The sequence below is a fragment of the Stenella coeruleoalba genome (genome assembly GCF_951394435.1).
Source record: "Stenella coeruleoalba genome assembly, chromosome: 9".
NCBI lineage: Eukaryota > Metazoa > Chordata > Mammalia > Artiodactyla > Delphinidae > Stenella > Stenella coeruleoalba.
In genome coordinates, this window is record NC_137155.1 from 99241307 (window position 1) to 99368410 (window position 127104).

The 127104-nt window shown below is 53.4% G+C and overlaps 6 protein-coding genes across 10 annotated transcripts; 1 reads left to right on the forward strand and 5 right to left on the reverse strand.

The window, feature by feature from the left end:
- Positions 1-1667: 1667 nt before the first annotated feature.
- Positions 1668-9109, reverse strand: ASB10 (ankyrin repeat and SOCS box containing 10; the record flags this gene model as incomplete). 2 transcript variants are annotated; one of them, XM_079931908.1, is made up of 5 exons in its annotated part: positions 1668-2033; positions 2293-2406; positions 4494-5013; positions 7705-7972; positions 8775-9109. In XM_079931908.1, 5 exons carry the CDS (start codon positions 9043-9045, stop codon positions 1848-1850), a joined length of 1359 nt encoding a protein of 452 aa, XP_079788034.1. In that variant the 3' UTR covers positions 1668-1847. The 2 variants fall into 2 exon arrangements, with proteins under 2 accessions (XP_079788034.1, XP_079788033.1); XM_079931907.1 differs by lacking the exon at positions 8775-9109 and adding an exon at positions 8129-8438.
- Positions 9110-10924: 1815 nt separating this feature from the next.
- On the reverse strand, positions 10925-26107 carry DRC11L (dynein regulatory complex subunit 11 like; the record flags this gene model as incomplete). Its single annotated transcript, XM_079931970.1, is given in 27 exon segments — positions 10925-11032; positions 11601-11690; positions 11694-11839; positions 12204-12378; positions 12650-12711; positions 13150-13374; positions 14031-14138; positions 14294-14359; positions 14362-14375; positions 14985-15043; positions 15137-15220; positions 15869-15939; positions 15942-15971; positions 16364-16439; positions 17170-17262; positions 17264-17299; positions 17766-17870; positions 18485-18664; positions 20059-20130; positions 22223-22285; positions 22289-22315; positions 22319-22408; positions 22701-22820; positions 23765-23862; positions 23865-24070; positions 25613-25726; positions 26091-26107. Coding segments are annotated over 27 exon segments (2535 nt in total).
- A 799-nt stretch (positions 26108-26906) lies between these two features.
- Positions 26907-29772, reverse strand: H2BK1 (H2B.K variant histone 1). Its single transcript, XM_079932296.1, has 3 exons — positions 29523-29772; positions 29132-29298; positions 26907-27171 (listed from the first exon to the last, which is right to left on the reverse strand). The coding sequence occupies exons 2-3, from the start codon at positions 29261-29263 to the stop codon at positions 26935-26937; spliced, it is 369 nt and encodes a 122-aa protein (XP_079788422.1). The 5' UTR covers positions 29264-29298; positions 29523-29772; the 3' UTR covers positions 26907-26934.
- A 2418-nt stretch (positions 29773-32190) lies between these two features.
- LOC307191246 (ATP-binding cassette sub-family F member 2) lies at positions 32191-54293 on the reverse strand. 3 transcript variants are annotated; one of them, XM_079931150.1, is made up of 16 exons: positions 53690-54293; positions 47923-48684; positions 47063-47264; positions 41334-41546; positions 40681-40863; positions 40425-40596; positions 39267-39362; positions 38212-38314; positions 36561-36656; positions 36274-36393; positions 36096-36185; positions 35612-35722; positions 34907-34969; positions 34572-34700; positions 33881-34084; positions 32192-33196 (listed from the first exon to the last, which is right to left on the reverse strand). In XM_079931150.1, the coding sequence occupies exons 3-16, from the start codon at positions 47220-47222 to the stop codon at positions 33059-33061; spliced, it is 1878 nt and encodes a 625-aa protein (XP_079787276.1). In that variant the 5' UTR covers positions 47223-47264; positions 47923-48684; positions 53690-54293; the 3' UTR covers positions 32192-33058. The 3 variants fall into 3 exon arrangements, with proteins under 3 accessions (XP_079787277.1, XP_079787276.1, XP_079787275.1); XM_079931149.1 differs by having other exon boundaries at positions 47923-48904; XM_079931151.1 differs by lacking the exons at positions 47923-48684; positions 53690-54293 and adding an exon at positions 47791-47856 and having other exon boundaries at positions 32191-33196.
- Positions 54294-54346: 53 nt separating this feature from the next.
- On the forward strand, positions 54347-60240 carry CHPF2 (chondroitin polymerizing factor 2). The gene is made up of 5 exons (XM_079931152.1): positions 54347-54465; positions 55774-56145; positions 56592-57156; positions 57780-57962; positions 58922-60240. Exons 2-5 carry the CDS (start codon positions 55865-55867, stop codon positions 60227-60229), a joined length of 2337 nt encoding a protein of 778 aa, XP_079787278.1. The 5' UTR covers positions 54347-54465; positions 55774-55864; the 3' UTR covers positions 60230-60240.
- A 240-nt stretch (positions 60241-60480) lies between these two features.
- On the reverse strand, positions 60481-93294 carry SMARCD3 (SWI/SNF related BAF chromatin remodeling complex subunit D3). Of its 2 annotated transcripts, XM_079931154.1 has the most exons (14): positions 93229-93294; positions 91596-91736; positions 66723-66934; positions 64956-64998; positions 64022-64144; positions 63793-63915; positions 63429-63524; positions 63166-63267; positions 62755-62916; positions 61767-61864; positions 61457-61592; positions 61031-61153; positions 60811-60912; positions 60481-60695 (listed from the first exon to the last, which is right to left on the reverse strand). In XM_079931154.1, exons 2-14 carry the CDS (start codon positions 91632-91634, stop codon positions 60642-60644), a joined length of 1413 nt encoding a protein of 470 aa, XP_079787280.1. In that variant the 5' UTR covers positions 91635-91736; positions 93229-93294; the 3' UTR covers positions 60481-60641. The 2 variants fall into 2 exon arrangements, with proteins under 2 accessions (XP_079787280.1, XP_079787279.1); XM_079931153.1 differs by lacking the exons at positions 91596-91736; positions 93229-93294 and adding an exon at positions 69744-70010 and having other exon boundaries at positions 60559-60695.
- Between the last annotated feature and the right edge of the window lie 33810 nt (positions 93295-127104).

A 127104-nucleotide genomic window follows, 5' to 3' on the forward strand; every position in this document is an offset into this window, starting at 1 on the left:
CATTCTCCCCAGGACCCCGAGCTGGGATAAGACGGGGCTCCCCGGGGAAGGCCCCAAGCAGTGAGCGGAACCACGCGTGACTACAAGCCCGGCCAGAAGCCGCTCCCCCACCCCTGTCTCTTCGCCTGCGCCCACTTCCCCTGTGAGGTGGGCCTGTGGGGACTGGCCCAGCCTGGAGCGTCTACAAATGAGGGGCCAGGCCTCGGTCGGCCCCCACTGCTTGTGGGCCTGGGCTCCAGGCGCAGCCCCTCCCGTCGGGCGGTCCCATCCTCGTCGCGCGCCCCGCGCCCCCCACGTGGAAGCCCAAACGGGGCGGTCAGCCCAAGGCCTGTGAGGCCAGGTGGGAATCAAGGTCCACTCACCTCCGCGGCCCTCTCGATGCCCTCGCGAGCTCCGCGCGGTCGGTCTCGCCCAGGCCCCGCCCCCGCCGCCTCGCACCCTCTGGGGCCCGCCATTTGCCGCCTCGCTCCCAGCGGCTGGTGTGAAAGTTGTGAACTCCGGCGCGTGCGCACTCTGGGGCCCGGGGAAATCCGTCCGGCGACCCCTGACGTCACGGATCACAGTGCACTGGATTGGCTGCTCCGTGGCTCCGAGCAGCTCCCCCTCCCTCCAGTGGTTGCAGGCTGCCTCCTGGGTGCCGGGGCGCCTACAAGTTCTTAAAATCCTGGTACTGCAAAGACCCTAAGGGACTCTCTCCTTGTCTCTTGTTTTACACATGCAGAAACTTGGGCCCAGAGAAGGGACGAGACTTCTGTTCCACAAGTTAAGGGCAGAGCTGGGACTAGAACCCAGGGGTGTTACCTCTCAGCTCAGTGCCTAATTGAAGGAGCAGTTACGGGAGAGACAGGAACCAGGTGTGCTTCTGGCGCTCCCTGACCTACAGGGCAGGCAGTAGGTAGAGTTGTGGTTTTTCTAAACCTGGGTCTTTCACTCTCACCTGAACTGTGGTTACCCTGCGGTGCTCGCTGGCCTGTGCACCCACCTTCCCGTTGTCTTCCTGACCCTCACCTCACTGCCCAACCCCAAGGCTGCCCTTACCATCCTGCCCCACTGTCTGCGCTGCCTCATTCCGCAGCGGCTCTGCCCTACACAAGCCTCTTTGCTCCCCCCGTCCTCTGGCCCCTGTCCTTTGGCTGGCTCTCCTTCAGCCCTTTTCTGATACTATCTCACCTGGTGGCTATTCCCCCACAGCATGGGCCAGAGGGGCAGGTCTGCCTGGGGTCCCTCAATAGCTAGTGGATGCCATGCAGCTGGCACCATGGGGTAGATCCAGGGAGACCCCATAAATCTGCCCATCTCGAGTGCCCTGTGGGCCAGCCAGCTCAGAGGAAGGGCTGTGGGAGACAGCACCGAGTAACAGAGGCCTGGAGATTTTTAATGTGCATACAGGGTTTGGACAAGCTGGAGGGGGCCTCAGGGGACCCCAAGAGGAGTATCTATCATTTGCCATGAGTCCCGGCTCTCTGTCCATCAGATGTCACCTGGCCACATGGCCCATCTGCCTCTCCTGGTGGGAATGATGACATCCACATCTGCCTGTGGAGCTGGACCTCCTGCTGAGAGGGCCACCTCCACCTGAATCCGTTCAACTCAGTCCTGAGTTCCAGGCGCTGTGAGCCGTGGGCTGACATCCCCTAGGGCATGGGGCATCTGCTTTCAGACTCTCTCAAAAGGCAGTGGACATCTGGAAGGAGAGATGTGGATTCAGAGACGTCTGGTGGTCTGGGAATTTGGGTGGTTCTGTCTAGGGCCCTGCCCCCAACTCTTCTCTTGCCTCCGACCCATTCCCCCCACTCCCCCACCCCAGCCCCCAATGGCTGGGACTGTCCACAGAGCCCAGGGCTCACCTAGTAGAGCACATCCTCAAAATCCAGCTGCAGGTAGCGGAGCAGGCGGGCTGGCAGGGGCAGGCGGGGCAGGGCATGGGGCAGGCAGGCCGCCAGGTGAGCACGGAGGGCACAGCGGCTCAGATGCTGCAGCGATCTGGGCTGCCTCACCAAGGCCAAGAGGGAGGAGTAGAAACGGTGGTACTTCTGGGGGCAGAACGAGGGTCTCAGAAGGAGTCTTGGACACGTGGTAACTACTTCTCCTAGCGAGGGGAGGCTGGTGGCCAGTGGGTCTCCAGGAGCCTCTTAGAAGTAGGGAGTGCTTCGCGTGTTCACAATGTGAGTTTTCTTTTTCTGAGTAACTTCTGTGGGGCGGGGAGGGGGGACCCACAGGGCTTCCCTTTAGGCGGTGGAAGTCTCTTGGGGCAGGCTGAATGAGTGTGTGTTCAGGGTCCTAGAATCTGACCTGCAGAGTTTCAGGAGGCACCAGGCCCACGGCCTCCTCGGGAAGCTGCATGATACTGTAGGTGTTCATCAAGACCTCAATGGTCCGCGGGGACGTGCACCAGCGCTCCAGCACCTGCAGGGGGCAGAGCTGCGTCAGTGCTCTAGGGGTTACCACACACAGCTGGTACCCTGTCCGTCCACGCAGGATGGCCAGCCAGCCAAGGAACAGCTGTTGTGGGTTGAACTGAGTCCCCCAAATGGTATGTTGATGTCCTAATCCCAGTACCTATAAATGTGACCTACTTAGAAATAGGGTCTTTTCAGATGTCATCAAGTTAAAAATGAGGTCATTGGGGTGAGTCCTAATCCAATATGACTTCTGTCTTTATGAGAGAACACAGACACACAGGAAGAATGTCATGTGATGACACAGGCAGAGATTGGAGCGATGCATCTACAAGCAAGCCAAGGATTGTGGGAAACCACCCGACATTAGGTGATAGGCCTGGGACAGGTTCTCCTTCAGAGCCTCTGGAAGGAGCCAACGCTACCTAAACTTGGATTTCAAATTTCCAGCCTCCAGAGCCGAAAGGGAATACACTTCTACTGTTTTAAGCCACGCAGTTTGTGGTACTTTGTTACGGCCACGACAGGAAACGAGCACAACAGCTAGCATTTCTATCGTGCATAATTTATGCCAGATATTTTCTTAGCACTTCACGTGCGTTGACTCTTAATCCTCGTCCCTACAAGGTTATCCCCATTTTACAGACATGGGAAGCTGAGGCACAGAGAACTTAAGTAACTTGCCCAAGTTGTAGTTCCAGCAATGCAAGCCTGGAGGTGTGGCCATAGAGGCCTCCTTGCAGGGAGGGGTTCCTCACTGGAGGACAGGCACCCCAGCCAAGCCTGGAGCAGCTGCAGATTGTGGGAGATGAATGCCGACTTTCTGATCGCTTGGGATGTCGTGGAGGCCAGATGAAGGGACGAATGGGGCACTCTGCCGTGCCAGCCTGTCCCCAAGGCCGTGTGGACAGAACACGGCTTGAGGGACAGGCAGTGGGGTCCCAGGAAATCCGTTTGCTGCTCTGCCTCCTTCTCCCACCCCTTCCCCGAAGGGGAAATCATTAGCTGTCAGAACCACTGTCAGATTACAGGGAATTGCTCGTCTCCTAATTATCTGGTGTTAATAGGAGATTAATTAGTGTTAATTGTTGATTTTCTTGTATTTTCCCAAAGGGGAGACCAATCTGCTGAACTCTCGGGCTGTTTAACTATTTGGTCTTGCTTAGGAAACTAGACAGATGCTTCTAGGTTTATGAGTGAAGAAGAGAGGCAGGGACAGCAGGGAGAGTCCAGGACCCCACGGGACTGGATGGTTCAAGCCCGGGGGCGGGGCGGGGAACCTGCGCCTGCTGCCCTATACCCATCCTGACCCAGCTCCTTGGAGAACGAGGGTCCCCACCCCAGGTCCAGCATCCTCCGTGATATTATAGAGCCCCTCCAGACACGGCACAGCATGGATAGTGTCCCCTGCCAGTGCCTCGGTAGCACAGGTCTGCAAGCTGAACCCACCTCGGGGGATATTAACGTAAAATAAGACAGAGATTGGAAATTGACAGCGAAAGGTGTTTTTCTTTGGTGCCAGGATAGCAGCTGCTGGTCTCGGTGGTGTATGTTCTGCTAAGCTCTTGGAAACAAGGACCATGTCCATCTGCAGATGGTCAGGAGGCCTTGAACCTCATGACCCAGGCTTATCACTCTGCCCTGGGCAAGCGTCTCCTGTGCCTGGAGTGTCTCATGTTCAGGGTCCCACTGCCAAGGGGAGCCTCCTAAATGCTTCTTTCATCAGCTCTCTCCGCTGATGAAGAAACGACTCCCTGCCACCCTCATCAGTCCTGGCTCCTTCTGTCTTTTCAGCTCCTTTATAATCTGGCCCCAGTGCCCTCAGTCTCCCTTCATCACACATACATGCAAACACATACGCACGCACAAACACGTTATATGCACACACACACGTGTGTGCACGCACACACGCATACACCCCTCCCGCCGGTGTGCTGTTTGCCCCCCGTTGGGCTTTGCTTACATGATGAATGAAAGACAAAGTACTGACCTATGTGCCCAAGTTAGGAGCTGCACCCAGAGCGAGATGGAGCACAGGTCTGGGTCTCCCCGTGCCCTCGCTCTCATGGCCCTCCCTCGGCCCTAGCCCCGTACCTTGGGGAGAGCCCCAGGCCACACGCGGACGGCACCGTGGTTGAGCAGCGCCCGCACCGTGTGCTCGGGGCCCTGGGCCAGGGCTGCAGCCGGGCCCTGCAGCGCGTAGTGCAGGGCCGTGTGTCCCCCATAGTCCATGGCGTTGGCACTGACGCCGCAGGACAGGAGCAGCTCCACGACGTCCGCATGGCCTCGGCGACAGGCCAGGTGCAGGGGCCGCCGCCTGTCCTGATCAGCAGCGTCGGCGTCGGCCCCGGCCGAGAGCAGCAAGCGGCACAGCTGGAGGCAGTGGGCGGTGGTGGCCTCGGCGTCAGCGGGGGACGTGCAGCGGGCGTCGCAGGCGGCCAGCAGCGGGGTCCAGCCTTCAGCATCGCGGGCATTGGAACATGCTCCCCGTCTTAGAAGTAGGTCTGCCAGCTCCACGTGGCCCAGCCGGGCGGCCACATGCAAAGGGGTCTCCTCCTCTTCTTCGGACCGACCATCCACTTTTGCTCCAAACCTCAGGAGCAGCTCTGCACACCTAGTAAGGGCGAGACGGCCGAGGGGAGGAAAACGGGGTGCAGACCTTCACCCCTGTGTTCCTGCCGGTCTGAGCAAAGCAAACCTGGGGGGACCCTTGGGTGGCTCCTGGTGCTGTCTGCTCCTTCCATCCTGGCTGGCACTGGGCATCCAGCAACATCCTGCAGCATCTTTAGTGCCCTCTCTCAAGCCAGGGCTCTGCGTGCTGGGACGGGAGGAGGAGGGGGGAAGGGGACGCAGAAGTGAGCACAAATGGAAACTGGGGCAGTGGGAGAAAGACCAAAACCAAAATCGGCCGCCAGATCTGCTCCAGGATGGTCCTCTCAGAAGACTGTGTACGCCTGCCAAGATGTGTGCCCTTAAATTCAAGGCTAAGGGAACTTAGCGTCTTCGAGTGACACTTTCCTCATCTATAGAATGGGGATAATTGCTGATACCTAGACGGAAGAGGTTGCTGTGAGTGGCATATAAGACAATGCCTGAAAAGCTGTCAGCATGAGAGTTCATAATGGCCTCGTTGGGTGGGGACAGTGGGTGGCATAGATGGTGGTGGATCGTGGGGGCTCATTATATTATCCTGTCCACCTTTCTATATGTTTGAAATTCTCCAAAATAATTTTAAAAATGCACTTGCTTATTCAAAAAAGGAAGCAATGATTGTCACAAAGTGTGATCTCAGGGAGCCTGGGCTGAAACACGGCCAAAGAACGTGGGATTGCACAGAACAGCATCGTCCAATCAGTGGCCACCGGCTACGTGCGGCCACCGAGCCCTTGCAGGACGGCTAGTCCTGATGGAGACGTGCTGTGAGTGCAAAATACACACCAATTTTGAAGACTTGGTACAAAAAGAGAATGTAAAGTGTCTCATCTTTTTATATTGGTTCCATGTTGAAATGATGACATTTTTTTTTGTTTTTGCGGTACGCGGGCCTCTCACTGTTGTGGCCTCTCCCGTTGCGGAGCACAGGCTCCAGACGCGCAGGCCCAGCGGCCATGGCTCACGGGCCCAGACGCTCCGTGGCATGTGGGATCTTCCCGGACCGGGGCACGAACCCGCGTCCCCTGCATCGGCAGGCGGACTCCCAACCACTGCGCCACCAGGGAAGCCCAATGATGACATTTTGGATACATTGTGCTAAATAAAATATATTATTAAAATTAATTTCACTTGATTCACAGATATTTATACACCCATGTTCATAGCAGCATTATTCATGATAGCCAAAACATGGGAGCACTCTAATTGTCCATCAATAGAGGAATGGATAAATAAAATGTGATCTATACCATGGAATATTAGTCAGCCTTTAAAAGGGAAGGAAATTCTGTTACGTGCTACAGCCTGGATGAACCTGAGGACGTTATGCTAAACGGAATAAGGCAGTCACAATAGGACAAATACTGTGTGATTCCCCTTATCAGAGGTGCTGAAAGCAGTCCGATTCATAGGGTCAGAAAGTAGACGGTAGTTGCCAGGGGCTGGGGGGGAGGGGGAGGGAGAGTTGTTGTTCAAAGGATACAGAATTTCAGTTCGGCGAGATTAAAAAGGTTCAGGCGTTGGATGGTGGTGATGGTCGCACAACAATGTGAATGTACTTAGTGCCGCTGAACTGTGCACTGAGTAATGGTTAAGATGGTAAATTTTATGTGACGTGTAATTCGCCACGATTTAAACATGAATTTCACCTGTTTCTTTTTCATGGCTTGGTAGGGCTACTAGAAAATTTTAAATTACATCCGTGGCTCGTGGTGTATTTGTATTGGACCACGCTGATGGAGAACACATCTCCAACCATAACACGAGGAAGTCGGTAGAATCCTCTGAGGGCCGATGAGGCTAACAGGAGGAAGAAGGTCCATGAAAGGGGGACCCAAGGATCAAAACTGTGGCACCATTCAGGGGCAAGATGTGAAATTTGGCAGGTGTGTCGTCAGTAGAGAGAAGGCCTCTGTCGTACATACAGTTAGTTCATAGATTTGCCAAGGCTCCCTTTGCCGGGCTTCCAGATTCATCAAAAAATTATGAGGACTCATTCTCCAAGGTCCCCTCCACATAGGGCACAATTATTTGGGTCACTGTAAAGGAATGTCCTCTACCGTAAATAACACATTATTACATTTGGGTATAGCCATTGGTTTCTTGTGAGTCTGGTTAGCTGGGCTCAGTCCCCGAGCCCATTTATCTGAGGGTGCCTGCCAATATGGAAACGCCAGACCTGCCAAGCTGAGAACCAGACCCTGCCCTCAAGGACCACCACAGGCCCTAACTGGGGGCCTGCTATCCTCGACAGCCTATCTGGATCACTGGACAGTCAGTTCCCTGAGGGCAGAATCGTGCCTTATTTACTGCTGTACTATGCACGGTGCCTGGGACATAAGCTCAGAAAAATGAAAACTTTACACCACTTCCCCATAAAGGAGCCACAACTTCCCCCATGCCAGCCGCGCAGCCGGGCCCTACTACAGCCCTCCTCCGGCCCTGGGGAGGCAGAAGCTGGTGCAAGGACAGGCCATTCCAAAGCCCACCAGGCCAGTGGTAGGATGGCTTGGGGGGAAATCGCATCCTGACTCCCACCTGAGCCCCAGCTCACCAGGCCTGCCAGCCCTCGACGCGCTCCCTCATCTACCCTGCGCTCGTCTCTTTGCCTCCCCTACGAGTGGAATGGGGGTTGAGGCGAGGGGTCACTCACTCGAGGCTGCCGGCCGCCCCGCAGAGGTGCAAGGGGCGCTTCCCATCCTGGTCAGGGATGTTGGGGTCGGCTCCGGCCACCAGCAGCACGTGCGCACAGGCAGCGTGGCCTGCGGCACAGGCCTCGTGCAGGGCGGTGCGGCCCCCAGGGGCACTGTCTGGCCTCGCCCTCCGCCTCAGCAGCAGCTGCAGGATCTCCGTGTGGCCCCGGCTGGCCGCCACGTGCAGTGGGGTGGTCAGCTCCTCTTTGTACGTCAGCGACCAGAGTCCTAGGGAGAGACGGGACCTGGGCCTCAGACCCTGGAGGGAGGCAAGGAGCTGCCAGGCAGCGGGGGAGGTGGGCGGAGGCCAGGAAGAGGGAGCCCAGAGCTCCTTCCCCAGGCTTCCCTCTCCCGCTCAGACCCCCCAGTGTCCCTGGCCCGTACTCAGAGCACGGATGTTGAAGCGGAAATCCCTCCATCGCTCTGGGTCGCTGGTATCAAAGACGGAGTCCGCAGCCAGGCCAGTGCTGGAGTCGGCGAGGATGCAGGAGACAGAGCCCACATCCCCGGCCAGCACCGCCTGCCAGAAGGCCAGGGCGGGTCCCGAGGCCGCGCGCGTGACGATGGGTCTCGGGCCTGCCTCCCGGCGCTCGGCGGACCCTCCGCTGGGCTTCTCCACCAGCCTGGCACAGAGGGCATGTCGGTCACCAGGGGGCTCGCCGTGCTCCCTGCACTCTTCTGGGGACCAGCTCATGAGGGCAGCGTGGGAGCGTGGGGGAAGGGGGCTGGGGGCTCGGGGAGGAGAGGTAGGGGCCAAAGGCAGAGAGGAGGAGAGGAGGAGGGGACAGGAACAGACGCAAGGAGAGTGTCTCCGTGTGCGGAGCCTCGCCTGACCTGGCCCCTGGGCTCAGCCGGAGCTATTCTAGGCTCCGCATGACTTCTCTCCCGGGCCAAGGTTTAGGCAAGCCTCAGGGTGGGAGAGAAACAGCCCGGGAGCACACTTCGTCCTCAAGCACCTGGTACCTCTGCGCCTGGTGCGGTCCGCCCAGGCCCCCCGCCCTCAGCCCCGTGTCCCCCGGCCGCCCCTCACCCCTCTGGTGGCTGATCCAGCGAGGCTCGGCCGCCCGGCTCTCCAGCAGCAAGTCGGCTGTGCTGTGCGGGGGGAACAGCTCCTGCAGCCGCGCCAGGTCTCCCGTGTACAGGGCGTTCTGCAGCGCCATGTCCCGGCACAGCAGCGGCGAGCGCTGAGGGGCCTCCCGGGCTGGGCAGGACCGGGGACCCCAGACCCGGCAGGCTGAGGCCGAACGGAGGCACCCCAGATGGTGTCCCCAGTGGGGAGGGGAGCTCCTTCTCCCTGGCATGGCCAGTTTCAGGGAGAGAGAGCCCAAGCGGCAGGACACAGGACGATGCCGCTGGCGGACTGGGTGGGCAGGTGCTGGGCCCAAGCCAGGCGCAGGTCCGGTGTGGGAGGGGCAGGGAGCACACAGAGGCCACGCCACAAATAGCCCTTGAATAGCCCGGACATCCTAGCTGTCAGCGGCAGGGAAGGAGGCGTCAGTCTGGGGCTGGGAATTAGGGTGGGGCCCTCCGACCCTGAGCTGCATGCAGCAGGGTTGAACGGACCACCCAGACCTGGTGTCCAATCCACAGTTTCAGAGGTAAAGGAAAATGGAGCCCAGAGGCGGGGAGGGCTTCGGCCAAGGTGTGACACCTTGTTGCAGGGGTGGGGGTGGGGATGGGGGATGGGGCTTTCAAGCTGCCCTTTTCTCCCTCGTTCTCATCTATCCTGTACTTCACCACACTGGCCTCCAGCGGCCGGGGCTCTGATCCCAGAGGGAGGGCGCGTGGGTACCAGATAATTTCTCCTGCCTTCCCAAATGCCACCAATTAGCCCCACACCTCCCCACTTCCAAATGCAAGGGAGGGGGACAGCAGGGACCAACAGCAGAGAACACCCTACTCTGTGAGGAATCCCCTCCAGGGGTTCTCTGGAAGACGGGCTTCTGTGCAGGGGAAAGAGGGCTTGGCCTCCAGGCAGCCCACCTCGGTGCTGACCCCCCTCTCCCTGGGTGGCCCCAGGGGCTCCCATGGCATCGCTACCTGGAGAGTGAGGAGGAAGTGGCTCTGCCCATTCGGGCACCTGAGGATGCATGATGAGACTACTCCCACCTGGGGAGGTGAAAAGGGGAAAGGGGAGAAAGGACATTCAAAACCCAGCCCCTGGGGACCACTGCCCAGCACAGGGCCTCCTTGCACCAACCCAGCGGTCTCCCCTCACCTGGCTCTCATGACACGTAGAACACGCTTTGACCTCTATTCACACATTCCTTACCTGGCTTCTTCGGAGAGAACTCTGGGGCTCCCAGCCCTCGGTGGCATGGTTGTCCCCTGCTCCCCGAGTTCCCCGACTCCAGCTCCCACAACAAGGGGAGCTCGCGGGTGGACTTCCACCAGGGGCAGGAGGCTGTGACCCCTGCAAGCCCCCCGCGGGTCAGAGCAAGCAGTGCAGAGCTTGGGCAGGTGGGGGGGGGGAGGGGTGGTGTCCAGAGGAAAGCGGTGGAGCATTCGCATAGAAGGCACTGGATCTACCCGCAGCCCTTGCTGTGGCCACAAACACCTGCCTTTCCCTACAGCCTTTTTCCCTAGAACCTTCTCTCCCCACCTCACCCCACCCAACCGCTGCCCCAGAGCCCTCACCTCCCCGACTTCCCAGAGGCTCTTGTAGAAATAACCACAACTACAAGGGACCTTGTAGATTAGTGGATCCAACCTCTCCTCACTCCGCAGTTAGGGAAACTGAGGCCCAGAGACAGGAAAGTACCGTGCAAGACCACAGGAGGTTCGTGCCAAGTGGGGCTAGAACCAGGGTCCACTGGCGCCCAGACTCTGGCTTTTTTCTTTTTCCATACTTACTACAGACCTTCTCTCTCCCCTCTCTCCTCTTTCCCTTTGTCTTTCTTTTCTTGTTTTTCTCCCTGAAATACCTCGAGGAGGAAGAGAGCTGGGGAGACAGGACAGTAGAATGACAGGAGGTGAAGACCCAGGTGGGGTCTGGATGGGAGGTCAGGAGAGGCTGGGCGCGGGCAGGGGCACAGAGCCAGGGACGGGAAGCACGGAGATGGGCAAAGAGAGCAGGTGCCCGCGCCGTCTGGCCGTTTATCCCTCTGCCCCTGGCCCCTTCGCCTGTGGGGTCCCCCCCCCACCGTCCCATCGCTAATCTCAGGCACTCCGGCCTCAGCATCACTTCCTTTTCTTCTCCTCCTTTGCCAGCTTGGCTTCCTTGGCGGCGTCTTGGTCCTTGATGAGTTTCATCCTCTTCTCGCCCAGCGGGGTCTTGAAGTACCAGTCCTGGTTTGGAGGCAGAGGAGGAACGGTAGGTGCACTGGCTCTGACCCTCGGCTCTGCTCCCTGGCCCTGCCCTTCCCTTTAGACGGGTCTGTGTCCTCAGCTCTCCTCTGGGGTCCTTGTGTCCTGCTAGACTCGTGGTTCCCCTTGCTCTTCACCAAATACTCTAGGCCAGCGTGCCAGCCACTGTCAGGGGCGAGCCCCCCTCCCCTGCCCTGCAGCCCTCTCTCCGTGCTTCCACGGCCATCCCTGGGGGTGGAAAGGGATTCAGAGGTGGGGACGTGAGTAGCTGCTGGTGCAGGAACCAACCAAGGGCTCCCAATATGCAGGTGCCGCTCTCGGACTCCCCCCTCCCCCCAAGTCGAGGAAACCAGGTGAGACAGCCCTGCCCACCTGTCCTTCTCCTGATTCTTCTTCCCTTCCCAGCTGAGCTCCACGGGGAGCAGAGGGGGGGCTCCAAAGTGGGCTGTGAGCCTGGGGCTTCAGAGGACCGACTCCCTAACTGGTGCTGGCCCTCAGCCCTCCTCCCTGCCTACCCCTCCCCCCACCCCATCCCCACCCAAAGCCCCACCTCCAGGGACTCCTCCTCCTCCCTGTACACCGGGTCCAGCTTCGCCAGGTGCCGCAGGATCTCTGAGGCCACCAGGGGCCGCTTGGACAATTACAGGAGCCGCCGTTCCGTCAGCACTGCTTGGATGGCTTGGAGAACGCAGCCAGGTGTGTAGCCATCGGCCACCTTGGCCAGGGCACTGATGTCCAGGCTCTGGGTCACCTGGACCCCCTGGGCCTCTAACATATGCTTCCAGAGCACTGTGGGCGTGGGGGGAGGACACGGGGCAGGGAGAGGCAGTGGGCGCTTCTGTCTGTATCTGGAAAGAGCTTGTGCTTCTGGAGGGCGGCCCTACGTGCAACCGCGCCTCTCCTCCCAGGAAGGTAAGGGTCAGCCTCCCCTCTTAACCTGGGAAAGTGAGACTCCAAAGACTAAAGTGGCCTGCCCGTGTCTACAGAACCAGGCCAGGACCCAGACCGCTGGGCCGCTTATCTAGTGACACTTCCAGAGCACCTGGCTGTGGAGGTGAGGCCTCAGAGCAGTGGGGATGGGAAGAAGCGGGGAGCTTCGGCAGGGGTGGCCCCTCGACCTCTTCTCTTCTGTCCCCAAGTCCCAGGGCCTCACCACAGCGAGAAGCGTAATTGGGCCGCGGCAGGAGGATCCGCTCGTAGGTGCGGCACAGCCCCTTCATCTCAGGCGCCTGCGGCCGGTCAGTGGTCCCGATCAGCTTCGCGCGGTCTCCAGGATTCAGCAGTCGCAGGGCCTTGGTGAGGTCCTTCTTTATTCGCTTGGGGTCCATCTGCTCTGGGGAAGGAGGGGAGGTGGGTGGGGATACAGTGACATTATAGGGGCTTCTAATTCACAGGGCACGTGCCCACGCTCTGCCTCACAAGGACCCTGGGGGGGCAGACGGGAGGGGCTGTCAGTCCTGCTTTAAGGATAAGGAAACAAGGCAGGAGGAGGACAGGGGACTTGTCCAAGGCCTCACAGCGGGCAAGGTTTGGAGTGACGTGAACAAGCCCACGCTCGCCTTTCCCGCCCACGGGCTCTGCCCAGGCTCCCTCACTCACCTCCTTGTCTTTTTTTGGGACTCGCTTATAGAAATTCTTCTCCGCATTCCCAATCCAGAGGGCTGAAGGTACCGAGCCAACCGGACAGGTCAGAGAATAGAAAACGACATTAGCTGTCCCTGGGGAAGGGTCACCTCCCCATCTGGTCCAACCCAGGGTCAGGGCCAGCCTCGGGCAATGGCAGACCTCAGAGATCCAGCCTCGCTTCCCACATCCTGCGAACCCCACCTCTCAGCCCCTTGTATACCCATCATATCATCACAGCAGAGTCCCTGCCCTCGCCGGGCTTGGGGGGCTACGTGCGCAGCCTCATCTCTGCCATGAGAAGAAACTACTCTTCTCCCCACTTCCCCTCACCTCCCCCATCCCTGGGGCTTCAGGAATCCACGAGCCTCCAGCAGGGATTGGTAGGGAGACCTCACCAGCTCCTGAAACTACACCAACCGGGCAGCTGGGTGACCTCCTGAGCCCACCCTGCTCTGTTGTCACAGTCTGAGAACTGGAAATGCCATCGGGGACCCAGACCTTAACGACGATATGCACCCATGTCTGCACCCCGGTCTTGCCGGGACATTTGCCCTGCAGGTTGCCAGGTGACAGGTCGAAAAGGTTGGCACTGGTTTCCGTGCACACGGCCTTGACCAGCGACTTCTTCCCCATGCCCGAGGGGCCCACCAGGAGGACGGAGCAGATGAGGGGGGCCATAGAGTGTATGTCTGGGGAGTTTGAGAGAGGAAACAGGGGCCGGCAGGGGGCCAGCAGGGGGTCGGGATGGAGATGTTGTGTCAGGTGAGGCCAAAGGCCCCAGGCTGGGCAGGACGAGGTTCGGGTCCTGGCAGCACTGTTTTCGCCTAGGGTCTGGGCAACGCCCCAGGCATGCCCTCTGTGGGAGGTGCCCTGGAGGAAGTCCAACGGTGTAGCAACCATGATTCCAAAGAGCTCCACGCGGTGTCAGGAGAAAGCCCTCCACCTCCTCCCAATGGCCCTTATGCTTCTTATACCATCTGTTTTCACTCCTGGATTTTGAAGGGATGGAATTAAAGGGCACGTGACAAACCACTTCAGAAAGATCCGGCCTCTGGTGTTTATAGGGGGTGGGGGGCTGGTCTTCGGGGAATGGGACAGACTATGGGACGTCACTTGGGATTGAGCGAGGGGCTGGAAATGGGGCCCCTCAGCAGGTCGAGGGCCCACATGACTTCCAGGACAGCCCAGGCGGGGTGTGACCTCCAGCGGGGCCCGGGGAAGGCGGGGTGAGTCCGACATGAGTTCACGGCACTGGGATTAGGAAGCCCAGGCTGGACACGCCTGCCTCGGCCACCCTGCCCCGCACCCAGCCTCCCCGAGAGCCACCTGCCCGGCACTGGCTCTTGCCTTTCACCAAGCTGCAGAACCCCATACAAGGCCACGTTCTGTCGTATGTCAAACAGGGAAGGCATAGGCAGCCTGTTTGCCAAATTCAGAGTCGATCCAAGACAGAGGCAGTCACCTGGGGGACAGGTGGCCCGCTGGTGAGTGGCACCCACTGGGGCAGGGCACACGAGGAGAAGGGTCCCTGGGGAGGTGGCAGTCGGCTGCGGGGAAGGCCATGGCCAGGGGCACCATTCCTTAACCTCGGGAGCAGGCTCTGCGGAGGGCTCTCACCAACATAGTCTTTCAAAGCCAGTGTCTCACACTTCTTTAGAAAGCCAAAAATGCTGAGTTCTTCATCATGAGGTCCACAGACCTGGCAGAGGATGGCACAGTGGGGGCCCCGAGGAACACGGAAAGGGACACAGAGATGGGTTGGGGCGGTGCTGTAGGCATGAGGAGAGGGGGTAGGGAGCCCTCCTGTCCAAAGTCCTGTCGTCAGCCATCTCCAAAGGCCCGACACCGGCCCACTGGCCCAGAAGGCAGTTTGCCCCAGGTGGGTGCTCTGGGGGTTGAGCGGAGTGGAGAAGGACCAGAGTCCTCTGAGACCCTCCCTCTAAAAACCCAGTGTGGGTGACACATGGCCCTCTTCCTAGAAACCACGTTGAAGATGTACATGCTCCTGGGAGGGATGGCCATGAAGGCAGCCGCACCAGTGGGCTTGCATCACCAGAGAAGGGAGTAGAAAGCGACCTCTGGTAGGTTCTGCGTCATCACTTTCAAAGCACTTTTTTGTGCTTCTGCTTTATCCTCACAGCTAGCCCGTGAGTTTGGTAGGGTAGGTACGTGGTTAATGAGGGCAGGGGATCAGAGGGGTTAAGTGACTTTCCCCAGGTCACACAGCAACAGAACCAGGACCGGAAGTCAGATCTGTCCTGGGCCAGGGCTCGCTCCACCACCCCTGGTGAAGTGCAGGGTCTGCTACCTGTCTGGGGTCAGATCTTTTTCTTTCTTCCTCTTCTCAGGTTTCATGCCCACCTTTTTCTGGTCGAAAGCAAACACACAGGCAGTTGTCTTCTGTTCCTTGCCTCCCTGGCGTGTGCCCTTCCTTGTGCCAGCCCTGGCCCCTCATCTTGCCTTCGGAGACTTCGAAGATCTCCCCTCCTCCCTGACCGCGGCCAGCCGCAGGCTCTTCAGCTCCTGACGCATCAGCTCATTTACCTGGGGGGACAGCAGGGGGTGTGATGGGGTGACCAGGGGCTGGAGAGGACAGGTAGGAGGGTGAGGACTGAGTCGGGGTGGAGGGGCACCTCAGGGAAGAGCCAGACAAGCCCAGTGAAGGCAGCGGGGCAGGGGGGTCGTTCTTTTGGAACCCTCAGCCCCTGCACCCCAACTCTGATTCACACCTCACGCCTGAGCCTTGCTCTCAGCTGGCATCAGTGTGGGGAGGAGCCCCCAAGATGGAGTCGGTCAGCTTTCAGTTCCAGCCCCAGATCCACTCTTTAAAGTCTGTGTGACCTTGAGCAATTTCATGACCTCTCAGCCTCAGCTTTCTCATGTATAATGTCAGGAAAATCACGGGGCCTGCCTCACGCTTTGTTGGAAAGATTGTGTGAGTGGATGCTTCCAGAGTGCGCGGCACAGGGCTGGCACGCCTCAGGGAGCCCTCTGAGTGTCGGTGAGGAGGGTGGAGGGTGTGACCCCGGGCTCAGAGCCACTCCCATTCCCTCACGTCAGGGTTGCATCCACACCCCAGGGAAAAAGGGTGACCAAGGAGAGGCAGAGGAGGATGGGGACCGAGATGGACCAGACGGAGCCTGGACTGCGCGGGGCAGGCAGTGCGTAGAGCGTGCTGCAGCGGGTGGCGGGCGGGAGGCTGGTCTCTTGCTCCACTTCCTTCCTCTTCTCTACCTGGAGGATCTCACAGTCAAAACTCTGCGATGTAGGCTATCAAACCGGTTCTTCCACAGATCTGACCGTGGAGAGGTTGGAGTGCAACGGAGTGTCAGGGTTCCAGGTGCACACACGCACTCACACCCACATGCACAAATAATCTCACACGTGCGTACACACGCGCTGGTCCACCTCTCCTCACCGAGCTGCCTGACGCTTCCACCCAGACCACGGACCAAGGCCTGATCCCAAGGCCTGTGGCCGCAGGATTCAGACCCAAACACATAATGCCCCCAACCCAGGGAATCACACCTCACACCCCTCTCCCCTTTGGCCTTCTCCCCTCGGCCTCCACACCCACTCTGACACTGCCACCTCATGATACATGGCACAGGTCCACTGTCCCCAGGACCAAGGTCACCCCAAGACCCCATAGGCCTGGTCACTCTTCCCCAGTCCCTCCTCTCTCACCTGTGTACTCCTCGTGTCCGGCATTAATCACAGGGATGGATTTGGAAGGCAGTACTCTCAGCATCGTATCTGCTTCCTAGAACAGAAACATCCTTCGGCTTTTTTTTTTTTTTAAGATTTCTTTTTTTTTAAATTTATTTATTTTTGTTTATGATTTTTGGCTGTGTTGGGTCTTCATTGCCGCGCGGGCTTTCTCTAGTTGCGGCGAGCGGGGGCTACTCTTCGTTTGTGGTGCGCGGGCTTCTCATTGCGGTGGCTTCTCTCGTTGTGGAGCACAGGCTCTAGAGCACGTGGGCTTCAGTAGATGCGGCTCATGGGCTCAGTAGCTGTGGCTCGCGAGCTCTAGAGCGTAGGCTCAGTAGTTGTGGCACACGGGCTTAGTTGCTCCGCCGCATGTGGGATCTTCCCAGACCAGGGCTCGAACCCGTGTCCCCTGCATCGGCAGGCAGATTCTGAACCACTGCGCCACCAGGGAAGCCCTAAAGATTTCTTTCGATGTGGACCACCTGTAAAGTCTTTATTGGGTTTGTACAATATTGCTTCTGTTTTATGTTTTGGGTTTTTTGGCCCCGAGGCATGTGGGATCTTAGCTCCCTGACCAGGGATCAACCCCACACCCCCTGAATTGGAAGGTGAAGTCTTAACCACTGGACTGCCAGGGAAGTCCCCCATCCTTCGGCTTTGACCCTCTCACCTCTACGCATCACAAACTCTGGCCCTCATTCTCCCAGGACCTGCCTTCCCCTGGGAATTCTCTGAGCTTCTGTCCCTGCCCACTTGGTCCGTGAATCCAGGCAGTGCCTTACCCGCTTCCTGGTAATTTCTCCCTTCCTTTTCTTCTTCTTTTTCTCTTTTTTCTCCTTTTCTTTTCCCTTACTTTTCTTTTTGTCCTTTTTTTTTGCTCTCCTGGACCTGCACCTCCAGTTCCATTTTCAACTGTGACAAACAAGGGAAGATGTTTCAGAGAAGACCACAGGGATTTGATAGGAGCAAGAGAACCAAGGGCCTGAGCTAGGGGTGGACCCAGGACTCCAAAGGCCCAGCGTCACTGGTGGGATCCAGACACTGAGAGTCCAGACACTTGACTGGGGTCCAGGAAGAAAGGGGTGCAACTGAGGGAGTGCTCTGCTCAGAGCTGCTGCTCTCCCAGCCCACAGGGGCCTGGAGCCACGGTGCTCTCACCAGACATGTTTCCTCTCGCTGGCTAAGAAGCCTTCTCCAGCTTCTTCTGGGTATCCCCTCCTCCCCATGCAATCACACTGGCTACGTACATCTCCTCCACCACGTCTGCCTCTACTGAGGGTGGCCTCACCCCCTGCCACCCTCAGCTTACGCCCAGAACTCTCTGTAACCTCAGATTCCACCTACCATAGAAAGTCTTCTGTCCCCAGCTCCACGGTACCTGTTCTGGAGTCTTGTCTGCAAAGATCAGGTAGGATCCGCCTAAAGACTCATGTGGATAATCAGGGAATCGGCCAGTAAAGGCACGAAATGAACGTAACATGGTTGGAGAGACAGATGGATGGATGGGTGGACGGATGGATGGGTGGATGGGTGGGTGGATGGGTGGATGGATGGATGGATGGGTGGACGGATGGATGGATGGATGGACAGATGGATGGATGGGTGGACGGATGGGTGGATGGATGGATGGACAGATGGATGGATGGGTGGACGGATGGGTGGAGGAACAGAAGGATAAATGGATTGATGAATGGTTAGATAGACGGGTGGCAGAAAGGGTGGGTGGATGAATGGATAGATGGATAGAGGGAAGGATGGAGAAAGATGAAGGACCAGGGAGATAGAGGGAGAGAGGGAAGGAGTGGATAGTTACAGAATAGAGGGGAGACTAGTCAGGGGGCGTCCCTGGATGCTTTTCCCATCTTATTCTGGCATTTTCTCTGCCATCTGGGGAATGGGAAGTCACGTGTGGTGCTGTTCCTGTAGGCTGGGGGCCCCAGGTTTAAACCAAGTGTGTCAGCAGCGTGTCGGGGCGTGGGGGGGGCGATGGTGAAGAGAATCCAATCTGGACCAAAGGACAAAACAGAAGTGGGGTTCAACACTGGGATGAGGAGGGAAAGAAGGGCTCAGGGTTGGGTCAGCTGAGGCTGATGGCACTCGGATTTGCCCCTTCATTTTCTCTTTCATGTCGGGCCCCTCCGTCTCCCTGAGGGCATCGTGGGTCTTCACCACGGCCGACTGGAACTCCTTCTCCGTCTGGAGGAGTCTCCGGACATCCCCCCTGAGGCTGGCCTGGGACATGACGTCCGACTGCTCCGCCTGGCTGGACGAGGGGAGCTGGGGACGTGCACGGGGAGACAGAGGGGCTCAGGGGTGGGAGTGGGGAGGCCCGGCCCCCAGCACACAGCCCCGCACAGGCGAGGCCTCGCGTACACACCCACACGGAACAGCGGGCATGCCTGCAGCAGGAGAAATTGTGTTTGGAGCCTGAAACTCGTCTGCGTAAATTACTCTGATAATGAGTTTGCTAGATGCATCCGGGCCGGCCCCGCTGCCCGCTCCCCCCAGCACACCCTCCCCTGTGAACCTCCGGCCCCCCCCGCACCCCCTCCCCCCGCCCGGCAGCCGCTCTCGCAGCCACTTTCCCGCCTCATTGGCTCCCAAATGTATTTTAAATATCTCTCTGCGCAGAGACAATTACTGAAAATGCTGAGCTCACATGTTGATGGGCCCGGGCGGCCGGGCTCATTCCTCACCCACCGCCGTGCCATGGCCCCCTGCCCTTGCCCCGCCAAGGCCCGAGCCCGGCCTCCCTCTGCCTGCTCTGGCCTCCTGGGGGTCTAGCTCTCCGGCCCCCCAGTGAGCTCGGACCTCCACTCCCACGCAGCTGCCACCCGGGCCCCTCCCTCCTTCTAAGCCGCCGTCCGCCCTCCTTGGAGTAGCCATCCCAGCCCTTGTCTCCGATTCCTCTGCCCCCCCAGCCCATGGCCCTCCCCATCAGCCTTTATCCGCTGGGCTTCTGCAGGCTCTGCCCATGGCCAAGCCCCCGCTCAGGGATCAGGCCTCTCACCTCTACCATGGCCTTGCTCTCCTAAGTCAGCAGAGATTAGCTGGGGGCAGACCATCACAGAGCAGAGGACAGACGAGGTTCAGGGAGCGGGGTCTGTCCACCCTGCCTGGACACGCGCACCCCTGCCGCCCACACTCCCCGGCAAGTGCATTCACGCTCCCGGCACCTTGTTCAGACTTAGCCATCCTGCCTGCAGAGCAGAGGAGAAGCAAGTCTGGGGCCCCCAGAGCAAGTGGCCCACTCTGGTGTGAAAGGGGTGTGTCCTCATCCCAACTCGGCCTCCCGTGCTTCTCCCAGAGGCTGCAGGAGCCTTGGCGGGGCTCCCACTGGCTTTGCGGCCGCCTCCCTCTGCGGGACCCACTCACTGCAGCCTCTCCTGCCAGCTGGGGGCATGGAGCAGGGGTCCAGATGTTCGGGGCTACTATCCCTCACGCCGCCCCACGTGTGAGTTCCTTCCAAAGGGCTCCAGAGAGGGAGGGGCGGAGAGGGATGTGGCCTGGTAGTGGCTTCGTGGTTCTCCCTCAACCAAACCCTGAAGGATCCCTCAACCAGGGACACTGGCCCCAGCCTGGCCCCCCTCCGCTCATGCCCACCCCAGTCCTGAGTGGACGGGGGTGTGGGCAGGGAGGGGCTGTACAGGGCCGGGGAGGGGGGCACTCACCATGCCGATGAACTCCATCTCCGTCCGCCGGTCCTGCTGAGTGCGTTTCATCTGCTGGTAATCTTTCCACACCCAGGGATACATGGGCCCAGACACTCCCCATACTGCATTTCTGCAGAGATGTGAGGGGCAGAGCTCTGGGGAGGGCACCTCCAGAGGACAGCTCACTGGCAACTGCCCCCCTGAGCAGGGATAGCCCAGAGCGGGGTGGGGCCCATCTGCACCCAAGGTGTCCAGCTCCAAGGCTGTGTCCCCTCAGCACCCCATGCCCCGGAATCCCCTCCTTCTCATCTCCACCCTCTAACGTGCTGTATCTTTTGAAGCACAAATCAGAGTTCAAGTACCATCTTCGCCGAGAAGCCCTCCCTGATCTCACTTCTCAGAATCCCCCCAGCATTTGGAAGAAATGCTTGATTCCACCCAGGCACGTAGACGTGGGGCGCTGTAGGAACTGTGCAGCTCCCCTACATCTTGGACACAAGGAAACTGAGGCCAGAGCCGGGACATGGCCTCTCCCAAGTCCAAGGGCTGTTCGGTGCAGAGCTGAGACCAGGGCCAGGTTTCCTGACCCCTCACCCAATGCTTCTCTCCCAGGCTGCCGGCCACTCTCGGACCTGTGGACACCCCAGTGCCATGGGGTGAAGGGTGGGTGCTGGGCAGAGGGGGCCATGGCGTCGCCCTGGTAGTGTCACTGAGACAGGGCCTCGGTGAGCAGGCTCTGCGTCCAGGCCCCCGTCCCACTTCGTCCTCCTGTTCCTGTGACTAGCACGGGAAAGGCCCCCGATAACTAAGGGCCTCTGATGAGTGTAGTGGGGAACCCGGGGCCTGGAACGCAGTGTTTCCACACCCTTGATGTCTGACAAAAGGGACAAGAGACTTGCTTTGGCTCTCAGGGGGAAGGGAAGCTCTAGCTTTGGGGCTGACCTTCCTTCTCCAAAGGCTTGCTACCACGCTTCCTGAGGGCGAGGACCCCCTGCTCAGCCATGGGGCAGCCGGACCTGGGTACAGTCACTCAGATGCAGGGAACTCAGGCTGGGGTTCTCTGCCTACTGATTTATAACCTAAAAATCTACCTCATTTGGAGAGGATGTCTGTTCTCAGGGCTGTTGCTTGTTAGTTGATTGGTTTGCTTTTGCATTTGGGGGGGAAAGAGTTCTAAGTTTCCTGTATTGGACTAGGAAACAGACGCTTCTGAGGCACTGGGACTTGAGAGAGAAGATGGGAGAGGAGATTGATTTAAGAGAGAAAGATCCAGCAGCCCTAGGTCAGCAGTCCTGGGCCCTTTCTGCCCTGGAGTTTTCTAGGCAGCCTCCAATCTCGTCAAGCTGGTAACCACTACGGCCCGGAGTGAGCCGGCTTAACGGCGCCCTTGGGGGGATGCTAGAGGGGCCACGCCCCCGCGCCAGGGCAGACAGCAGGGCTGCCAGGTGACACAGGAGAGTCACGCCCGCCAGGACAGTAGGAAGGCACGGAGAAATCTAGAGACAGAGCTGGGTTTTCTGTAGTCAGGTGGGATGGGGTGTGATTAACGTAAAGGGTGACCCCAGGTGGCACAGGCCCCAAAGACACCGGGACCTCATCCGTTCTCGATTTCGTTCATCACGTTTCCTTTTGCCTCAGCAGGCTCAGGATACATTTTAGGGACTCATTTTTAACAGTCTTAAAAGCTTTTGGAATGATCGTCTACTCTGTTCTGCTGCTGGATTATGGATCTTTCTCCCCTAATTTTTTTATTTTTATTTTTGTATTATTATTATTTTTTAATTTTTTGGGCTGCGGTGCAGCTTGTGGAATTTTAGTTCCCTGACCAGGGATCGAGCCTGGGCCTTTGGCAGTGAGAGCATGGAGTCCTAACCCCCGGACTACCAGGGAATTCCCTTTCTCCCCTAATTTTAATGGTCTTTCTGTTTGGGGGGCTTTTATGATACTCCACTTTAAGTCCTTTTGGGGATAAGATGTAGAATAAATAATAAACAAATAATAGACATGTTTATTGACTGATGAAGGTCTCTAGCTTAATATCTAGTTATGGGGCAACAGAGTCCAAGCACCTACATTTCTGTCATCAATTGCTGAGCCAGGCAGGCTTCCTGGAGGAGGCGACTCTACCCTGACCTTCCTCCTGGGTGTGGGGAGGGTGGGGGTGAGGGCGGTGGGGGGTTATCTTCTGTATGATGATCGCTGCTTCGTCCTGACTGAACCTGGGCCACCCTTCCTCCCGAATCTTTCAATCTCCCTCCTCCTTTTTCCGAATCTCTCACATGAAGGTGGCTCGAAGCCTGCCTTGCCTGGCCCTCTTGGCCCTTTGCAGTAGGATTATGGCCTCCGTCTGGGGTAATATTGGAAAGCTCTGGCCAGAGCAGGGGCAAAGGAGGAGGAAATGAGGGAGGGCTTGCATCCAGGCGGGCAGCTGGGAGACCAGCCCCCAAAAGACATCCCGGGGGTAAGGTTTTCCCAGAGCATCTAGGTGCACAAGTCCTGTCCCTCTACCTTGGTGTTGGAAGGTTACAAGGAGCATAAGAGCAGCCATGAGGAGGCCAGGGATTACCCAGAGAGCACCCAGAGGTGGGCAAAGTGCAGGGCAGGGCCTCTGTGTCCTGAAGGGTGGCAGCTCTGTTCCTGAGGGCGTCTCCCTGACTTACCTCCTCGGCGAACACTGGCTCTCGTCTGGACAGGAGCTCTGCCAGCATATGCTCTCGCTCCCTCAGGATGCTGGACCGCTCCAGCTGGAAGTATTTGGGAATTGGAACCTCCAGGTCTGCCTTTGGGGCAACAGGGGAGAGGGAGATGAGAATAAAAATCCAGACCATCTGGCCAATCCCTTACCATTTTCAGCTGTACACACAGACACTGGGGCTCTTTTCTTCCATCCTAGAGCTCTGGGGTGGGAAATGTCCAGGCTATGGGCAGGTCCCCCCAAGAGCAATCCCTCTCTTCCCTCACCCCCACCATGTGGCCAGAGTTGAATTCTGTAGGATCATGGTAGGTAATGGGCAATGGTCCCAATCCTGGCTGTGCAGCTGAATCAACTGGGAATCTCTTAAAATGCAGGCTCCTAGGCCTTGACCACAGCAGAATGGCAGGGCCTGGAGAATGTTTGTTCTTTCAAGTCCACAGCTGAGTCTGATGCAGCTAGCTGGGGAAACTTGGAGACTGCCTTGGACGTGGACCAGTGAACCATGACCTTGGGGCGGACTGGAGGCCGGTGCAGAAGCTCTGTGCTCTGGAACTTGCTGGTGCACACACATCGCCTGAGGGTCTTGTGAAAACGCAGGTGCACAATACTGTAGTGGGTTCGGGGTGCAGCCAGAGGTTCTGCATTTCTAACAAGCTCCTAGGCAATGCTGGTTCTGCTGGCCCACCGACCACGCTTTGAGGAACAAGCCTCTGGGGGACTCTCTTCACCAATCCCCTGCAGTTGAGTTCATGGGTCCTCCCAGCCAGGCAGAGCCTCCAGCCTGACCCTCCGGCTACCCCCCAACTACCTACATGCACTTCCCAAACCCCATCCTCTGATCTGCCCTGCCCTCCTTCCCTTGCAGATGTCCCAATGCCAGGGGTATCTGCAGGAGGTCCAGGTCACCCCCACCCCCAGCTGGCTGGGGTGTGGCTCGCTTCCACAAGGAGTGGGAGGTCCAGGCTAGCCCTCCCCCCATGTCCCCGCCCCCAGCTGGCGCGGGCATGGTTCTCGCCGCAGCCGGCCCACCTGGGTGAGCTTTAAGTCCTGCAGCGCTTGGTCCAGGCAGTGGGTCTCGCACAGGTCCACGCGAACCAGATGGTCTTTGAGCTCCAGCACGCGGCCCACATGCCGTCCAGCAGCCGTCGCTGCACCATCTGGTCACAGAGGGTGTCGAACCAGCGCAGCAGCCCCAGGTAGTACAGGTAGAGCGAGGAGAGCCTGTACTGGAAGGACTGCCGCTCCCGGTGGGGCATGGGTTCCAGCAGGGGCTGCTTTTGGCCCAACAGCTCTTGCAAGATGAGGTGGGAGGAGTCCCAGAGGCGCTGGTAAGCTCTGGAGAGGAGGTAGCCAGCAAGGGATGCTCTGAGCCCCAGAGGAGGGGGGCCGGCTGGTAGGGGAGGTGGGCTCCACAGAGGCTTTTGAGGACTGTGAAGTCGAGGTTCCAGAAGGTGTGACGTTAAGGTTACTCACAGTCCCGAGGTGGAGTTCAGTGAAGTGAGGGGCCCTCAGGGGGAGTGAGAGGGTAGTTACAGTGAGCACCCCCTGAGGCTTAGAGAAAGTGAGGGACTGGGGTCCCTGGGGATAAGCCAGGAGGATGGAGAATGGGCACGGCCCTTAGGGCTCCTGCTAAGGAAGTGGCCCGTCGGAGTCTGCAGCTGGTGCCCTCCAGGTGAAGGTGCAGCCCAGGGATGCTGCAACGGTCTAGGGTGGTGGGCGGGAAGGGGGGGGTGAGGGATGAGTGTAGAGCAGGGTCCCTTCCCCAGAGCAGAGCCCTGGTTCTGGAATTAATAGTCCAAGGGAAGCCTGACCACAGGCAGGGGAGGGCAGGGTCGCTGTGTGAACGTCTGGGGCCCAGCCAGGACTGGCCCACACAGGGGTCCCTCTCCCCACCAGGCCTTCTCCCCACCCAGTAACCCCAGCCTGAGAGCCAGGGACGCACCTTGCTCTTTGTTCTCCCATCACTTCACTCACCCTTCAGTTGTGGTGCTCACTCTTCACACTGCCCTTTGTGAGCTGGTCCTGGAATCCAAAGAACTGTGGCTCCACCCGGACTCTACCCTGCAAAGCCAGAATAGCCCAGTTTTAAGAGTTCTGTCCCATTGTCCCAAAGTTCTAAGGTTGCGAGGGGAGGGGGCTGCAGGTACAAGACCAGGGGACACTTAGAGGATGTCATGGAGGCAGCATGCTTGGGGACACCGGCTCCCTGTTAGCAAGCCTTGACCAGGGCAGAGTGTGGGTCAGCTGTGGCTACCTCCCTCGTGAGCAGCAAATGAAAGAATGGGCTTCATTTGAGGTCACCCTGTAAACTGGGAGGCTCTAGGTGGATAGCAGTCCTAAAGGCGTTACTCCAACTGTACCTCTCAGCTGGAGACCCTGTGTTCCTTACTCTCTCTCGTATGTTACTGTACCAGGCACACGGCCGCCGTGAAAGTGCTGAGTCCTAACCACTGGACCGCCAGGGAATTCCCCACTCTTCCCACTTAAAGTGAGAGCACAGGCACGCTTGTTTCCCTGGGCTCTGACGGTAGTTCACTTGGTTCGAGTAAGCTATACCCTCGTAAAGAATGACATTGGGAGTAGTGGGTGGGACTCAGTGGTGTTTGGGGCTCATTTTGAGCCCTCTGTGGGTTTCCCCATCACTGCTCCAGGCTCATGAGAAGGCTCTTTGGAAAACACGAAACACAGCAGCAGCCTGGCCCTGGTCAGCTGGGGTGATCTCTTAGCTCAGTGTCCAGTAGGGACTTATGAATAAGTCATAAGTCATATGTCACTTATATATAAGGCATGGGGCAAAGGACAGTGGGAGGAGAGAGGCAGCAGCAAAGAGCAGCCCGAGAGGAATTCTCAGGCGTAATGCACCTGGAAATTAATTACCCGAGGATCTTGTCGAAATGCAGGGTCCGATTCTGCACTCCGAGCTGGGGCCAAGATCCTGCATTTCTAACAAGGTCCCCGGCGTCACAGATGCCGCTGGCCTCTGAATCACACCTTGAGTGGCAAGGTGTGGAACACAGCGGGAGTGGGGAAGAGCCGAGGTTCCTGGGCCACGTCCCCCGAGCCTGCCCTGTTCTGGCCGTGGGACCAAAGTGTGGATAATTTCTTCTCATCTCTCAGCATCTCCACGGTAGGCTTGACATAGGAAGAAACACGTGTGAAGTATGTAGGGCCACACTGCAGCCATCATTACAGTGAGCCTTTTCAGTACAAGAAGCTGAAATTACAAAGGGAACGTAAGGGATTTTGGACTGTTCACTAAACCCCACTCCTTCACGCCAGTGCCTCAGAGGCTGAATGAGAAGGAAAAGGCAAATGTGGCCACGTGTTAAGTGGTGAATCCAGGTGCAGGTCATACATGTGGTCATTGTACATTTTTGCAATTTTTTTCTATGGATTTGAGATTTTTCAAAATAAAAGTGGGAAAGAAAAGTTAGGAGTCTCAAAAACATTCTCACCAATTTGTTCTGAAGTTAAGGGGAAGAGAGCATTAGGGGGAAATAAAAACATCGTAGAGATCCCAATCGGCTATTTAGAAGCTGGTTTGGGCCTTTCATTTCTGTGTCTTGAAGAATAGACCTGTGTAGCCCCTGTGCCCGGCACAGGACAAAAATTATGGTGTGCCGGAAATGGCATCACAAAACCATGGCCTGCAAGAGTAACACGCATGGAATTTCAGGCCCAGAGAGGGCATGATGGAAACAGCTAGCAGTAGACCCAGGATTCTAATCCAGACCAAGTCGTACTTCACCTCACTAAGAATGAGAACGTTGTACATTTGCATGTACACTCACATGTCCCTCACGGCGCCCACCCAGAAAGCAGTTTTTTGTTGTTTTTTTTTTTGCGGTACGCGGGCCTCTCACTGTTGTGGCCTCTCCCATTGCAGAGCACAGGCTCCGGACGCACAGGCTCAGCGGCCATGGCTCACGGACCCAGCCGCTCCGCGGCATGTGGGATCCTCCCGGACCGGGGCACGAACCCATGTCCCCTGCATCGGCAGGCGGACTCTCAGCCACTGCGCCACCAGGGAAGCCCCCAGAAAGCAGTTTTTAAAGGTCTGAATAAGTGTTCTTCCACCTTGGGAGCCAAAAAAGTGACGAAACCCTTGCCCCCCAGCACACCTTGCCTTCACCTATCCCTTTTTCAAATCACCACAGCACGAGGGAGCAGTTCACCCTTTATTAAGGTTGGGTCCCAGGTCACTTGGAGCTGGTGTACTTGGTGACGGCCTTGGTGCCCTCAGACACAGCGTGCTTGGCCAGCTCCCCTGGAAGCAGCAGGCGCACGGCTGTCTGGATTTCCCGGGACGTCAGTGTGGTTCGGCCCGAGTATTGGGCCAGCCGGGCGGCCTCGCCGGCCAGCCGCTCAAACACGTCGTTCACGAACGAATTCATGATGCTCATGGCCTTGGAGGAAATGCCGATGTCGGGGTGCACCTGGAGAAGCGGCAGGACCAGTCGATTAACACAGGGACTCTGCCCCAAGCCCCAGCCCCAAGCTGGGGACTGCAAGGCCCCCTTACCAGCCTCTTTCCAGAGGCCGAGAGACATGGAAATAGGGATTTATTTTTTTACTACTATATTCAAGCTAAAAAAAAAAATTTCTCCCAACTGCAAGAGATAAGCAATGCTACGTCTCTTTTTTCATTTAATGCATTTGCAGAGTGTTCCATAGTATGGACAAATCATAGTTTATATTATACATTCCTCTCTTAATGGACATTTAGGGGTTTTGTTTTGCTATTACATTGTATTATAATAAATATGTCTTTGAACAGTTGTGTGAGCACAATGAAGGTTATTCCTAGAAGTTCCTAGAGGGCTCGTGCACGTAACTTGGTAAATCGGGACCAAATTATTTTCCAGAGAGGACACTCATAGGACACAATCTCAGCATCAGACTAGGGGTGAGGAGACCTGGCTTCTGTGGCTGTCCCATGAGTCACCGTATGACCTTAAATACGACACTTTCCTCCGGGCCTGTTTCCTCTTCTGTCACAGAAGTTTTTGAACTAGGTGACCTCCAGTAAAACAAATGGCAGGGATCTCGTAACAGTCCTAAAATGTGAGTAGGCGGATTTTTGCTTCTCTGTAAATGAGAGGTAGGTGACTGCCTGATGAGGCAGGTCAAGCCGGTGGTGGCCACAGAACTAAGCCCCGGCCCCCGCTCTGCCCACCGCCTCTGGTGCCCCGGACGTGACAGTCAGAAACCTGGGCCTGTACCACGTGGGTTCAGGCTGACCCCTGCGTGCTGTCTTCACATCCTGTCCCCCTCAGGGTCGCAGAGGAGGGACAGTGGCTCACCCCACCGCACGGGGGACACGCGCGGCAGCCCAGCCCCGCTCCAACCCTCCCGGCACGAGCTCTGAGCCGAAGAGTTAGGCTAAGCTGCCGGGCTCACTGATAACCACTCCCACCCCCGCTTTCTTCAGGACACGGGCGTCTTCTCTGCTGCTGCCCTTTGGCCGATCCACATGGGTGCCGGGCCCACCCCAGGAGAGCATTCCAGAGACCCGGGGATTCAGACCGGAGACAGGCTCCAGTCTGCGGTCTCACCTAACAAGGGGTGAGGCTCAGGGAGGTTGGGGAGGCTGAGGGCAGGCAGCCCAGACACCCCTCCCTCCTCCCGGCCCTGGCTCTGCTGAGCAGGGCAGTGTTTGAGGCCAGGTTGCCCGGGATCCTCTAGACACACTGCTTGGGTACATGAGTGCCCCCAAATGCCTGCCAGGGCGAGAGTCCCAGGAGTAGGTGCCTCTCACAGGTGCACTGGGAGAAGCAGAGCACACGTGTGGGTTAGGGTGGGACTAACCCCCCAGAGCCAGGGGGACCAGACGTCCGCTGCTGTCAGGTCATGGGACTCAGTCACCCCAATGAGCCTTTATGCACCTGGGGTTCCTTATCTATAAGGTAGACCAACCCCTTAGCCCCCCAAAGACTGAGTGCTGCCCGTCTGGAAGGCTTCCCCAAGGCTGTAGTTCACACGCACCGCTCTGCGCTCTAGCCACCAGTAACTAGTATCCTCACTCTAGCCACCACTAACTAGTACTTCTCGTTGTGCCAGCGTATGTTTGGCACCTGGTCACCTTCAGCCCGGCACTTTTTTGTGGTCTTCCTTTAACTATGTCCCACCTAATATTCCGCTTAATAATCTGGTCTGTCCAGAAGCCTTGTAAGCTTCTGGACTGTGGTGGGAGCATGTTTGAAGGGTCTCCTGCACATCACAGGTCAGGACAGACACTGAGCGGTTGCGGGGACCTCCGAGATTAAGTGCCACCCCCTCCAGAGGGGCTCAGGGGCCTCAGTGCCGCAAGTAAACTGCGCCCCGCGCTCTCCGTGCAGTGCCCTTTCCAGGCTTTTTTGCCAGCGCTCCTCACACGCCCCTAGCTCCCGCTCTCACCTGCTTCAGCACCTTGTAGATATACATCGAGTAGGTTTCTTTGCGCCGGCTGCGCTTTTTGGACTTCTTGTCTCCAGAGCTCCGGCCCCTCCGGCCCCCGGACTGCTGTGGCTGTCCATGCTCAGCGCTCATCGTCCCGGTCCTCCTGGTGGCCTCCTCCTCCGCTCCTTGGGTGAACTTTTAAGAAGTCAGCTGCCCGCCAGGTGGGGCTGGGGGCCAGCACCTGGGAGCGGGGGAGGGGCCTGGCCCAACCCTACCCTGAAGGCGCTCTGGGTTAATCCACAAAGAGCCTAATTGCCCCCTCCTCTCCCCCAGGGATTTCCTGTCTCTGAGTAAGAAGCCCCCCACCAGCCCCCTTCCCCACACTATCATCTCCCATTGTATTACTCACCGTCAGAGTTCACGCCCTGCACTGACGGCAGCACCCGTGAGCTCACTCTCGTAGCTGAGCGCTGGGGTCAGGAGGGGCACAAGGCACCGCGCCCCCCCCCCCACCCGCCGCGAGGGCCCTACAACACAGCTGGAGAGACAAGACTGGTTCACACGCAACAATCAGGGAAGAGTGAAAGGGCAAAAGTGTGTGGAACAGAGAGCTCAGAGAAAACTTAGGGCTACAGCGGCCAGAGAAGCCTTCAGGGAATAAATGAGGATGTGAAGCTGGTCTGGTAGGATGGGTACCATTTAACTGGGGAGAACGGAGATTTTAGTTGGGAGGAACGGAAGAAAGAAATCAATGCGTGTGGTTACAGGGAGGCTTAGACTGAAGGCAGAAGATGGAGCCCAGGCTAGGTGGAGGCGGCAGGAAGCACAGCTGGGAGGGCCTGACAGAGAGGGCGTCCGGGCGGGAGGACTGGAGGAAGCCGGGCGCTCCCCGTGGGAGCAGGTGTCATGGGGTCCCTGTGGAAGTCAGCCGCGAAGGGAAGGGAAGAAAAAGGCGCTGTTGCATGGAGAAAGTTGTCTCACTTGGCACCTATGCGTGGGCGAGTATTTCAGGTTCTTGAACGCTGTGATTAAAGAAACCAGGAGCAAGGTGACAAGTCCGGGCTGTGGGGAAGAGGGTTTTCCCAATCAAGAGGTGGGGAGGGAGTGAAGACGAGCATCACCTGTCTGGGGGAAGGTGGGCCTGAGCAGCCGCCGGCTCACCAAGCCCCCCTTTTCCCAGTTCCAACGCCCAGCTACAGCCCAGGGTTTGGAGGACCAGGAGGGCAGTTTTAAATCCAAAATAAGGCCCTAATTTTATGTGTTCATAGAAATATGTATTTTGTGGGATTTTTAAGCATTCTTTTTTTAAATATATGATTTTTTTTTTTTTTTTTTTTTTGCGGTACGCGGGCCTCTCACCGATGTGGCCTCTCCAGTTGCGGAGCACAGGCTCCGGATGCGCAGCCTCAGTGGCCATGGCTCATGGGCCCAGCCGCTCCGTAGCATGTGGGATCTTCCTGGACCGGGGCACGCACCCGCGTCCCCCACATCGGCAGGCGGACTCTCAACCACTGCGCCACCAGGGAAGCCCCTAAAAGTATAAATTTTTATATAATTAATTAGTTTATTTATTTTGGCTGCGTTGGGTCTTCGTTGCTGCATGCAGGCTTCCTCTAGTTGCGGCGAGCGGGAGCTACTCTTCGTTGTGGTGTGCGGGCTTCTCATTGCGGTGGCTTCTCTTGTCACAGAGCACGGGCTCTAGGCACGCGGGCTTCAGTAGTTGTGGCTCGCAGGCTCTAGAGCGCAGGCTCAGTAGTTGTGGCGCACGGGCTTAGTTGCTCTGCAGCATGTGGGATCTCCCAGGACCAGGGATCGAACCCGTGTCCCCTGCATTGGCAGGCGGATTCTGAACCACTGCGCCGCCAGGTAAGCCCTTAAGCATTCTTAAAAAGTCTTGAGACTGCCTTTTTTTCTGGACAAGCTGATAGCCTATTATGTCTGTTCCTCTGGTTCTGAAGCCCTCCCATCCCTGGAGACCCCAACAGACTTCAACGGGGTTTCTTAACATACCCAGACCCTCCCTTGGCCAAAGTAGCAGCTCTCATCTGTTCCCATTATCCTCCTAACCAAGTCTCTGGATACTCAGGACAGACTGACAAGCCATTTTTCTCTGGGCCCCACCTGAGGCACAAAGCAGCCAAGCCAGGCCCCTTGGGGTCAGAGGGCAGAGTGGGAGTCCTAGTCTCTTCCTCCAGCCTCGCGAATCTCAGACTCAGCTGCAACTCCTCACCTGCTACTCTGTTCCCTCTGCCCAGGGCAGCTCTTGGACTCCACGGCCATCTGAGATCCTACTCACCTTCCAAGTTAGAGCACGAATCCCACCTTTCTGGGCATCTACTCACGAGAAACTTCCCTCCCTTTTACAGCCTTCGGTGTATCCTACTCAGTCACAATTTAACATCTGCTTTACGCCCTTTCTGTCTTATTGGCTTTCCCATTAGATTGAGAGCTCCTTGGGGATTTAGACACCACCTGGGACTTTTTTTGGTCTGTTTTACATAGTCTTAGATGTTCCATGATGGGCACTGAAAAATCATGGCTGCGTATGTTTCCCCACAGGGATGGCTCCTGAGGTTTCAGAGATGGTGTGATGAATCCACATCGGTAAGGCTAGAAGCCGGGTGGCACAGAGGCTGGAAGTGCTATTAAAACTCAGACGGGCTATGCAAAGTCCTGCCTTGGAAATAAAACAGATATAGCGCTAATGAAAATTAAGGTTGTGGACAGATAAAACGATAAAACTTCCTATATCCCACCAGGAACGGTAGTTCACAAACATCAGTGTGAAAATGCAGACTCCTGACCATTTCTGCATCTCTCCCATCCCACCAACCGAAATCAACAGGCCTGAAGCCCAGGAATCTGCGTTTTTAACCAATGTCCCAAGTGTTGTACAGGCAGCAGCAGCAAAGCCTCAGACCACTCTGAAAAACATGCTCCGGGAGAGCAGTTCTCCAAGTGTGGCCTCCAGACCAGCAGCAACAGCATCACTTGGGAACTTCTTAGCATTGTTAATTCTTGGTCTCACCCCAGACCTACTGAACCAGAAACTCTGAGGCAAGGCCCAGCAATCTGTGATTGAACGAGACTTACAGGTGATTCTGATGCATGTTAATGTTTGTGAACCACTGGCCTAAGAAAAGGCACAATTTCACCTTTCTTTTTTTTTTGGCCGCACCGCACGGCATGCAGGATCTTAGTTCCCCAACCTAGGATCGAACCTGTGCCCCCTGCAGTGGACGTGCAGAGTCCTAACCACCGGACCGCCAGGGAAGTCCCTGAAAAGGCACAATTTCAGATCAGAAGGGAAGAGAGTTCTTCCAGTGCCTATGGGCTAGTCCTCAGGCTGCATCCAGCCCACCGACTCCTGCCCTAGCTCATGCTGAGGGAAAGTGAATGTTGGCACTGCAGCAAGGAGTGGGAGAAGGGCCTAGAGACCCATGAAGGAAGACAGGGACCATGGCTGCTTCTCTCTTTATTGGACGCTTTGTAGATGTCACACAGGTCTAAAAGTTACACCATTAAATAATTATTTAAAAACCGACCAGGATTAAGACCCTGGTCCAGAGCTCCAAACCAGAAGCAGAAAGGAACAGGGGTGGTGGGCTGGGAGGTATTCCTCCAACATCCCCAAACCCAGAAAACGAGGATCCTAAGCTCTTTCACAGGCCAACCCAGGGCATGGGGCCTTGGGTTAACACTCAGATGCCTCTGGCTGCATCACTATCAGGGTCAGAACCAGCAAGGAGCTGGCAGGAACAGCCAGCTGAGTCCAGACATGGACAAAAGTAACTGGAAGGACAGGAGACGGACAGGTACTGTCCAGCTGTAGATAAGATCACAGAGTGCAGCTAAGGCAGGTGGGGGAGGGGCTGGGGAGCAGTATTGCAGCAATGCAGGAGTGTGGCCCCAGGGGCTTGGCCCAGCCGGCCGGCCGGCAAGGGCTCACACGTTGTGGGTCCTCCTGGTGAGCTGGGGCTCCTCGCCCACGAGCTTGGACTTGAGGTGCTCCTTGTAGGCCAGGATGTCTCCAGGCCACTTGGTGATTGTCTGCTTCTCACAGACCCAGATTTCTTGTGCAACCTAGAAAGCAAATCCTAGACTTAATAATCCTGACCAGTACCCTTCCCATCCCTGCCCAGGAGACTGTCCCCAGGGGATTCTGGGAAGAAAACCCCATAACCCCCCGCGCAGTCCCACAGCCAGCTCAGTTTCGCTACTTAGGTCTGGCCTAACCCAAGGGCACCGTAACCAGCAGGTTTTGGAGCCTTCCAAGCCAGGACCTGCCGTGTCACCCCTATTTCCAGTTCCCTAGCAGGAACGCTTCACTCTCAGCTTCCTTTTCTCCACCCATCTTCCTGAAAGCTTCAGCGAAACGACCAGCAGCTTTGTCACTGATGACTAGCAGTAACCCTCTGTCTAATCCGGAGTCTCCCTAGTATGATACTACTTCTAGGCTGAAGAATCTTGGAACCACAGAAGCAGCACCCTGTTCTCTACCCAACTCCCTTGCCCATTTTGGCCAACAATGCCAAGTAGGCTAACAGCCCCAAATAGCTACTGAAGAATTCAAGTATTTCCACTAAGGCTTTCTAAGTTTCCCAAAGAACCGTAAGATCTGGCCCTGTCCACCCTGTCTATGTCCTGAGCCCACTTTCCAAATACAGTCAACGTGAATTATGTGCCCTCCACGTGCCACGACGGTGCTCTACCCAACTGCCTCTGAGATGCCCTCTGCTATGCCTCCCACCCAGCCAGGAGCCTCACCTGCTGAATGAGTCTGAAATCATGGCTGACCAGCATCATACCACCCTCAAAGTCATTGATGGCGTCTGCCAGGGCGTCGATGGTCTCGATATCCAGGTGGTTGGTGGGCTCGTCCAAGAAGAGCATGTGAGGGTTCTGCCACGCCAGCCAGGCCAGACACACTCGGCACTTCTGCCCATCAGACAGGTTCCGGATCGGGCTCACCTGCGTGCAACCGGCCAGTTATAAAAGCTGGTGTCGCCCTCACCACACATCGCAACTCACCTCTCCCCATGGCTCCTCTGTCGTCACCGTTTCACGGAAAGCGGGGCTCAGGAAGACCCAAGGTCACACAGCAAGACGGTGGCATAGCTGCCTGTCTCTCAAGACCCAAAAGGGATACATCTGGAAGCCTGAAGCCCTGTCTTGACACAGAATCTTAATAAAGTGGAGCAATCCAGGGGACCCACAGTTGGGATCTGAATCCAGGAACCTGTGTGCTAGGTTTCAGTTTCTTCCCTTGCCTTTAAGCACTATGGCTCAACCTGCTAGTCAGGGGGGCAAGGGCACGTCAGAGACTGGCATGCTATCCTCGCCCCTCCCCCGAGACCTAAGTGCTCCAATGCATAATAACCCAGAACAGAGGAAAGGCGGACCATCCGGCCATAGCCTCCCAGTTACCTGGGGTTCTTCCCACACCCCCTCCACTGACCTGCTGTTTCCCGGTGAGGCCATATCGCCCAATGATCTTCCTCATTTCTTCCTTCTCCTTGATCTCTGGGTAGCATTTCATCATGTACTCCAAAGGCGAGAGGTCTAAGTCCAGCTGCTCTTGTAAATGCTACAGGAAAAAAGGGACCCACCCAGATGTGGTTGGTGTCCCACTTCCAAAGGAAGCTTGCTGGGTTTCCTGCCGAGTACCTCTCTACCTCTACCTAGGGACCTGTTCAAGATTCCAGAGGCTACTAGGAGCTGACTTGGTCACATGCAGCCCCATTCCCACACCCTGGGTAACTCCCCACTCCCCACTCCCCACCAGGACTATACCTGATGGTAACGCCCTATCTTGACATGAGAGTGTTTTCGGATCATTCCGTCTGTGGGAAGTAGCTAAAAAAAAAACAAAAACAAAACAGAGTAGAAAGTGGAAAGATAAGCACACAGAAAAGGAACCCCGGTCAGAAGCAGACATAGGCAGAGAGGGGAACAAACACATGTTCGCACTGAACGACACTCATACAACTTCCTGAACTGAATCTACGCCACCACCTCACGAACTGCTATTCTGGCCACTCCAAAAATACCTAGGAAGGTACTGAAACAGGTGCTTTCAAGGGAGGCACAGACACACGCCACACCATCTACTGAGTAGCCGCTGGATTACTGTACGGCGCACCGACTGTGTAACAAGGGGCTCGGGTACAGGTCCGACATACATTTTCTACGGCAAGAGCGTACTTCTCAACGCACAGGCGTTTCTGTGTTCTAACTGCTCTGAATGAAACCACAGAAAGATGCTGAGAGCATGCATGTGTTCTCCCTCTCACCCACGCTCTCACACACACAGACTCCCCCCATCAGGTTTCTCTGAGAAAACTGCCCCAAACTTCAGCACTACCCAGTGAGACCACACGCCCCAGAGGACGGCTCGCTCAGGCCCTCTAAGAGCAGTGGCCCCTGCCTCCCCTCCCTCTCCCGCAGACGCACCAGCATCCAATCCTGGAAGTCCCACGCCCCAGCGTGGCACCATACCTCTCCAGTTAACAGCTTCAGAAGAGTTGACTTCCCTGCTCCATTGGGCCCCACCAAAGCCACTCGTGTGTCGAGATCGATACCAAATTCTAGATTGTTGTAGATGCAAGGCTGAGGTGGGTGTGAGAGAGAAAGGGATACAGGGCTAGGGTGCTGATCAGTCTGACTGGCAGACTCACCCCGCTGAGTCCCCAATCACCGCTGGAGGAGGTGGGAGTGAGGAGGGCGGCAGCTCTCACGGCAGACCTCAACCCACTGCCTCCACCCACCAACCCAGCTGAGCAGGATTCCCTCCAAGTACTTGCGGGGGGGGGCTTCTACTCTAAGTCCCTCAATTAGGCGCCCCAGGCTGCCACACCTGAAAGTTCCCCAGCACCGCATGGGTTAGCAGGCGTGCTCAGCAAAGAACAGGAGACTCTTCTCAGCAGCTGACACTTACCTTGGAAAATGCACCTCAGCTTCCCAACTACACCCAAGTACTCACCCCATCTTTTGTATACTTGAAGCTGACATTTTGCACCATAATAACGGGGGGAGGGATCTTGCCACATGGTGGGAAATAAAATGACAGTGTCTAGGAAAAAGAGAGGGCATTTATCAAGTCAGGTCCTTTCTCATCCACCTCACCTTAGGCCGCCTAATTCCACCCAGTCAGAACCTACCTTGTCACTCACGACCCTCTCTGTCAGTCCTGATGCCATCATTTTCTGTAGCGTCTTCTCCTTGCTCTGGGCCTGCCGGGCCAGCTTGGCACTGCCATGACCAAACCTAGCGATGTAGTTCTGAAAGAGACCAGAGAGGGGGCCAGGAGTATGCGCAGGCACCAAACAACTCATCTTAACTGCACGGTAAAAACTGCTGACAACGTCTTCTCCAGCAGCCCCCAATCCCCACACACCCTCACCCAACTGGCCCGGAGAATGCGAACTCGGCTCTACGATCGCCCTACCTTCATGTGTGCAATCTGATCCTGTTCCCAGTGAAACCTCTTCATCTGGTTCTCTTCCAGCTCCAGCCGTGTCTTCACATACTGATCATAATTACCCTGCAGGAAAGTGCACCAGGCGAGACGGGCAGCTTTAGCCTCGGTCCTGGGTTCTCACTCAGGGTTCAGGGGGATGTGAGATGGCATCTCATTTGGCCCTGGTTGTAAGACTGTGCAGTAAGGGGACTTCCCTGCTGGCGCAGTGGTTAAGAATCCGCCTGCTAATGCAGGGAACACGGGTTCGAGCCCTGTTCCGGGAAGATCCCACATGTCGCGGAGCAACTAAGCCTGTGCGCCACAACTACTGAGCCTGCACTCTAGAGCCCACGAGCCACAACTACTGAAGCCCACACACCACAACTACTGAAGCTCACGCGCCTAGAGCCCGTGCTCTGCAACAAAAGAAGCCTCCGCAATAAGAAGTCCGCGCACCGCAACGAAGAGCGGCCCCTGCTCACTCCAACTGGAGAAAGCCCGCGCGTAGCAACGAAGACCCAATGCAGCCAAAAATAAATAAATAACTTTAAAAAAAAAAAGGATTGTGCAGTAGGGAAAGAGGAAGTGCATTAAAGAAGCATATCCTAATCTAGAACCTGAGGTCTTCTGAATTGTGTGCCTCTCATTCTTAGCTTAGCCACAGCAGGGCTCTAGATCAAATCCTCAGGTTGGCCATAAAGACACCCACAGCATTGGCAATAGCCCTGAAAACCACTGTCGAACAGGTATCTAGAGGCTCACAGCCTTCCAAGAGCACCTCTTTCTACTCCCCATCCCTAGAGACTGAAGCCCCCATGCAGACTACAAGAACTTCCTCCAGGTGGGAAGACATCAGACCCATCAGATTTAGGACCTGGCAAACCCTGCACTATGGGCTGCCATGGTTTCTATCTGCAAAAAACTAGACTCAACCTAAACATACATCGAAAAGGGTCTGACAAATGACTTACACGATAGCCACACAATGAAATACTATGCAGTCACTGGAAAAAATGAGCATGATTTATATATACTCATACGGAGTCCAAGACAAATTAAAATTTAAACGCAACCTACAGAAGAGAATGATTAAGATTACAACTGTGATAAGTATACGTGAAATTTTCTACAAATGCTATTTGCAAGTACATGTGAAATTTCTGAAAGACTATGTAAGAAAACTATTAATACTCCCATGGTGAGTACAACCATGAATAAAGAGAACTTCTGGTTTTCATTTTTTGATATGTTTTCTGAAACAGAAAAAGTGTAAAGGCAAGGCAGAAAAGTGGGCTGTTGAGATCCTGGCTCCCCTTCTTCATGGAAGGAGAGAAGGAGGGGTACTGTGCTGGCTGCCACTGCAGAAGGCAGAGAGCAGCAAGGCCTGCCTGGGCACCACGAAAAGTCAACCTCTTTGCATAAGGCAAACATACACCATATGCACACGCTGCCAATCCGTGGCCTATGGCCTGAAAGCAATTACTTTGGGACCAAAATAAAACAGGGTGCAGAACTCCCTGTCCACATCTTTTTATAGCAACAGGTAGAAAAGGACTGCTAAGTCTATTTTGTTTTAAAGGAGAACTTCAGGGAATTGGTAAGCACAGAGGTTACTGTGGAGAAGCTGGGGCCCACTCACCGTATAATACTTCAGTTTCTTGTTGTGCATGTGAATGATGTTGGTACAGACACCATTCAGAAAGTCCTGGGAATGGGAGACGAGGACCAAGATGCGCTTAAAACTGCAAAGCCAGAGAACCAGTCAGGGGGGCGCTCAGAACGGTAGATGGTTCACAACAGGTGGGCTGAATGTCAGGCCCAGAAAATCTTCATCCTCTCCCATCCTTACGCCTAGGCATCCTTTAGATTTATTCTCCAATTCCCAGTTCTTAGCACCTAAGCCACCAGTGCACAATCGACCCGTAAGAACACTTTGATGCCTTTCAAAGTATGGTGAGACAGTCTGAGTTTCCTCAGACTTTTGTTCTAATTTTCCTTTTCTTTTTTCTTGATAGGTAAGAAGTGGATTTATTTAGAGAGAAACACACTCCACAGACAAGAGTGTGGGCCATCTCAGAGCAGCCTGTTCTAATTTTCAAAAGAATGGCAGTAACAGTGATGATAAAATCAAAAGTGTATGTACACAGGCACCCATAAACGCATCTAAAATCACGGGTGGGAAGAACTGGAATAGGCACAGTAAAAATCACCAGCTCGGCTTTTTAAAGAAGGTGCCAAGTCATTGCAGAGACCATGGAAAGCCTTATTCCAGAACTGGGGCAGTATGCCAGGTTATCTGGCTCTCCAGCCATAGGACCACTGCTATATGCGCTATTTTTCTCTTTGTCACTGCATCATGATCTTAGATGGGAATCCCCGTTTATATGATATATATATAAATACAGTTAAGAAAAAATATTGTCTTTAATAAAGACATTGTATTTTAAATAATGGGAAAAACCAAAAAAAGTAAAACAAACAAACCAATCCACATATTTCAGACTAAACAAAAACAAAAAGGCCTGCCCTAAAGATGCTTACCACCTTCTCAATCCGGCCTTCACTCTGGCCCCACTTCAGTCCACTTCTCACTGCTCTAATATCACTGTGGGTCCTGGGCATCCATCTCCCTGGGACTCTGCTCAACTCCCCCTCCAGGACCCGCCCACTTCCACCCCAGCCCCGCCCCCTTACGTCTTTAGCTCTTCTTCCAACCACACACAAGCGTCGAGGTCCAGGTGGTTGGTGGGCTCGTCCAGGAGTAGCATGAAGGGCCGGATGAAGAGGGCTCTGAAGAACAGGAAGGAGACAGAGCCACTTCAGTGTGATGGGTGCTACGCAGGAGGGGACAGCCTGCCTGCTACCTGCAGTTCTGGTCAGGCCTGCACGGAGTCCTGAAATCAACTCTAGGCTCTAGACCTAGGCTCTGGACCTCAGGGGAAAGGTGAGAACTAGGAGAAACCAGAGACGAAGAGTAGGGGTTAAAGGGCAGGAAACAGCTGAAAAGCAGAGGGAAGATGCTGAACTACAAAGTATTCAGGTTAAACCGAACTGGTGGGGTTGCCAGACTCCAGCAAGGAGGCTAAAGAATGTTCTTTTCTGAGGTGGCATCTCAAGACAGGAGAAACAAGGGAGAGCGCTGGGTCCGCACACGGTCACCACCTCCGCAGCGCTTGTTAGAAAGATTTCTGGACATCCATCTCCAGCATTCTGACTCCAGCACAGACAGAAGAGGCTAGGAAGTCTGTAGTTTTAAAAGCTCCCCAGGTGAATGTGAGGCAGCTAATCCTTGCTGGCACGTGAAACCACGGCTCTCACATTCTAAGGCACACAAGCAGCTTTGCTAAAGCAGTTATCAAGCCTCACCAATGCCCTTGGCAGACACTGGTTGGGTAAGCAACCACCTCTTTAACTAGGGACTTTCTGGGGGCTTGGTGGGGGAATGATGATCTACAGATACTCATTTTGGGTCCAGGTCACAAGAGGGTAAGAAGGACAGATATCCTAACAGCTGTCTAACATTTTATCTTTAAACAGCAAGAATTAGAAGGACTGAAGCACAAACAACGGTGGTAGAGGAGTCAAGAGGAAAGAAAGAAACAGACCTATTCTACCATTCACCTAGGGCTGGTCCCAGATTCCTAAACCCTGTGCAGGAAGTCCAGCAATGACCATTTCAGTCAGGAAGCACACTCCTTAGCTCAGGTATAGCACCCCCGCCCCTCCACACTGTCAATACTTGGCACTTACTGACCATCAACCCTGTTCTAAACAGTTCCACTGGTTTAGAACTCTGTTCTAAACGCTGAGAGAGATGGGGTGCTACAGAGGGTCGAGGAGGGAGAGACTCACCTGGCGAGGGCAACCCTCATCCTCCAGCCCCCACTGAAGTCTTTTAGCTTCTTGCGTTGCATGGCAGGTGTGAAACCCAGTCCGTGCAAGATCCGTGAGGCTCTCATCTCTGCCTTGTCAGCGTCCAGTTCCTCCAGTCGCTCATAGAGCTCTAAGAGCTTCTCACACTCCGCTGAGGACAGTGCAAGGCCCGTGAGGCTCCTGGGCCTTTCCCGGGAGGAAGCCCACCCCCAGGGCCCTGGGTCTGGAGCCCTACCATCCTCGTGAGCCAGCCGTTCAGCCTCCCTCTCCAGCATGGCCCGCTCTGTGTCGACTTCCATCACGCACTGCAGGGGCGTCTTGTCACTAGGGGGCATCTCCCGAGTCAGATGGTAGATGTCGATGTGCTCAGGGATGGGCACTTCGCGTTTCCCAATAGCAGACAGCAGCATGGACTTCCCTGGGAGGGGCAGGCAAAGCACAGGAAGAGAAGTGGACGCTCAGCACAGTTCTGCCTGTCATTCTCCTACATCAGCCCCTCCACTGCAGCCAAACCACGACCTCGTACTTTCCTTCCTTTCATTCATTCAAATCCTATGACTCCCCCATCCCTGCCCGCATCGTCGGGACACCTTTCCTCCAGTCCTTGTCCCAGCCCTCCTCTGTGAAGTCTGTTCATCTACAGCCGCCTCACACACCGCTACTCCCGCCCCTCCCATCCACTTCTCCGGCACCTACTGTCTACAACGACTCACGTGGTGCTTATCACATGACTGCTCTGTATTGCTAGTTCCTCCTCCCTGGGCATACCTGGTCTCCCACCCATACTATAAACTCCTTGCTTTGTAATAGCTGTGCTAAGTAAATACTTGCTGAGTGACATATGAGCCAAGGAGAGATACCTCCCGCCTCACTTTCCAAGGGCCTCACCAATTCCATTTAAGCCAATGAGGCCGTAACGACGGCCTGAGTTTAACTCCAGTTTGGTGTCACTGAGCAGCTCTTGGCCATGGAAGGTGAGGGAGAGGTTGATGACGTGGGCATCGGTGCTGTTGGGGTGGGAGGCGAGCACGCCCGTGACAGCTCGAGCAGCAGCTTTCCTCATCTCAAAGTCCTCCAGCTCCTTGGTCAGCAAGTCCACTTCTGGGGACAGAAACAAAGCAGTTTGGGAAGAGGGCTGTAAGACAGACTGAGCTCTTACACAGAAAGGCATGTCTTAGAGCATCTGGATGGCTCAGTCAGTAGAGCATCAGAAGGGTCCAGGGTTCAGGCCACTGTCTGGGCATTTGTGGCTTTTGCCCTTCCTTAAGTTACCAAATATTACCATACAAAGATCCAAAGGCTGAAAAAGGCATGCCCTGAAGGACCTGGGCTCAAGATCAGGTTGAGATGACTCAGATGTTTCACAAGCTTTAAACAGGGTGTACACTGCATACAGATCTGCCCTGGTATCCTGCTTCCACGGACATTTTTTACTTCGTAACTTGTCCTTTTAATTCTAACTTTCCTTGTTCTAAGATGATATAATGCATGGTAGGAATGGCTAGAACTCCAAACTGTTCTCCATGAGTATGTGTTAAAGAATTAGTCCCAATGCCCAAAATAAAGCAGATGCTATCTAGAGGTGCAATGCTCCTACTCCACGACCTAGAGCTTCCAGATGGTGCTTCCAAGACGCTATACTGCCCAAAAGGGACCAGTATGAGAAAGTGCACAGAGGATCAATGGCAGGCAGAGCCAAGGCTGGGAAAACCAGAAGTTCCAAGTCTGGAGGGTCTCAGAGACGCAAACTGACCATAAGACAAGAGACTAGCTGTTCTGCCTTTGTAGCTTTGCAGGCATGACTACATTTTCAGGCTGGGAAGAACTATTAATATATGGCTAACGTTAACTGGCTAATAGCTGTTGAGTTTACTCTGTGCCTGGGACTGTACTACATTATCATTCCCCATCTAATTTAATCCCCATAACCCTTATAGGATAACACTTAGGACCCTCCTTTTATAGATGAAGAGGTTAAATAATATAGCCAAGGTCAAAAAGGCTAGTGACCCAGAGTTTGAACCAGGCTTTGTCTGACCCCAAAGCCATGACCTTAACTATCTCACTATACTACCTCTCCATAAAAGACAAGCGCCCACAAAGTATTATTGCAAGTGGGACAGAAATGGGGGTACAGGGAGTCTTGGTAAGCTTCTTCCAAAAGAGAGTAAGGTGATCTATTAACCTTTTCAGGAAGGAGTCAAAAACTACACGAGGATCCGCTACCGTGACAATCTTCTAATTTTATAGTCTTTGTTACCCTTACCCGTTTTCCCATGGTAACCCTACAGTAGAACACCTGAAATGAGAAAGCCCACATGCTTGTCCTTAGCAAGAGTAAAGATGGAGTAGAAGGAGGAAGAGAGCTCGGTGCCGTCCTCAGACAGGCAGGCGTGGGGAGAGCAACTTCAAGAGTGTGATGGCTAGTCTTAGGTCACTCTCCGAATACCCCATCCTGTCGGGAGATTACCACTGCTGGTGCTATACCCACCCTGCTGCTGAACCTGCTCTGCCTGCAAGGAGTCAGAACCAAGGGCAGGGACTGTCCTGCCAGACAGCTGGCAGTCACTCTATGTCTACCTCAGCTTCCAGTACAGTGTGTTATACGTAACTGCTTGATGAATGCAGGCCTACCTCATTTTATTGCACTTTGCTTTACTGTGCTTCACAGATATTGCAATTTTTACAAACTGAAGGTCTGTGGAAACCCTACGTCAAGCAAGTCTATCAGCACCATTTTTCCAACAGCATCTGCTCACAGCCTGTCTGTGTCACGATTTCAAACTTTTTCATTATTATTATATCTGTTACAGTGATCTGTGATCTTTGATATTACTACTACGACTCACTGAAGGCTTAAATGATGGCCAACATTTTTTTAACAATAAGGTATTTTTAAATTAAGGTACGTACATTGTTTAGTTTTATTTATTTATTTATTTGGCCACACCACATGGCTTGCAGGATCTTAGTTCCCCAACCAGAGACTGAATCTGGGCTCTCAGCAGTGAACGTGCAGAGTCCTAACCACTGGACCACCAGGGAATTCCATAGTGGTTTTTTTTGTTTGGTTTTTTGTTTTTATTTTTTTGGCCATGCATGTGGGATCTTAGTTCCCCAACCAGGGATCAAACCCGTGCTCCTTGCAGTGGAAGCACGGAGTCTTAACCACTGGACCGCCAGGGAAGTCCCCATACATTGTTTTTTTTAGACATAATGCTATTGCATACTTACTAAACTACAGTATAGCGTAAACATAACTTTTATATGCACTGGAAAACCCCCAAATTCATGTGACTCACTTTACTGATACCACAATATTGATATTTACTTTATTATGGTGGTCTGGAACTGAACCCACAATATCTCCAAGGTATGCCTGTACTTTTCAAATGGAGGACAAATTTTTTGTTTTGACTGATGAGAAGAATTTAAAAAGTCTCTTTCCTACACAGTTGAGTTACCAGACTTCCCACAGCCCTGCTTTGGTGCCAATCCTTGTTCTATGTTCTAGATGTTGAGAAGAAGATGTACAGGGAGAAGTTGATGCTCTAGATCAGGAGTTCGTAAACTTTTTCTTAAAGGGCCAGATGGTAAATATTTTAGGGTTTACAGCCCAAGTGGCAAAAATCAAAACTATTATGTAGGTATACACATTACCATTTGAAACGTAACCACTTAAAAAATGTAAACCATTCTTAGCCTGGGGGGGGGGGTGGCTTAAAAAGAGGCTGGCCAGATTTGGCCAACTGCCTGTTTCTGTAAATAAAGTTTTATTGGGACATAGCTACACACATCATTTACATATTGTCTACTGGCTGCTTTCCACTACAATGGCGAAGTTGAACAGCTGTATCAGAGACCATATGGACCACAAAGTTACAAATATTTACTATCTGGATCTTTACAGAAACAGTTTGCCAGTCCTTGGTCTATATCTCTATCTGCTCGGGCAAGAAGATCGAAATTAAGGGAACGTTATACAGCCAACCCTCTACATCCACAGTTCTGCGTCCACAAATTCAACCAACTGAGGATTAAAAAAAAGAGTTCCAGAAAGTTCCAAAATTTGCCACACACTGGCCATTATTTCATAGCATTTACAATGTATTAGGTATTACAAGTAATCTAGAGATGTGCTAGGTTACATGCAGATACTACAGACACCATCCTCTGTGAGGGACTCGAGTTTCTGTGGATTTTGGTATTCACAGGGGTCCTGGGACCAATCACCAGCAGATACCAAGGCTCTACTGTACACCATTTTCTCTCGATCTCTTCCACTTTACAGCATCTATGACCTAAGTCATCTCCTGAGCTTTAAAAGTAAGACTTAGATGGGGCTTCCCTGGTGGCGCAGTGGTTGAGAGTCCGCCTGCCGATGCGGGGGACGCGGGTTTGTGCCCCGGTCCGGGAAGATCCCACATGCCGCGGAGCGGCTGGGCCCGTGAGCCATGGCCGCTGGGCCTGCGCGTCTGGAGCCTGTGCTCCGCAACGGGAGAGGCCACAGCAGTGAGAGGCCCGCATACCGCAGAAAAAAAAAAGTAAGACTTAGACCTCACTGTCCTAGCCTACAGCATCCCACAAAACAGACTCAAAAAGTAAGTGAATAGCACTGAATAAATGCAGAAGGGATTCTGGAATAAACTTCATCAGAGAGAATACTGCAGACTTCACAAGCAGCCCCTTTCTTTCATTCCCCAAACAAGGGGACCAGCTGAACTCCAGTACCTGTCTTGAAGAGTCTCACTTTCTAAAGAAGGTTGAACTGTCTGCCAGAAGTCACTTTCTTTGATATTTATCTTAATCTTTCCGTACCTCACTACCTAAAGAAGGCCATGTGGCAATGGTAACAGGTAAAGGCTGGAGAACAGTGACCTGCAGCATTAAGTAATTCCAAACTCAGAGAAGAGAGAGGACCCAGTCTTGGGAGAGGGAACAGATGACCCATTAATTATGAAAGCAGAAATGACGCTGGGTCCCTGGTAATAAGAAATGTTTTGAGAGAGCTGGAAAGAAAACCAGATTTCATATTTCGGAAGAGTAGCTCCCTGAGGAAGCAGGGTGAAAACCAAAGCTCCCTTATCACTGCGATAGGGATATTATAGCTGGGTTCCCCCTGAGAAATTCTGGTTTCCTAAGGAGAAAGGTGAAGAAGAAATTTGTAATGGGAACAGTGGACAATAGTCTCAGAGTGGGATTCAGTTTTCTATTTTTCCGATTCATCCAGAAAGTACCTACAGAGCTGATGATAGATACTTCTTGACCATTGTTCCTGAGGACCTAGGGGGAACCCTGTCTACTTTACAGATCACAATTCAGCCTGCTCGTTCACTCCTATCATTCTTAACTTCCCATCCCTCCACCACTCTGGCCAGGAAGAAAACTTCCCCATGGCCTGACTTTAGTGCACTAGCTTTCTCTCATAATTCTTATTTTGGAGACAATTCCTACCATTCAACTCTCTGTTCTCAATCATTTTTAACTCTCCCTTTTCTGAATTCCTATCTGTCTGTTGTAACTTGCATTAGTAATTCTCCTCTCCTCTTCAAACATTTACCTAGTATCTCTATCTGCAAGGCTGATCAGGCAAAAAAGATATATTACACAAGACATGGTCTCTGCACTCAAAGATCAAGCAATTTAGACGAAGAAACAGAAGGCACAACATAAAAAGGTAACACTGGGACTTCCCTGGCGGTCCAGTGGTTGGGACTCCACGCTTCCACCGCAGGGGGTGTGGGTTCCATGCCCTGGTTGGGGAACTAGGATCCTACATACCGTGCAGCTCGGCCAAAAAAAAAAAAAGGAACACTATAGATAGTACAGGGGTATAGTGAATGGCAATATTATTGAGGTCAGGTTTGATTGGGAAAGATGTTACCATCCTGAGCTGGGCCCTGAGAGAAATGTCAAATGTAGCTAGTACAAAAATTGTGGTATTAGAACCTCAGTGTGTAAATGGACAAATGTGGTGACTATTCAAGGGACAACAATAGTCGATGGAGACGACCTGTTTAGAGTGTCTTCGGGGGGCAAGGAGGAAGGCTGGGATAGACTGCCAAGGGCCTGGGATATTCTTTATCACACACTGCCCTGTTTCCCCATCTAGACTGCAAGATATCAGACAGCAGGGCGCTCTTATAGTGCCTGAGTTTCCAGCACAGTGTCTAACGCTTGAGAAGTGCTCGCAACAGAAAGGCATCTCTCTCCCAGAAAAAACCCATAAAACAACTCATGTGTTTCCGTCTTGTCGGTACAGCCACTACCGCTGGGAGGACAAGGGTATTATGTGGTGAGGAGCCTGGCACACTGACCTTCGTGTGTAGAAATGGAAATTAAGAAAGGGGCAGGGAACTGACCTTCTTCTCCAAGTCTAGAAGACAGAGCAGCAAGGCAGCACAACCACTCCCATATTTGCTTGCCACTGAGTATGTGAGAACTCTGTGTTCAGTTTCCTTGATCAAGCGCCAACTCTACTGGTTTGGTTCATCATGAAAAGTTTCATGGCCCCAGATATACTCTCCAGCGCCCCCAGCATCCGGACTGTGACTCCAGCCGGGGCGTCCTTTACGTCCGAGCAACCATCCCAGGGACCCACCTCTCCCTCAATTCACCTGTGGTCTCTTGGCCATTGGCCTCCTCATTTTTCTCCTCTGCCACCTGTGGCTCTGTGACAGCATCTCCGTTTTCTTCATGGCCTTTTCTGGGCCGCTGTCGTGCTTTGGCAGCTTCCTTCTTTTTGGCCGCCTTCTTCTTGGCCAGGTCGGAAGGCATGGTGATGAACCACAAGGGCACGTTACTGTTCTTTCAGGAAGCCTGAAGGAAGGCAAACACCCCCAGGTTCTAAACTTCCGCAGAATGCCTGGGCCTGGCTCCATCCCTCTCAGGAACTGCCTAGCGAGCCTGTGATCCCAGCTCCGTCCCAGACTAGTCGCTCCCAACTCTGTCAGGATCTCTCAAGCCAATTCTGATCCTCGGCCGCTCTTCTAATCTCAACAGCTCTTCCCTCGGGCTTTGTCCACCAATCCCCACGGACTGCCTCACTCTGGAAATGCTCCTCCTTTCGGGGCCTCCAGTTAGGGCCCGGGTTCGGCCCCTCGGCACAGGTCCTGGTCTCCAGTTTCCCCACAACTTGGCGCTCCACGCTCCAGCCGGCCGCCTCACTTTCCCGGGCTTCCTCCTCCTGTTTGCCTCCGGCCTCCTCCCCGTCGTCCCCCTCCACACCAGCTGGCCGCCGGGTCCAGCTTCTTCCCGGGGAGCCCTCGTGCCCCCCCGCCCCGTGAGTCCCCTCGGGGTCTCCTCACTCGCCAACCCGCGAACCTCCCCAGCCCCCGCCCGTCACCGTCTCTCCCTTGGCCCCTTCTTCTCCCGCGCAGCCGCCTCCATCCCAGCCCGGTCCTTCCTCCCTCTTCTCGTCCCCCCTCCCCCTCACCGGCCAGCACCCTCCCCCCCAGCGCCCCTTCCCCCAACTCACTGGGCCTCGCCGCTCGGCCTCTGTCGCAACAGAGCAGCTCCTTGAGCTCCTCCGCGTGCGGCCGGCTCACTACCCAATCACGGCCTCGCGCGGCTCTCGTCGCGCCGCCGCGTAGACTCCTGGGAAGTGTCGTCCTCCAGCCGTGGCTGCCGAGCCTGAGACCCTCCTCGAGAACTACCGCGGATTCCAGGGGCCTCGCGGGCCGGCGCGACGTCATCAGGATGCGCGAGGCTGGGGAGATTGGAGTCCAAGAGCCTTCTGCCAGCGGCTTGCTGCGGGAACTGGAAACTGCAAATCCCAGCTGGCTCCTCGGATAAGCGGCTGGACCTCCCAGGCTACCCTACCCCGGGAAAAGCTGAGGAATTATGCGGAGATACGGGGTTTATAGGGCCGCCCAACCAGCTCAGACAGCAGGGCGAGCGACTACACTTCCCGGCAGGCATCAGGCAGGAATGGGTCGAAACAATGGGGGAACGAAGAGGAGGGAGGAGGAGGAAGCGTGAGCCGGCTGGTGAGAGGGACGGGAAGACGCTCACGGGAAGACGGGAAGACGGGAAGACTACGAAGATGATGCGAAGAACAGAATTCCTTCATGAAAGAAAGGTGTCCTCGTTCCATGAAACTGAGGTTTTAGAGGCTGGTCCAGTGTTAACCAAACTTTAGAAGGTGCGGAACGTTGTTCCTGAACCGTGGCTGCTCAGCCTACCCACTCTAGAATTGTTAGGTTTCCATCCAAGCCATGTAAGTTTGATGGGAAGAGCCCTGAAGTAAAAAACAAGACTTCTTTTCTGAATTTAGCTTTATCGTCATTTACCAACGCGATCTTGCCCGTTACTTTTCCTTGCCCGTTAACTTTTCACTGTTTAAAATCCATCACAGACTTCTCATAGCCTACAGTGCAAAAACCAAACGTGTAGTCTCAAATACCTCTCCAGGCTTCTGACCAGGCTTCTGACCAGCAGTGCCTCCAGCAGTGACACGGCTGGCGGGAAGCAAAGGAAGCTGTTACTCCCTCTGAGCACATCCTCCAAAAGTAGCCCCCCCTGACCCTTTACAAAAGTGAGCCCAGGGACTTCCCTGGTGGTCCAGTGGGTAAGACTCTGCTCTCCAAATGCAGGGGGCCCAGGGTCGCCTTCTGGTCGGGGAACTAGATCCCATACGCATGCGCAACTAAGACCCTGCGCACCCTAAATAAATAAATTAAAAAAAAAATTTTTTTTTAAAGTGAGCTCGCTCCATGCCCCCCCCCCCCCACATAGACCTAGTTTTCCTCCTCAGAGTTGATGCTCCAGTAGGCTCTACTTACTTGCATTTCAGAAATAAGCCACGCCATTTTACACCACACGCCTTTGAGCATGCCTTTTCCTAGAATACCCTCCATGAATTAAGTGCCTACTCTGTCTGACTCAGAGCTAGATGCTAGAGTTTCAGTGGTGGTAAGTCATTCCCGGACCTCACGGAGCTTACAATTAAGAATGCCAAAAAATTGTCGCTCACCATCTGGTTCTAGAATAATGAAGTCACTAGCCACTGCAGTCACTGACCTTCCACACACCCTGAAAGGAGTTCAGGGCCGAGATCAGGAATGAGGCACTCTGTGCTCTGGGAAAAACTGGCAGAACAGGCCTTCAGATATTTTCTGGAGAAGATTTTATGAGCCCAATTTCTTGCAACTCCTCATATCTAGAAAAACACTAAAATCATTAACGGAGGCATTTGCTCCTTGTGACTAGCAGTAACCTGCCAAAATGTGTGCTTGATTACAAATAGCCCCCCTTCAGTAAAATCATATATATACTGACGTCCTCCACCTCTTCAGAGCAGTTTCTCAGAGCTATCTGAGAGGCTCCTAGGCTATAGTCCTCATTAGGCCGCAAATAAAACTTAACTCACAACTCTCATGTTGTGCATTTTTTTTCAGCCGACGAGATGGAAAATTTTAAAAGGACACAGATCATGACATTCAGGTGATAAGTGCCATAGGGGCAAAAGCATTGTTTTAGGTAAAGAGATATACAGACAATAGTCAACTGCCTGCAAAGCCCTTCGAAACAAGGAAGTTATATATGATTGTGGATCACATAAAATTGCTTATCCAAGCATCTAGCCTCCTGGGAGGTCTACAACATGCCTGCCTCTCCCAGCCTCGTTAAAATGCGTGGTCACAGGCAGGTTTCAGGTTACAGAGACCTAAAATTAATTATACTCTTTCATTTATGCCATCACATTTAATCCCCCCAACAGACGCTAAGGTGGGTATTAATAGCATTTTACAGATTGGAAATACAGGCACGGCGCTGTTAATAAAACAGCACTGCTGAGAGGAAACGTGGCCAGGCTTGAAGCTCAAATCTTCCAATTCTGGGACTCCAGCTCTGTAAAGTGACTTGGGACGGCAAGGGCTAACCAGTTCCTTCTCTGACTCCACCTATCACATCCATGATTTCCCATGAATTGACCGTTGCTGGGCAAAGTCTCCTTCAGCACATCAAGAGTGGCCTAGAAAAGTAAGAAGTTCTGCCATTCTCATCCAGGGTTTAGCTCTCTTGCAGGGAACAGACCTGGGCATGAAGGGAGAAGAAACGGGGAAATACGAGGGAGAGAGGAAGGAGAAAAGGACTGGCTAAATATGAACAATTACAGAAGATCAGTGCTGGAAGCAGGAAATGAAGAGTCCAGACTCTTCATTTAAAATATGAAGAAACTGAGACCCAAGGGAGGAAATGTCTCATCCAGAATTACCTAGAAACTTAGTAACTGAGAAAGGTCTAGAACTTTGCTGTTCAATGTGGTAGCCTCTAGCTAGATGCGGCTACAGAACACTTGAAATGTGGCTAGTCTGAACTGAGATACGCTGTGTGAAATAGGCATTGGATTTCAAAGATTGCATATGGAAAAGAAAAAGAATGAGAAATATCTCAATTTTTTATATTGATTACACGTTGAAGTGTTAACATTTGGGATATATTTAATACTATAAAATATATTATTAAAATTAATTTCACCTGTTTCATTTTGCTTTTTAAAAAAGTGTGGCCACATGAAAAGATGCTCAACATCGCTAATGATTAGAGAAATGCAAGTCAAAACTACGATGAGGTATCACTTCACACCGGTCAGAATGGCCACCATCAAAAAATCCACAAATAAGAAATGCTGGAGAGGTGTGGAGAAAAGGGAACCCTCCTACACTGCTGGTAGGAATGTAAATTGGTGCAGCCACTATGGAAAACAGTATGGAGGTTCCTTAAAAAACTAAAAATAGAACTACCATATGATCCAGCAATCCCAATCCTGGGTACATATCCAGAAAAGATGACAACTCTAATTTGAAAAGATACATGCACCCCAATGTTCATAGCAGCACTATTTACAATAGCCAAGACATGGAAGCAACCTAAGTGTCCATCAACAGATGAATGGATAAAAAAGGTGTGGTGTATATATATATATATATATATATATATATATATATATATATGAATATTACTCAGCCATAAAAAATGAAATATTGCCATTTGCAGGATAAATAGATGGGGTACATATATACAATGGAATACTACTCAGCCATAAAAGAGAATGAAATAATGCCATTTGTAGCAACATGGATGGACCTAGAGATTATCACACTAAGAGAAGTAAGTCAGAAAGACAAATACCATATGATATCACTTATATGTGGAACCTAAAATATGACACAAATGAACTTATCTATAAAACAGAAACAGATTCACAGACATAGAAAACAGACTTGTGGTTGCCAAGGGGGAGGGTGAGTGGGGGAGGCATGGATTGGGAGTTTAGGATTAGCAGATGCAAACCCGTATATATAGACTGAAAAAACAACAAGGACCTACTGTATAGCACAGGGAACTATACTCAATCTCCTGTGATAAACCCTAATGAAAAGGACTATGAAAAGAATGTATATACATATATATATATAAAACTGAATCACTTTTCTGTACAGCAGAAATTAACACAACACTGTAAATCAACTACAATAAAATAAATTTTTAAAAAATATTGCCATTTGCAGCAACATGGATACACCTAGAGATTATTATACTAAATGAAGTCAGACAGAGAAAGACAAATATCGTATGATGTCAGTTATATATGGAATAACAAAATGATACAAATGAATTTATTTACAAAACAGAAACAGGCTCACAAACATAGAAAACAAATTTATGGTTACCAAAGGGGAAAAGGGTGGGAGGGATAAATTAGGAATTTGGGATACACACCACTGTATGTAAAATAGATAAACAACAAGGACCTACTGTAGAGCACAGGGAACTATATTCATTATCTTGTAATGACCTATAATGGGAAAGAATCTGACAAAGAATATATCTATATCTAAATGAATCACTTTGCTGTACGCCTGAAACTAACACAACATTGTAAATCAACTTCATATACTTCAATTAAATAAATACTTTAAATTGTGGCCACCAGAATAGTTAAAATTTACATATGCGGCCCATGTTATATTTCTTTCTTTTTTTTAATATTTTTATTTATTTATTTGGCTGCATCAGGTCTTAGCTGTGGCACGCGGGATCTAGTTCCCTAATCGGGGATCAAACCCGGGCCCCCTGCATTGGGAGCTTGGAGTCTTAGCCACTGGACCACCAGGGAAGTCCCTCACATTGTATTTCCATTGGACAATGCTGGTCTGGAACCTGTATCTTTCAACCTCTAGGCGAGTGTTTCCACTATGCTTCCCAGAGTCTTCTAACAAGCCATTCATATACCACCTATTATGTGCCAGTTGCTGAGGGGAGATCAAATTGCTGTCTATCTGAGGATAAGACCAAAACACAGTAAAGGGTAAAGGGGCTGGTGCATTCCATCTCATGTGCCTCCTATATGGGTTCTTGACTCTACCAACCCCAATGTTCCCTTTTAATAACAAACTTTTCAAGGAACACCCCCCTTCCTGTTTTGAAATAAAGTTCGTATGTCGCATAACTACACACATAAATTTTAAAAAATTACAGTGCAATGACAACAGCAAGAAGAAAAGGAAATCCTTTATAATAAAAGAATAATGTTATTTCAGTATGCTAGAAAACATCGTTAGTCAGACGCTTGTACCTGATGTAGTACCAGCTTGAATGGGACAGTACAAACGCAGACACGACACTATGAATGACATTGCTGTGCATGCTACAGTTCTCCAAAATGTTAACAAGTACATTCCTGGACAAAATGAAAGTACAATGTTCCTTCCATTTTCATGACAGTTCCATTCCTTGAAAATTCAGCACATATTACAACCCTGCAAAATTACTTAATTTTTATATATAAAACACAGGCTCAAGGATTAGATGATTGGAAGCTTTTTTTTTTTCTTTCACTAACAGGATTGTTCAGTAGGACATATTTGAAAGCTACGTAGGACAGGGACTTCCCTGGAGGGTCCAGAGATTAAGACTCTGGGCTTCCACTGCAGGAGGCGCAGGTTGAATCCCTGGTTGGGGAACTAAGACCCTGCATGCCCCACGGCGCGGCTGGAAAAAAAAACAAAAACAAAAAAGAAAGCTATGTAGGACAGATAATTCTTTCTAGTGTGATACGACCTTGCAATGTATAAGACATCTAGCATGCTTGCTCCTCCCCCTCAACCATCTGACAACAAAATTGCACTTCCAGATTGCTCCCTAGGGATGTGCCGTCCTGGGTGGGAACGCACCATACTTGTTTGAAGGCCCCGCCTGCCTTCCAGCCTCCCTTGACCTGTTTTCCCCTCACTCACCAGGCTTTAGCGCTTTGGCCTTCCCAGTTCTCTGGGCCAATCTCTTCCTTGTTCAGGGCCTTCTGTGTTCTCTTTGCCTGGAAAACTCCTCTTCACTTTTTGTCTGGGTAATTTACTGAAACTTTGGATCTCAGGATCCCCAAATTCTCAGTCTAATTCTTCCTGTCCTGTTTCTCCACTGGAGTCTACTTTTCTGCAATGGTTGTTATGACAGTTTGTGACTTCCACCTAAATTTATACTTTTTTTGTCAATGTGTCTTTAATGCCTGTCTCCCGCAACTCTCAGCTACCTGAGGGCAGGGACCATGCCCACCTCGTCTACCACTCCTTTACGATGATCTGGAACTTAGTAGGCAAACAAACATTTCTGAAATAACTGAGTGGGTGATGGGGTTCGGGAAGCCCATTGGGAACAGTCGTCCAAGGAGGCAGAAGCGCGCTCACTGAGGGAGAGTCATTTTTTCTAGGGCAGAAGGGAGTTGAGGTTGAAGCTTGCGTCACCTTTGGGTCCGTGCTGGGTTCACTCGCATTAGCGTCTGCGGAGCGCACGCCTGTTGCTGGGGGGCGGGGGGCTGGCGGAACGACCACGTCACCCCACAGCGGGTACGCGGCGCAGAGAGGGGGCGGGACGACCACAGAGAGGGCGGCGGCGGAGCGAGCGGCCGGATGCGGTCACCATAGAGACGGGCACTGACAGCGAGCGGAAGAGGAAGGAACGGGCCAGGCTGTGAGGTGGCAGCGGCTGCAGCGGTGGAGCCGGCGCCTCGGGCCCTGGGGTCTGTTCCCCCTTCCCCGCCCTACCCCTGCAAGGGGCGTCGGGGGCACCGCTCCGGAGGACAGGAGCACGTCCCAGCCCCACGCCCCCACCCCGACTCCCCGGGACCCGGCTGGCCGCGGCCGCCATACCCCGGCCGCTCGTTATCAGCACGCCGCCGCCCCTGGCCCGGCTGCAGGGGACTCCCCCTGTGGGCCTCGCGGTGTCCCTCGTTGTCCTTCGCCCAGTGGCGCAGGCAGGGCTTTTGCCCCCGCTGACGGGCCTGAGAACGGAGTCTTTGCCCTCCTCTCCCCGCCGCGATCTCCATTCCCGTCGCCAGAACGAACCGAGTCTCCCTGCCCCTCCTCTGCAGCCCCGTGACGCAGCCGGTTTTATTTCTGTTGTGAGACTAGCGGCTAACGCTCGCTTTGGGCCTTCTTTCTAGGACTAGAGATTGCTGAGAGGTAGACAGGGGCGCCGGGCCTGACAACGGGCGCACCGGAAGCCAGCCGAGCCTCCGTGTGCCTTCTCAGGATCCCTGCGTTGTCGCTAGCGGCTTCTCTTCTCGGTTTGGTTTGGTTCGGTTTGGGTACCCGGGGCTCTGGGAAAACCAAACACCGAATCGCTCTTACGCGGCCGGGGTTACTGTCAGGCAGCACCAGCCTCTCAGCAGCGGGGATTCAGAGAAGGACGCGCTGCACGGTGGCTCCATCAGCCATCGTGCTCCTCTGAGAGGCTCTTCGTGCTGAGCCACCATATCCTCCGTCCACCTCATTAGGTGGGCAGAACTTCTGTGCGCGGTGCCAGTGGCTCCTGACCGCTCCTGACTGCCGGGAGGGGTGGGTACCCTAGCCGGATGTCTGCTTAACACTCGGGAATAGAGTGGAAAGGCCCCGACCCCATCCCGGCGCTGGCCTTCAGCAGCCAGTCGGCAGCCCCTGCAGTAAACTGAGTGAGACGTGCCCCCGCCGGGCGCTTCTTGGGAAAGGCCTGCGGAGTTAGGTTCCTCCAGCCGGGGGCTGTTGTGTTGATGGAGCATGTGCGTTTCCCCAAGCCCATCTTTATCGGTTGCTGCCATCTCTTGGCTTAGATCCAGTCTTCAGATGTATGTAGTCCTTTTGGGGTTAGGTTTGACAGGATTGAGTTTTATTTCCTCTCGCTTTTACTGGAAGCCTCACCATTAGTGGGTGAAATTGATTCGAATGTTTACTATTTGGATTGAGGGTTAGATCCAGCACCTTGACAACGGAAGGCCAGGCAGACATTTCCCGGGGATACTGGGCCTGGAAGCAAACACGCCTTGTTCTCTTGTTGACCTCATTGACCCCAGGTTCCCTTGTTAAAACGGCAGACCTGCTCCCGGCCAGGTGCCCATTTACCCACTGATCGATCCTCGAGGCTGTGCCCTCTGGGGCACGCACATGGCAGGGCCCACCGCCATGCGACTGAGCTCAGTGTTGGCTCTGCTGCAACCAGCACTGCCCCTCATCCTAGGGCTGTCTCTGGGGTGCAGCCTGAGCCTCTTGCGGGTTTCCTGGATCCAGGGTGAGGGAGAAGATCCCTGTGTAGTGGCTGTGGGGGAACCAGGAGGGCCACAGAATCTAGACTCAGGAGCTCAGCTTGACCAAAGTGATGAAGACTTCAAACCCCGGATTGTCCCCTACTACAGGGATCCCAACAAGCCCTACAAGAAGGTGCTCAGGTGAGAGTTACGTGTTTGCGTAGTTCCCAGACCCCGGTTTAGGGCTGCTCCAAGCCCTTGCCTCTGCCTTCACTGGTAATCATTGTAGGCTCCTTGAAGCAATTCTTTGCCTTGTTATCCATCAGGGTTTGGTCCAGTTTCTTCCTCCTTCTCAGGTCTGAGAAAGCCTCACCCACTGGTGTTAAATTAGTGGTTGATGTTCTTCAACAGGGCAGGAATTGCATCTCACCCATCCCATCCAACCTTGGTTGACCTCTCCCCAGATCAGTCCCAGTGTCGGCTACTCAGTGGGTGCTCACCCCAGTAGCTCATTAATATGGATGAGGAGGTCTGTCCCTCCTCTTCTCAACTCCAACTCACTAATTCCTAGGGGGATGTATATGCTGGACACACTGAGTGTTCCTAAAGCTAGGGAGTTGACCCTTGGCATGCTGGTCTCCCTACAGGACTCGGTACATCCAGACAGAGCTGGGCTCTCGCGAGCGGTTGCTGGTGGCTGTCCTGACCTCCCGGGCCACACTGTCCACTCTGGCTGTGGCTGTGAACCGCACGGTGGCTCACCACTTCCCTCGGTTACTCTACTTCACTGGGCAGCGAGGGGCCCGGACTCCGGCAGGGATGCAGGTGGTATCTCACGGGGACGAACGGCCAGCCTGGCTCATGTCCGAGACCCTGCGCCATCTTCACACACACTTTGGGGCCGACTACGACTGGTTCTTCGTCATGCAGGATGACACGTATGTGCAGGCCCCCCGCCTGGCAGCCCTGGCTGGCCACCTCAGTATCAACCAAGACCTGTACCTGGGCCGGACGGAGGAGTTCATTGGCGCAGGCGAGCAGGCCCGATACTGCCACGGGGGCTTCGGCTACCTGTTGTCACGGAGCCTCCTGCTTCGATTGTGGCCACATCTGGATGGCTGCCGAGGAGACATCCTCAGTGCCCGTCCTGATGAGTGGCTTGGCCGCTGCCTCATTGACTCTCTGGGCATCGGCTGTGTCTCACAGCACCAGGTGACAGCCCTTTCGAGTTAATCCCGGCCCCCGACAAGTTAGTAGCGACCGAGCGATTGGCCTCGAGGCTGGGTGCCGCTGGCGCTTTCCCAGCGGCACCTCGGGGCTGTCGTTGTGCCTTTTCCAACCCCGATCACCCCTCTAGCTCTCCCTTGCTCACCTCTGACAGTCTTAGATCCCTAGGGCCGTCAAAAGTGGCACCTTGTCAGGGACCCTCCGAGCAAGCCAGAAAGGTGCCCCTTACCATTCCTCCCACCTGGCCCCTTGCCTTCCGCCCCTTCCCCGACACTTGCACAGTCACCAATGATCTGGGAGTGTCCTAGAGATGGCCACTCTCCTGGAGGGGTAAGGTAGCCCAGGAGCCTCCCTTTTGGTTGGTGAAGAGGGGACAATGCCAGAGGCGGGGCGGGGGCTAGGGCATCCTTAGTTGCCTAGCTAGCACCCTCTTTTCCAAAATCCGTTGGTGAGAGTAAGGCTGAGGTTGAGGGGACACCAGAATGAGCTGTGCCTTCCGCGCTTCTGCGGCAGTGGCGGTAATAGGTGTGAATGCTGAGCGTGGTCGAGGGTGGTCAGGCCGGGCAGCCCTCCCTGTGTGGCATTGATTGGTCTCATTGGTCCTCTAGGGGCAGCAGTATCGCTCATTTGAACTGGCCAAAAATAGGGACCCCGAGAAGGAGGGGAGCTCGGCTTTCCTGAGTGCTTTTGCGGTGCACCCTGTCTCCGAGGGAACCCTCATGTACCGGCTCCACAAGCGCTTCAGTGCTCTGGAGCTGGAACGAGCGTACAGTGAAATAGAACAGCTGCAGGTGAGCCTGGGACCAGGGTTGGAGGTCACAGGGAGCTTCAGGCGTCCAGGCTCATGATGCGTGGGAGGGGAGGCTGGGCGAGGTAGAAGGAGGCCTACCATACCCCGATTTAAAACGACTCAGGGAGAAGGGGCCCTGGGGGGTCCAGGTCAGTCATATAATCAAAGCTCCTGGCATGACCTGGCTGCACTTAAAAGGGTTTGCAGGTGAGCTCTGAGGATCGGGCTTGGTAGAGTGCTTAGATAGAAGAGTGGTTTGTGTTTTTTTTTTAGCAGGGGGTGGTTTGGGGTTTTTGTTTTTTGAGTTTTATATAAGTTAAGTGAATTAATGTTTGTTTTTAACATCTTTATTGGAGTCTAAGAATAGTGTTTTTTTAATTTTTGAATTTTTTGGCCCCCCTGCGCAGCTCGCAGGATCCTAGTTCCCCGAGCAGGGACCAAACCCGTGCCCCCTGCAGTGGAAGCTCGGAGTCTTAACCACCAGGGAAGTCCTGACAGAATAGTTTTAATTCCTCTCCAGCAAGGAGGCAAAAACCTAGAAGTCCCTGAACCTCCAGCACCGCCCTTAGACGGTCCAAGGGCAGAAGGTAGAGGAACTCTCTGCTTGACCGCGGGGGTTGTCTGAGGTGGGGTACAGGTGAAAACAAAGGGCTCTTTGTGAAGAGAGCGCGAGTGCTTTGAGTATGGAAGAGAAGATGCCCAGCTTTAGATTTCAGGGTGCTTTAACCTCCAGGAAAGCACGTTTCCCACCTCCGCCTCCTCACAGCAGTTGTGAAAGGCGGCTGTGACTCGAATGCCTTCTGCACCTTCCCGATTAAAGAATGTAGAGGACAGGGAATTAAGCGATGAGCCTCACTGAGTGCTACTGGGGCCAGGGCAGACCTCAGGCCCCGGGGCGCCGGAGTGGGGTAGGGTCCTGACTGCCTAGCGGGGCACTAACTGGGCGTCCCTCCCACCCAGGCTCAGATCCGGAACCTGACCGTGCTGACCCCTGAGGGGGAGGCAGGCCTGAGCTGGCCCATTGGGCTCCCGGCCCCTTTTACACCGCACTCTCGTTTTGAGGTGCTGGGCTGGGACTACTTCACAGAGCAGCACACCTTCTCCTGTGCAGACGGGGCCCCCAAGTGCCCACTGCAAGGGGCTAGCAGGGCAGATGTGGGCGACGCCGTGGAGACTGCTTTGGAGCAGCTGAATCGGCGCTATCAGCCCCGCCTGCGCTTCCAGAAGCAGCGGCTTCTCAACGGCTACCGGCGCTTTGACCCAGCGCGGGGCATGGAGTACACCCTGGACCTGCTGCTGGAAGCCGTGACGCAGCGCGGGCACCGGCGGGCCCTGGCCCGCAGGGTCAGCCTGCTGCGGCCCCTGAGCCGGGTGGAGATCCTCCCCATGCCCTACGTCACCGAGGCCACCCGCGTGCAGCTGGTGCTGCCGCTGCTGGTGGCCGAAGCCGCCGCGGCCCCTGCGTTCCTGGAGGCCTTTGCAGCCGGTGTCCTGGAGCCGCGAGAGCATGCCCTACTCACCCTGTTGCTGGTCTATGGGCCGCGGGAAGGGGGCCGAGGGGCCCCGGACCCGTTTCTTGGGGTGAAGGCTGCGGCGGCTGAGTTGGAACGACGGTACCCTGGGACGAGGCTGGCCTGGCTCGCTGTGCGCGCGGAGACCCCTTCCCAGGTGCGGCTCCTGGACGTGGTGTCTAAGAAGCACCCCGTGGACACGCTCTTCTTCCTCGCCACCGTGTGGACCAGGCCCGGGCCCGAGGTCCTCAACCGCTGCCGCATGAACGCCATCTCCGGCTGGCAGGCCTTCTTCCCGGTCCACTTCCAGGAGTTCAGCCCCGCCCTGGCACCACAGAGATCTCCCCAAGGGCCCCCGGGGGCCGGCCCCGACCCCCCGTCCCCTCCTGGTGCTGAGCCTGCCCGGGGGGCTCCCGTTGGGGGCAGGTTTGACCGACAGGCTTCTGCAGAGGGCTGCTTCTACAACGCTGACTACCTGGCGGCCCGAGCCCGGCTGGCTGGTGAGCTGGCGGGCCAGGAAGAGGAGGAAGCCCTGGAGGGGCTGGAGGTGATGGATGTTTTCCTCCGGTTCTCAGGGCTCCACCTTTTCCGGGCCGTGGAGCCAGGGCTGGTGCAGAAGTTCTCCGTGCGTGACTGCAGCCCTCGGCTCAGCGAGGAGCTCTACCACCGCTGCCGCCTGAGCACCCTGGAGGGGCTGGGGGCCCGCGCGCAGCTCGCCGTGGCTCTGTTCGAGCAGGAGCAGGCCAATAGCACGTAGCGCGGCCCGGGGCCCCGCGCCCCCACTTAGGGCCCTTCGGCCTTGGCCCCGGCAAGGCGGGGCAACACGGATGGACAGATGGAGGGCTTGTTGCTGTATTTCCGAATAAGAAAATGTCATTAAAAGTGTCTTCTGCCGAACTGTTTTTAGGTCTAGGGAAAATGGAGTAAGAAGACTCTGAGGGAGGGGGTGGGGAGTTTCCCAGAGGGACCCACTGCCCTCCCCTGCCTCCTCCCTCCCCAGTTACCAATGACCACACGGCTGTTATCAGGTGAACACCTTTAATCCAGTCCCTGCCTCACCCGAGAGGCGAGAGAGGTGAGGCGAGGCGTCCGTCCGAGTGATGGCAGAGCCCTAGGGCACAGGGCAGGGCCTGAGGCCCCCAACGGTGTTTGGTGCTCGCACAGGGCTCCTAGGTGTTGCGCACAACCAGGGACTGCTCCAGCTCCTGCCTGCGCTGCTGGATCTGTAGCGGAGTGAGAGCAGGGGCAGGTTACCTGCTGCTGGTGAGTGACAGGACCCCACCCGCCCTGGAGGAGCATCCGGAAGCGGTGGCGGAGGCCTGCGGGGGCCCTTCACACCTTGCAGTAGAAGTAGCGGCTGACGGCTTCCTGGGACCAGGGCTGGTGGTAGAACTCAGCCCGGCGCTCCTCCTCAGGGTTGCCTGCCACATCTGTCATCACCTGGGAGGGAGCAGCGGGGTCAGCCCCGAGCCCGGACCCCCTCCAGCCCCTGTGAACAACGTTTACTGTCTTCCCGATGTGCTTGTCTTCCATCCAGTGCTCCCTGAGTCCCCTTCACCTTGAGGTCCCGGCTCTGGGAGCGGAGGAGGTCTTGGATGTAGCCTTTGGGGTCTCTGGAGAAGCTTAGCATGAAGTCCCTCTGGATCTTGAGCTGGTTTATGGACTCAATCGTCTCATGGATCTACAGGTAGAAAGACAGAGGCTTTCACCTGGCCGTGCTGATGTGTGAGAGGAAGGGAAACGGGGCGGCGGGGGGCGGTACGGGGGTGGGGAAGGGGTTTGCTGTTGTGCCTTTGAAGGGCAATCCCTCAGGTCCCTGATGCCCAGGCAGTCCCAGGGAAAGGGGGATGGGCGGAGCTCCAAGTAGCGAGGGAAGGGCCACCTCCCCTTCCTCTCTCCATAGGCCCACGTTCTTGTCTGTTTTGTCTGTACTTCTGTCACTTTTGGGTTAACGTCCCACTCCAGCTCTGGGCTCTGGCCCCACCTTACTGTCCAGGGCGCTGATCTCCTGCTGGTTGGCCGTGGACAGGAGGAAGCTGCTCATCTGTCCCTTCAGTGGCTCCTCTACCTCCACATCAATGTCATAGCACGCCGTCTTCTTCTGGTCTGATGGGTCCACGCTGCCAGGGGAGTCCAACCCTTGGCGTCCATGCCGCCCCCCCAGAGGCCAAGGGCGCTGGGGCCCGAAGCAGAGGGGAGGGGCGGTGTGGGGGGTGGGGAGGCAGAAGGAGGGGCAGGGAGGGCAGGACCACCACAGAGATTCCCTGTTCTGAGGAGCAGCCGGGGGGCCTCACCTGATGACGTGGTTGATGACAATTGGGTCAGGGGGCAATAGCAGAGCTGTGAGGCGCTGGGGAATCTCAGAAAACTTCAGCCGGGGACAATCAAAAATCTGAAGTGGGAGAGAGAGATCGCTTTTCTGTGCTTGAAAGAGCATAGTTTCCATTCTGAAAAGGCCACGAGAAGCCAGTGCTCACGGGGCTGGGGCCAGGTGGGCTGCGACCAGAGGAGCGCTGACCGGGAGGGGTGTGCAGCGCGTGGGTGAGATCACAGGCCTTGGGTCGGCCGGCCCGGGTGTAAGTCCTGCTTCCACCGCTCACTGTGCAACCCTGAGCAACTTACTTAACATCTCCTCCTCAGTTTCTTCATCTCTGGAAAGGGGATGGCAATGGTATCTATCTCAAGGGGTTGTTAGAATTAAATGAGTCCGTTACACATAAAGTGCTTGGAACAGTGCTCGGCACGTGGTTCAGTACTCAATAAATATCAACTGTTATTTTTACTAAAGTCTATCTGTTGTATTTATTTAAAAATTATTATTAAAAATATTATTAATAATGTCTAGTTTGGTAGAACTCTTGTCAAATGACTTCCACAGCAATTTGATTCTCCTAACTGCCCGGTGGGCTAGATGGGACAGGTATCGTTATCACCCTGTTGTAAAGATAAGGAACAAGGCTCAAAATAGCTTCAGTAATCTACCCAGAGTCTAGACCCAGGACTAGAACTCGGGGATCCTAATTCCAAGTGACAAGAATGTGTTCCCCAAAGCTGTTGGCCTCCTGGGGTTCCAGGTCTTCCTCACCTGGGGTGGCTACGATGGGTGGGCCACCGCACAGAGCTGTGCCACGGCAGAACCTGGACTAGAACCCTGGTCTCTGGCTCCGAGACCGTTTCCGACGGAGTCGAGAAGGGAGTCAGGGGTGTCACCTTAGTAGGGGCACTTCCCCTACCGGTAACTCTGCCTGCTCCCCGGGGCCCCGGGCTCAGGGGAGAGGGTACCTGCTGGAAATACTTGTCCCCGTTGATGTATTCCTTGTCGTGCGAGTCCTGCAGCCTGTTGGTCTTCACGTACTGCCACAGGGCCTGGACGATGGCTGAGCGGCTCTGTGTGTGCAGCCCCAGCAGGCGGGCCAGGCGGGGATCCAGTTTGAACTGGGGAGGCTGGGAAAAGGTGACCATGAAAATGAGGTAAAAGGAAGAGAGTGGAAAGCGCTCAGGGCCAGGCGGCTTGGGACTCAGCGCGGATGCGGTGCCTGGGCTTCTCAGAAACGTGCTCTGGAAAGGGCGGGGTAGGGAGGAGAACGGGATCTCTCAGGATGTGCACCTTTGAGGCCGAGGCCCGCCCCATCTAGGAGAAAGGGCGTGGGGGGCTGAGGGCCTCATGTGGTGTCTGGGGGGTGGGGCACACACCTGGTAGTCCAGCATGAGGAGCAGCGTGCAGCGCACGCTCAGGTCCCCCGGCCTCTTCACCTGGAACCCATCCGTCTCCTGCGTGGTGGGCGTCCGGTGCCACTGTCCAGGGGATAAGAGCCGGCTCACCTCACAGGCCCAACCGAGCTGGTGGGGCTAGAGCCCTGGTGGCGGGGGCTCCCTCATCCAAACCTGTGCAGCTGACGGGACTGTGGTGTGTGGAAGGGGGGCAGGTTCAAGGGCAGAGGGGGTCTGGGTCTTACCTCCACTAGGTGGTTGTCAGGGCCGTAAAGGTCTTTGTCCAGCTCAATGACCAAACTCTTGAAGAAGGAAGAAAACTTCCGCTTCTGCTTGCTGGGCTGTGGGAGAGGAGCGGACCGTGGGGGCGGAACAGGGACCGTCGGGGCAGAATGAGTTGGGAGCGGGGTGTGGGGGGTGGGCTGGTTGGGCAGGGCGGCACAGTCAGAAGCAGGCCTCCAGCCAGACGTCTCTCTAGACCCCCCCGCCCCCCCCCCCAGCCCGGCCAGGACCGACTTCCTAGCCCTGAGTGCTGGCACTCTGGTACTGTCCTGGGCTCAGCCCCATACCCACCCCAGGACACCTGGAGAGACCTGGGCCAGGACGTACGTCATCCAGGAGCTTCCCCTCCACCCGCAGCTCCCAGGAGGCAATGCTGCCATCAGAATCCTCAGCATCGGGCTTCGCAGGGTTAAAAGTGTTGGAGATATAAAGACGCAGCTTCCGCTTTTGCTGTAGAAATAAAGAGTGTAGCACAGAGCCAGGCCCCAGCGCGAGCCCGCTTCTCCATTCTGGGAATAGGACTTAGCCCCCTCTTCCTGCCCCCAAGCCAAGGCACCTTCATTGGCCTCTTCAGAGCCTCCTGGATGTCCACCCGCTTCCGCATGATGGTTTGATCCAGTTTCCTCTCAAAGGCCAGGAGGTCCATGTAAGCCTGGGACTCTGGGACCAGCTCCCGGATCTGGAAGAGGAGGAACAAGGCCGGGAACCAGGGGCTCAGCCAGCCTTGCAGGTGGAATGTGTGTGCGTCATGTGGTCCCAGGACACAAAGGGCGTGGCGGGGAGCTGGCCAGGAGGTTCAGGGCGTGGAACTTTGAGAGCAGGAGCGAGAGCTCTCCCCAGGACTCCGAATCCAGCAATAAGGGCCTTGACGTGTGGGGATAAAAACTGCTTCTCCCACAGTGCATCTCATCACTAGGGGCGGCCAGAGCACCCAGGGAGCCCAGCAAGCGCGAGGGCTTCACCTCCTCGTCTTGTCCTCTCCCCTGTCACACGGCCTCTGGGTTTCCCTTGGGTGTCTGCAAAGTGGAGAGGACGGACCCTGGCGTCCCCGGGACAGGTGATGTCGCTGCCTGCCTCTACCCTGGCTCATGGCTGCTCAACCATGCTACTCCTTAGCTAGCTCGGCCTGGGTCCTCTTACGATGCCTGCGCCCTTCACTCCCCCTGCCAGCCTGTGATCCCCGAGCTCTCCTCTCCTCTTTGTCCCACGCCTTTATGTCTTCATACCGCTGGAATTCAACCTACTGCACCCCAGACCCAGTATCCTAACCCTATGGCTCCGCCTGTTCCCTCCGCCCCACCCCCTCCCTCTGGCCTGGGGAGCCTCACTTCTTAATTAGCTTTTTGAACAAAAAGTGAAAGTGACTGTGATGCTGAAGCGCAGCTCCTGAGGGGGGAGGGGAAGAGGCACGGGGTGGCGGGGAGGGGGGAAGGAGGGCGGAGCAGCAAAGGGTGGGGGGTGGGCTGGGGGCTGCTGTGAAAGGCACTCACCCTTTGAGGGAGGATTTTGTCAGCCATCTTCCTCCTCTTGGCACTGTACATTTTTTAAAGAAAAAACCAGGTTACCATGGCGACAGATCTGGGAGTAACGAGGCCACCTGCTAAATTATCCCGACATCTCAGCTCGCCTGGCTGGGGTTCCCACAGCCCGCTTGTCTGCCTGCCCAAGGGGCTATGATGCTGGTGTGTGGCACTGGTGCTCTGTCCTCTCAGGGGGGAGCAGAGGTGACCCCGTGCTTTCTCCAGCCTGGGAGCCCCCTTCTGCTCCACCACATCCTCAGGGCCATCGAAATGAGACTTAGAAGGGGCTGGGGGTAGGGGAGCTGCAGAAGCCTTTGAGGAAAGCTGGGAAGAGGGGAGGACAGAGGAGAGGGAGGATGGATTCTGAGGACTCGCTTTCTCTGCTAAGCAGGGGTGCACGGTCCAAGGTGGCCTGAGCTCAAAGGGAGGGGAGCTGACACCCCTGGCCCATCCCTGGAGCAGGAAATGATGGTGTGAAGCTGGTGAGGACTTGCACCCCTGCCACCCTGGGCTTGGAAGGGGACACTGATGGGCAGGGGGTGCTCATGCCCTTGGGCCACCTGCCAGCAGGGTCCAGGGACACACCCATAGGTATCCAGAGAGAGTGGATAGGACGTTCTCCTGAGGGGTGTGGCTGTGGCTGGACCTGGGGTAGCAGCTGGGACTTGGACTCGATCCACTAGCTGCTTCTGACTCCCAAAAGCACCCCAGAAAATCCTTGGCAAGTAGAAATTAGAACCCAGTCTAGAGGATGGCTGCATACTGCCCCCTTGTGGTGTTCTCAACCACTGCCCCCTCTCTGTCCAAAAATCTGTTCTAAGGCTAGGCAAGCAGTTTTCATTAAAGGTCTGATTTGTTTTGAAGAAATTATCTACGTGAAACTCTCCATTTATACAAGCTAAATCAGGGACTCTTTACTGTATAAAAGAATGACTCACTTTGCAAAAGAATTCATCATGGGATTCCTATAAACGGTGAATTTTCCTTGCTATGTAAAAAATATTTAATAATGCGGTAAAATCCATATTGCACCTTTTATAAGACTCCATCTGGTGTGCAAAGGGAAGCATGTGTGTTTGGCTAAATAGTGAAACCCAGAGGGGTATCTCTCTTGCCAGGCACGCGCAGGGGCTTTTGGGGTGCCACCAGCTGGCTCAGACAAGTAAATAGGCTGGCCCTTGATGGTTTGGGGGCAGACCTGATCCAGAGGACAGATCGTGGCAACTCTTCAACATTTGATTGATAAAGAATCACCTGAGAGCACAATGGGGCAGCGACTGGCCACCCACGGGGCACACCCCCAGGCTCCACCCCCCTGGCCAGAGATTCAGATGAAGAAGATCTGGAGTGGGGCTTTTGAACAGGCAAGCCCGCGGGTTCTGAGGAAGGCGCCCTGGACAACCACACTAAGAAACACAGTCTAAAGCTCTGCCCTCAGTCCCAGTGCCAGCCCGCCCGCACCCCAAAGACTGAAGCGTCAGCCAGAACCTGGGGACTGGGGTGGAGAGAGGGACAGAGCAGGTGACAAGGAGAAGGGCGCGACGGCCGCAGCCTGTCTCTACGGTGGGCACACAAAGGAACCAGACCAGTGCCCCCTCAGCCCGCCTCCCGGGAGGGCATCCCACCCAGGACTCCTGTTCCCTGCCGATCGCTCTCCTCCCGCTTCCAATCCCGGTCCTCGCCCACCCCGTCCCTGCGGGTCCTGCGTCCGCCCCCTCTGCTCTGGGCCCCTCTTACCTGCGGCTCCGCGCGGGGGCGGTGGGCACCGGCTGGCCCTGGCTCTGGGCCTGGCTCTGGCCGGGCGGGGGCGCTGCTCGCTTGCGGGCGGGCTCCATGCCCGCGGGGGCCAGGCCGGGTCGCACGGCGGGGCTGCCCATGTACGGGGAGCCCGGGGGGCCCATGGGCGCCCCCTGGTGGGGCATCCGGGCTCCAGACGGCATCCCGGGGCGCTGGGGAGGCGGGGGTGAAGCAGACACAGGCGTCCGCCGGTCAGACCAGGGCCCCTGTTCCAGGCGCGGTGAGCTGCGTCTCTCCCACCCCGAGCCCCCGGCCCGTGACCCTGCTGCCGACGGCTCGAGCGAGGGGTGGGCGGGGGCGCCGGAATCGCGCAGCTTTGGCGGAGGGGGGCTTTGCGTCTCGCTGCAGGAAGCTAACTGAAGCCAGGCAACTGCACAGGGCACTGCCAGCCTCGGATTTGCGGAAGGTGCCGCGAAAATGAATATTAATGGCGCCTTTCAACCTTTTTAAAGGATGTTCACATCCACATGCTCCTCTGCAAGACAGTCGGAGCGGGTCCTTCTCTCCCCACTTGACAGATGAGGCAACCGCGGCTCAAGGAGAAAAGCAACCTAGCCAAGGTCATGCAGCTCCTCCCGGCGAAGGCAGCGCTGAGCGGCCGTTTCCTGAGGGGCTTTTTGCTCTCTGCTGCTTCGTTTAGTTTAGGGGCTGGGCTCCCTGCTCGGACTTCTGCTGCCCCTCTTCCCATTCCCTGCTTCCCAGTCCATTTCCTGGGCTGTCCTGCCTTGAACTCACCCTTCCCATTTCAACCCACTCTTCTCTCTGGGCCCCTGCCTTTGACGCCTCAGCCCTGATCCCCACCCCCTTCCTCTGATTCCAAGCCTCCCCAGGCAGGGGCTTTGCTGACGTAGCCCATCCCCATAATTTGCTCTCAAGGTGAAGGCTGGAGGCAACCTGAGGGACTGAGGTCAGACCTCACCAGGATTCTCCGATGGGGGGTGGGGGGAGGCTTAACTGGAGATGGGAGGTCCAGAGGGCTTGGGTAGGTCAAAAGTAGCAGCATTTCCTCTTATATCCATCTCTCCCTGCCCGTCCACCCGAATCACCAGAGATGGTCCCATCCTCCAGACCGCCTCTACTCCCCACCCTGCCCCAGTGAGGTCAGAAGTCTGGGTTCGCAGGGGGCCACGGAGAGGGAGATGAGGCAGGTGTATTCCTTTGCCGCTACCCCGGTGCTCAGCTGGGATGTAGATGACATCAAATGTATTGAGTGAAGTGGCCCACAGACTTTTAAAACCTCACTTGTCCAGATTTCAGAAGAGGGGTTGGGGAGGGTCTGAGGGGCTGTCAAGTGGAGGCTGGGTGGGATGGGGGCTGGAGAGCAGGAAGGAGATTTAGCGAGTGATGGTTGCAGACCCTGTGCCCCTGATACCATTCGAGCACCACCCACTTCACCCCCAGGAGTGCAGCTGCTCCCAGGAACAGGGAGCAGAGCCCTAATCCTGAGCTTGGTGAAGCCCTTCTAACTGCCGACTCTCCCTCCGGTCCCTCCTGCCTGCGCTATGTCTAACCCTAACCCCCAGCCAGCCAGCTGTCTCTGCCCATCGCCTCTGCGGTGAAACCTGCCTGTCCATGTGTCTGCCCCCCCTGCCCCACCTGACCCTGTCACTCACACCTCCAGGGTGGCAGCCCAGAATGGAGCCCACGCCGGCCATTCCCCACCAGCACAGATGGGCCACTGGGAGTGGGGCCCCCAGCCACCCAAGAACTGAAGCTCTAAGTTGGCCAAATAAAAAATCCACGTGTATAGTCCCTCTCCCTCCTAGATGGGCCTTTTAAAAGGGACTCCCCAGGCAGCAACATTAGGACTGGTCACTAGGCTGACTGACATGGAAGTTAGCCCAGAGAGGACAGCTGCCCCGGGGAAGCCCCTTTCCCCATCAGATGCTCTCCCACTTAATAAGGCCAGTGGTACTCACTGATCTGCTGAAGAGGCCCTGAGAGGGAGACTTCCAGAGCCCCCAGAGGGCTAGCCAGCCACCAGGGATCGGCGACCCACACGAAGGGCCAAAATTCTAAGGACTCTGGCCTCTTTTGCTGAGAACATGCCTTCCTTGGGGTCACAACCAAATGTGGCCACTGTAAACCTGACTGCCTCCTCTATATCGGGCTCCAGCACCAGCACCCATCCCAAGTCCTGGAGCCCCTGCCTCTCCTATTCCACAGCCCTTCCAACCTATTCCCATCCTCTCAGGTCCCCTGGGCTCCCTCAGGCTCCCGGTGGACCTTCCAAGCTTGCTTGTGGCAGGACGGTGCTGCCTGGCCCCTTTGGTCTCTAGGCCTCGCGTCCCTGACTCCAGCCCTTCCTTCACACCTTTGAGGCATTAGGGACATCAGCTTCTGGTGGCTGAGTCTGCCGAGGGATCCTCAGACCCCTTAACTTGGGGTCTGTCCCTAGAGAGGGCCTCTCTCTGGCCTTCATGGCAGAGGCCGTCAGCAAAGCCCCAGAGTCTTCCTGCCGGGATGCAGAGGTTGTTCAGCCCTAGGGCTTCCGGCTCACAGTGCCTACAGGGTCACCTGCTCCTTGCTCCTGAGACACAGAGAAACACTGTCCCAACGGATTAACAGACAGCCCAGCCCAGCGATGCCATGTCCCCCACCCCCACCCCCAGGGCAGGGGTAACACCTGGGCCCACAAGGAAAAGAACAGAAGACAACACGTCGGGTACCTAGGGGAGCACCCACTTGGGGGGTACAGTCCCCAAGTCCCACCCCCAGCCCCTGACAGGAACCCCTGCAAACGCCTCCCTTCCCCGCCCGGGCACCCATCCCCGGCCAACCGCCTGACGACGTGTTCGGGTGCCAGGGCGCCGGCACAGTCCTGGGGCTGGGCCGCGGGCCGTGGCGCTCCCGCTAGAGGGGTGGGAGAGCGGGAGCCCCCCTCCCGGCCCCTCCCGACCATCCCTCCATTCAGCCCGAGCCAGCTCGCTCTCCCTCCCCCGCTAACTTTCCCCCACTCACCACCCCATGGACCAGAAACTCAAAAAGTTTGCTTTTCGTGGCTTTGCGCGCCCCTCCGGCAACTTCGTCCGCGGCCATCGGGGTGGGCTCAGCGGCTCCTCTCACTCTCTCTCTCTCTCTTCCTCTTTCTTTCCCTTTTCTGCCTTTTTTTTTTTTCCTCCAACTCTCCCCTCTGAGTCCTGCTGGGCTCTCTCACACTTCTACTCGAGCGGAGTGGGGAGGGGGCCCCTTCAGGGCTGCCCTGACGGCCCACGGCCCACGCCGCCGCCGCCCGCCCGCCGCCGCCGCCGCCGCCGCCGCCGCCGCGGCTGCAGCATTCCTGCACTGATAAGACAGAAATAGTCCGGCGGCCCGGGGTCTGCCTGTTGACTCGGCGGGGACAGAAAGGCCTGCCTTTCCAACCCTCGCTGGCCAAACAGCGCAGATAAGCGGCGAGGCACGCCGGCCAGCCCGGCTCCCGGGCGCTGGGCAGCGGCACTGCAGCCCGAGGCCGCCCGAGGGCCGCGGGGAGGCGGCGCGGGGAGGGGACGCGAGGGGAGGTGGCGGGGGGCTCGCCGGCCCCCGGCCTCTCGCCGCAAATAGTTTCTCGGTTAGGGAATTCGCCGGCAGGGCCAGGCAGGGAACAGTCAGTTCCAACTTTGCCCCCAAGTGGCTCCTGCTGCATTTCTGAGGCCCTTTCCCCAGAGACCTGGCAGGCCAAGTAGGGAAACATTCGCTGGAAGGAATCCGGGGGGAGCCGGAGCCCGGAGGAGGCCTTTCTCCTGCACCGGGGCGGCAGGCGTGGGTGTGCCCCGGGAGGCGGGGTGCCCCTGCGTCCACAGATGTGTGCGCCCTTGTCTCACCCGCCGTGTGTGTCTGCACCCTCGTGTGGGCACGGCTCGGGGCTGTGGGTGTGGGTGTTTATGTGCGTGCACACACAAATGCCTCCTCTGTGTGCCTCTCTCCACGAGAGCCTCCGGTGCGCGCGCGTGCGTGCGTGTGCGTGTGTGGCGGGACACGGTCTGTGCCTCCCAGCCCTGTGTGAGTCTATTTCGGGGCATGTGAGTCTTTGTCTTTATGTGAGAGAGTGAGGGCAGTAGGGGAGGTATTTCGGAAACAGGGAGGTGGATCAGGCTCGTGAGAACAGGAAGAGAAGCTGTGGGGGCAGGCCAGGAGCCGGCGTGGACGGCGGGGGGGCGGGGGCAGAGGGAGGTGAGCAGGACCCGACGGCTCTGGAGTCGGGGGTGGGGTAGGGGACCTTGAGGAGCTGGGGCGCTGGGTGTGGGAGGGCCAGCCTCAAGACCCCAGAGAAAGCAGGGGTAGCGGTGGGGCTACAAGGGAGCCCCAGAAGGGGTGGCGTGGAGGGAGCTGGCAGTCGCTGGGACGAAGGAGGGACAGGATACAGGAGGGGCAAATCCTGAGCTTCCCCAGGCCAGGAGCCCTGGCCCCGCCCATGCCCCCAAGCCACACCCCTCTCTCCTCCTTCTGGAGGAAGAGCCCCAGGGCTTTGGGACAGAGTGGGTCAAGTTTATGGGCCTCCTGGGGTTGTACTGTCAGTATCCAGGTGAGGATGGGGCAGTGCCTGGGGGACTTTGTTGGGAAATTTATCTGAAGTTAGATACTGAAGACCCAGCATTACCCTGGGGTGGGGTGCAGTGGGGTGGTCCTGACCCTCAAACCTTCAGAACGCCTTCAGAGGTCAGGACAAAGAACCGAGGGAGTGTTCTGGCTACGGAGGCTTTTTTGCCTGCAGCCTGATTTCCTTGGGCCCCCTTGTGCTTCTGTTTGTCACCGTCCATTTAGGTGCCCACTGTCAATCCCCTGAAAGGCTAGAGAGGGCCTGTGGTCCACGATGCCCCTCCTCTACCACCAGCTTAGCAGGGGACCTAGAGATCCCCTTCCTACTACATCTTTACCCAGGCTTACCCACCCCCCCGCCAGACCCACACTCTCAGAGACTGGGCCCTGCTGGGGTGGGAAGGGGTGGGTGTTTGCCATAGGCCATGAAGGTGGCTGCTGGTAACCTGGGGAGCTAACCTCTCCAGTCTCTCCGCTAACTTCCAAAACCTCTTGCTCATTCCCGTTTCCAAGCCTCTGCTCCTGTTCTTTTGCCTGGAATCCCCATGCTGCTCCTCCGCCTGTCCTAATCACATTCATTCTTTAAAGCCCGGCTTGGGCCCCACCTCCTCCAGGAAGCCTTCCCTGGTCCCACTCCTGTGCACAGATCTTTCTGTTCTCTGAATGCCCACTGCCATCTACCATGGCCATGAACTGGCACTCTACTGACTAATGTCTCACGTTCCCTGCGTTTCGTGTGTGTTATGTTTGGCTTTCCAAATAGGCTGCCGCCCCCTGAAGTCTGAGGCTGGTCTTAAGTGCCACTCTCCCTCCGTGCCTGCACACAGGGACTGGACGTGACCAATGCCTGCTAACACTTGCAACCACCCAAAGCTCAGTGGCCCAGTGGACAGAGCTCATACTCTGCCGCTTACCTGAAGCACCCCGCCCCCCTGTGGGTGCTTCTAGCATGGACATGTGACACCTTGGAGGTTCTGGTGGACAGGGGCAGGGGCAGACACCTCTAGGCTTTCTGTAAAGCTCCGAGGTCTCAACTCTTGGAGAGGCCTTTTGGGAAAAGAAGACAGCAGAGGAGGTGCATCAGCACAGTGGGAACACCAAGCATCTGTGAGGGGGCTGATCTTGGTGGTGGAGGAGTTTGCAGGAGGTGGTTAGGCCAACGGAGGTGAGTATCGCTCGGGTCCATAGATAACAGCCTCCTGGGCCACCCCAGGATGAGCGCCTCGCCCTGCAGCCCCCTCTCTGGGAGACATCCTTACGCATATACAGGCAACAGATATATAGGGCATACCTGCCCCCAGGCACACACACCAATGCAAACACCAGAGGAACAAGGAGACACATAGATTTGCACACACAGGCACAACGTGATCACCAATGCAGCCCACTCGCAAGACCTCAGCCGGCAGACACGTGTGCATGCTGCTTTTGCAGGGGCGACCCTAGGTGTGCGGACACCGGGGAGCCTTAAGACCAGAAAGCAGAGGCGCCAGTGAGGGTGTCCCGGGCCAGGACTCCCACCTCACAAAGGCCAGGCTCCCCAACGGCTCAGCCCCAGAAGGGCGCTCAGCAGTGCCACGCCGCCTGCCGGCTCCTGCGTCCTGCCGGGTGGGAAGGAGGCCCGGGGCAAGCCCCGATTCCAAAGGGCAGGGGCCCTTCCTCCCGGCTCAACCCGGCCCTTAGGCTCGGCCGACCGGCCCAGGCCGCGCTCCGGGCAGGCTGTGCGCGTGTCCGGGCAGAGGGCGGCCGCCCGGAGCCGGAGTCCCCCCTGCCGTCCCCCCATCTCTCCTTCCCTCGCCGAAGCACCACCAGCACCAAATGGCAAAGCGCCGCTCCCCGCGCAGGGAGAGATGCGCCGCGGCCGGCGGGACGGGCTCGGCGGCCCCCCCACGACGCCCGAGCGGGCGGCGGCCAGGCGCTGGGGGGCTCGTCCGGGACCGCGGCCGCCCTCCCTCGCCCTCACCCGCCCGGTAACCGGGCAGCGGCGGGAGCCGGGCCTGGGCATGCGCACTGCGGCCTCCCTCCCGGTGAAGGTCAGCCCAGGGCCTAGCTGCAGGACTCAAAGGCGGCGGGGCGGGGTGGGGGGGGGGGTGGGCGTGAGGCGGAGGCGGGAGGAGGGATGCAGCGGAGAGACTTAACTCCTTCCCCGCAGGAGGATGGCCACCAAGGCTGGGGCCGGAGCCTGGAGTCCCACCCTCCCGCCTTCTGCGGAGGTCCCGCGGCGGGCACACAGCTCAGGGGGAGGGGGGAGGAGGGAAGGAGGGGGAAGCGCGGGGGGGGGGGCGGGGGGGGCGGGAGAATGGAAAGAAGGAGGCTAGAAGAGGAGGGAAGCCGGGAAGGGGAGAGGGAGGAAGGCGAGGGAGGAACAAAGGAAACCAGACTGAAGGGAGAGACCTCTTTCCGCCGCCTATATCCCCAGCAATGAAGCTTTCCTTAGTGACATGAAATTACCGTCATACACTGGGGCGTGTGTGTGTGTGTGTGTGTGTGTGTGTGTGTGTGTGAGAGAGAGAGAGAGAGAGAGAGAGAGAGAGAGAGAGAGAGAGAGAGAATGAAGTGAGACCACCTGGAGCTTTCAGGCTGAGGACCCCTGATTTCTGTGTCTGGTCCATCCCTAAACCCAGCCAGCCCCCACTTTCTTCTCTGGTCACTAAACCCCAGGGCATGCCAGGAGGCCCAGAGGCAGCTCTGATCCAGCCTACCTGCCTGGTCCAAGTCCCAGGCCCCCAGAGAGCCCTGGCTAGACCTCAGGGCTGGGTGAAGGGGAGTCTGCACCTCAGGCCCACCTCCAGCGAGGGGCTTCCTCCAGCCAGCAGACAGGACATCCGCAGACAGGACCGCGGCGTTGTGGCACAGTCCTCGCCTCCTCCTGGCTGCCCCCACTGCTCTTCTCAGGCCAGAGCAGCGCTGGTCACCTCCCTCCTTGTGTGAGAATGTTTCTGTGCCCAGGACATCCTCTGCTACTATCAAGGGGTTTGTCTGTCTCTGTGTCACTTCATCTTTCTGTGTCAGTTTTGCAAACACAAACAAGAGAGACAAATATGCTAGAAAGAAGCAAAAAAAAAAAAAGAAAAAGTAGGATGCCAAAACCATCGTGTGACCTTGGGCAAGTCACTGTACCTCCGTGTCCCTCAGGGAGTGAAGCGCTGGGCCTCTGGGGCCCAGAGGGAAGGCCCATTTTGCATTCTCAGCCAGTTTTCTCTCACTCCCCTCAGGGCCACCATTAATCAGGTGGTCCCATGTAGCAAAAAACGAGCCACACTAGCTTGGACCCCCTTCTGGTGAGGAGGGGGTCGGTCTGAGGGGAGGTGTGTATATGGAATACTGATGGGTGCTATAACGCCCCAGCTGGCTGCCACAGCCTAGGGGCTGGAACATAGGGTGGGGCTCCACCTGGAGGGGGACGGCAGGTAGGTGTCCCACAGAACTATCCTTGCTCCCCACCCATCTTCCTCTGGACCAACACTGGCCTGTCTGGCTAGATTCGGGGCAAAAGCAAGAGGGATCCGAGGCCTCAGAATCCTCAGGACTCCAAGCAGAGGTGAGCCTCTTCCTCTCTTCTGGCAGCATAGGTGCCTACCTCACTCCACCGGCCTGGGGAGACCCACCCATCCCCATACGCCCCCTGTGGGGCTGCAGCCATCCCTCCTGCCCTGCTTGTGCCCCAGGGCTCCCAGACCCCAGCCATCCTCTTTCCTGGCAGACAGGAGCCCCATCCCAGTGCCTGCGATTCCTCTCCTCTTTCTCCCGCAGCTCAGTGCTCCCTCCTGACCAGTGCCAGGATAACCTCCTGGTGGTCAGCGCCCCTGTCCTCCCGCCAGGAAGCTTCTGAGGCCTCCGCTACTGCTCTGACCAGGTGGCCAGAGGGATTTCTGGGAACCACTGCATTCTGAGGTCTGGGATGTCACCTGAGTGAAGAAAACTGAATACGCAAAAAAGATTCATATACACACTACCAAATGTAAAACAGATAGCTAGTGGGAAGCAGCCGCATAGCACAGGGAGATCAGCTCGGTGCTTTGGGACCACCTAGAGGGGTGGGATAGGGAGTGTGGGAGGGAGGGAGACGCAAGAGGGAGGGGATATGGGGACATATGTATATGTATAGCTGATTTACTTTGTTACACAGCAGAAACTAACACAACAATGTACAGCAATTATTCTCCAATAACGATGTTAAAAAAAAAAGATTCATCTGCATTGCCTTAAAGATTTTCTGGGGGGAATTAAGCCAAGTGGAAGTGGGAAGCAGAATGTACAGATGAAACATTCATGGAAGCCACACGCGGGCCTGGTCTCCCCATGTCTTAAACTTCATTAGGAGGCAAGGGCGAGCCCTGCTCACAGGGTCTGAAAGGGCACTTTCTACTCTGTCCCCTCCCCTCCTGACGCAACGCTGCCTCTCTGCCCTGGCAGCCCCTGGGGGCGCCCGCCTTCCTGTCCCCATGCCCTTGTTCCCACTGCATCAGGAGCCATGGAAAGCCCCAGACTCCCCTCAACTCCTGCACCCCCGGCCCCACAGGGCTCTGGGCGCCCCTCTTCCACTGCCATCTCCCACCGAGCCCTTCCCTGTGTGGTCTGTCAGAAGGAGAATCTCCAATACACTCGGCTACTTCTGTGCACATCCCTTTTGCCTTCTTGTGATGTAGCTGGGCTCCCCGCTGAGTAACCCCCCCAAACCCTCCATGTGGGGGACAGTGGTCTTCCCAGAGTCCCCACTGCCACTGGCCTCGAGGCGGGGTAGGGACCCTCCTTGCCCCTCACTGCTGCTTCCAGACCCCTGGCTTTGCATCTTACCCCCATGTACGTACGGCGCCTTCTTTTCTGGAGGCTTCTAGCTCCTGGCTCACAGTCACTCCTCTGTCACCCCTGACCTCTTCCCGCTGCTCTCCTGGATCCTCACGGGCAGCCCTTCCCGTACCCCAGGGCTCTGGGTTCCTTGGCTGCCTCTCCTCCAGCGACCCTCTACCCTCCCTCAGTCACTCACGCCAGCGTCACCTCTTGGACCCTGTCATTCCAGGACCTGCGCCCCCCCCAATCTCAGTCCTAAGCTCCCCACTCTCAGACCACCATCTCCTTTTTGTCTAGCCCCCTGACCCCCAAAGCCTGTGACGCCACTGGAACCGCTGGTCTGTCTTTTTTTTTTTGCGGTACGCGGGCCTCTCACTGCTGTGGCCTCTCCCGTTGCGGAGCACAGGCTCCGGACGCGCAGGCTCAGCGGCCACGGCTCACGGGCCCAGCCGCTCCGCGGCATGTGGGATCTTCCCGGACCGGGGCACGAACCCGCGTCCCCTGCATCGGCAGTGGCCTCTCAACCACTGTGCCAGCAGGGAAGCCCTGGTCTGTCTCTTTGACCTGCACCCCTCATCACAACCACACCGCCCTGACATATACTCTTTTTCATTTTTAGTTATGGTAAAACACACATAACGTAAAATTTACCATTTTAACCTCCTTTGCATATACTCTTGACTCTCTTACTTAAGAGTTAAACTCGGCTTCACCAACTCCTCCCCTGCACCCCAGGACCTAAACGTGGCTGAAGAGACGCACCACTGCCCTAACCTGGTCTCACTGTCATTTCCAGAGCTTGGACTTCAACTGGCCTCATCCTGCCCTGCCGTCCCCCTCTTTCCCTAGACCATTCAGGTCCTTTCCCGCTCCCACTCCCCTATGTGAGTTTTCCACATCTTCTCCCTCCTCCAACCTCCAACTCCTCCCCCGCCTCACTCCCAGCTGATGCCCTTGCTTCCCACTTCCCTGAGAAAACAGAAGCTTCTGAAGAACTTCCAGAGTTCTCCACCTCCTGGCAACTCTCTCGCCTGGTTCCTACAGCTGAGTTATCTGTGCTCCGATCGAAAGCCGGCCATCCCCGTGCATGTGAGCTCCTGTCCCCCCCAGCACACTTGAGGGCGTTACTCCAGCAAACCTCCCCCACACCATCACATCAACAGCTTAGCTCTCTCTATTGCATTGCTCCCATCAGCATGCTAAAGCACTGTCACCTTCCCTGTCTGAGAAACGCTCACATAACCTGCTTATCCCATTGGTTACTGCCCAGTTGCAATAAAATTTCTCAAAAGTGTTGTCTACGTTTGCTGCCTCGGTTCTCCTCGAATTCCAGTCCCTCCAGGCGCACATCTCACGGCCCCACTGAAAACGCTGCCGTCTGGCCACCGCCAATGATCCCACATCGCCAAGTGCAGCCGTCAGTCCTCGGGCATCACCTTGCTTCTCCAGCCTCAGCATCCCACACAGTTGATCACTCTCTCCTCTTTTAAATACTCTTCCCTTCACTCGTAAGACACTGCCCTCTCCTGGTTTTCCTCCTGCCTCCCTGGCTGTTCCTCCTCAGTCTCCTTGGCTGTCTGGACCTCTTTCCCTCTCAGGGTGGGGTGCCCCAGGGCCAGTCCTTGGTCCTCTTCACTGCTCTACAATCATTCTTTGGAGATTTCATCCATCCCCCAATCTCAGAGTTTTAAATGCCTTCTATATGTTGACAACTCCCATTTTCCTCCAGCCCATTTTCTCTCCCAATCCTTGGACTCATGTATCCAGTGGTCTGCTCACATACTGTCGATTCCACCTGGACCCTGAATAGATATGCCCACAATGAAACTCCTGCTCTCCCACCTCAAACCTGGCTCACTACCCACTCTCCTTCCAACCGCTCAGGCCTGTGACCTTGGCACCATCCTGGAATCCTGTCTTTTTCTCACATCCCACATCCAATCAGAAAGCAAGTCCTGTTGGCTCTGGATCCAGCATCCAACCCCTTCTCACTTCTCCACTGCTACCACCCTGGTCCAATCCATCAATAAGGAACAGCTTTGCTTCCAACCTGGCCCCCGACCCTCTCTTCTCAACACGCAACCAGAACGGTCCCCTTTTAGGAAGGGGAGTTAGATGGCATCACTTCTGCTCGAAACCTTCCCAAGCCCCCCCCCCATCTCATTGCCAGTGAGGGTCAGGTCGTGCAGGTCCCCAGACCCAGCCCCATGCCACTCTCTGCTCCCTCTGTGTCCTCACCTGCTGCATCTCCGTCACTCTTCTCTCTGCTCCAGCCTTTCGGGCTTGGAGCCTGCTGTTCCCTCTGCCAGGAATGCTCTTCCTCCAGCTAACTGTCGCCTCCCTGAAGTCTTTGTTCCCATGTCCCCTTCTCAGCGGGGCACTCTCCGTCCACCCTATTAGAAGTCACCACCTGCCCCTCCCCTGCCAGCTCTTTGTCTCTTTCATTCTGCTGGGTTTCCTTCCCGTCCTGCACACCTTCCTCCATCCTTTATAACCTACTTACTTATGATGTTTAGCGTTCACTTCTCTCTCCTCCGTTAGAATGTAAGCGCCCCAAAGGCAGGGATCTTTATGCCTTGTTCATGGATAAATCCCAAGGAGAGACCCCAACATCTCAAAGGTGTGGGTAAAGAGAACCCACTCCCAGTCTACTCAGGATTGCCAGCGTGCTTCCAAACGCTGGGTGATGTTACAACCCGGGCTCGTGTTTCATAGGATTAATAACGACATCATCTCAGATGTGGGAGTCTGCTGTTGAACAAGCACTTTCGCACACATCAACCTGTCCGACTGACAGAGACCCTGCCGGGTGGGGGCTGGGATCTCCCTTCTAAAGATAAGGAAGAGGAGGCTCTAAGGACCCGTGGGACCTGCCAGAAGTCACTGTGCTGTTACAGGCTGGGGCTGGGGCTGCAGAACGGGTCTCCCAACCTCAAGGTCCCTGCCTTCTCTCCTTCATCTCAGTCTGCCTCTCTGATGGCCCCTCACGGAGTGCCTGCCTGCTGGGGATAGACACACACACACACACACACACACACACACACACGCACGTGTGCCCCGCCACCTTCCCCAAACACCTGCTTTTTAAAGAAGGAAATCAATATCCCCAGAGGCCTGCGCATTTAAGCTGAATTACCCTCAATTATCTTTTAAAATACACTCCCCAAAATTCTCAGATTGTTTCAAACATGGGAATATAAATTCTAGAAAATTTGCCATCGAGGTGTCTAAAATAAATGTCAATGCGTTGGAGGAAGTTGCATCATTTCCGATGCAAGAGTTACCTTTTAGCCAAACAAATGAAACCCAGTTAAACTCTGAACAAGCCCCTGGCTCCTCGCTCCTGTGGGCGGATCAGCGGGCCGTTCGCGGGCTTCTCCTGGCTGGACAGATGGACACACACGTGTGTGTCCGTGGAACTCCTGGGTAGGATCCACACACACGGATTGCCACGTTGGCACGCCGCCCTGTCCTCCAGGAGCCACCGCAGGTACTTCCTTTGGGAACACGTGGTTACCTGCCCACAGGCCACGGGCAGCCCCAGTGCCACCTCGTCCTGCCTTCCTGGCGCCATGCGATGGCCATAGGTCTGGAGAACTCAGAGGGCCCGCCCTGGCCTAAGAAGGGTAGGAGAAATGATCCAAGCAAAAGGCAAAAGTGGGCCCCAGGCTTCTTGTTGAGAGGAGAGGTCTGTGAGGGCTGCCTGTGATCAAGCATTTCATGGTCAAAGCCCGGCTCAGCCCCCGCCATGTCCCCACACAGCACACCCTGGAAGTCTCTGGGGCTCAAACAGCTGTGGTGACAACAGGAGGCCTCGTGAAGACTCACCACGGAGCGGGAGGGGGAAGGAGACGGAGTGGGGTGGTCGCAGGGCCTGGACCTGCTTGGTGCACCACTCCTGGTTTCTGCAAGCCTTAGTAACAGGCCAGCTGGTGTCCCTCACCCCGACCTGTATAATGAACCCCTCCAGGTAGCCCGTCCGCCTGCCCTGACCCCGTGCCTCTTGCTCCCAGATCTGGGCACTTGCCTTGGCCACTGCAAGCCAGTCTGTCCTGGGCCAGGGCTGTGACAACGGGGCCTTACTGCCCTGCCCGTTGCTCCGGTTCTTCTGGAGTCCTGTCCTCCCCCAGGCCCTGCACCCACTGCCCTCCCTGGGTGGGGTCTCTGTAGGCTCCATGGTGTGACGGCTCTGAGCTTGGACTCAAGAACAGGGCTTCTCGGGCTTCCCTGGTGGTGCAGTGGTTGAGAGTCCGCCTGCCGATGCAGGGGACACGGGTTCGTGCCCCGGTCCGGGAAGATCCCACATGCCGCGGAGCAGCTAGGCCCATGAGCCATGGCCGCTGAGCCTGCGCGTCCGGAGCCTGTGCTCCGCAACAGGACAGGCCACAACAGTGAGAGGCCCGCGTACCGCAAAAAAAAAAAAACAGGGCTTCTCACCCCCGGCATTGTTGACATTTTGGGGCTGGATAATTCTTTTTTTTTTTTTTTGGCTGTGCCGCGCGGCACATGGGATCTTAGTTCCCCGACCAGGGATCGACCCCAAGTCCCCTGCATTGGAAGCACAGAGCCTTAGCCACTGGACCACCAGGGAAGTTCCGTGGATAATTCTTTATTGTGGGAGCCGTCTCGAGTATCGAATGATGCTAGGAATACCTCTAGCCTCTATCCAGTAAATTCTACCAGCACGTTCCTCTCCCCATCTCCTGGCATTGTCCTTTGTCCCCGGAAGGTGAAATTGCCCAGGGTTGAGAACCACTGCTCTAGAGTCAGACAGTCTTGGGATGTCACCAGTCATGCCTGGTGCAGCCTCTGAGTGATCATAACCTTGCACAAGTCACCGTCAGCCTCATTTTCCGTGTCTGCAAGACACAGAGCCCTTCACCTGACTCACAGGTGGATGTGAGGATTCAAGTGAGGTCGTATAAGGACTTCCCTGGCGGTCCAGTGGTTAAGACTCCGCGCTTCCACTGCAGAGGGCACGGGTTCGATCCCTGGTGGGGGAACTGAGATCCTGCATGCCACAAGGCGCGGCCAAAAAATTAAAAGAAAAAGCAGTCGTGCATGTGCAGACTTCAGCACAGCGTCTGGCGCAGAGTAAACACTTAATGAATCGTCTGCTATTACTAGCTTCCGCTGCTAAGCCTGCCAGACCCGGGGGCCTCGGCCGCCGCTGCTCTGCCTTACCTCTGGGTCCCGCCGCCCACCAACCCCCAGCTAGGGGCCTAGTGAATACGGGAGCCCTCAGAGCCCTTCACCTGCGGGCTGTCCCAAATGCCATGGAGGGTACCCGTGAGGGGTTGGCCAGGTGGTTATTCATAGTGGCCAATCATGGACGCTCAGGGAGCCAAAGGGGAGCCTGGGTTCTACCCAAATCACTGGAAGCTTCCTTGAGCAGAGAACGGCCATTAGTACCCAGCGTGGGTCTTACATGAGAAACCTGTGTAGCAACTAGGCGAGGGGAGGGGCTGCAGGAAAGGAGGGGAGGGGCGACATCGAGAAGCCACCACGAGTAGTGAGTCAACTGGAGGGAAATCCAGGAAGAATTCATAAGGCTGCTCGCTGGGCCCAGGGAAGCCGAGGTTTGGGAGCTGCCGATCGAGGCGCCTGAAAGAAAAGCAGGGACTCCTCCCCACGCCCGTCCCCTCCTGCGCGGCCGTCTTGTACGAAGTGCCGCTGGTTCACACAGCGGACACAGTCACAGCCCTTGGGACTCTGAGTCTGAGGACCGAATGGGGACTGACGGGGCTCAGGGCCTGGACGGGCTGGGAGGCTGAGCAGCTCACGTCAGCTCCTGCCCCGCGATGGCCACAGCCGCGGCCCGAGGTGGAAGAGTAGAGGACCAGCGTGGGCCCCGCCAGAGCTCCGGGCTTCCTTGTGGGAAAGCGAGGCCAACACCCCTGACGGCTACCTCCTCCGAGGGGCTGTGGGTCGGTGGGGGGACCAGCAGCTGCAGCCACGCCCCAGGGTGACGGTGGGATCGGTGAGTTTCCGGGAGCTGCGCCCAAACCGTGGCGGAGGCGGCGGGGCGCCAGGGCTGAGCACAGCCGCAGAGCTGCCCCTGGTCAGCTGTGTGCCGGCCGCCGCGCCAGGGCGCACTGCCTGCCTGCGTATCTGTGGGAACAGAGGTGCTGGAGGCCTCCCTCCGGCTCCACGCGTTCCCACGTGCGGAAAACTACAGCCAGGTGTGGAGCTGGTGTCCCGGCAGCCAAGGGGCCCAAGGGAGTCCGCGGTGGCAGTAAGTCAAATTGTCCCTCGGGGCCTTGGTTCTTCCTGTGGTGGGTGTGACCCGGGGTCACCTCCTGGAGGTTCCGGCCACCTAGAGTGCAATCTTCTCCCTCCTCATAAGACGTGACTCCAAATTCTGAAGGCAGCTCTCAAAGTCCCTCTGTCATGGGAGAATGGTGTGTCCCCTCCAGCCCCCATCATCCCCAATTCATTTGTTGGAGTCCTAACCCCCAGTACCTCAGAATGCGATCTTATTCGGAGGGTCTTTAAGGAGGTAATCAAGTTAAAATGAGGTGGGTCCCTAGGGTGACCCCAATCCAATATGACTGGTGTCATAAAACTGGGGAAGTTAGGACAGAGACAGACACACACGAAGGGAAGACAATGTGAGGAGACACAGGCAGAAGACAGCCATCTATAAGCCACAGAGGGAGGCCTGGAGCACAGCCTTCCCGCACAGCCCTCAGAGGGAGCCAACCCTGCCCACACCTTGATCTCTGGCTTCAGCCTCTGGAATTGTGAGAAAATACATTTCCACTGTTAAAGCCGCCCAGCCTGGCACTTGGTTACAGCGGGTCTAGAGAACTAATCCTCCCCCAGCACTGCTCCTCACTATTCCTTGCTGGTCCATACCCCACCTCCCCTCACATCCTCTGGTTTGCCTGAAGCCACAGAGCGCAGGGCACTCAGAACAATGGACTTAAATAAACAAGGTCCTACTGGATAGTCAGGGAACTATATTCAATATCCTGTGATAAGTCACAATGGAAAAGAATATGAAAAAGATGGGAATTCCCTGGTGGTCCAGTGGTTAGGACGCCGCACTTTCACCGCTGAGGGCCCGGGTTCAATCCCTGGTTGGAGAATTAAGATCCCACAAGCTGTGTGGTGTGGCAAAAAAAAAAAAAAAAAAATATATATATATATATATATATATATATATATATATATGAAAAAGAATGTGTATATATGTATAACTGAATCACTTTGCTGGACAGCAGAAATTAACACAACATTGTAAATCAACTATATGCCAATAAAACAAACAAACAAAACAACGATGTGCTCATGAGCACAACACAGGGCAGAATCCGGGGCCAGAAGACCTGAGTTTGAGTCTTTATTCCACCACCTACCGACAGGAGGACAAAAGTGCCAACCTCTCTGAGCCTCAGTCTCTTCATCTCTAAAATGGGTATAGCATCATCGCACCGCTCTCACTGCATTATTGTGAGTAGCAAAATAGAAACGAGAGGGCATATGTGAAAATTTGTCTTTAAGTCATAGAGGACCGAATGAAGTCCTCACTGTTACTAATGTATTACTCTTTGGTAAGCACCCATCCCACTTTGGACTTGCACTGAACTTCCTGTCAATTAAAAACGTGATTCTCTTTCTACTTTGTGCCCAAACATGTCTCTCCATCCCATACTTGTAAAGTTGCCTTTTTCTGGACTCAAGAATATTCCTCTTGTAAGAATTAACCCGTTATTCCAGCTTGAGAGCTTCTGGATCTCAATTCCCTTATCCAATATATTTACCCGCCTTTCCAGCTGTGCATCGTTCATAAATCCAGTGAGCGTGACCTTCTCTCTTCGTCCAAGTCTTTACTGAACGTATTGAAAAAGGCACCAGGACAGAGCCCTCTCTCCAAATGACCTGCACCCTTCGGAATTCGTCTTCAATTGGTAGCAATTTTACTCAGTCACAGTAATACCCAGTGATGTGCTGCAGTGTCATGGTGGTAGTTTAAAATCAGCTACGGTAGGAGTATTTATACCACAGACATTAGCAAATGATACGAATCGTAGTTCCTCTCCTCCTTCCCACCCCGTCAAGAGCCAGTTGTGAAGTATTTAGCAGCATACCACTGCACTGAGGCCAGTTGTATGTGTCATACCGAAGACACTGGGAGAGACTTTGTCAAACGCCTCCAGATTAACACATATATCTTTACGGAGCTTAATAGCCTACAAAACAGTTCAATAGTCATGATTTAATTTGGTTCTTTCAACATCCCAGGAAGTGAAAGGGCTGCAGATTATTAGTATACCCATTTTAAAGATGAGGAACACGAGGTTAATGACGGACTCAGGGCCAGACCCCCAACTAGTGTCAAAGGGGCTCAAACTCCCATGTTCTGATCTCAAGGCCAGTGTTCTTCTCCACTCACCCTCTGACTGCTCTCACGCTGGCTGTCAAAAGTACCCTGAATTCCCTCAGCAGCCACTGCTCTGGGTTCACAACATGGACAAGTTGAGAGGGAGACTCTCCAAAAGCCTTGGCCCTTCTCATTAGCAGCACATCCCTGAGGACTGACGAGCGACGCTTCTCTACTTCGCAGAGGGTCCTCAAGTGTTTGACAAGACTCTGCATTTCGTTTATAATTCATTGACGGCAGGAGGCCACCCAAAGTGACAGCAACTCTTCACACACAGTGTCTCAACTGGGGCCCACTGAGAAACACTGATTTGGGGTTCAGGGCCTGAAGGCTAGAAGAGATGACAGGTGACAGGTCATGGGGTAAGGAAAGCTCACGGTGGATGCTGCAAACTGGGAAAGCCAGACAGGTTTCGCTTAGCCCACAGTGCGTCTTAAACACTTTAAAAAATCTTAAAAATGGAAAGATTTCATATAAAAAGCCAGATTCCCAGAATCTCTTAAAACGCTGGAAATCTGGCAACACAGATGGAGTTGAGGGGCTGTCTGTCTCTGAAGGGGTGCGAGCTCTGCAATCCACCGCGCCCCCATTCCCTATTTAGGGGTTGAATCTCTCACGCCCCTAGGGACCCAGCAATTAATGGGAAGAAATGGTGTGGGCCTCGTGCACAATGACAACTAGCCTTTGACCTGGGCCTCAGAGCTGGGGTGAACAGGGGGTGCTGGTCCGTATAGAGGCCTGGCTGCTTCGCCCTTTGAGGGCCAAGGTTTGGGTCATGGCATCTCAGAAGATGCGGTGGACAGACCCCAGCTGGGACTCTTCCCCAACCACTGGGAAGCTGCTTAACCTCTCTGCACCTCAGTTTCTCATCTTAAAAGTGGTGACAATAATAACATTTACCTCACAGTGTTGTGGTGAGGACAAATCAGTTAAACCGTGTAGAAGTCTTAAAACCGCAGTAAGGCCTCGGGCGACACCGGCTGCGAGTATACTGACCCCGGCCTGCTTCCCTTCCCTTCCCTTCCCCTTCCTGAAGTCGCTGCGGTGGAGTCTTGGGTGCTGCGGAGGAAGTGAGGGCTGCTGGGGGGCAGTCCTGACAGATGGGGTATCGACCACCCAGCGGGCATATTTTCGACAGGGTTTCTAAGACTGGATTTTCTCCTGAAGGAAGAGGCCTGGGTAAATGGGGCAAGGGGTGGTAAAGTCGGGGCTCAGAGCAGAAACTGAGGCAAGAAAAAGCAAAAGCACGATGATGCTTCCCGCTGGTGGGGGAGGGGTGGAGTGGGATTTATGGACAGAGCTGGAGCTCAGCTTCCCCTCCCTCTACTCAGGCCCTGCCCACACCAGCAGGACCCTCCCCCACTCCTGCAGCACCTCCCCCAAGCCCACCCACCTGGGCCCCTGCTGTTGATTCAGCTGCTGGGACCAGAAGGAGTCTGTTCACAGCCCAGGAGAGACCGAGGACCACAGGGCTCTCTCTGGCTCACTTTTTTTTTTTTTCTCCAGCTAAAAACGTCATTAAAGGCCGAGAAGGCAGGCCTCGCAAACACACCGATTGCATCAGGCTGGACAGCGAGTTGCTGTCTGGAAAGATGGCGAACGCTCTCAGGGTAACTCTGCATCTGAGCTCTCAGAGCCAGGATCAGAGACAACCTTCTCACTGGTGGGCGGAAAGCCCGGGGCTTCTCGCTGACTCTAGCCTTTAGGAGGCAACGGTGTCAGTGAGGACAGCGGGCTGGGCTGGAAACCAGGGAGACACCGGTCGGTCACCAGAGCCAGTGCTCTGGGGTCTACAGCTGACACCTGGAGCCGGGACAGCGCCCAGCACCACATTTTACCCCAGCGGCGATGAGGGGCGGCCCCCGCATCCATGGCGTGCGGGCCTTGGGCAGAGTGCTTGGTACTCAGCTTCCCCCGGAGCCTTTATAGGCAGGGGATTAAGTCCTGTCCTACAAGGAGACACTGAGACCCAGGGAGCTAAGTGTCTCTGCCCAAGTCTGCCTAGCAGGTAAAGGGCACAGCTCAGCCTCTAAGGAGGCCTGGGGGCTCTGAAGCCTATCTAGACAGCCCCGCCACCGTCCAGCTCTCCCAGTGGGTGCCAAGGTCTGAGCAGCCGGCACAGGCCCCCAGGTAAGGCACATCTGAAGACACCAGAGCTGGATGTTCCCGAGAGCAGACGCAGGGCGTGTGGGAGTCGGGAGGCGGGCAAATGTCACGGAAGCAGAAAGGGGTTCATTCTCTGTAACTCCAAGGATGTCCGGAGGCGGGCAAATGTCGCGGAAGCAGAAAGGGGTTCATTCTCTGTAACTCCAAGGGCCAAGACCGAGGTCACAGGAAGGAAGAACCTCCCTCACCACAAGAACAACTGAAGAGGGGATGGGCTTCCCTGATCATGGTGAACAGGTCCTATCGGAGAGGGACTGCCGGGGCGTGGGCCAAGAGCACCTGCACAGAGCAGCTCAGGTGTCAGCAGGCCAAGGTGGGCACGCAAGAAGGGCCCACCCTTGGGTCGTCAGGGTGTAGAGAGGGCGGGGCCAACGGTACAGAGGGACCTCAGGCTCCTTTTAGCATCAGCTGTCAGGGCCACCTCCTCTCCCCCCACTGCCTCATTCATCCGCTCATTCATTCAAGAAACAGGGAGTTCCCTGCCGGTCCAGTGGTGAGGACTCCGCGCTTTCACTGCCACGGCCTGGGTTCAACCCCTGGTTGAACCAAGGTTCCCCAAGCCGCACGGCCAAAAAAGTACATATATATTTTTTTCAGCACTGTGTTGAACAAGACAAATGCAGTCTGTGCCTTTAAGGAGCACATCCATGAAATCTTGAAATTTTTGGTACATGCTACAAGACAAAAGAAGGTGGAACTTTACAGCCTGGAGTGGGAGAAAGCGTCCCTGGAAGAAGTGGTATTTAAGTCAAGACTTGGAATGATGCACGTACTTAGGCAGGTGAAGGGAGCTGGAAGGGTGTTGCAGGCAAAGGGAACAGCAATATGTGAAGCCCTCAAGGAAACGGAAGACGCGATGGATCAGGCCTGTGTTACAAGAAGCCCATTTGGCTACTCTGATGGGTTGGGGCTGGGGGGAGGGGGCCAGACCCTGTGCGGGGCACCAGTTGTCATCCAGGCAGAAGACAACAGCAGCATGGACAGCATGGTGACGTGGGGAATAAGAAGTGGATGGAAGTGAGATGTGTCTAGGAAATAAACTCAAATAAAACGATTGTCCCAATGGAGAGAGAAGGAAGGGGTAGGGTCAAAGGTCACTCCCAAGTCTGAACTTGAGCTTTGATGTCACTGTCCAGCAACGTGGATGCCCCCCCCTACCTTGCAAAGGGGACCCTGCTCTCTTGTCATCATGTGTTCACGAGGAGGCTTCTAATCTATTCTTCAGGAGTCAAGACTCTGGAATAATCCTCTGCCACCTCGCCCCACCTCTCTTCCCTTTGGGAGGGGCTGTCTAATGAGGTGGTGAGGGTCTGACACCTTCTGGACAAGTTCCTCTCCTGCGTCAGGGGGGAGGAGAAGTCACGGCTGTCCCCCGTGGCCTGCCTTCCCCTTTAGGGGGGTCTGCTGACAGGAGGCTGCCCATCTCCTCCTGTTAACCTGCGCCAGGTAAGCAAACGCAAGGTTAGGGTGTCAGGTCCACCTTCTACATCTGGGCTTCAGGTTCAGGCTTCTTTCTTCAGTCCAGCTTTCCCTGCCATAAAGTTGATAAATGCCTGCCATCTGTGTCTAGTTCTCAGTGGGTTCAGGACCTGGGGGTAAGGTGTGTGACTGGTCCCTCCCTGGACCCAAGCTCACCTGTTGGGCACACGTGCTGATCAAGGTCTTTATTTTCCTATGAGGAGAGTCCCATTACCCCAAGAATGTATTGATAACTCCGTACTTGATTCCCAATTTTAAAAAAACTTGCCTGCTGCCTGATGTTCGCTGGAAACCTTGTTGTAAATGTTAACAGGCAGTGCATTCTTCTAGCTGTTCTACATTTTATCTTTGGATCCAGCACGGTCAGCAGTATTTGCACAGCCGTGTGATGTTCTGTCAGCCCTGGGCTTAGCCCGAGGAAACTGCCGTGGAATTGTTGAGGATATCGCTTAACTTGTCACACAGAATCCCCTGCATGTCATCACACAGGAGACACTTCTCGGGGTCTCATGGCCAGAAATCACAGTCGTTTGGGGCAAATGGTTTGACTTTTGTCCCACAGGCAGTGTAACCCCTCATGTGTCCCCGCTGTGGGAGGGGGCTCTGGGCCTCATGGTTTGCGTGTTGTCTGCTCACCTCATCCTTGGCTACAACATCCTTTCCCTACCCTGCGCTCCTCTGTCCTGATTTCCTCACTATGTGTGTCTTTGCAAACTACCTCAAGCTCTTTTGGAATGAGGCGAGGACATCTTCCTGCATCTTTTCTCCCCCGCCCCCCTCACAGCATACTGTTCCTCACTCCAAGCCCCAGAACGTTCTTCAGTCTGGAAGGAAGGTTGACATGGGAGATGAGCCAAGTTTGTAAATTCCAGTAAAGGCCTGAGTGGCCGCATGCTCATGAGACAGTTTCTCAAATTTCCTGGAAGTGAGTTTGGGGCACAGAGGAATGGGTTTCACAGCTTAGGACGCAAATCGAGAGGTGGGCCAGGCTGAGGTGTGCTACAGGGGCCCAAAACTCCCCCGTAGGGTCCCTACGAGTTACCGAGGGTCTGCACATCCCAAAGAGCCTCAGCCCTGCCCCCAAAGTCTCCCTCAGCCGAATGCCCCCCATGGACCCTCTGGAGCAGCGATTCAAGAGGGCTCAGAGTCCAACCAAAGAGGAGAGCCATTTGCTCATCCTGCGTGTCTGCGGCTCTGTGTCCTCCGGTGACACCTCCCCCTGGTGCCACCCCAGCTCATTACCTCTGCCACTTAACGCTCACTAACAACGAGCTCTCACTTGCAATCACACCGCAGGCACTCGGGGCGAAGACAGCCTCCAGCTGCTGCATGCCTGGCCCATGCCGCCCGCCCGTGCTGTCTAGACGCTAGCATGGGGCCTGTGAGCATCCAAATGACAGCGCGTGCCCAAGCCACCGGGCGTCAAAGTCGGCTCCCCGCCTGCGACCCGTGCGCGGAATGAAGGCCAAGTTTACGTCAACGCGACTCCAAAAGAAAATGCCAGAAACTTCCCCCAGCACCTCACCCCTCACCACCTTCATCACATGGGGAGGTCGGGGCTCCTTGACTCCCCAGGAATCCTAGACTGAACCTCGTGATTGGGGCCACTCGGGGACCAGGTGTCACTACGATGTACTCACTGCTCCCAGAGCCTCCCCTCCCCCACCGCCCATCCCTTCAGGTAGATCATCCTCCTTGGGCAAGGACAGAAACAGCCCAGGGCACCCACCTACTGCTGCTGGGGAGCCCCTGAGGGCTTATCTCAGTGCACCCCAAATCACCTGCAATTTACAAGGATTCACTACGTGAGGGCCTGGCTCTGCTGCACCTCCCAGGGACCCGAGCCGCTTCCCCATCAGCCAGCCCCCCCATTCGACCTGGCCTCCACCTTCAGACACCCCAGAACTTTAGAGCTGCCCGGGAAGAATGTATTTAGTATACTAGCTCACACCTTTTCTCTAGGAGTCTGCATTTAAAAACCAACCCCACGAGCTAAGGAACACTTCTGCACTTAACCTAGGGCAGTGGTTAGGTTGTGGGCCAGTGGGTCGGACCTTCGTCTGGGGGCCCTGATGAACTGCACGTGTGTCCGTGGGGCCCAGCACCTGGTTATGGTCTCTCTGCCATCCAGTGCTTTTCCAGCTCTGGGCCAGCCAGGCTCCCCCTGCAGCCAGTGCCCTGCAGCATTCCGCCCTGGGCCAACCGGCCAGAGGGGTGTGGGGTAGAGAGGCGGCAGGGCTGCCCTGGCCTTCAGAGCGGCCCAGACAGGAAAGCAAGTTCCTCTGCCCCTTCTCAGGGAGGAGAAGCTGAGAAAAGCACTCTCATTCAGCCCACCCCCTGCCCCCGAGTCACCAGCCTACCCCACCTTCCTGTTCTCTGAAAGCCAACTTCAAATTGCCCCTACGAAGGGCTTTCCTGACGTCTCCCTTGTCAGGGCCCGGAGGCCTGAGTCATCCGCTCCGGCACCTCCTGTGGGGTGGCCAAGTCTGCGCCCCATCCTGGACTGCCGGCCTGAGGGCGGGGACTGGGTCCCTCACACCTCCAGGGCCCTGAGAGCATCCCATATGTTGCCAGGTGACTCCCACCGGTGAGGTGGCCAAAGTGACGGGTGGGGCTGGACAGGCAGAGCTCAGACCAGACTGCAGGCTTCAGACCCAGCTCCAACCCCTCCCTCCCCACAGATGGATGGGGCTCTGGGGCAGGTGGCCTTTCACGTGGGGACTCAGCACTTCCTCCTGGACCAGGGGCACCCAACGTGGGACTAGCTAGGCTGTCCTCCTCTCACGCTGCCCGGAGGAGGCGCCGGAGGGTCCAGCTGACGTGCAATGGGCCTGAGAGTGCCTCTGAGCCAGTGCAGGGCTGGCTGCCCCGGAGGCCCTGAATCAGGATGCCACCAGCACCCCTCCTGACCCGAACAAAGCCCTGCCTGCGGCCTGGAAGGCTTTCAGGTGTTCGCCATACATGCTTGGGGGTAGGTTTCTGGAGCCCAAGTTGTGCCAGGGCTCAGCAGGTTCCTGTTCCTCCCGACTGGCAGGAAGCATGTGTGCACACGTGTGTGCGGGGTGTTGGGCACACGGGTGCACTCACTCACACATGAGGGCAAGGTGTGTCTGGGGGTCTGGGGTTGGGGAGGAAGTGGAACAAGCCAGAGCGCTAGACCATTTTCACATGAACCCAAACCTTGGCTCCAGGCTCGCCCCTGTCTGCAATGGCTTGAGAGGCAGGGCCCAGGGACGGCGGGAGGTAAGGGCGCGCTAAGCAAGAGGGAGGGCGACGGTGGCGGCAGCCGGCAGCAGGGTCTGGGCAGAGGCTCCAGCTGTCACAGGGGATGAGAAGAGGTACCGCCACGGGTCCAGATGGGGGCAGAAGCGCCACGAGGGGGCCATGGAGCGTGACCAGAGGCTGAGAGCCACCAGCTCTCAGTGGAGCCCCAGGGCTCCTGCTGCTGGGCTGGTGGGGGAAACAGCGCCTACCTGTGCCACGGCGGGTGGGTGCTGAAGGCCTGGAGTCATAGGTGGCTGCGTCCTGCAGTGGGGGAGTCATCCAGTGCCCCCTCGGTGCCTGGGCCCAGAGCCTACCGTGCCTGCAGCACCAAGGGCCATTCTGAGGAGGATCTGAAAGGAGAGGGCAGTGAGAGGGGCGGGCCAGACCCCAAGCCCCAGAGGCAGACTCACAATGGGCCTGAGGACGCTGAGGGGCCTGCTGCGTGGACCCACTCCCTGGCACGGTCTGAGGAAGGCAGGAGGTGTGCAGGAAGGGACGCGGGGGCAGGGAGGGCCAGCCCGGCTGGGTGGCACGAGGAGGAGTGTGGGGTGGGAGCAGTGTCAGCGCAGGAAGCCGTCAGAGGCGGGTCCTGCAGGACAGAGTCAGATGGACGAGAGCAGAGGATCCAGGCAGAGCCCAGGCCCTGGCGGAGCAGGCAAACCTGGGGGCCTTGGCAATAGCTGGAGGAGGACCACCAGCCAGCTTGGGACCTGGACGCCTTCTGGAGCTCAGGGACATCCCAAGGGAGTCTAGGGGTGGCCAGCAAGTAGAGCCGACCTGCTCTGTACTCTGCTCAGCTCACGTGGAACCCTCCCTGTGTGCACAGCCTGGTTTCACCCCCATGCAAGAGCAGGACGACTGTGGGCTGGGGTCAGAGCCCAACTTGTGAGCTGGAGCCCCTGGGCAGATGGTGGGGAGTGGGGGATGGGGCGACAGGTACCTACGGGGGCGGGGCTTGAGAGCAGTTCAGGGTCACGTGTAGTTGGTGTTGGCCAGAGGGCCACTCTGAGAAGGTGAGGAGGAAGGGGAGGCAAGGAGAGGAGGAAGATGCCAGCAGTGGAGATGTTAGCAGCCCAGGGCTGGGAGGACGTGCCCTGCAGGAAGGTGGGAGACAGAGGGACAATTTGAAGGGAGCGAGGTGTCCAGGCAAGAGGATGCCAAGTGGAGACAGGGCAGGTGCCAGGCGGTGGGGAGGAGGGGAGGGGAAGGAGGGGAGGTGCCAGACACAAGGGAGGAAGGGAGGTGCGAGGCAGAGGGGAGGAGGGCAGATACCAGGCAGCGGGGGAGGAGGGGAAGGAGAGGATGCCAGTCAGAGGGATGGGAAAGTGCTAGGCAGTGAGGAGGTGACAGGCGTGGGGAGGAGGGCAAATGCAGGGAAGGGAGGAGGGGAAGGTACCAGGTAGGGGGAGGAGGCAGAGATGCCAGGCAGGGGGGAGGAAGGGGAGAACCAGAGAGGAGGCGGGATGGGAGTTCGCCAGTCAGGGAAGAGGGGCAAGAAAGGGAGTGGGGGGAGGTGAGAGTCAGTAGTGGGGGGGGGGATCAGGAAAGGAGAAGGGGAGGAGGAAGCCAGGCAGGGCGAAAGGGGTGCCAGGTAAGGGGAAGGTGCCAGGAAGGGGAGGAGGGGGTAGATGCCAGACGGGGTGGGGGGAGGGACGCCAGGCAGACGGGAGGAGAGGAGATACCAGGCAGGGGGGCGGAGGGATGCCAGGCAAGGGAAGGAGGGGTGATGCCAACAGAAGCAAGACGGGTAGTGCCAAGCAGGGAAGGCCGGGCTGCCGGCGCGGCGCGGCGGCGCGGCGTCTTCTCCAACGGCCTGGGGACCGCGCGGCGCGGGTCGCTCACCTGCTCCCCCGGGACCCTGGCCCGGAGCGCGGCTGCTCGCTCCCAGCTCGGCGCTCGGCTCGGCCCCGGCGCCTGCGCCGCTGCAGCCCTGAGCGGGGGAGGCGCAGGGAGCGTCTGCAAAGAGCGAGGAGCTTAATAATGAGTTAGGGATCAGAGCAGGCAGCGTCGCCCCATCCATCCGAATATGTGATCGCCAGGCTAGGAGCACCGCGGCGCGCCCTTGCCGGGCCCATTGTGATCTGCAGTCTGTGCACAGATGTGCCTTCGGGTCTGTGGATGCACCTACGCGCCCGTGGATTCACATAGACCGTCAGAGGGTCTGATGTGACCGCAGGCGTTACCTACTCTAGGACCATACACACGCGCGCGCCCGCGCGCGCGCGCGCGCACACACACACACACACACACACACACACACACACACACACCCTGGGGTGGGGAGGGGGCTTCGGTTCCACTCCAGGTTCAGGGACAGGCTCTGACCCATGCCCCCCACCCCATTAGGCACTTGACACCCATGGTCTAATCTGGGTTCCTCCCAGCTTTACTCCTGTCTCTGCAGGGACTCTGGCGGCCAAGAGAAGCCCCTTCTGGACGTCCAGCTAGATAGGCCGCTCTGGTCGCCCCACGGGCTCTCCGTCTCTGTGAATCTGAGTACTCTGAATACCCCATATGAATGATATCATGCAGTATTTGCCCTTGCGTTACTGGCTGGTTTCACTTAGTGTAAAGTCCTCAAGGTTTATCCATGCTGTAGCATGGGTCAGAATTTCTTTCCTTCTAAGGCTGAATACGATTCTGTTGCCTGCAACAGAGAAAGACAAACATCGTATGAAAATCACTTCGATGTGGAATCTAAAAAAATGGTACAAATGAACTGATTTACAAAACAGAAACAGACTCACAGACACAGAGAACAAACATGGTTACCAAACGGGAGGGGGGAGGGATAAATTAGGAGTTTGGGATTAACACATACACACAACTATATACAAAATTCAATCATTCGTGAGTGAGACCTGGGGTTGTTCACTGTACTACTGCTTGAACAGCAAGAACTTGGAAACGTCTGAAGGTTCATCAACAGGTGACATAGCAAACTAATCATGTGACCAGTGTAAACAGGTGACAAGACAAATACACCACTCAATGAATCTATCAAAGAGTAGGGAGGGAATCCCCTGGCGGCCCAGTGGTTAGGATTCTGTGCTTTCATTGCTGAAGGGCCCGGGTTCGATCTCTGGTGGGGGAACTAAGATCCTACAGGCTGTGCAGTGTGGACAAAAACAAAAGACAAAACAAAACAAGGCAAAAAGACCAGTAGGGAAACCCTCTATGTACTGATAGAGAAGGATAGAGACGAATCTCAAAGATGAGACAAGAGAATAAAAGGGAAATGTGCAGAACAGTGTGTAAAGCGTGCTGGTGTGTGTGTGTGTGTGTGTAAGTGCACGAACACACACACACACACAGGCCTCTGGACAGATACAGGAGAAACTGGTCACAGCAGCTGCCTCTGGTGAGGGGCTGGAGGACAGAGGTGGAGGGACCTTTACTTTCCACTGTGTTTTCTTTTGTAGCTTTTGAATTTAGAATACTTTACCCATTCAAAAAATATGTAGTTTACAAAAATCGTTTATATCATCTTTTAGACTTTCAATATTTTCTGAGCACCCGCTATGTAAAATCAGACCCCAAACCCATGAACCCACACGGGCCCCTTTGTCTGTTCATCTCCCTCAGGCATTCTGCACTTCTTCCTGGAGCTGGTATTACTGTGGGCCTGGCCCTGTACTAGGCTCTGTGGGGCAGGGATATGAGACGCCGCTGGACCAGGTGGGGGATTAATATAGGTAAATAGCTCACTACACCAGGTAGAAGGAAGGAGTCCAGTCACAGAGGCCAGCCCCAATGCTGGGGGGGGGGGGTACGGCAAGTAGAACGGAGAGTGCCAGGGACTGTGGGGAAGCAGGAATGGGGAGTTAGTGTTAATGGGGAGAGAATTTGTGTTGCTAGATGAAAACAGTTCTGTGGATGGACGGTGGTGATTAACAGTGTGAACGTAGTTAATGCCACAGAACTGTACACTTAAAACCTGGTTAAGATGGTAAATTTTCTTTTATTTTACCACAATTAAAAAAATTTTTTTAATGCTACTAGAAAGGAAGAAAGATGTGAGATTTCCCTGGTGGTCCAGTGGTTAAGACTCCACGCTTCCATTGCAGAGGGGCACGGGTTCAAGCCCTGGTCAGGGAACTAAGATCCCACACGCCGCGTGCCCCACCCCCCGCCAAAAAAATGTAAGAAAGACGTGTTTCCTCACCCTCACCACGTGTCCAGCATTATATCAGGTGTTTGTTCTTGACAACAGCCCTGCAGGACGGACATTATTATTTGCATTTACAGAAGATAAAACACAAGTTCTGGGAGGTCAAGTGACACGTCCGAGGCCATGTAACTCACACGTGGCAGAGCTGGGGTTCAAATCCATGTCCGTTGGGCTTCTTCCCGTGCCCCCTGCAGGCAACTCTGGGGAAGAGGGTGGGGAGTTCGTTCATGGAAGAGGCAGCCTTGGTGCTGAGTCTTTTTTTTTTTTTTAACATCTTTATTGGAGTATAATTGCTTTACAATGGTGTGTTAGTTTCTGCTGTATAACAAAGTGAATCAGCTATACGTATAGTATACATATATCCCCATATCCCCTCCCTCTTGCGTCTCCCTCCCACCCTCCCTATCCCACCCCTCTAGGTGGTCACAAAGCACAGAGCTGATCTCCCTGTGCTATGCGGCTGCTTCCCACTAGCTATCTATTTTACGTTTGGTAGTGTATATATGTCCATGCTGCCCTCTCACCTCGTCCCAGCTTACCCTCCCCACCCTGCCGGGTCCTCAAGTCCATTCTCTACATCTTCATCTTTATTCTCAGCCCTAAAAAGACACGAAATTGAGTTATTTGTAGTGAGGTGGCTGGACCTAGAGTCTGTCATACAGAGTGCAGTAAGTCAGAAAGAGAAAAACAAATACCGTATGCTAACACATATATATGGAATCTAAGAAAAATGGTTCTGATGGAGCGGAGTCTTGAGGAGCCGGGCACCGGCCTGGTGAACTGAAGGGGCAGGCGAAGGAGCCTGCCCGGTGCGGGGGTCCAGGGTGCTCGCCCAGGAGTCTGTGCTTTGTCCCGGGCTGGTGGGCACCAGCAAGGGGCTGCTGTACCTTCTGGAGTTCTGGGCTTTCCTTGGGTTTTCAGGACTCGTCAGCCCCCTCCCTGCTTCATTGTACCCCAAACATACCCACAGACCAGGACAGGGAAGGTACAAAGATTCCAGAAAATGCTCTAAGAGGTAATCAGATTTTTTCTGATTTAGTGCTTTTCTTTTCTTTTCTTTTCTTTTCGGTACGCGGGCCTCTCACTGTTGCGGCCTCTCCCGTTGCGGAGCACAGGCTCAGCGGCCATGGCTCATGGGCCCAGCCGCTCCGCAGCATGTGGGATCATCCCAGACCGGGGCACGAACCCGCGTCCCCTGCATCAGCAGGCGGGCTCGCAACCACTGCACCACCAGGGAAGCCCAGTGCTTTTCTTTTCTTAAAGAGTCCTCCCTCAATTGTATAAACTTCAGGCGCCATAAATACCTGGACATGGTCCTGACTGAACCCATAGAGCGAACTGTGAGTTCTCTTCTTCTCCTGGGCAACTTTTGTTTTCTCTGGAGTTCATAATTAGCTTAAAAAATACTTTATTTTTTAGAGCAATTTTAGAGTCACAGCAAAATGGAGTAGAAAGGTTCCCATATACCCCCGAGCCCCCCCACCCCAACACACGGCCTCCCCCATCATCAACATCCCCCAGCAGAAGGGTACACTTGTAACTACTGATGAACATACGCTGACACATCACAATCGCCCAAAGTCCATAGTTTACGTGAGGGTTCGCTCTTGGTGGTGTACATTCTCTGGATTCGGATAAATGTATAAGGACACGTATCCAGCATTACAGTGCCATCCAGAGTAGTTTCGCTGCCTGAAATCCTCCGTGCTGTCTGTTCATCTTTCCCTCTCCTAAGCCCTGGCCGCCACTGATCTTTAACTGTTTCTGTAGCTTTGCCTTTTTCAGAATGTCCTATAGTTAGAATCATACAGGATGTAGCTTTTTCAGATTGGCTTCTTTCACTTCGAAATGTGCACTGAAGGCCCCTCCTTCCGCGTCTCCTTGTGGCTCGAGGGCTCATTTCTTTTTAGAATAATATGCCATTGTGCGCATGCACCACGATAATAATTACCTTTTTTAAAAAAATGCTTGTTTGTTTGTTTGCTTAGTTTTCTGTGTACTTATCAAATCAACCCCAAAGCTCTGCAGACTAACCAGACCTCTTCTCAGGGCATTCAGGCTCCATAGGCTCTTCTGGGGCCTTCTGACCTGTTCCACCTGGACTGGCTGCCCACAGCTGTCATCCTGGAATCCCCCTTCACGTTAATCTGGGGAATTCTCTTCACAGCTCTACTGTTCTTTCATTCATTCGACGAGTCGGTCGGTGTTGAGAGCTTACTGTATGCCTGGTGGTGTTCTGGGGACTAGGATACAGCAATGAATAAAATGAACCAAAAAGTTTCTTCCTGCTCAGAACTTGACTTCAAATGGGAAAGATAGACACTAGGTAAGAAAAATATGTGAGATGTTCATTCCAGGCATGCAAGGCTGCTTCAATGTTAAAAAATCTATCTGGCTTCCCTGGTGGCGCGGTGGTTGAGAATTCGTCTGCCGATGCAGGGGACGCGGGTTCGTGCCCTGGTCCAGGAATATCCCACATGCCGTGGAGTGGCTGGGCCCGTGAGCCATGGCCGCTGAGCCTGCGTGTCCGGAGCCTGTGCTCCACAACGGGAGAGGCCACAGCGGTGAGAGGCCCACGTACCGCAAAAAAAAAAAAAAAAAAAAAAAAAAAAAATGAATGTTGGGACTTCCCTGGTGGTCCAGTGGGTAAGACTCTGCCCTCCAATGCAGGGGGCCCGGGTTCGATCCCTGGTCGGGGAACTAGGTCCCGCACGCATGCTGCAACTAAGAGTTTGCATGCCGCAACTAAGAAGTCCACATGCTGCAACAAAGATCCCGCGTGTCTCAACTAAGACCCGGAGCAGCCAAAATAAATAACTAAATAAATATTTTTAAAAAAATCTATCAATGTAACCTACCATATTAACAAGCTAAAGAAGTAAAATCAAATGATCACATCAATCAATGCAGAGAAAGCATTTGACAAAATTCAACACCCATTCATGATGAGAACTCTCAGAAAAATTGGAATAGAGGGAACTTCCTCAACTTGATAAAGGGCAACTACAGAACACCTTGAGCTAACACTACACTGAACTGTGAAAAACTGAATGCTTTTCCCCTAAGATCCAGAAAAAGGCAAAAATGTCCACTCTCGTTACTCTTATTCAACACATTGCTGGAAGTTCTAGCCAGAGTAACAAGGCAAAAAAAGGAAAGAAAAGACATCGAAATCCTAAAGAAGAAATAAAAGTATCCCTATTTGAAGATGACGTGACTGTCTACACAGAGAATCCCAATAAATCTTAAAAAAAAAAAGCCCACAAACAAACAAACCTCCTAGAACTAATAAGTGAGTTCTGCAAGGCCACAGATTATAAAAGGACACAAAAATCAATAGCATTCTATGTACTAGCAATGACCATGTGGACACTGAAATTAAAAAAAATATACCATTTACAATTACTCAAAAGATGGAACTATTTAGTGTAAATATAACATGTGCAGGATTTATATGCTGAAACTACCCAATGATGATGAAAGAAATCAAAGAAAACCAAAATAAATGGAGAGACATAGCATGTAGATGGTTTGGAAGATTTGACCTAGTAAAGACTTCAGTCCTTTCAAAATTGATATTCAGGTTAACTCAATTCCTATCAAAATCCCAGCAAGAGTTTTTGTAGATAAAGAGAAAATTATTTTAAAATTTATATAAAAAGGCAAAGGAACTAGAGTACCTAACACATTTTTGAAAAAGAAGAATAAAGTGGAAGAATCACTCTCCCCCATGTTGAGGCTTATTCTATAGCTACAGTAATCAAAACAATGGGATATTGGCAGAGGGACAGATACGTAGATCAATAGAACAGAACAGAGAACCCAGAAATAAACTCACACAAATATGCTCAACAGATTTTTGACAGAAGTGCAAAAGCAATTCAGTGGAGAAAAGGTAACCTTTCACCAAATGGTGTGGGAACAACTGGACCTCCAAAGATACAACAATGAACTCCACTTAACTCTCACACCTTATACAGCATTAACTCAAAATGGATCACAGATTTAAATGTAAAAGATAAAACTATAAAACCCTTAGAAAAAATATCAGAGAAAATCTTTGAGATCTAGGGCAAGGTGAACAGTTCTTTGACTTGACACCAAATGCACCATCCATAAAAGGAAAAACGGATAAATATTTTTTAAAATTGCTCTTGAATGACTCTGCTAAGAAGATGACAATAAAAGCTAAAGGGTAGGAGAAAATATGTATAAAACACATATCAGACAAATGACTAGTATTTACACTATACAAAGAATGCTTAAAACTCCATACAATCCAATCAGAAAATGAGCAAAAGACATGAACAGACACTTCACCAAAGAGGACATAAGGGTGGTAAATAAGCCCATAGAAGGCTGTTCACTACCTCTAACCATTAGACTAGAAACTATCAGAATGGCTAAAATAAAAACTAGTGACAATACCTAATGCTAGTGAAGATGTAGAGAATCTGAACAAGTCACCCATACATTACTGGTGGGAATGCAAACTGGTCCTCCGGAACACAGTTTGGCATTTTCTTATAAAACTAAACACTCACTTAACACAGTAACTGCACTCTTGGGCATTTGTCCCAGAGAAATGAAAACTTATGTTCACCCCAAAATCTGCCTATGAATGTTCATAGCAGCTTTATTCATAACAGCCCCAGCCTGGAAGCCACCAAGTGTCCTTTGGTGGGTGAATGGTGGGTTAAACAAACTTGCATATCCATACCATGGGCTCCCACTAAGCAATGAAAAGGAATAAGCTATTGATGCGTACAGCAACACAGGTGACACTCAAAATAAGTACGCTGAGTGAAAAAAGCTAGTTTCAGAATGTTACATACAGTGTGATTCCATTTATATAACATTCTTGAAATGACAAAATTATAGCGATGGAGAACAGATTAGTGGTTGCCAGGTGTTAAGGAGGGAGTGGGGATGGGAGGGAAGTGGGTGTGGCTATAAAGGGCAACTTGAGGAATTCTGTGGTGATGGGAATGGTCCTGTCTTCACTGCTATGCGAAGTTGGTAATGGCTCCCAGAGGTGGGTCCAAACCTAGTGCCCAGAACCTGTAAAAAAATGCTGCCTTCTTTGGAGAAAAGGTCTTTGCAGATGTAATTAAATCAAGGATCTTGAGATCAGGAGATTATCCTGGATTATCCGTGTGGGCTTCAAATGTCATTACAAGTGTCCTTATAAGAGAGAGGCAGAAGGAGATTACACATGCGTGGGCACGCACGCACAGGAGAAGGTGATGTGAAGACAGAGGAGAGGAAGGTGCAGCGGACCAGCCACCTGAAGCTGGAAAAAGCAAGGAGCAGGTTCTCTCCTAGAGCCCCCGGAAGGGGAGACAGCGCTGCCTACACCTTGGTTTGGGACTTCTCGCCTGCAGAATTGTGAGAGAATAAATTTCTTTTTTAAGTCACCTAGTTGGTGGTAATTTTTACAGTAGCCACAGATGACCAACATATTCACTGTATATTATACAATAGTTTTGCAAGAGGTCACCACTGGGAGAAACTGAAGGATAAACAGGGCCTCTCTGTATTATTTCTTACAGCTGTATGTGAATTGACAACTATTCCCAAATAAAAAGTTCAATTTATAAAAACTAGGGAAGGGAGATGAAAAGTTCGCTATGGGAGTGGGGTCAGGAGGGAACACCCAGTGCAAAGGCCCCGGGTTTACGGGCCTATGTATAGCTGGAAGCTCTGAGGTCAGAGAGATAATAGCCTGTGTGTGGATGGGGGGCGGGGAGAAGGGACCACGCAGGGCTCTGTAGGCTATTTTGAGAGCCTTGCCTTTTACTGTGAATGAGATGGGAAAATGTTGGAGGTTTGAGCAGGACAGACATGATCTGACTTATGTGGAACTGGACCAATACGGCTGCCATGCTGAGCCGTCACGGTAGGGGGCAAGGCAAGAGCGAGGACGCCAGACGGGAGGCTGTCCAATCATTCAGGTGATACAGAGACCGGATTTGAATAAAAGGTAGTAATAGAGATGGTGAGAAATAGTTGCATTCTGAGTATACTTGGAAAGCAGAGCCACTGGGATTTGCTCTCAGGTTGACCCTGGGTGTGGCAGTCCTGCAGGTTACAAGGACTGAGCCCAAGCCCCCCCGCCCCCCCAGAGGACGGAGCTGCCGTGCACTCACGGCATGGAGCAAATGCCGGGAGCAGCGTGTTTGAGAAGAGGTCAGGGCTTCATTCTGCACGTGATGCATGTGAGATGCTTGCTAGACATTCAAGAAGAGATGTCCAGTTGGCACTTGGATGTAGGCATCGGGCGTTTAGGCTGGAAATGTACATGTAGCAGTCAATGTTTAGAAAGTATTAATGCCACAAGACTGGATGAGGGTCCCAAGAGAATGAACATGGTTAGGGAAGAGGTCCAAAGCCTGAGCCTTGGGGCAGTCCAGTGTTAAGGGGTCAGATAACAGGAGAAACCAAGAAAGGATGAGAAGGGTCCGTCACAAATTAGGAGGAAAACCAGAAGAATGTAGCATCCTGGAAGGCAGTTTGAGGACGCATTCTAGGGAGGAGGCAGTGGTCACTGTGCCAAATTTTGCCCATTGTCACTGAAGTCGAAGACCGAGCAGCGGCCACAGGCTATAGCCCTGAGGAGACCGTTGGTGAACGTGATAGCAACAGCCTTGGTGGGTCCATGGGGCAAAGGGAAGAAGAGGAATTACAGACACAAGTACCCTTCAGAGAGGTTTTGCAGTGAAGCAGTAGCTGGAGGGGGAAATGGGGTAGAAAAGCTTTCTTTAAATTGGGAGAATTAAGAGCATGCTCGTAGCTAATAAGAAAGAGCCAGTGGAGGGACAGATAAATGATGCTGGGAGGGAGGGAACGATTTCTGGAACAACGTCCTTGTGTAGGTAAGAGGGGAGAGCACGGGTCATTCATCTACGACAGCAGTTTTCAACCTTGGGTGGACGTTAAAGTCATCTGGGAGCACTTAAAGATCTCCAGCCCAGGCCACACCCCTAACCCATTAACTCAGGGTCTCTGGGATGACTTAGCAGAGAACAGGCAGGAGGGGAGAGTTTGGGGGCACAGAGGCTGGTGGGCGGGCAGAGTGATTGTGGAAGAAGCTCTCTTCTGACTGCCGCTGCTTCCTTGGTAAAATGGGAGAAAACTCACTACTGAGTGTGAGGCCGGAGGAGATTTTGGAAGCTTGGGGTGATGACCTGGGCGTGGGAAGATTGCAGTCATGTTAATGACAAGGTCTAGGGTAAGACTGTGGAAGCGAGTGGCTGAGGGAGGGCGGAGAATCAGGATCAGAGCGGGAGAGGAGTTTAAGAAACTGAGAGGCCAAGATTCTGGAAGGATCCTCTATGTGGATGGTCCGCTTATCAGGAATTAAGATGGGAGCAATGGTGGAGAGAGTGACAGCGAGCTAGAAGGATTCTCTCTGGACCCCAGACAGTGTAGGTGTGGGGCTGGGGGAGGGGCAGCTCTTCCTTCACCCCCGCCTTGCTATTTAGGCTTCAGCAAAATTGAAATTCCTAAAGATCCCAGATATTGTGTTGGAATTCCTGTTTCTTGTAACCCGTATCATCCTCTTTCTTTAATTCCTTGTTTGGATGGTAGTTCTTTATAAGTTATTATTATTATTATTGCTAAGACTATTGCAGTAGTCCCCTTTCTGGTGTTCCTGCCTCTAGTCTTATTTCATTCCACTTGCCCACTGACAAACCCCATGCCTTCTCCACATTTCCTCCAGAGTAACTTTCTGAACCACCAATCTGACCTGGTCACTTCCTTGTTTAAAACCCTGCAACCACTCACTGTTCCTAACAATGCTATCACTTGCTGTGCCAGGCGCTGCTCTTTAATCTAATCCTCACAGTCACTGCAAAGGTGTGTGCTATCACTATCCTTATTTTATAGGGGACGGAACTAAGGCACAGAGAGGTTAGGGAGCTTGTCCCGTGCGTGTAGAACTGACATTATCACAGTACACAACGCCTCTCATAACTGGTCACCCTCTCTGTACAGCTTCCTTTCTTACCATTTCCTCCCACCTTAAACTTTATGCTTCAGTAAAGCTGAATTACTTAAAGGTCCGAAGATCAGTCAGGCTCCCAGCAGGAAGTCTATAGCACAGAAAGAAGGTTTAATTGAAGAAGGTTAATGAAGGGCCTCTTTGCGCAATGTGGGCAGGGCCAAAGGAACCAATAATGACGATGCAGCGTCCAGACACTAGCATTAGACGGAGACCAAGGGGGCAAGGAGAGGGGATGGCGCTCTCAGGACCACACAGGGTCAAGGCTGTGGAAGAGGGTCTGCGCAGCAGGGACTGTAGGGACACGCAGCCACTGTCGAAACCATGATAAATCCCCTGACCTACCTTTGATGTCCTGCAGTGCTTCCACTGGCCACATCCAACTAGAAGCCGGAAGGTGAGGGAGTCCGGATGATGCAGTCTGTCAAGGTCAGCCTCCTGGGACTCACAGCAGCCAGGAGAAGGACAGAGAACGGATCAGGAGAGACTTTTTGTCCTTCGCTTAGAGGAATAAATCTTGTGGTCCCACCCAGGGGAAACACCAGGTCCCAACAGCCACTGATCACAGTGAGGTGCTGTCAGTCAGTCATCATTCCAATAGGAATAGCGTTAGTGACCGACACTGCTCTGCACAGAAGGTAACAGGAAGAAAGGAAGAAAGAGAAAGTCCACTTGTTGCTGGTCACAAGACCTAAGCAGCTGCTCTTAGCTTCCTTCTTCCACTGCCCCGTCTGTATTTCCCTTGCCTTTTGACAGGGGTGGCCCCCGTCTTCATTCCCATAAGATTCAACTTCTTAGTTGTCTTATCTTTCTTGAGTCACCAGTTTCCCACGGGCCATTATTTTTGGACTGAGGAGACTTGTGAGGCACTCCAGCAAACCCTCTGGTTCAGATACTGTTCTCCGTGGCCTATTCTGTCCCCGCAATCCAATTTCCCCTGGTAACTGCGACAAGTCAACCCGACCAGTACAGTTGGTTCAGCAGTGCGAGAAGCCCCGAAGTGGCCAATTTAATGGGCTTCCAATTTAATGGGATCAAGATTGTGTTCTCTGGGGAGAGTGTTCCTTCTTGTGCACTAGGACCTCCAAACCTACTGAGCCCAAGGTTATGGGGGAGAAGCAAACGTTCTGTAAGAGGGCTGTATGATGCAATAGCGAGAGAGGCATTTCTTCGTCCACCCTAGTCCTTCTGCAGATCCACACACCTAATGATTACTTCATGCCTCTCCTCTCTTCTTGAATCTCTCCAGGTTACACTGGAGACCAACTCGCATCTCTGGGGGTACCTGTCAAAGAACAGGCCCTGGGCTTCCCTGGTGGTGCAGTGGTTGAGAGTCCGCCTGCCGATGCAGGGGACATGGGTTCATGCCCCGGTTCGGGAAGATCCCACATGCTGCGGAGTGGCTGGGCCCGTGAGCCATGGCCGCTGAGCCTGCGTGTCCAGAGCCTGTGCTACGCAACGGGAGAGTCCACAACAGTGAGAGGCCCGCGTACCGCAAAAAAAAAAAAAAAAAAAGAAGAGGCCCTGTGTATTCTGGCTATGGGGGAAATAGCACCCTATATAGGTGGTTTCTCCCAGAGGAGACACCACACCCTCGAGGAGGGCACCTAGCCTTGCAGGGTGCTGGCCTGCAGTGGGTGCCAAAGCTGAGCCTTCAGGAGTCCATTCCCCAGTTCATCTAAACAGCTGCAACTGAGTATTTCGGTAACTGTGCACAGACCAGTGAATTCCTTGGGCATGAACTCAGTGCCACACATCTTTTGCTCTATAATGAGTTCCTTGGTTGGAGAGGATGTTGTGTGGGTTACCATGACAACGAATAGGGCATTCTGAAAATCTGGTGCCGGCAGAAGCTCTGCAAGTAGGGATAGAAAGTCTGTATCTGGAACAGGACTCCATTCCTAAGGGAACAAATGACTAGCTCCCTCCATGAAGGAAAAATACAGATTATTAGGCTGGTCCGCCATGTCGGGGATCCAGCATTGCTCTTTGTTAGTATTTATCAGTTCGGGACCTGAGTGGAGATGATATGCATACTGGCCCTGGTGAGGAGTACCTACTGAAAAAGCAGTGGCGAGAGGGGCAGAGAGGCTGGCAGACATTCACAGGACAGACTGCTCATTTCACCAGCCTGATGACCCAGATCCTCTTCTGCCCCTGATGGGAACTTACACGACATCTCTGTGTCTTCACCTGGTGCTCCTTCTGGGACTTCCGTCCATGGGCCTCTTTCCCAGACTTCCTAGTCTTGACCATCAGAGGTGCCTGACCAGCCAGCCAGTCTGTTGCCCGTCGCTCATTAGTCGGTGTAGATCCAGAGCCCCGGCCACCTCTCTTCCAAAGCAAAGCAGACGATCAGACTGGCCGAAAGGGGACCACCGGGAGGCTCTCCCTTCACTACTGTCTTTCAGGACCATCCTTGAGTGGGACTTGATGCAGCGGTCGCACACCTCCATTTGACGGCAGCTATCGCACAAAGCCCCCTGTGAACAACAGACTGATTCTCCCTCCTCTGTTGCGTAGGCGTAGGGAGCTCCTCATGAAACTGTAGAGAGAATACGTTTCTGTTGCGTATGCCACCAAGTTTGTGGTGATGCGTCACAGAAGCCACAAGAAACAAAACTACCTTCCTAAGCCTCGGTTTCCTCATCTACAAAACACGTAGGGGGCCCCTTTGGGTGGGAGAAGAGACACTCCCAGGAGGCTGCAGCGGGGACTCACTCCCCAGGGCCCCGCCCACCCCACTCGGCCCCCCTCCTCTCCCCTGCACCGCACAGGTGCAGGTCGGCCCCGTGGGCCCCAGTACTATGTGACCCAACTGGCCAGAGATGATCCAGGTCAGCAGACCCGGGTCCTTCTGATCTACTTGGTGTCTCCCCCTCTGGCTGGGCTGCAGCAAGCCTCCTCCAGCTCCCAGGGCCTCCGTTTCCCGCCACGTGGGCCAGAGGCTGGGAGGGAGCCTGGAAGGAGAGAGTAGCTAAAGCCAAGGGGAGAGAGGAGCTGAGAGCAGAGGAAGGGGTGCTGGGCAGGGTGTCCTGTCGGGATGAACAGCACTGAGCAGATCAAGTGAGCCCACCTTGGGGCCACCTGCCAGCTCATCTCACCTGGGAAAGCCCTGCTCATCCTGAAGCCGGCACCCTGGTACCCAGAACTCCCTGCTCTGCCGGCCCACAACCTGCCCGGCCCTTGCTGGACTGTGTCCTCTCAAGAACCCCAGCTCGGCCAGAGCAGAGGTGGGCTCTGCCTTCCTCACTGCAGCTCCCTGGCACCCAGCACACAGCAGGCACTTGTCGAGAGGACGAATGAAAGGGGCCGGCCTAAGATGGGGTCTGGAAGAGGCCAATTTAACGAGAACATCACCAAGGGATACATTGAGTTCAGCATTCAGGATAGTCCCCTCGAAGCTTCAGAGCTATTCTTGCCATCGTTCCCACCGCATCGATGAAGATTTGTGCCCAGGAAAGGTGAGGTAGCCTGCCCAAGGCCAGCCGGCTTGCCAGGCAGAGCCGGGCCTTGACCCCCCAGCCCGGCTTTGGAGCCCGGAGCAGCCTGCCAGTGGAGATCAGGGACAAATACCACCCTTGACACCCGCCTGCACGTGCTTACTGTCACCCCCCCCCCCCGTTTCCTTGGAGGGACTGGCCCTGAAATGGGGGACATGTGAGAGGGCGGGACACAAGGAAGGAGCAGAGCAGGCCTGCCCTCCACTGCAGTCAGCGCAGGAGAGGAGCAGCCCCGGGACGGAGGCAGAAGGGCAGCTCGGAGGAGAGATGCGTTGCTCAGTTCCTTGCGCACATGGGACCAGCTGGGCAGAGAAAGGGGCCCAAGATTTAAGCCTTACAAACCGCACTGAATTCATGGGACCAGACAGGACAGCCCCGGAAGGCACTAGTCGTCCATTCTGCTCCTTCACCGTCCAGCTGACCTGGATCTGTTTTGGGGCGGGACAGAGTGGTCCAGGGTGGGGAGGGTGTGGGCAGGACCAGGGCTCCCCAGCCTGCCCCTCACTATCCACGTGACCCAGCTCTGCAGGAGTCCACACGAGGAAATGCGGGGGGGTTCCCTCTCCCCCAATATGCCCACCACCCCACGCCCTGTGTGGAGGGCCGGCTCTCTACCAGATCCTGGAGGTTCCAACCCTCCGTGCCTCAGATTCCTGATCCAGGACCTGCAGTTGTTCAACGTTTATAATAATGACATTGTGACTACGATTTTTTAAAGTGTGCTTATTTTATAGAGTTACCAACAGAGAAATTTACATGAAATGATTGGATGTCTGGGAGTTGCCTTTAAAAATAAAATGGGTGGGGAGGCATGGGTGGACGGATAGGAGAAACTGGATTAGCCTTCGCTCTGCTTTGGTATATATTTGAAAATTTTAAAATTTCCACTGAAAACTATTTTCCCCTGAGGCTGCCGAGGCGGGATCCTAAGATGCACCCTTGAGACCCAGCTGCCTCCCCCGCGCTGGGTTTGACCTCGGCGCCCAGGGAGGGCGCGGCGGGGACGCTCGGGCTCTGGCGCCACCTGGCGGCCCTCGCGGGACCGACACCCTGCGTTGCTTCCCGGGCGCGGGCAAATGGAGCGCTCCAAACCGGAGCCGGCCGCCCACGCCACGCCAGGCTCGGGCCCACCCGGTGCTGTCCTGACCTCCGGAAGCCCTTTCAACACCCCACCCAGCCGCGCCCTCCCAGTCCCCACTCTGACCCTCACTCCCCACTCCCCGTCGAGTCCCCTGGAGGGGCAGTTCTGGGGTGTGAGTGACGCGACACACCGGGGGACCTCCCGAGGGTGGCCAGTAGGCCCGGCCCACGCACGCGGCACATCCACTCAACTCCTTAGGGTCTCGCTTTTTGTAATTTTACCAAAATTACACAGACTAAAGTCAAATAGTTACAGGAGGCTGGTAAGAAAAGCAGCAGTTCCCTCCTCTCCACTTCCTATTCGCGGGGGCAGCTCTCTGTGCTTTTAGCTGATTCTTTCATGTTTTACCTCCACGTCACAAATCAACAGTTTTATAATCTCCGCTTTTCATTTGAGGTGTTTTCTGCTAAGGATGGAGGATGAAGATTTAGCTCTTCTTCACCCCTTACACTTCCTGTCTCCTCACCTCCCAGTTACATCTTATTTGGGGTTAGATCCATTTCCCCTTTAACAGGTTAGGTAACTGCTACTCACGGATGAGCCATGGTTATTCTTTCCTCTCTGCCATGTTTCATTTGCTGTGGATTTTATTAATTGTCTTGCGTGGGCTTTTGCTTCATGCTCTGTAGGTTTATCACTATTTTATCACCAAATTCTAACCAATTTACAAGTTGTATAAACTCAGCTATATTAGATATTCTGTTAACTTCAGTGTGTTGAAGAGCTCTTTCCTGGGGCCGTCTGCCCTGCTCTGATGTAAATGCGCTGGTATTTTTGTCTGGGGCCCAGCCGGTATCCTGGACTTACCCTCCTCTCACTTGGGTGGCAGCCCATTTCCTGGATCCTCTTTCTTCTAATTTCTTGCTTTATCCTCCCATTTTGACTGAGCACATCCTTCAGTAGCTTTCTGAGAAAGGGTGTGTGAGAGATAAAGTCTTGAGACCACACACCTGTGAACGTGTCTATTTCATCCTAACCCTCTGCAGCTGAGCTGGGTTTATAAATGTTGCTTGGGAATGACCTTCCCTCAGAGTTTTGAGGGCACTGCTACTGCCTAGTGTTGATAAGAAGTCTGAGGCCGGGCTTTCCTGTTGGTGCAGTGGTTAAGAATCCACCTGCCAATGCAGGGGATACGGGTTCGATCCCTGGCCCAGGAAGATCCCACGTGTCATGGAGCAACTAAGCCGTTGAGCCACAACTACTGAGCCCACGTACCACAACTACTGAAACCCACGCCCCTAGAGCCCGTGCTCAGCAACACGAGAAGCCACCACGATGAGAAGCCCGCGCACCTCAACGAAGACCCAAAGCAGCCCAAAATAAATAAATAAATACATTAAAAAAAAAAAAAGTCTGAGGCCATTCTGATCCATGATCTTTCCTATCAAATCTATTCTTTTTCTTTTTGGAAACTTTTAGAGTTTTCTCTTTATCCTTAGTATCCTGAAAATTCATGATGATGTGCTTTTGAGGGGGGTCTAACTTTACATTGTATGGGGCATTTAGGGTACTCTTTCAATATGTATTTCATGACCTTCGCTTCTGGGAATTTAGGAGAGAAAATAAAATTAGAAGATAAATCCAGAATATCCAAATTGCAGTTTTGGAAACAGGGAACAAAAAATATAGGAAAGAAATTAATTTGTAAAAATACATGAACATTTCCCCGAACTGAGTATCGTTAAGTCTGCAGATGAAAAGTCCTTGGAAGGGGCTTCCCTGGTGGTGCAGTGGTTAAGAATCTGCCTGCCAATGCAGGGAACACGGGTTCGAGCCCTGGTCCGGGAAGATCCCACATGCCGCGGAGCAACTACGCTCACCACAACTAGAAAAAGCCTGCGTGCAGCAACGAAGACCCAACGCAGCCAAAAAAAAAAAAAAAAGAAAAGTCCTTGGAAGTATTCAATGTGATGAATGAAAAAAGACCACGCAAGGCATGTGCTGGTGACATTTCTTGGCTTGCATGTTTGAAGCTGCATTTAAATATTGCATAGAAATTATTTAGACCTTAGTCTACAGTTTGGGCACTAAGTGCTACGGCTGAAATGGGGGAGAATTGATGCTGTTTGGCTGCATGAAGATGTATCCAGGAAGGCTTCGCAGAGGAGGTGAAACATGAGCTAGATTATACCGGATGGGTGGACAGAGAGGAAAGCTAGATGTTCCACATCAGGGAAACACTGAGCTTGTACTGAACCGGCAGGGTGTGCGTGTGTGCGTGCACAGGTGACTGCGTGCTGGGGTCAGGAGGCCAGGCTGGCTGGGATATCAAGGGAAGGGGAGGTGGGACCCTATCATGGAGGCTAGTCTCATCTGGCAGTAGCGGAGCCCTGCTCCTTATTTTCCATGGAGAAAACAATGGCCTTGCTGCGTTCAACCGAAGCCCAGTCACACCAGAGAGGACCCGGGCAGCTGAGGCCGACAAGCAGGTAGAGGTTCCTCTTGGAACGGAAGGGCAGTGGGTTCTGCTCGTGTAAGTCACCCTGGGAGGACTCTCCACGACTCTCCCTTCTCTCCCCACCGAGTCAGAGTCTCGGCACCAGGAGGGATCTTAGAGCCACCCAGACACTGAGCAGAGGCCAGACAGGGCACAGGATTTGCCCGAGGTCACACTGTTCATTAGACACAGAGCTGAGTTTAGAACCCCATCTCTGGAGCCCCCCGCCCTGGGCTTTCTCCTCCCTGCCTGTGCTCAGGTGCTCACATCGGGAGAGGCAGCCTTTCATCTGAAGGTCACCTGCACTCAGCTGCTCAGCCCTGGGGGCATCATGGGGTGTCCCGCTGGGGAAGGAGGGGACAGTGGGCCAGAGCAGAGGGGGTGCTGTTGGCAAAATTTGACGTGAGGATCTGCATTTTAAGCTCATGTTGAGGATGTAAGTGCTAAGGGCAGTTACGTCCACTCTGCACGTGTCCCAACATAACATCCCACTGCTCTGCGTGTCACCGCCACATTCCCCAGGTCAGGGTCCTCAGGATGGCCCCTGTCAGAGGGTCCTGAGCAGCCAGCCCTCACAGGGAACCAGAGCCAGATGAAACACGGGTTCCGTTCAGAAATGACCCAGGTGCTCAGGTTGGCGTCCAGGTTGCTGGTAAGCAAGGTCTGGCGGTACTTATCCTCTGAGGTTGGGGTCAACTCCTTAAAGGCTGGGGTCCAAGGACACCGTGTCGGGAATATGGGGTTTGGGGGTGGTGTCCCCTGTCCTTCCTGGCTTGTGATTTGATCTCTGACCACTTTCTTTTTCCAGGAAGGACGAGTCATTCTTGTGCTCCCTGAGTCCCTGCTAATTTAATGTCATTTGTGTTTGCAGCCTTTTAGGTTATTTCACTTGTAGATTTCCCTCAATAATTCCAGCAACATTACTTTCAGAGTCCTGATTGCAGCATTTAAATTTTTTAGTATTCTGTGCACCTCCCTCCGAGATATATGGGCGCTGTCATCAGGGCAGCCAGGAAGGCCTCGGGGCAGCGGGATCTACCAGCGTTGCTTGTACAGGGGCTCTGAGACAAATGAGCTGCAGGAAGTGGTTGTCACTGCGCTCGGCCGCACCCAAGGAGTGTCTGTAACGTGCAGCTCCTCACCGGCTGGTGAAACCCCACCTCATGGAAGCACTTACCACCCCACATCTTGGTCACTCATGGGAGATTATACATGTCCACACTTCTTTGTTTTTTAATAAATTTATTTATATATTTATTTTGGCTGCATTGGGTCTTTGTTGCTGCGCACGGGCTTTCTCTAGTTGTGGCGAGCGGGGGCTACTCTTTGTTGTGGTGCACGGGCTTCTCACTGCAGTGGCTTCTCTTGTTGCAGAGCACGGGCTCTAGGCATGTGGGCTTCAGTAGTTGTGGCTCGCGGGCTCAGTAGTTGCAGCACACGGGCTCAGTAGTCGTGGCGCACGGGCTTAGTTGCTCCGCGGCATGTGGGATCTTCCCAGACCAGGGCTCGAACCCGTGTCCCCTGCATTGGCAGGCAGATTCTGAACCACTGTGCCACCAGGGAAATCCCATGTCCACACTTCTCAACTTCCAGCCCCGCAGGGTGTCCCCCTTGTACCACCACTGCGCCCCCAGGCTCATTCTCCACCCTTCCTGTCTGGCTGGGTCTGGGGGCTGTGCCCCCAGGTGCTCAGGGGTGGACCGAGGAGGCCGGGCCTTCTGGTGCCTCAGGACGACTGCCCCTTCGGGCGGCCTCTCGCCCACCTCCAGCCTTCATGGGCTCTGCTAACACGACTGTCTAGGTCAGGCCTGGGCGTGGTTGCTGTCCAGGTAGGGCCCTTCTTGGGGCAGCTCGTTGCCTTAACCCTGCCCATAGGTCTGCCGTCCACTTCTGTCTGCTTGTTGCAGAACCAACCTCCCCAAAACTGAGTGTCATAAATGACTGGGGTTTTTTTTATGCACCTGGGTTCTGTGGGTTGGGAACCCAGAAGAGGCAAAGACAGGAAAGTAGTCTCTGCTCCACGATGTCCAAGACCTCAGCTGGGAAGACCGGAAGGCTAGGGCAACGCGACAGCTGGGGCTGGAATCCTGCGGAGGCTTCCTCGCTCACTGCAGGTCTGACAGTTGAGACCGGCTGTCAGCCAGAGCTCCTACACAAGCCTCTTGGTGTGGTCGCTCTACACGAGCTGGCTTGGGCTTCCTCACGGCATGGCGGCTGGGTCCCGGGAAGGAGCGTCCCGGGGAGCACAGTGAGGTCCATGGCGTCTTATGATCTCACCTCACGAGTCCCCCAGTGTTACCTCCCCCATACTCTACTGCTCCAGGCAGCTACAGCTGCTACCGCTGCTGCCTCTGGACACCGGATGTAGCTGTACCAGGGCTAAATGAGTCTGCATAGACCGACCGCGTTTAGTCACTAGCTTCCCATCTGAGGTCTGGGAGGGATGTGGCTGATTGGTGGAAGCTTTTATATGTGCTTGCCCTGTAGTTGCCAGGGAGGCTGAAAGGGTGAGGTGCCTGGCATTTTCTGCTTGGGGTGGGGGAGGTGATTTTTGTCTGATAAAAGGGTCTCTGTAGACACATGAATACAAATATATTAAAAGAGGTGAAGAACTTCAGATGCTGGGGTCGGGGAGGGAGTACTGAGTCCAAAGAAGGGAGGTTCAGCTCTGCAGGCCAGAGAAGATTGTAAGTTCTGACTTGTCTGTAACAGGTGTTGTTGGGATGTGCCCTCTGCTCGCCCCTTGGGCAGAGTATAAATTAAGTACCGTGTACATTTCCCCCCTTTTATCGATGGGAATGGTATGTCTGAGAAAAACTGGGATATCGTCTTTTAACTGCAATTTCAAAAACTGTTTCGGAACATTTTAATAAAATGAGTGAGAAATTATAGACTCTAGATTGCGGTTATAGGATATCTTCTTTTGGTATCTTTAAATTCAACTTAAAATCAGTAGGTTCTACAAAAGCAGTGAAGATGAAAAAGAAATTCAATATAAATTATTCTGACATTGAGAAGCAAATTATAACAACTTTCAGATCACATAAAAAGCAGTAATTGATTCAGGGGAAAATGTAAATTTTCAATAGAAGAAATGAATAGATTTTGGGATTGTTTGATGACCCAGTTAATGAATCGCATGAACACATTGGAAAGGAATGTAACTTCTTTGCTAATTTGATATGAAATGCTGACATTGACAACGACAAAATAAAACTCACAGACTGCCACTTCAGGGAGGTCATCCATGACACTCCCATGACGTTAATAAACGTCATTAATTCAAAGGGTTTTTAAGATTAGTCACTGAGCAAAATAACTCAAAATGCCCTGAAACCTTACAACTCATATGTGAAATTTGATAGAGATTTCCTTAAATGCAAAAGTAATCCTTAAAATTTACCAACAATGGGTTGTAAAGATGTTATTAGTCAGGGTCCAGTCAGGAGATAGAAACCTCACAGCAACTTGAACAAGAAAGTTTAAGATAAAGAATTAACTTTAACACTGTATACAAAAATAATCTCAAAATGGATTAAAGACCTAAATGTAAGACCAGAAACCATAAAACTCCTAGAAGAAAACACAGGCAGAACATTCTTTGACATAATCAATATTTTTTTGGATCCGTCTACTAAAGCAAAGGAAATAAAAGCAAAAATAAACAAATGGGACTTAATTAAACTAAAAAGTTCTTGCATAGCAAAAGCAAACGAAACCGTCAACAAAATGGAAAGACAACCTATTGGGGAACTTCCCTGGTTGTCCAGTGGTAAAGAATCCGCCTTCTAATGCAGGGGACGTGGGTTTGATCCCTGGTTGGGGAACCAAGATCCCACATGCCGTGGGGCAACTAAGCCTGCATGCCGCAAACCTACAGAGACCACGCGCCCTGGAGCCACACACCACAACCAGAGAGAAGCCCACGCGTCACAACGAAGAGCCCACACTGCAGCGAAAGATCCCGCGTGCCTCAATGAAGACCCCACGTGCCACAACTAAGACCTGACGCAGCAAAAAAATAAAGAATATAAAGAAATACTAAAAATAAATAAAAAGGCTTTGTTAACCTTAAAAAAAAAACACTGATAACTATTAAAAAAAAGACAACCTACTGAATGGGAGAAAATATTTGCAAATGATGTGATGGATAAGGAGTCAATATCCAAGATATAAACACAGCTCATACAACTCAACATGAAAAAAACAAACAACCTGATTAAAAAAATGGGCAGAAGACTTTAGACGTTTCTCCAAAGAGGACGTGCCGATGGCCAACAGTCACATGAAAAGATGCTCAACATCGCTAATTATCAGGGAAATGCAAACCACAATGAGATATCACCTCACACCTGTCAGAATGGCTGTCATCAAAAACAACACAAATAACAAATGTTGGCGAGGGTGTGGAGAAAAGGGAACCCACATACACTATTGGCAGAATGTACATTGGTGCAGGCGCTGTGGAAAACAGTGTGGCGGTTTCTCAAAACACTAAAAATAGAACTACCATATGACCCCCAAATTCCACTCCTGGGTATATATCCAAAAAAACAAAAAACGAATTCGAAAAGATACATGCACCCCAATGTTCATAGCAGCATTTTTACGGTTGCCAAGATATGGAAGCAACCTAAGTGTCCATCAACAGATGAATGGATTAAGAAGATGTGGTACATATATACAAGGGAATACTACTCAGCAATAAGAAAGAATGAAATAATGCCGTTTGCAGCAACATGGGTGGACTTGGAGGGTATTATGCTAAGTGAAATAAGTCAGACAGAGAAAGACAAATACTGTATATCACTTATATGTGGAACCTAAAAAATACAACACACTAGTGAATATAACAAAAAAGAAACAGGCTCACAGATATAGGGAACAAACTATTGGTTACCAGTGGGGAGAGGGAAGGGGGAGGGGCAACGCAGGGGTAGGGAATTAAGAGGTACAAACTGTTAGGTATAAAATAAGCTGTAAGGATATATTGTAGAACACAGGGAGTATAGCCAATATTTTATAGTAACTATAAATGGAGCATAACCTTTAAAACCTGTGACTCACTATACTGTACACCAACTTACTTCAATTGAAAAAAAATTTTTTTTAAAGAATTAACATTAACATGGGATCAGAGTAATAAAGGTTTGGCTAGAAAGAAGTAAAGATGCTTACTTAAAGAACGCAGGCACAGCAGATGCAGGGAGTGGCCATCACCCCGGGTGAGACAGAGCTCCCACGGAAGCGGTCCCTCTGCAGGGCTGAGATCCAGAACTTCTTGGAGAGGTCTTGGTTCGCTGCAAGGCAGAGAAGTCAGTGAGGTGCCAGGTTGACAGAACTTGCTGGAAATCTGCCCCTGTGGTGCCAGAGGGACCATCCACGGGGAGGTGTCATGCTTTAGAACCTGCCCCAAAGCCATGGGAGAAAATGCCAGGGGAATCTGTTCACAGGACAGTGCCTTACGGGCCACAACCCCCCGTGAAGCTGCCCCAGGGGTGCCAAGGGAGCTACTGGCTGCTGGGAATCATTGGATCTAAGTGCTGCGGAAGCCGCACGTGCTGCTGGAAACCCTGTGTCTTGCAGGAGCCAGATGCTGGCGGATCCCCCTGTGCTACAGGAGGTGGCCACCAGGAACGCACCTGAACCAGGAAGAGAAACCCCTTTCTCCTCCAGTGTCCCTACAGCGCCCTCTGCTGGCGAAACTTAACACATAGCAGCTGGCAAACAAATATTTCCAGGGTCCAGCTTAATTAATTAATTATACAACAACGAAGAGATATTGGGAGCTGAGAAGCAATAAATTGACAACTGGCACAGAAGGTGAAGGAAACTTTTCTAAATTACTAAATCACTAACTTTTTATCCACCATGGTGGAGGGAAGACCATCTTTTTTTTTTTTTTTTTAGGGAAGACCATCTTTTTAATTTCTCTGACAAGATTATTGTCCTTTAAAGAGTTCGCCAAAGAACTTGTAGCCAGAAACTATAAGGAAAAAATGTTATAAAGGTGTAGCAGATAATTAATAATTCTATTTTATTTTTCTGGATTTTATAACGTTTGTGGTATTTTTCAACTTAAAAAAATTTGTAACATATTTTTCTCATTCTAAATATTTACTTCCATTCCTAATATTGTATTTAGTTATTGTGTCATTTTTCTCTATGAAAAAATGATGTTTTAAAATTATATATTTTAGAGTTCCCTGGTGGCCTAGTGGTTAGGATTCCAGGCTTTCACTGCCAGGGCCCCGGTTCAATTCCTGGTCGAGGAACTGAGATCATGCAAGCCACACAGCGTGGCCAAAAAAATAAAATTAAAAATTATATATACTTTAAACTTTATTGCCTAGCAGCATTCAATAAATGTTTGCATGAATTAAGATATATCTCCTGCTCCTTTTACTACATTATAGATTCCTTGAGGGCAGAAGTAGGGTTAAACTCAGAGAGGAACATCCGATCTAATTGGATGGGGAACTCAGAGAGGTCATCCAATCTAATCTCCTATGGACAGGAAGGAAAACGAGCCCAGTGCTCTTACTATCCTTCCCTGTGTGTGTGTGTGTGTGTGTGTGTGTGTGTGGTGGGGAAAGAGGGCAGGGATAGAGAGAGAAGTGCCGCCTGAGCCCCTGCATCCCCGGGTGGCTGAGTCGGGCACCCGTCCACTCCCCTCCCCATTCTCGGCACTGAAAAGTGTGTTGGGAGCAGAGCCCCAAGAGGCTGTTCTTCAAAAATGGGAGTGGTTGGGGACATGTAATCAAAGTCTTACAAAGGTCCTGACAATCCCAGCAGCAGGCTGGGCCAGGGTCATGACGGTCATCTTAAATGGGAAATCAACAAATCAAAAGGTATGAACTTTAAAAAAGCTTAATATTCTTCACTTTCGCTCAAATTTTTGTACCAATTTATGTCTTCACCAAAAAATTATGTAGAAGCGTATTTCCCAGTCCCCTCACCCTTGTCAACCTTGGATATTATCAACCTATGTCAGTCTAATAGCAGGCAAGTGATTTCTCATTGTGGTTAATTTGTGTTTAATTACTAGAGGGGTTGAACATCTTTTTAAATGTTCGTGGATCATTTTAATTGTTTTTTTTTTTTGGTGAAAACCTATGGTTGTTAGTTATTGCTGGGTTCCTCTTTTATTTAAGTGCTTCTTTAAGCTATTCAAAAGAGAAGTAGAGGGCAGATTCTACTAGTGGACGGCAGCCTAACAGTAGATTACTGAGTATCACGCCTGCACATAGTAGGTACTCAATAAACCTGTGGCAAATTAATGAAAGATCATCAAGCAACCCGCTTGGTGAGGTGTGTAGGGTACTATTCTGTCTCGCTTTTTTGTCCTCCTGATTGATTCCGAGCTTGGGTAGAGGAGTGAAATCTCTTCCTGCTTTTGAGGGGAGGGGAACCAAGGTGGAGATAGGATGTGATGGTCCAGTACGAACAGGTGGACTGAATCCTACTTGGCTCATGATTTATAGAGATGATCCCAGGGAGGGTGTGGCTTTCAGAACATGGCACTTTTAGTTCTTGCTTGATGACAGACTCAAGTTCTGAATCTCGCCACAGAGAGAGCCCTAAACTCGGGATGATTCCAAAATGTGGCAAGGTGCTGTCTTCAAAGTTACCCCTCACAATTTTCAATCTTCCACCTAAAATTTTCCATCACAAGCTTAAAAGGATGCAACTCCAAATTTAGTGCAGCTATTAACATATTTTAAAATAAGACTTATGTGACTCTTGGCTATACATGCAGTGATATCTAAATACCATAGCAATTTGATATCCACCACTTAAAAATACATAAACACACATCTTTGGTCAATTCATCTTTGACAAAGGAGGCAAGAATATACAATGGAGAAAAGACAGTGTCTTCAGTAAGTGGCAGTGGGAAAGCTGGACAGCTGCATGTAAATCAATGAAGTTAGAACACTCCCTCACATCACACTCAAAAATAAAACCAAAATAGCTTAAAGACTTAAATATAAGACATGACACCATAAAACTCACAGAAGAGAGCATAGACAAAACATTCTCTGACATAAATCATCAGTTTCCCAGGACAAAAGAAATAAAAGCAAAAGTAAGTAAATGGGACCTAATCAAACTTACAAGCTTTTGCACAGCAAAGGAAACCATCAACAAAACAAAAAGACAACCAACGGAATGGGAGAAAATACTTACAAATGATGCGACAGACAAGGGCTTAATTTTCAAAATATACAAACAGCTCATACAGCTCAACATCAAGAAATGCAAACTACCCAATGGACATAAGACCTAAATAGACTTTTCTCTAAAGAAGACCTCCAGATGGCCAACAGGCACATGAAAATATGCTCAACATTGCTAATTATTAGAGAAATGCAAATCAAAACTACATTGAAGTATCACCTCACACCAGTCAGAATGATCATCACCAAAAAGTCTACAAATAATAAATGCTGGAGAGGGTGTGGAGAAAAGGGAACCTTCCTACACTGTTGGTGGGAATGTAAATTGGTGCAGCCACTGTGGGGAACATTATAGGGGTTCCTTAAAAAACTAAAAATAGGCTTACCATATAATCCAGCAATCCCACTCCTGGGCAAATATCTAGAAAAGATGAAAACTCTAATTCAAAAAGATACATGCACCCCAATGTTCATAGTAGGACTATTTACAATAGCCAAGACATGGAAGCAACCTAAATGTCCACCAACAGATGAATGGATAAAGAAGATGTGGTATATATACACAATGGAATATTACTCAGCCATTAAAAAGAATGAAATGATGCCATTTGCAGCAACATGGATGGATCTAGACATTATCATACTAAGTGAAGTAAGTCAGAGAAAGACAAATATCACACGATATCACTTAAATGTGGAATGTAAAAAAATGATACAAATGAACTTATTTACAAAACAGAAGAAACAGACTCATAGACGTAGACAACAAACTTACGGTTATCAGAGGGGAAAAGGGTGAGGGATAAATTAGGAGCTTGGGATTTAGAAAAAGAAAAGTAAATAAATAAATAAAAAAATATATATAAGTTCTTCTTTAACTGTTCCTTTTTCTTCCTAAACTTGTCTTTCCAACCACATCCCACATCTAACTTTATCCTAGTATAATACATGCTATGTTTGGAAGTCTTCTATGAATTATTCCTATCAGGTTTCTCAGCAACATAAATATAAATTAAAATTTAAGGAAAGTTTATATCCTATGATCAGAAGTCTTTAAGTACTGAAAAGTTTCTTCTGGTTAGGGTTATCATTGCCATTATTAGTAACATGTATTTGATTAAAGCAATATATATTGGTTGCTAATTTTGGTAAATAATTGTTAAACATAAAAAAGTACATTTTTATTGGAAATGCATCTCTTAATGAGGTGAATGAGGTTGTTTTTCTCTCCCAATCAGTTTATTTATCTCTCTACTGGAATAAGATACATTAACATCAGATCAGTTCCTTTTTTTTATTGTTATAGGTGCTGGTGCTGAGAAACTTCCACATAGATAAGTATAAGAGAAAGGAAGGGTTTTTTTACAGCAATGCCACAAAAGTTTTTGGACTCGAGTTATAAGCCAGAAATCATGCAGTGATCAGCAAGAAACTAACATAACATTGTAAAGCAACTATACTCCAATAAAAATTAATTTTAAAAAAAAAGAAATCATGCCATGATCCATCATTAGCAATTCTTTTTTATGGTCTATCAGCTGATGATACAATCAGTTCTTGCGTCCTTCCTTGGTTCTGCGTGCTCCTGTGGTGTCAGCATCATCTTCCCTGGGCACTTATGCTGTCAGCCTGTGGCACTCCTCCGACGTGAAGAGGAGATATTGATACTTCCCACTATACAGTCAGTGCGTGCTGCACTCAGTAATTTCACAGTGTGCAAAGAAAAAAACTGACAAAATGCTCAAACCCACCTTTCTGGGTAATGTTTAGCTCAGCGACCACCAAAGCACCTTCTGCCTGTTGGTTCCTGGGGATGTCTGTGCAGGTATCTAGCTTTTGCCCGAATCTCATTTCTGTTTTGACACCTGTGCTTCCTCTACACATCCTCACTGCAAAAATCAGCTCCTGCTCTGCACTCACTAGTTTTCTTCTTGGTGACCACTCAGGCTGGCACATTTGCTGGAGCAGTTTCTCAAAACTCATTCTCCTTATATCTGCAGAAGGTGGACCCATCGTTGTCAGAGCTCTGAGCCTCTGACAAGTCCCCTGCACCACGTTTCATCTCTGTGCTCTGAGCCTTGTGCTTTCTTACGCATCCACGCCTATGCCTTCGATTTCTGTGCATGAGCACAGATGTCTCATAGTTATATCTCTAGCCAAGATCTCTCCTCTTTTAGTCATATTCTTCCCAGACATCCCTCTTGCCCATCTCTAAGACGTTTCCAAACTTAAATTTAATATCTCCAAAACTGAACTTTTGAGTCCTTCCAAACCTCTCCCTCCTAAAAACAAAAAACAGAAATGAAACAGGCCAGTTCTCTTCCAGGGCCTCCCATTCCCATTCAGTGACTGGTACTGCTGTCCACCCAGCCAGAAACGTGGGAGTGACCTTGACCCCTCTGTCCTGCCCACTTCCAGCAGCCCATCCCTTACAACCCCTGGAAGGTCCAATCTCTAGCTATGTCTTGGTTTGGGCCGCTCTTCTGCGTCCTACCATGCACACTGGTTCTCACCATTTCAGTGGATTCTTGCTCCCAAGGGGCAGTCATGCTGGGCCCCACGAGGCTGGCTCATCCCTCCAACCTTGTCTGACATCATGTTTCCTTTGTTCTCTCTCTCCTCTAACCGCACTGTCTTACTTGGGGGGCTTCCTCCTGCCACAGGCTAATCCCCTTGTTGAAAATGAGTCCCCCTAAAACAGAGTTCCCTTACTAAGTTTATGACTAATCTCTATGCGGAACTTTATTCCCTTTGTTGTCCCACACTTCTTCCCTTTCAGGACTGAGGAGTATCAAAGAAAAGGGGTGACTGAAGCCAAGCAGGACCCTGCAGGACCTTCCCTAGTACAAAAGCCCCTGTGCTCTGAGCATCCCGGGACCTGCCTTCTTCCAGCAGCCTCTCCAGTCTGGTTGCCTCTCCTGCCTGGCTCACCTCCCACACTGCAGCCTCTTTGGACTACGGGGGTGTCCCTCTTGGTCAGACCCGCTTCAGGAGAGGCGGTCCCTTCTGGTCTGACACTCTCTTCATATTATGGGAAGGGCATGTATGGTTCCTAGCAAAGACAATGGGTATGTCTATGGTCGTGTAATGTGTCCAAAATAGATTCATGTTGAAATTTATGGAGTAATCAGAGAACAGAAATTTCTAATAAGTGTTCCTAGGGAATTATTATAAATTAGTATATATTGACTAGGCATCTGCTGTGCTAGGCACCGATGGGAGAAATAGAAATTTAAGATCAAGTCTCTCTTCTCTCAAAGAAGTAATACGTGCTTGTGAAAATTAAAACAGTTCTGAAGTATAAAGAGTAAAAGTGAAAGGCTCTATTCACTCCCTCTCAATCCCTCTTGGTGAGATCTTTCCAAGCTGTTTTCAATGTTCTTAGAGGTAAATATACATGCATCTGTGAATGCACACACACACATACACCGGGTTTTTAATGGGACTATGCTAGACACATTGTTCTGTAACTTGCTTCTTACAGTTTTACACCTTCCCATGTTCTATGTGCATATAGATCCACCTCATTCTTCTTAGTGGCTGCATCGTGTTTATAATAAGGACATACTATCATTCATTTAACGTTGTGTATTGATGGACATTTAGTTTAGTTCCAGTTTTTCCTTAACAGAGTCACATGCATAAGAAATTAACTTGTATGAATTCAACCATATGTGTTCAGCAAACAGTAAAAACAAACAGAGGAACAAGGAAGCAGTAAAAACAATGAGTAAGCATGCGTGGTGAAGAACACGGGTTCTGGAGCCAGACTACTGGATTCAAATCCTTCTCTGCCTCTTAGTAGCTGGGTGATCTTGGCCAAGTTACCTAAGATCTCTGTGCCTCACTTCCTTATCTGGAAAACGGAGGTAATGATGGTGCTTATCTCATCGAGTTGTTACGAGGATTAAATGATTAACACATGCAATGTGTTTAGAATAGTTCCTGGTGCATAGGGAGTACTAAATAAATGTTAACTATCATTCTATTATTATTATTAGTTATTTACAGAGTAGAAGGTATAGAGGAAGTTTTATTAAATATGGCTAACATTTATGAATTGGTTAACATTACTTCAAAATTATTTTGGCTAAAAGAAAGTGGTGGGGTGTACCTACCTTCCCTGGTCTGCAGCTCGAGGGACACTGCAAAGTTTGGTACAATAAGTCCAAGTAAGGTCTTGTTCCCTTTTCTTTTTCACTTAGCTTTTGAACCAGGCAATGGTACAATTATAGATAATCTGAATAGTCTCTGTAGTGTGACTTGTGATATAACAAAACTTAAAGATACCTTTATGGATGTGTTTTAATAAACCCAGAGACAAAGGGCTGAGCCTGCCTTGTGCTTTGGGTCTCCCCAGTAACAGTGCTGATTATACCAGACTTGCACCTGCTAATGCAGCAGGTGGGGGGGGGGGGGTTCCCAGCAAGGGTGAGGAAGCCGGTGGATGGCAAAACCAGGAGAAGCAGAGACACACACCTGAACAGGTAAACAAACTCCTGTTGCTAAGAAGGCAGTAAATCAATCAATCCTGTAAATCTTGGGGTTGCCCCAGATCCTTCTAGTCAAGAATTATAATCTAGTTTCCACGGAGTCCAACTGTGTTACCACGAGGCCCAACGAGGCTGAAGCTTCGGCTCTTCCTACGCTCCCACGTGAACCATTAGAGTAAATCCTCCGTTATCTGAGGCTCCTGAGTGAGTCTGATCTTTGACCTCACAGGGTCTAACTCAGACACTAGCAAATGGTTTCATAAAAAAGAAAATATAGGGCTTCCCTGTTGGCGCAGTGGTTGAGAGTCCGCCTGCCGATGCAGGGGACGCGGGTTCGTGCCCCGGTCCGGGAAGATCCCACATGCCGCGGAGCAGCTGGGCCCGTGAGCCATGGCCGCTGAGCCTGCGCGTCCGGAGCCTGTGCTCCGCAACGGGAGAGGCCACAACAGTGAGAGGCCCGCGTACCGCAAAAAAAATATATATATATATTATAGTATCTTATAAACTTTCAACGAGTAGTAAATAAGTCACAGGGATCTAACGCACAGTATAGTGAATACAGACAAGAGTGTTGTACGATAATTACGTAATGTGATGAATATTGTGACAATGGCAATCAAAATACAATATATAAATGTCAATGTAACATCCTGTACACAATGTTATATGTCAAATTTATTCAACAAAAAATTATAGTATCCAATTCTGGTGAGGGAGTAAAGAGAATGTATCAGTAAGTATGGAGAGTCTAAGATCTGTACCCTTTTATCTGCTCATTCTACTTCTGGGAATGTCACCGAACAAAACAAAACAAAATACAGCAACCAACAACCACAACAAAAACCCTAAGTATAGAAAAAGCTTTACATTGAAGATGACCTTCGCCACTGTAAATAGTGAATCATTAGAAACAACCTCGCAACTAGTTGTCTGCAATCAGTATCCAGTTCCCTTGCTCTGTAATTATGATGGAATCCCTGACCTAGGTCAGCACATGGCTGTCAAAATTTATGACTACATTTCCCAGCCTCCCTTGCGCCCAGGTGACCATGTGACTAAGTGCTGGCCAATGGAGATACAAGCAAAAGTGAGGATATGGCTTCTGACTGAGGCTCCCCCACTCTCTGCCTAGAATGTGGATGTAGTCGTGAGCCACCTGGGACTGTGCTGATGTGGGCAGCACCCTGGGGATGGCAGAACAATGAGATGGAAAAAGCCTCTTTGTCTGCACTGTGGAGCCACCATACTAGAGCTGGTCTGTTTGGATAAGAAAACTGTAAATTCAAATTTCCCTTTGTTTGTTGGCCACGCCACATGGCTTGCAGGATCTCTGACCAGGGATCGAACCTGGGCACCGGCCCGTGAGCCATGGCCGCTGAGCCTGCGCGTCCGGAGCCTGCGCTCCGCAACGGGAGAGGCTACAGCGGTGAGAGGCCCGCGTAACGCAAAAAAAAAAAAAAAAAAAAGAACGTATGTTAAAGATTTTATTGAACTTATGAGGGAACTTAGGCAGATGTTATAAGGTGCCAAGAAGCACAAATTCATAGGGAGTAAAGGAATGTTGAAACGAATGGAAAATGGAGGTAAAACTGGCTTTCCACAGGGTAGGAGGGAAGACACTTGAACCTTTACCTGAAAGGGCAGAATCTGCTTAGTTACAGACAGGAATTCTGCATTGCTATTAGTTACCTACAGTTAGTTAGAGTTGTGAAATAGCTTCCTGGGTCTGATCAGGTGGAAGGATGTGTTAACAGATAATGGGTACTTTTCCATCAAAGTACAAATGTTTTTCTCCAAAAGGAAGGTTAAAAGAACCTTCAGCGATGGTATCAGCTCTGGACTACAGACCTCTGGACTCCTTTGAAGGGAGAAAAATAAACCCCTATTTTCTTAAGTAATAATTGTTGGTTTCTGCTAAACGCACCAGGGAAGTCCCATCACTTTTACTTTTTAATTTACACAGTGGTCCATCAATAAATTGAATGTCCACTCTCAGGGGTTATAAAGCAGCTTGCAGCAGACCAACGTTCCCACTAACAACAACTAGAAAAGCCAGAAAGAAATGTCAGAATCCATCTCTTTGAAGGCAGTGAAGAGCTGCTGAAGAGACAAGAACTGGAGGAGTTAAGACTCCAGAAAGCAGGGGCTTCCCTGGTGGCGCAGTGGTTAAGAATCCGCCTGCCAATGCAGGGGACACGGGTTCGATCCCTGCTGTGGGAAGATCTCACATGCTGCGGAGCAACAAAGCCCATGCGCCATAACTACTGAGCCTGCGCTCTAGAGCCGACGAGCCACAACTACTGAACATGCGTGCCACAACTACTGAAGCCTGCGCACCTAGAGCCCATGCTCCTCAACAAGAGAAGCCACCGCAATGAGAAGCCTGCGCACCTCAACAAAGAGTAGCCCCCGCTCGCCACAACTAGAGAAAGCCCGCGTGCAGCAACAAAGACCCAACGCAGCCAAAAATAAAAACAAAACAAAACAAAAGACTCCAGGGAGCAGAGAAACCCAGAGGGTGAGCAAATGTCTGTAGCCACTTTTATTTACCCTGAGGGCATCTGCCAATTCTGGACACAGGCATGAGGCTGAGGATCCAGACTTTGAATCCGCAGAGGGCCACTGCTGGGGACAGGCAAACAGCAGAGATTTTGGCAGAGACCGAGTGGGGAATTCCAAGGACATGTGCCAGATTCTGGGCAACTCTGTATTTCAAGAAACTGAAATTTAAGTGGAAAGCCTCTGAAAAGCAGAGGAAGCTTTGGATAGACTTGCAAGGTGAAGATTTGCATTTGAGACCTGCTGGGGTGCTGATGGGGTGGGTCGCTGCAGAGCAAACTCCAGGCTCCCAGGTGGAAGTTGGAGACACAGAGGTAGACTGAGCCCTACCAGGATCTCAATGCAGCTGTGACTCAGTACCAGATTGGCTACTCTTCTCATTGGTCTCGTGGAGGAAGGGGTAAACCCTCCCTGGAGGATAATAACATTTGAAGCCTCTACAACTTTTTACAAGCAAAATTTGGCATCTAGGGACTTCCCTGGTGGCGCAGTGGTTAAGAATCTGCCTGCCAATGCAGGGGACACGGGTTTGAGCCCTGGTCTGGGAAGATCCCACATGCTGTGGAGCAACTAAGCCCCTGTGCCACAACTACTGAACCTGAGCTCTAGAGCCCGCGAGGCACAACTACTGAGCCCGCATGCCACAGCCACGGAAGCCCGCGTGCCTAGAGCCCGTGCTCTGCAACAAGAGAAGCCACCGCAATGAGAAGCCCGCGCACCGCAATGAAGAGTAGCCCCTGCTCACTGCAACTAGAGAAAGCCCACACAGAGGAACGAAGACCCAACACAGCCAAAAATAAATAAAATACATTTATAAAAAAAAATTTGGCATCTAATAAAAAATTACTGGATATATGAAAAACCAGAGAGAACAGACAATAGAAACAGATCCACAGTTAATCCAGATACTGAAGTTACCTGACTTTAAAATTACTACGGTTAACATGTTCAAGAAAATAGAGGAAAAGATGGAGGATTTTACTTGAGTATTGAAATCTGGAAAAATAAATCAAATGGAAGCCCTAGAACTAAAAAGTACATTAAATAAAATTATGAATTCAGTATATTAGACACAACAGAAGACAGGGTTTTAACCACTGGACCGCCAGGGAAGTCCCCCTCTGACTTTATTTTTAATTTTCTTGCATAATATGTGATTTATAAGGAGTTAAATTTAAAAAAAAAAGTATTCTAGCATTCCACAGAAGTTTCTCAAACTGTAAGCCTAC

What these genes read in the sequence shown, in the direction of transcription:
- H2BK1 (XM_079932296.1), bottom strand. Translation starts at nt 29,263, where the DNA reads ATGAGCGCTGAGCATGGACAGCCACAGCAGTCCGGGGGCCGGAGGGGC. An exon ending in TCTACAAGGTGCTGAAGCAG is followed by an intron (nt 27,172 to 29,131) that starts GTGAGAGCGGGA and finishes CCGCTTCTCCAG; the next exon opens with GTGCACCCCGACATCGGCAT.
- SMARCD3 (XM_079931153.1), bottom strand. Translation starts at nt 69,821, where the DNA reads ATGGCCGCGGACGAAGTTGCCGGAGGGGCGCGCAAAGCCACGAAAAGC. An exon ending in AGTTTCTGGTCCATGGGGTG is followed by an intron (nt 66,935 to 69,743) that starts GTGAGTGGGGGA and finishes CCGCCTCCCCAG; the next exon opens with CGCCCCGGGATGCCGTCTGG. An exon ending in CTGACAACCACCTAGTGGAG is followed by an intron (nt 63,268 to 63,428) that starts GTAAGACCCAGA and finishes TCCCCTGGACAG; the next exon opens with TGGCACCGGACGCCCACCAC.
- LOC307191246 (XM_079931151.1), bottom strand. Translation starts at nt 47,222, where the DNA reads ATGCCTTCCGACCTGGCCAAGAAGAAGGCGGCCAAAAAGAAGGAAGCT. An exon ending in ACGGCTGGCTCACGAGGATG is followed by an intron (nt 40,597 to 40,680) that starts GTAGGGCTCCAG and finishes CACTGTCCTCAG; the next exon opens with CGGAGTGTGAGAAGCTCTTA. An exon ending in TGAAGCTGTTAACTGGAGAG is followed by an intron (nt 34,970 to 35,611) that starts GTATGGTGCCAC and finishes TTTTTTTTTTAG; the next exon opens with CTACTTCCCACAGACGGAAT.
- CHPF2 (XM_079931152.1), top strand. Translation starts at nt 55,865, where the DNA reads ATGGCAGGGCCCACCGCCATGCGACTGAGCTCAGTGTTGGCTCTGCTG. An exon ending in CCCTACAAGAAGGTGCTCAG is followed by an intron (nt 56,146 to 56,591) that starts GTGAGAGTTACG and finishes GTCTCCCTACAG; the next exon opens with GACTCGGTACATCCAGACAG. An exon ending in GTGAAATAGAACAGCTGCAG is followed by an intron (nt 57,963 to 58,921) that starts GTGAGCCTGGGA and finishes CCTCCCACCCAG; the next exon opens with GCTCAGATCCGGAACCTGAC.